The sequence below is a fragment of the Gavia stellata genome, chromosome 5 (genome assembly GCF_030936135.1).
Source record: "Gavia stellata isolate bGavSte3 chromosome 5, bGavSte3.hap2, whole genome shotgun sequence".
Classification (NCBI taxonomy): Eukaryota; Metazoa; Chordata; class Aves; order Gaviiformes; family Gaviidae; genus Gavia; species Gavia stellata.
Window position 1 is genome coordinate 20,064,398 of NC_082598.1, and position 144,179 is coordinate 20,208,576.

At 41.8% G+C, this 144,179-nt stretch overlaps 1 protein-coding gene across 1 annotated transcript; it reads right to left on the minus strand.

Annotated features, from left to right (window-relative positions):
• Window positions 1-14,000: 14,000 nt before the first annotated feature.
• PPARGC1A (PPARG coactivator 1 alpha) lies at window positions 14,001-82,760 on the minus strand. Its single transcript, XM_059817685.1, has 13 exons — window positions 82,609-82,760; window positions 77,395-77,574; window positions 47,571-47,765; window positions 46,487-46,609; window positions 45,360-45,564; window positions 41,249-41,294; window positions 41,067-41,140; window positions 32,294-33,206; window positions 31,626-31,730; window positions 31,370-31,490; window positions 21,203-21,324; window positions 20,697-20,848; window positions 14,001-17,771 (listed from the first exon to the last, which is right to left on the minus strand). Exons 1-13 carry the CDS (start codon window positions 82,654-82,656, stop codon window positions 17,668-17,670), a joined length of 2,388 nt encoding a protein of 795 aa, XP_059673668.1. The 5' UTR covers window positions 82,657-82,760; the 3' UTR covers window positions 14,001-17,667.
• Window positions 82,761-144,179: the final 61,419 nt, after the last annotated feature.

Genomic DNA, 144,179 nt, shown 5'->3' on the forward strand with positions numbered 1-144,179 from the left:
TTTCATTTTATCTGCATGCATGAAGTGATTTGGAATACAGAAACAATTTGGAATCATATTTGGTTTGTAACAGTTCAATTAACTTAAGTGCTGAAACATGCTTCTTTCTTAGTAACTAGTTTAATTGGTTACTATTGCAAGAACAGGTTTTGAAAGAATGCCTAAAAGGCCAGGGGCAAACTAAAGCCCACTCTAGAGAATCCATGCTCCTGCATAGGCATGTGTGAAAAAGAAATAGCAAACGGTCTTTGGGGTCACAGTGTAGTGTATGATTGCCAGCGGGAAAAGGACACGTAGCCCGAGCAAGAAATGGACTGCGCAGCAACTGCTTTTCTCTGATATAGTTACTCGTATAACCTCCAGTTCCCTTTGGCTAATTTTATTACTGTTCAATAAGCAAGAATGGTAGAGCACAACAAGCTTAGAAAATCTTAGTGCTTCATTATATAATATATATATTTAAACCTTGATCTGAGTGGTAAGTACAAAGATAAGGTAAAATAATATAGGAGTGTGATTTACAGGATGTTAACATGTGCCAATGTAGGAAGTGTTTGTCCAATTAATTTAAGGAAACATCTGCTTTTCTTTTGAAAGTCTGACTTTTATTTTGCTAGAGCCAGAAATCTATTTTTTAAAGGATTTGCACTTTGAAGCTTTTTGGCTTAGGTTTAAAAATAAAAAGGACATGTCTCTTCAGAGATAGTAAATCATCACATACATTAATTCTGTTCTGTCACAGATGAATAAGGAAAAAATTTGCATGGATATTTGCACCTCTATATGGCTGCAAAGGAGTGCCTGGGATTTGGCTGAGATTTTAAAATTTTATTTAGTTTCTCTCACAAACCTGCATCATAGCCTAATGCAATGAAAAAACTAAAGCTTATGCTGGATTCTAGGCTGAAGAGAGGACTTGGGACTGCATTTATGTATTTTGAACTCTTCCAGCCAGAAGATTTTTTGCTGCAGTAATCCAGCTGCAGTTTGCTCAGAGAACTGACTCTGTGCCTACATTGCTGGATGCTGAAGGTACAAGGAAGAAGCAATGTCATTCCTCTCTGAGATATTGGGAAGGAAATTTGAGGAGAAAGAGCAATGTCTTCACTGGGTCTCTGCTTATTGAAACTAAACTTCCTTTGCTTCTTTAAGACTGGGCAAGCTATTGAGTGCAATTTATTCAGCACATAGGTATGTTTATGAAATAAATGAGCATGTGTTCTTCACTTCAGGTAACGACAAACGCACCTACTGCTAGGGGCTGAGGTGTAGTACACCCCAAGAGCAGGTCTCATTACATCTGATCTCCACCATCCAAATTTTAGGTCTCTAAATCAGCCTCTGTGTTTCCTACATAGTTAACGAAGAGAAATCAGCACCTCAAGTGGCAACCATTCCCCCCTAACCACTGTACAAGCTGCATGGGCTACGAGGGTTGGGAAATGGCACAAGAAGTTCACTGACTGGGGGCAAGTCTAGGTACCCAACTAGACTAATTCTTGTACAGCTACAGCCAGGTGAAATACTGCCAGCATACAGGCTAAACACTCTGGTAGTGTATAGACATTCATTACTTCAAATGAGAAAGTGTATTCTGATAAAAAAAGGAACCAATGTTGTTACCATGATCAAAAGTTCTGTATACCCTAGGCTTTCAGATAGTATGTTAATAGATGACAATGATGTAATGTTGTAAAGGTGTAATATATAATAATAAATGATGCAGGGTAGATTCAGATTTCTAGAAAATAAGCTTGGAAAATGAGGATTATATTGTATATAACCTTAATTCACTGCCAAGACCAAGAAATTTGATATATGGGAATTACAGTTGCTTAATTCAATTTCTATACCTATTGAATACCTATTCATTGTGAATAGGTATTAGCTGTAGGTTGCATTTTGATGAACTTAACTGAAATAGCAATAACATAATTTTAAATATTGCTTTAAAGATTATTTCACTTTTCATTCATTAAAGAAAAATATTTCATTGAGATAATAGCTGATTTTCAATCTGCCTCCTCCAGATCTCCAGTTTTACCACACCAAGCACTCAAAAACAATGGAGGAAAAAAGCTGGTTTTTTTAAATGAAAGTTTCCTTTTTTTTTTGCTGGGAAGAGGCAAATTCAAGAAATCAGTTGATGGACTGCCTCTAGGCATCTGTTTTGACCATGAGACTGAGAGAAGCAGGGCTGTGGTAACTGGAGCTGCGGGGCTGGGGAGGGGCAGAGCCCTACAGGTCCATCAGCGATGGTGGGGGCTTCTCCTCGGGAGACCTTTTGCATAACTGTCAACACAGATATACCCAAATGCACAAGCTCACAGTGGAAGTTTTTATCCATCGGTGGTATCAGTTCACTTCCTGGCTTAAGGCGGAAAAATGGATCCAGGAGTCTGATCCAGGAGCAGTGACCTAAGTTGGACCAGATTGTGAAATCTGCCCACTCTTCAGGAGAAATAACCCCACCTGCTCCATCAGGGGCTGTGTTACAAGAAGGGTCAAAAGAGGAGCATTAGATGAGAGCAGCAAAGTGCCTGTAGGCAGATCTAGGCCAATACCAGGGTGAACAAGAAGCTCTTATGACCCCAGAGGTGGAGATGGTTCCCATATGGGAAACAGCAGAACCAAGGAAAAAGTGAGGGAGAAAGGAGCAGAGGGAGCACTGCAGGCTTTTTCAGCCTGTGGTCCAGGAACCCCTCAGGTTACTTTCAACAGGTCTGTAAGTATACCTGTACTGGGTTAAGTTTAATGGCAGAGGTGTCCACACCTCCACTGGAAAACGGTTAGGGACTGAAAGAGTTGACAAAGCTGAAAAAGCTGGTTTTAGTGAATTGTGTTTCCAGCAGCCTGTTTTCCCCCATAACTGAACCCAAGTTTCAATTGTGCTCCTTGGCCTAATATTTGGCCTTTGTTTGCTTATGTAAATCAGGATGTTTAGTGCAAATTAGCATTATTGAAGAACAATTGCCATCCAAATTAACATTCTGCCTTTCATTTTACACCAAACCTGCTGGGCTTTTTTAGATAAACCCTGAATCAACTTAGCTGTAGTGTTTATGACTAAATGGATTCATTTTTTGGCAAAGTAGCCCTGTTTCTCCAATAGCATAATGCCAGTAGCAATTCATATCTATCAGACCATCCTCAAGGGTCAGCTGAGGTTGTTCCTGTGAAAGATATTATGCAGCTCCTTCCAGAATTTGTTCTCCCTATTCAAGCTGGGAATGTTTTCAGTGTACAGATATATACACACATATGCACATACATGCATGTGTTTCTATATACATATATACACACCACTAGTGTATACCACTAGACACCAGTAGTTTTATTTTTAATTACTTTGTTAACTGCCTCCATTTGTATATCTGCATTTTATCTACATATTGTCAGAAGGGAGCACCGCATAATAAGGAGAAGTACAAAGAGAGGGCAAGTAAACCAGTGTACGATTGCAAACGGATGCCAAAAATTAATCCACAAGAAGTTCTTAATTTCAGATATCCAGCTGAATGGGCTGACTGGAGGCTCTGCTCTGCCCCATTACATGATTGCTACAAAGTGCAACGAGGAGGCAGGAAAAGCCCTTTGTTACATATGCCCTAGGAGAATAGGTAAAAAAAAAAATATAAATTATGTCTTTTCAAATTAATACGATGAAAATTATGATATTGTAACTCTGAAGACTTCTGATGAACATTTTATCCTCAAAGAGCACTTAATTCACAAAGGAACATCTCTCCAGCAAAGTAACCCAAAGCCTGGAGAAACAAGATGAGCATTTGCAAAGACTTTGTAGTATCACCAGAGAGGTCTAAATATGAAGACTGTAAAGCATGAACATCTTTGGAACAAACTTGTCTTTGGAATCTCAGATAAAGCACTTTCCCAGAGCCTGGTTTTCCAGTGATTTCATCAAGGAGGTGATTTCATCAAAAGCTAAAGGAAAGCTAGTACAATGCTGAAGTGATAAAAACACAAGGAAGAGATTGTAAAGCCATTGAAGGGTGCAGCAGGGGTATCTTCAAATCTTTAAATACTTCTTCCCTTAATAATAGACATCCAGTAGAACTGAGCAATTATTTCCCTTTACAGATCCAAATAGAAAGATTTCTTAAATGGGAGTAGATAGAACTTATTAAATAAATAGGATAGTGCCACATGTTGTAAATACAAAGTCAGATATAATCAAAAGGAATTACATTTGCTACTTACCCCTGAAGAGCATGGTAGTAACATTCAAAAAATGGAGTGGGATTTTTGAATGCTGAGCCTGTATGTGACGCAGTACAAAACTCAGACTTTAGAATAACTGTCAGTGGGGCTGTCCTGGGCACTCCTGCAGAAGTCAAGGAGCTCCCACCATTTTCTGCAAAGCTGCAGTGATTTGAGGTGATCTGGGAAGGCTGTGCTGAGAAGCCACCTGGTGTTGTTGCATCTGGCATTAAGTATTTCAGTTTAGAGATGCTGTTGAAAAGTACCAAAGTGTGCTGTGATAAATAAATAAGCAAATAACTGCATTCCTAAATACAGGAGCTGGAACAAATCCTTACAGCGTCATCACTGTGAACTGAATGTGTTGAAGGAGACTGTTTCCTGGTTTATGACCAGGGATTGGAAATGACATTTAAAATACTGCAGCCAGCTATGAATTTAGTCATAGAACAAACATATGGAAACAGGGGAAAAAAAATCAAACCACTGCTCAGTTGCCAAATATGGCCCTGTGTAAATGGAGGAAGGGGTTCATAGCAGTTTATTAGCTAAAAGTATCTATTATCAGTTCACATATCTTGGACTGGCTGATACACCATCCCAGATTTAAGGAAATTACAATTTCCTTCAAGTTGAAGTGGTCCCTGATTGTAGCTGCACAATGCCAAGCCTGGGACTCTTTGGATCACCAGGCCAGCTTCTGCTCCCGGGAAGGAGCCAAGGTGGTGTGGAAGCACTTTGGACCCTACAGTCCTGGGGATACAGGGTACCTGCAGAGCAATTTCAACAGGTGCTAGTTCAGTGTGAGCAAAAAACAGGTACTGCTCCTTTCCACCTTTTAACTCTTCATGGGCTTATTGGGTTAAACTCAGAGGGTCTGAGTCTGCCCATTACCAACAGCTTACAGAGCACACAAATCTGTTTCTAAATAACAGCTTAAGGAACAATTATTTCTTTTTTTAGGCAGTCCTGAATTCAGTTACTATGATTGCAAAAATATAGAAAACAGGTTTGCGACAAAAGACTAGAAATGCTCAAATTACCACAAGTTAAGCAGGTACTGCATATCTCCTGACCAGTTTACAAACAATCCCGTGAATGCCGGTGAGCTGTCATGACCACAGAGCAGAAGGCATTCCCTTTGTCTCCATTTGTGATGGTGACCCAGGCAGGAAGGCTCTTTGCAATGATGTCAGCCAGGGTGCAAGTGGAATCAAAGCTTTTTGCTGGCCTGCGGGAAGTAATTCTTCCACAACATAAGGATGTAGATGTAGCCTAGAGTCTTGTTTGGAGAGAAAACTATTATTGGAGTTTATGTTTTATTGTAACAGATGAGCTTCTCAGTAACAAGTCCAGATGAGGAGTCTACATGCACATACATATCTTATATATCAGGTCATTGATATGTATACACGCATATATATACACACATATAAACATGCTTATCAGGTATATATGCAGGTGTGTGCATATGTTGGCTGAAGAACAGGCATGCCAGCAAGTTATTGAAGATCAAACATACCTTAAAAGGTTAAATGTTAAAAAAGTCTTACAGCCCTGGTAAAGAAACCAAAGATCCTTATGACTTTCAGTTTGACCAAAGGAATAGTTTCCTTGGCATTACCTGAACCTGTGTGAGCAAAATGGAGCAATGAAAATATTGCGTAACGTTTCTCTCTGCACACAAGAAATAAATAGTTCCAAGGGCCAGATACTGCCCTTGGCAGTATAAAGTAATAAAGGCAGACATAACCAGAAGAAAGAGAAAACATTTCCTATTCATCCAAGAAGAGCCATTCTAACAGGACTTGACAATCCAGTTTCCCATCGTCAGAGGTACTTGAATTGACAATATGAGTTCTGTAGCAAAGGACATAAACTCTGGAGCTGCCCAGACCCCTGTTTACTATATTCTCATTATCATCAAAAGCTATGACTGATTCTTCTAGAGATTCACCACTAATCAGAGTAATACCAGACAGATTTCCATGCTCTCTATTACTCTGGATTTTGCACAGATCTTCAGATTATTGCCCTGTCCAGTTAAACCTATTTTCTTTTTCTCTAACTTTAGCATTCTGGAGCGCTGAACATCTTCATGTCATGTCTTGTAGAACTGTCCCATGCACATTGTGGCACAGAAAAAACCAAACACTGAATCTAAATAAGAATAACAATAACATTAACATTTCTATTAGAGAGTGCGAATAGCATCTGTGTGTTACACGCAATAAACACAAATAAGTCAGAATAATCTCCAGTCTCGTATTAAGATGCGAATCATCTATTTATTACTTTGAGTATAAATGTTCTGTTGCTATTTGCACAATGATTAAGAGTAGTTTTCAGAAAATAAATCTGTTTCTTAATAGTGCAAAGAATGAGAAGGATGGAGAATAAATGGGAGTTTAAGGGGATGCTAAAGTTCTCCCATGAGCTTGGATGAGATTTATGTGCAAAGTGAATAAAAAATGTATATGACAGCACAGGATTCACTTCGTTGTTGGTTCCTATTCCATTTGTCTAGCCTAACTGTATTCTTTGCCTCCCAGACATATAGTGAGTCTGGCATTGCTGAGCAACCGAGGGAATAAACTGCCAGTCAGCAGCTTAACCTCATCCGATCTCATCAGACCCAACATTGTAGAGCAAGACCAGTGCCATGAGAATTGGAGTAAAAGCGTAAATAGCTACCTGCAAAGCCGCTTCTGCTAGGAAGAGGCATCCTAGGAGGCTCACTACGGAGCAGTCTTATTATTGCTATGCCTTTTCCATTGTCAAATGAATACGTAGGTTCTTCAATTATATATCAGCTTTCATACAATGTCAACAGCTTAGTACCAGCACAAGCAAGAGCTGGTGGGATTGTGATGTATGTCTGATAAGCCTCTCCGTGCAGATTCAGAGCTATGCGGCTTCGTGCTTGATGCTTCATGTCCATTCCCTGTCGACTCTTATTAAGGTTTCCACAAAAATCTCACTAGAGTTGCCCAGCCGTAAATATGCAAAGGTCCAAATCTGAAACTACAGTCACCTTATTAGTCAGATGGACAATGTCAGGGTGGCTAGTAAATAATACCAATACTATTGAGACATCAAAGTGGAGGATTCCACGGGGGGGGGGGGGGGTGTTTCCCCTCATTTCCTGAGGGGATGAGACTCAGGCTCTTCTGCCTCCTGCCCTTGTTGTTTCCACCATGCTCCCATTGCCTGCATGCTCGTCCTGCATGCGTTGTTTCCTCCTGGCTCCAATTCCCCAGTAACTTCTGACCATGTTGGTCCCTTTCAGCAAAACTTGGTAGCAGGATAGAAGTCTTCAGCATACTGCGATCTAGCATACCACGTTTCATTTCATGAAACCAGGGCGAGAGGCGGAGGCAGAGACACTCTCCGTTATCGCCGCTGTGGGGGAAAAGGCTGCAGAGCTGCCTCGGTGAGATTATTACAAATCAGAGACTCTGCACAGGAGAGTGCTGCAGTAAATCAGCTCGCGCATGATCTACCGCTCAAGGAACTATTTGTGGAAGAAAAATTATATTTGTTAGCTGCAGAATTATGCCAGCTGTTAGCTCAGTGTACAACAGCCGTTTCATGAGCGGCATTCCCCCATGGTGCTATGGCTACCCTCCCGCCAGGCTGCCGGCGTGCTCCGCCAGGCCCCTGGCACCCCACGAAGTGTCTCATGGTTGCCTTGTGCTCACAGAAAGGGCGCATAGCACTCCATCGTAGTTTGCATAACTGTCATGTATTGGAGGGCAAAGCGGTGGCTGAGGCCATGACATTGCTAGCGGGCAAAGCTGAGGGCTGGGGGAAATGTCAGGAGAAGTATCTGCCACGTTGGTTGTAGCACGGTGCCTTTTGCTGGTCTTACCCCCAACAACCTTCTCTAGCTCCATGTCAGTACGTAATCGCATTAGAGACTGCTGATGATCTGGTCGTAGGAGGCAGATTATTCACTGCTGCGTATATGGAGTAGAAACTCGTACCACATAAGCAAAGTCCACTTCATTTATAAGAAAAAAAAGTTTTATAAAGTACCTACCAAATCTTCTACCACAGTCATGCTGATGTATAAACAATACCTTAACATTTTGTCCTTCTTGAGACAGCAATGGACAAAATGAGCAGTTTGACTAAAAGATGCCAAGGAGTTCCCGAACAGTGAGACACACAACGGTAGCATAGGAGTGTTCAAAGCGTGGTTCTGAAACCACACATGTCCTCCCCTGTTCAAATGCGGTTCCTGTGTCCAAACCATCCTACCTGACCAGATCAGGACAGTGCTTTTGTGGGGCTGCTGGGCAGTCCAGGTCAGTGCACAAGGACAGAAGATGGCATGGGCTGCTGCAGCCAGCTTTGCCCTGTTGTGGTGGGACAGAGGTGCACGTCCAGGCCTTCCCGTCCTCTCCAGAGCAAGAGAAGGCCTATTGCCTACCAAGGCCCATGACACATCTCTAGCAGCTCAAACTTCTGCAGCTTGGTTGCGAGCTTGACCAAGAGGGCCTTAGTGGCACACAAGCAACTTCAAAGTAGCACACAGATGCTGCCTGGACAGTCAAACGCTGAGACCAGGCAGGACTAAACGTCACTGCTCGGTCATCGGTGCTGCCAGCGGTGGTCCCAACAACCCTGGGACAGCTCTGGCCAAGTACTTCTTGTTTTCCAGAGCAGGAGCTGAGAACAACTAGATCTTTTTCCCCCTAGGGTTCAGAAAAGCTGTGGCTCTAGATTTTAGAATGGTATTTCTGAATGCCCTTCTTCCTTCGACCACACAACGAAGTACAATATATTGCAAAACTTGGATTCCCTGCTCACCCTTCCCAGGTCAGGCAGGTATGAGCACAAGCAGATATGCCCACCCCATACTGCAAGTGAACTCCTCACCTTGCAGCGAGGAACTGCACCCCAGCTTCCCACCAAGAGTTTGGACAGGCATCAGCAAAGCACCCCACTCACATAGCTGTCACGCGGTGGGAGCCGCGTCCCTCCCAGAGTTTGCCAGCAGGCTGTCATGGGGCAATTCTGCGAAGCCGAGGCTGGGGGTTCCTGAAGAAGCCGTCATACTGTTTTCACCCAAAATGTCAGCATTGCAGAAGGAGCAATGGCAGCACTGCAGCAATGCAGTGAAGTTTTGTACCCTCTGGCAAACAGGATACGTAAATAAATGGGTTTCTAGCTAAATTCCACTGTGTGCAGCTTTGTACCAAAGAATTGTTGTGATGTGCATCATTATGTCTCATTATGTGATTGCAAGTAACCTTTTGTGTAGCAGACACAATCCACGTAACATGCTGTGTGAACAGTTTACAAAACCAGGCTCCTTCAGAAGGGCGAGTAATTAATCATTATTCAGCAACAGCACTCACCACTCCACTACTTGCTGGCAGGAGGGTATAACTGAGGGCATGCCTAGCTACGACAATACATTATTCATGCAACAGAAAACTAGAGTTAGCTGTGGTATTGTTCCAATAAATGGTTAAAAAAAGAAAGCACTCCGTTAGTTTTCAACTGTGGGGCTGATTTTTTTTTGTTTTTTATAAATTTACTGCCAACACATTGCATGAATAAGCATAGGCCCAAGTTGCAAATGCAGTAGGAAAGAATTAGTATAAGGCACCAATGTGCGTTTTTCATAATGCCAAAGTCAGTAATCTGAGGACAAGAAGACCGCTCGACTTCCTTGCCTTGAAGGTATAGTGCAGTAACTTTATGGCTGGGGTTGTTTAGCCTGGAGAAGGGGAGGCTGAGGGGAGACCTTATCACTCTCTACAACTACCTGAAAGGGGGTTGCAGAGAGGTGGGTGTTGGTCTCTTCTCCCAAGTGACTAGTGACAGGACTAGAGGAAATGGCCTCAAGTTGCGCCAGGGGAGGTTCAGGCTAGACATTAGGAAAAAGTTCTTCACTGAGAGAGTGGTGAAACACTGGAATAGGCTGCCCAGGGAGGTGGTAGAGTCACCCTCCCTGGAGGTATTCAAGGAGCGTGTGGATGTGGCATTGTGGGATGTAGCTTGATGGGCATGGTGCTGTGTGGTGTTGGGTGGGTTGTGGCTTGTTATTGTTGTTGTGTGGCGTGGATTTTGTGGTTTTTTTTTTTTTTTTTTTTCTTTTCTTTTGTGGGTTTTTTGATGTTGTGTGGTTTTTTTCTTTTTTTTTTTTTTTTTTTTTTCCCCAGGTTGGACTCGATGATCTTACAGGTCTTTTCCAACCGTACTGATTCTGTGATTCTGTGATTCTGTGATTCTGTGATTTTATTACTTTATCAAGCACTAATTTAATAGAGAATGGAATGCACATTGTCAAAAATAGATTGTAGCAAGTATTTTATTCTATTAAGGGTCCTAATAGTAACTTACATATTGTGCTCTTTAGAACATGGTTTTCTTCATACTTAGCTTTGGCTTTCCTTTACACTACATCTGGCTGACAATCTACCATGACGCAAATGAGGCACATGAGATTATTTACATTTGATCACTGTCCACTGTTTACACAAGCTGCAGTTACTGCAAAAGGCTGATGAGGGTTGGAGTTTAGTCATTATTTTGGAGAGGCTGGAGTTGTACCTGTTTTCTGTTCAGCTGCCTTTGTCACAGAGCAGCTTGGTTCTTCTCTACTAGCTAATAACATAAAAAAATAGTCAGTATGCAAGCACAAACCCTTCTATTATCTTGTACTTCACCATGCATGCATTCCAAAAAGGTACGTTTCATCTTGGATCTCACCATTTACCACACCTGTGTGTGTAACTTTTCCAACTGAGGCCATTAGTGAATTTTACTTTTAATTGTTTTCCTTTATATAGGAATCTCTTTTTTTTCTCATTAATTCCATTTGAATTTGAAGGAGCTTAATTCATCAGGTCCAGTCACGTCCTTAAGGTTATAGATTTTCTTTTATGAAAGAGAATCAGAAATGCCTTTGTAAAACTATGATTTCAGAAGCACGTTGAAAGGATGCTGCAATAATTCAAAGGAACCTCAAAAGCTAAACATGTTTTGAGGAATCTGTTTCCAGCTGCGGAATAAATATTTGTAACTTCACCAAAATTTGTGACCAAAAAAGAGCAACCTTTCATTTTGCTTTGGGTTCATAGACTGCTACGATTTTGGGTTGAGGTTGTTTGACTAAAAAAGCATCAGTCGAGGAATGAACACCGATCACGTGCAACATTTACGATTTATATATGTATTCCATCCAGCTGCAGTTTCCGTAATTCCATTGCACAGACACCTGCCATTCAGCAGAGCACATCATGTAGCAAAAGATGAGCTGGCTGGCTCTTTTTTTCAGCAGAGCAGTGTAAGGAGAGCACAGCAACGGGAAGCACAGAGGATATATTCACTTCCTCTCGTGGAGAATTTCATTTTCTTCTTTGCTGAGAAGACTAGTTGCCTTTGTCCCGAAGTATTAACAAATATACCAGCTCCCAATGAAGACAGGCTGCCCTATGTCTATCAATAGAATCTATATAGAATCTTTTCCCTTAGGGATTAATTCAACTTTTGATTCAATCTTCCTGAGCTTTAAATTATGATGTTACAAACCTCCAAGGAACTACTGTACTATTTGTGACCTTCTTTATTACTTTCTGCTGTTTGATAAAGTAGAGAAAATTGATTTATAGTTTAGTTTGCTTGTGAACATGGAATATCAATGGTGAGAGTGCGATTCATGGAAAAGCAGGGGAAGTTGGAATTGGTTAAAGTTTAATATAGCAGTTTATTAATTAATGTTGAAGGACAATAGCATAACTGCACGTTAATCTTGAATGACATTCTGGAAGTGTAATGTACAATACCGATGAATCAAGGCATCTTGCAAGAGTTGGATTTAAAGTTTTCAGAACATTTTCCACAAGGAAGCATTTTGTCCATCGCATCCTCTTCTCTTCCCTAAACCTTCCCCCTTTCCCCTTATGACCTGATGGGTGTTTTTGTGTTTTCTGTAAGCATTAAAGGTTAAAGGTAGTAGGCAAGGCCGAAGTTTTCCAAATGGAGCCTAAAATTAGGCGTTGGTGTCTGTATTTGGATTCTTAGGCCCCAATCCAGGAGTCTATTTTTATTCAAAACAGCCGAGCACTTGACTTCAATGGATCTAAAAACGCTCATGCTTAAGTGCTTTGCTGAATCAGGATGGACTTAAGCACAAATGTAAATGCTGTGCTGAATTGGGGCTCTAAATATGTGGCTTGATTTTAAAAGTGCTGAGAGCCAGCAGGTCTAATTGAAGTCGATGGGAGCTGCGAGATGCTCAGCGTTTCTGAAAATCAGGCCACTCATTGAGGCGCCTGAATCTGATTTCAGGTGCTCAGCTTGCAGCATTCACCGTGGGAGAAAATGGTAACCCAGGATGGAAGGGATGATTTCTTAATAAATGAGATCCTGATTTTAGGCAATAAACCTTAATTAACATAAAATGAGGGGACGGGAGGCAAAAAGCAATACTTTTCTGGAAATCTAATAGAGTGCTTTTTTGCAAGCATCAAAGAAGTGCTATGCAAAAATATGAAATGAATAAACAAATCCAATTAAAAAGCCTAGTAACTGGAGAAATGTTGGGCTAAACTCATGCCTTGTGGAACAGCAGCAACACTGATGAAGTACATCAGGGACAGATTTGGCCCACTAAGTTTTGAGCATTAATTTGATCAGGAGCAGTCAGTCAACAACACAAATCCCATGCACAGAAGAACTTCGCTCTACCATGATTGCGAGCACCAAGCACAACAGTTTGGATTAGTAAATGGTAAAAATGCAAAAGCTAAACATTTTTGCAAGTAAAAAAAGTATCATTATAGAGTATAAAATAAACAGCAATGTTGGGAACAGTGATGAGTGGCTAGTCATCTCAAGAAAGGTAATTTTTTCAAGTGAATTTAGTAGTCCACTCTTACCTAAAGACCACAACCAAGCTGCCCTGCACTGCTCCTCGCATCATGCCTGGGGTACCTTCTGAGACACCAAGACAAGAAGACTCAGTCATAGTGTTGTGCTGATAACTCCCAGAGAAGGCTGTTGACGCAACAGGATAGGCCTAGAGAGGTACGTTGGCTGCCTGTGAACGAACCCTGGGCAAACCAAAGAAACGCAATTCCTTTCCCTTTTTATGTGCAGGTAAAGGAGAGGGCTGTGAATACCCTTTGCCAGCCCCTCACCTAGCTGTTGCCTGCCCAGTGATGATGCCAGTGTGGAAGCCCACCATGCTGCACCCTGTACTGTCCAGGAAGGATTCAGAAAACCCATGCTTGTCCAGTCAGCTACCCGTCTGATCCTCCTAGCCTGTCTGCTGAGACAGAGAGGCTGGTGAAGGACTCTCATGATGGTGCTTTTTCCTAGAATAGGTATTTATCATCTCAGGATGGAAGATACCAACCATTTCAGACTCGTCAGTCCCTACTACCTGCACGACTTGGATCCAAGCATGGCCACGTAGAAAAGCCCTTACATTCCCCACCTTCTCCTAACTTGAGCCACCAACTCTTGAAACTCCACTGACCATTTTTCAAAAGTTTTCCTACAAGGTTTATGTCAGCCCTTCAACAGCCTTGGGTACTCACGGCAGAAAGGCAGGTAGCACCTTTCTACCATTAAATATATTAAAACTAGTGGTTCTGTCCCCTGCCCAAAGTGCAGTAATGCAGGTGTGATCTGGACTACTATCTGAAATCAATTATTACCATTAGAAGGAGTAATAGAAAACCCAGTACACGACCAGTTGGGGCGGGGGGAAAACCTGTCACTTGTGATAAAAAAGAGAAACAGAAATGGATTTGAAACATTCGTTTCCCTTTATTTGCTCAGTGAGGCTGATGTGTACTGCACATTAAAAAAAAAAAAAATCACAGGAATTTTCATACAATGAATTAAACCACAAAAGTACATGTAGAATTGGCAGGTGGAAAATAGCCCAGCTTGGGCTTAACTAATATCTCGCTTTCCCTGTTCAGCATAGTCCAACCAATAGCTTTACATGTTTGCCTACTGTACAAATCTTACAGTAGCTCCATCAGGTCAGTGGTTCACATTATTGAAAATGTCTGTCACATAGGTACAAATTTAGAATCATCACATTATATTACATGGCTATTCTAGGTCATTTATAGATCAGATCTTATACTACAGTGATTGAAGTTCTCATTACAGCCATCAAAAAGGACACATAATCATTACCTACTGTAAGCTTACATCTAAAGGGATGAGAAGAAGGTGTGGTGGTTTTTTTTTTTCAACTGACCCAAGTATTATACCCCCAGAGGCACAAACTTTCCTCTCAGTGCTGCTCTTGGTGATGGCAGCCCAACTGCTTTTCAGAGTAGTTTAGCACAGGTATTTTTCTTCAATTTTAGGCTCCCTCTGTTTGGATCTGGATCATTTTACGTTCTGTAGGAATTACTTTGTTACAGCTCTAGGAAAGACCATAGCTTCTAAGTACCAGTTCTGTTACCTGTGTTGCGGACGTGGTACTTACCACAGCATGAAAGCAACAGTACAATCTTCATCTAAAAGACACACAGAGCTATGCTGCAATTTGCCTCTGGTGACAATGTGGTACATGTGCTAATTTGAAGTGTTCTTGGGGGAGAAAAAAAGAAAAGGAACACCGAGTTTATACTTTGATGGGTTACCTACTACGGTGTCTACAAAGGATACAAATAGCTTTATTCAGCAATCCTAGCTCTGTTAATTTCATATGTAATTTGTAAATCCACAGAGGAAAGCCTCCTTCAAGATGAGAATGTTTGCCAGGCCAGTGAAAAAAAAAATTGACTCATGTCATTATGCCTGCTTGGTGAAAAATAAATAATCCCCCTGCAAACCCCACACCAATTTATTCATGTCAGCAATCTAGGGCAAAAGAGAATGTATTTAAAATGTAATCACAGAAATTTAAAGGCAAAATAGGTAATGCATCTGGTCCTTGAACACATAATATGATATACTAAATATTGATTTCTTAAAAATAATTTATTGCTTTTAATTTTTTTCTTTACAACAGAAGATACTCAAAATCCAGAAAGGAAAATTGTAAACTTTTAGTTTGGCATTCACACAAAGTTAAAATACCTGCATTTTTAACCTACAGAGCAACAACAAGAATTATGCAGATTAAAGAATGTTACAGTTGTAACACAGAACCTCCGAAAAAGTTCTTTTCTTTTTTTTTATTGCTATCTATCTACTGAGAAATAAGAAGCCAAAAAATCAAGCAAGCATCCGACAGGACAGACAGTGGAATCTCTCAGAACACAATATGCTGGTGATAAAATGAATGCAGCCATCAAAATCAACTGCACTGGCATGGGGGTGGAATTGGTTTTCTAAGATTGGGAGTGGGAAAGGAGATTAAATAGTTAGGTGTGCCATACCTTTAAGAGGAGTCATGAATGCCAAAGAGTAATAGAATACCAAATCTATACATTCGCAAGCAAATTCCAAACTTTGCTGATTCAGTCTAGAGACTCAGAGTTCAGATGAAATTCTGATGCTCAGAATAGCAGTAGTTTACTCTTGTGGTTTTTTTCTTTCCTGAAGTTTCTATTTAATTTAGCAGAAGCAATGTCATCAGCAACAATGTCATGGGCACATCTGAGGCCATGCTAGTGCATAGTAAAAAAAGAAAAAAAACCAAACAACCCACTGCTTCTCCAAAAGCTGAATTTCCAAACAACGCACTTACTCCAAACTGACAACTGTCACGCATCCTAGGTATAAAATTTCCACTGGCCTTTTTACTATTTTAGTCATCTCATAATTTATAATAAATAGGATAATTGCAACTGATAAATATGTCTCTTTAGTAAACAAAGGAATGAAGGAACGGTATTTATACAGGATGCATAACTGTAAAAAATATAGATAAATACCATCATTAAACTCTGCCAATGAAAAGATTACTGGCTTCAAGAACAGTGTTTAGACATAGAATTACTGTAAAAATCATACTGTACTTAGTACCTCAGCATATTTTTATCAAATTAAAATCACAAAAATTAAAACAAAATAGCATTTTAAAAAGATTTTTGACCTCTAGTTCCAAAACTACTGTTGATACATAAAATAAAAACATTTCTTAATGATTACCCATTTGAGAGACTTTACATAAAATTATGATATCTCCTAGAAAAATTTAGATGAGAAAATTTCATTCCCCTAACAAATTCAGTGTATAAAACTGCAAAAGAAAATCAAGCAATGAGAAAAATGTGGAAAAATACTGCAGAAGTGGTTAATACCTTTTTGGGCTAGGATAATTCTTGACAAAATTCTTATATAAGCTCACCAAAGAAGGGATGACTGTGTGTGTAAAGCATTTTTGCACTCAGACACACACGCGCACACATATACACATGCACACCCTCACCCACACGCTTTTCTCTCTTTTTTTTACAATCAAATATATATTAGCGTAAGTTCAGCTTTCTACATATGTTAGTGTACAATAATTGTTTCACCTCATATAATTACATTTGAGTATTCTTGATTAAGAAAAATTCAGCAGTTTTTGAAAAGAAGGCTGCATTTACAGTGCATAGCTGTAACAAAAAAGAACATAGTCATACAGTATGTACATAAATAAAAATACTCCATTTAACATTTGTAAATACTCAACTACTTTAGAGAATGTAGCAAATAAACTATCTGTGCACACACCCAGATAGTTATATCCAACTCTTATTAATAATGTAACACCACGTCCGGTCATTAGAATAAATCGCTGAACAAGCTGCACATTTGACCATTAACAAGGCTTTGAAAATTTTGCTGTGGAAGATCAACGTTGTAGACATTTACATGGGTGTCAGAATTAAAAGATGAAACTTCAAAATGTTAGGGAAGCTTGAGCCTTTCATTTTCTCTTCTGCAAAGACTAAAAAAATACCCACCAAAAAAAACAACAAAAAAAGAAAAATCTTAAACCAAAGCTAAAACAGATTGTAGGCTTCTGGGACCTGTGGTTTCTTCTGGATTGTCATATTGTGTTGTGAGAAGAAGCTTCATTTAAAAAAAATAAATAATGCAGCGTCTGATTCCCAGACATCAGCAGCCATAGTTCTCAAATTAGGGTTTTTTTGTTTGTTTTTGTTCTTTTTTTGTTAAAATGCAGTATGTACAGATTTTGCAGTTCATCGTTGTACGCGTTATCTCTGTGGAACTGCTGCCATGTCTCGTGGTTTGCATCGAACTTGCAAGGAACGCCCAGCTCCCCCGCCACCGATCACCCGCAAAAGCAAAGCTGACACCCATGGACACGTGTGTGCTTACTGGACAGCCATCCTGCCTCTCCACTCATTGAGCAGCTGTGTTCATGTAAACCATGGTTTTGAACAGAGAGTGTAAAGTAGGAGAAATTCCTAAGTATGACTTTTTAATTGTCCGTTATTGAAGGACATGATGTCCGTGAGGTATTCGCCATCCCTCCGTTTTCCTCAGGTGTGACGCATGTTACCTACGCAGGCTCCGCTGTGCCTCTTTAAGTAAACTATCAAAATCCATGGAGTCATACTTGCTTTTAGTGGAAGCAGGATCAAAATCATCTGAGTTTGAATCTGAAACCCAAAGGATGCAAGTTTAGTTAAGAGTCAAGAACCACTAGCGAGTACTTACATTGTTTTCTCTGTACAACGGTACAAACAAGGCACTGCAGAAATAATTCACTTACAACCACAACTTTATGGGATGATAAAAGCCCAGAAACAGTCATCAGAGAAGTTTTAGGTATGGACAGAGCTTTCTGGCAAGAAGCAGGACTTAACAAAAGTGGTACATGTCATCAGCGTTGGGGAGAACCATAAAATGCATGTACATATAGAGCAGGTAAACTCAAAACAGTTTCTTCAAGGACTTGAGCACCGACACACTGCTATATACATAGCATAGGTCTCAAAGTAGTCCAGATAATCTTGACGGATGCTTTACCCAAAACTCCACCATCATTCCGCAACTGTTGTTTTGCAACATGCAGTGTCGAAGACTTACTTCTCCTGAGAAAGGTAACAGGGGGACGGTTCTGCAGAAAGCCAGGGCAGCCTGTGGACAGTGTGCAGGGGACACTGCTGCTTCTGCCTGCTCTGCCTCGAGGTCTTGCACAAGTCACTACCACTCCCTGAAGCTCTGTTTTTGCTTCCACTCTGATTTTTTTGGGGGTTTGCTTGTTTAGCGTGTGAGCAATTCGGGGCAATTGCCGTACAAGCAACCTCAGGCGAGATCCTCAGCTTTTTGCAGCATATGGGATAAGTCATAGCAGCAATAATGGTCCAGCTCCTGTGATCTGCAATACCTGCTCCAGCTTTGCTAGTTGTTCAGACACAGACGTCAGTCTGTTCCTAGTGCAGAGGAGGGATTGTATGTTTGTGGCCATACAGCTCCAGTACAACAATTATTGACGCGGCTGCAAGCACTGGATTTCCTTTTGGAGTCTTCCCTGATTAACACTGACTGTCCCCAGCTCCTGTGTCACAGCTCCTTTATGAGAGTGCCCTTTTCTTGCCATTTCTTGTGTTGAATTAATCAGAACTCCCCATCTACTGCTATAAGACACACTGTGCATTAAATGTTCATTACAAGTTCTGTTAAGACAATATCTTCTCACAGAGGAGAGGTGTTAAACTTCTGACTACTATTTTCAAGTGTTTTCTTTCTTCTGTACTCAACCCAAGGCTGATTAATTCTCTCTGTCCTTGTACTAGCTCATGAATTTTAAAGTTCATCCTGCCATTTCCTTACGTAGCTCTATCAGATATTCTGCAAAATACAGGGAATGCAGTCTGACGTACAGAAGCTCAAGCTGCCAGCAGGACAAAGTGAAAATACTCTGCTCACAGATACTCTGGGAATCCCAACTCAGGACGGAGAGACCTGCCAGGGAATACTCCCAGTGATGAATAATGTTCAAGAGGGTCCCCTTCAGAAAACTTATTTTACACCCCAGATTTTCTGAGATACAGAGATGACCCTGGCTTCCACTGCTGAAGATAAGTCAAGTCAAGACTTCAATCTGTTTTTACTGTTTTTATCAGCCTACATTTCGACAAATGCCTTGCTACCTTTTATATTTTCAACATCAACCCTATATCTCTTCAGCAGTCAATTGCCTTTTCTTAGCTTTACATTATCTGTTTAGCCACTGAAGTGAATTATAGCATATTCATTGTGAACAATGCGCATGATCTTTATCATTTATTCTGAAAACACACCAATTGGTTAGAAAAAATAGATCTGTATTCACTTCCTGCATTGTACAAAGCCACAGGCAGCACATACAAGATTTCATTAGCACTGTGTTACAGGGTTATAAGAGATTTTAATGACTGTGGTCATTTATTCATAAAAAACCAAAATATCTGGTTAATATAGAGTCAACGGCAAAATGTCCCTCGCTACACTATTTAGAAAAGAGTATCTCCCATACCTTTAGTCTATTTATACAGATATTAGGAAAGGTTTAACATTTAATGAAACCTTTACATTTTAAAAGGTAATTACATCAGAGGTGAGTTTATAATGTATCATAATATTACAGAGGATGTTTTGGTAGTCTGCATGGTGCCTTTGTGCATATACTTAAAATCAGTATTGCTGATGTAAGACTTTTAACATCTCCAAACATCCTTGCAAGGGGAAGCATCACACCCTGACCCAGAGCATAGGACAGAACTATACATTTTTGCCTAGACAGGACTAGGACAGACCCAGATGTGTTATTGCAGTCAGTATGCACGCTTGGGACTAGAGTTATCACAGCATACTGGGCTCTGGAGACTGGTATGCATACTGCCCTGCATGAGTGAGACAGCAACACCAAGAGATTTGCTAAGCTCTCTACAGGCTGGAGCATCTTACATCATGACTGGAAGTCCCTGCAAGGCGACACCTTCATACATAGATGCTTGTGCACGATTTGAGAACCACCAGTTGAGATCCGCGGCCTTTGCTATACTAAGGGTCAGATTTGGTCACAGGCCCTTCTAGCTTTCAAACCTGAGAAACAATGAATTGTGTTCAAGGAGTGTCTCTGGCAAGTTCTACACATCTACAGCACAACTCATGGCAAAGTAAGAATCATAATGAATTTTTTGGGGTGAGGCATCTACTTTGTTCTGTTTATCACTCATAGAAATAAACCAGGTATTAGAACCAAGCAGTCATAGCATAGCAATTAACAGTAAATCATGCAGGATGTTTCTGTGGTGCTGTCATTTCAATATGGAAATGCATTATTGAATATCGGGCACTTACTTTTGATAATGATGGAAATGAGCTTTAAAAGAATTTTCACAGTCTGAAATATCTGAAAGAAGCCAGCTCAGATTAGAGCTCTCATTAGTAGACTTTTAAACTTCTTGCAGCAAGTGAAAACCACTTCCTTTAACCCCCGCCAATCATTTAAATAATATAAGCAGCAAACAAAGAAGAAGCAAACCCTAAATTCTCCTGAGTTACGTACTTTAATTCACACAGAGCAAAATACCTACCTAGGTCTGCATAGTTAGACTTGCAAAATTGCTTGCGTCCACAGAAGTACAGCTCAAAGTCAGGTTCATTTGACCTGCGTAAAGTGTATCCATTTTCAAGAGCAGCAAAGGCGTCACAAGTATAGCGGTAGGTGATGAAACCATAGCTGTCTCTGCAATTTGAAAACACAGTTGTGAACAAAAGCTGAAAAGAGTTAACGCACATTAGTGTAACCCCTTCCTGAAAGCAAGAACTTGCAGGAGATCCAGCAGTGGAAATGCCAGAAGTACTGCCTCCATTTATCAGGATGATTGTCCTGTCACGCAGCTAAATACTTATTTCTGGGACAGGAAATCTCAACTAGCAAGATTAATAAATAAGGATGAAAGAAAATAAATAAGGTTTTGAACTCAGCATGTCATCTGTCACAGCACTTACATTGGTAACTCCCATACCAGTAATCTTACTGCCATAATTTTTTACATATGGCAGCTCCCAAACAAGAAGTAATCTCAAAAGTTCTTACCCATCATCCCGCAAATTTACTGTGCACTCCTCAATTTCACCAAAAACTTCAAACCGGTCCCTCAGTTCTGTTCGGGTTGTGTCAGGTCTGATTTTACCCAGATAAATCACACGACGTTCTTCCTGTTGAGAAACAGCAACCGGGAAGGCATATTTTTAACAAATGTGTAATAGAGATGAACCTATACATATATGCATGTGAATACACACACATGGATGTGCAGAGGATGCATAATTATAGTAATAGTCTCTTGTGGAAGACCTACTGCATCTTGCTAGTAAGTGAAATAATAGTTCTCTCCTGGAAAGCATCTAAGGTATTTAAATGACACTACATTTGTCAGGTGGTGTGCTCCTGGAAGGTTTCACTCCTTGCTGTCGCTGCTCTGCTATGCACTGACTGACAGCTCCCTTTGTACCCTGCTGCACCTTCTTCCCTTCTATCTTTTCTACCACTTCCCCTCCAAGACTGTAAACTCATCCAAACCAGAAGCTCCCTTTCTCTTGCCATCTATACAATAGTGGGCAAACCCCATCTTAGTTGTGGAGTGGTATAAAGTAAAACAATAATTGCATAAATGTACCATAGACATAATAAAATGTATTACAAACATAACATTATAAACTCAGATGACTCAATAGCTGATTCATCCTACAATCAGCTGTTCCACCATAATCCATACCTTAAAATAGAGGGAAAACTGTTAGGGGCCCAGAAGATGACTTTTATTAAAATAAGTATTTCTGAGGGGAAGGCGGGACAGTGAAATATATCCTGTGGTCACCGTTGACTTTTGGTTTCTTCGGAAAAAAAAGCTGACTGAAATCCCTGACTTTTACAGGCTAAGGTGTCATTTGCATGTTTCTTCGACACTTGGAGCAAAGCATCAAAGATACTTTTAAAACAATCGAGTCATGGTCATATCCTTCCCTTCTGAGTGGAAATGCTCAGCAGAATGACAGAAGGAGTAGGAAACCCTGTGAGAGTCACTTTATGAATTTTTGGATGAACAACTTACTGAGGGTAGAGCCATTTATTGAGCTGCAAGCAAAGCAAAAGGCAAGAAGAGATCTTCAAAACACTGACCTTAAGGTAACCAGGGCAAAGAAGTACTTGGGTGCTCAGCCTCCCTGTCTCAGATTGCCTCTGGCCTGAAGAACCCTGGCACTACTGGCTCTACTGTTCATCCCTTACACACCCGCACATTTGTCCCATAAATCGAACCACCACCACCACCACCACCACCACATTCTCAGCTGGCGTAAATCTGTCAGTCAGTGGAGCAATGTCAGTTTAAACCATCAGCTTTGGCACCTGAGACTTGCGCAGAATTTAGGTGCCAAATGCCAAAGGAGCTATACTGACTGCTGAGAATTCATGACTATCGTAACCGGGAGGTGCCTAAAGGCTCATGGCACCTCAACTGTGCGACGCAAAAGGCTCTAGAGACCTAAATATAGACTTGCATTCCTGCTCAGAAACATCCTAGCCTGAAGAGACAGGTAGCTTATAGTGTTACAATTCAGACATGGCACGAAATGTATCTTTTCCATGAGTCCCCGCAGAGGCATAAGGCACTAGTCACTCTTGGACCATGGACAACAGGACTGAGATCAGACCAAAACACATGTAGAAACAGAAATGATCCTGATGCCTCTTCTTTACTTGTCTGAGCACTCAGTTGAGATAAAGGGACCATCAGAACTCTTAGTTATAGGGGCCTAAAATCTTGGCTCCCTGTTCCCAGGAGAGCACTTTGCTCCCAGGAACTGTTTAATGCAAAATAAACAAACAATCCCTGCAGCAGGAAGCTGAAACTAATACATCTGCCTCCCCACAGAAACTCCTGCTCACTAGCACACTCAGTCAACTATTTTCGCTGACTCTTTTCCTGGCCTCTCAGATCTCAGGGGCTCAGATCCAGTTAATCTAAGCTCCTGAGAAATGAAAGTGAGTTTAAAGCTCCAGAAAACAGAGATCCAAGAATCAAACACTCCTACCCAAAAGCCCTACCCACTAAGGTATGGCACAAGAAGTGACCACTGGAACCACCTGGGTCCCTTATAGCTCCCTCGTCAGCCCAGCGGAGTCCCTGGTTGCTTTACCAAAGTATATATATGCTCTCCTTAATCAATGGGATCAGGTAAGTGTCTCATTTAGGTGCTTGAAACTACTGCCTCTTGTGATTATATAAGGAACCAAGGTGACTGCCTTGGTAGTCCTCTATAACCCTGCTGGGAGACACACTTTCATTTTTAGATGTTATGCCTTCCGAAGTGTGTAGTCCAAAAGCTGCCCTTGTTCTCTGCCATAGCAGTGCAGTTTGGAGAAGCTAGCATGGCTAAAAGAAGGCCAAGTGTGCTCATGGGTGGCCATAAATTTAGGGAAAAGGGGTACTTTACAGGCAGCTGCTGCTTTTTATCTCTGTCTCTACTGTGCCCCGGTCCAGAGCCCTGACCCTCCTGACAGAGGAGTTTGGGTAGGGCTTCTGCGAATGAATGACTGTAGAGTGCAAGCAACAGAAACCTCCATTTCTTCCATTTTCCCCTTTCTAATTCTGCTTACTTTCAGTATGGTTGGGTGCCATAAACCAGGAAAAACTGCATATGCACAGTAATTACTTTTTCAGACTGTTTTACCAAATCAAGGTTTTAACCGCACTGAAACACTTGATAAGAAACAATTCCATTGATACTTGCTATTGAACCTAAATGACTGACCAGATGGAGCAGAACATAACATAGCAGACTGTCTAATATACTTTAGCTGAGATAATACATCTCGACTGAAAAAAACATAATGTTTCACTCACTGACATGGAGATTGTTATATTACAGTGTGATGGAAATAACTATTGCACACTCTTCCATAAGCCTGTGTGCACGCCTGCGCAATTTTTCCTTCTTCTATCTCTCTAATAACCTTCATATCTCTAATATCCCTTTAAGACAACTGTAATAAAACAAAACTGAACAATTAAAAAAAGCCTGTTAAACTATCATTAAGGGAATAAGTTAAACCTGCAAAATTAAGGAAATTCAAATCTAAAGCTGAAATGCACCATATGTCCTCCAGTGTGCACACATGAGGAGATGTGTTCAAGTATTTTTTTAAGCAGAGTGCCACAATGGTATAAGATACTGGAGAACACAGGATTCATACAGCATTGTCTTTGTCTTCGTTAACTTTGGTTTATTTAAAGCAACTATGAAGAATGTATTTGTATCCACAGAGACACCTGCCTTTTATTGCCATTAATAATAGCAGCTATAGAAGCCTAACAAGATTACAACATACCTCTAAATGTTAAAGACCTTTATTTTATAATAAGTTACACGCATAAGCCCATACATGCATTTTAAGTATGCTTTTTACTGCACTCGTTAGAGGAGATGAGATATGACTTGAAAACCTAGAGAACGGCAGAGAAAAGCTTGTTTTCAATTTAATGTGGGCAGAGGGAACCTGCAGAAAACTCCAGAAGATACTGTTCATATTTCCCTCTCAATAGTGCAGATGTTTTATTTTGCATCATAAACTTCAAGTGTAGTTCATTGCTTTGCCAGGTAAAAAAAGGAAGAAAGAAGTGTCCAGCCAACTCCCTCAGGCCCAACATGTCTGTCTTCTTTCCATTTATCTATAGCTCCTTCTTCATAATCTTGCTCTTTCTTCCTTGCAGTAAAAACATTTGAATAGGCAGATTTGACAGAAAATCTCAGACTGAAAAGCAGTATTTCAAGTCTCAAATGACAATACTAAAGCATTAGAATGCCAAAACTTGAGAAAACAGAAGAAATCCAGGGGCATTTTAAAGCTGGGGTCTGCCATGGGCTTGTCAAAGGGTCTGCTGCTTCCTCCAGCACGGGCGGCTGGCTGGGTGCAAGCCCCATGCCTGTGTTGCCTTCCCTGCTACATGACTTCTCTCCTCTTCCAGTAGAAAGCCATGAAGAGTTTTATCCTTAGAGCTGGAGGCCAAATACCATTTTGAAAGTGCAATGGGAATGGTTGAATGGAGTTTAAAAAATAGACATGCTATGGCTGGAAAAAGCCATTAAAGCTTAAGATTCTGACGTAATAGAAAAATTTTCTTTAGATTCTGTATTAAGGAAGAGTAAGTATGACCTGTGGGCAAGCATGAATGGCAAAAGGAAGAATCACGAAAACTGGAAAAAAAAGAAAGAACATTGCACAAAATTGTCAAGTGCTGCTGTGTGGCTAACTGAGGGCTGAAACAGTTCAGCCACCCTCCATGGTGACTGCTAGAAAAATAATGATGGACCAGTAAACCTCAAGATTTAGGTAATCCGTTTGATACATTTTCAGAAACTCATACAGCAAAGTTAGAGTGCCTGGGATCAAGGCCAACAAGATGAGCAAAGACAAAAAAATCCAAACTAAATATACAACATACATTGGATCCTTCATTAGTGGAAATGCACTCCATTATAGGCTGACTCTGATTTTAGACTTTAGAGAAGCCAAGCACTCATTTATGAAACCACCTTTCTCCTGCCTTCCTGTTGTACAGCAATTTATTTTCTTTGAAACCATGTGTTTCTTTCCGCTGCAGTGGCCTCAGCGCATTTATCTTCTTACGTCTGTAAGCTCTCTGGGACAGGGTCTCTCGATACTTGTCTCATGGAGGCTGTCAGCACTTAGAAATGAAAAGTAGTAATGTTAATAGTAATTTTCTACTCAGGTATAAAAGCTGATTTTGTTGTATCTCCTGGCAGCAGCCAGCGCACACAGCAAACGAGCTGCAGAGAGGATGTGACCATAAGCCAGTATTGTGGCCAGAGCAGCAGAGTAGCAGAGATCCAGAACACCAGGCTGCTCATCAGACAGTTTAACCTGCCTGCCCTAGTGCACCACGTCAATAGGGAACCACGAACTGGTGACTCCAGAATCGATATGTGCTAACTGTATTTCTGACGCCATGCCTTGAAAAGTATTTGCCACAGGATCTAATGAGCTGCTGGAGTAAAAGCCCGCATAACTCAAAAATTTCCTGGGGTGTATCAGAAGAAAAAAAGAGGTCCTCGGCCTTCTTGGAAAACCACTGTGATCTGCCTTGGTTGGGTGTTGGATCCCAGTTTCTACCAAGCCCTAAGTAGACTGCCCTGTCCTGCAGTTGCTCCTCAAGTTTCATGATCAATGTGTCTCCACTATAATCTGGTTAGCATTATAAAGTTAAGTAAGTCTTGGTGGCAGACCATCCATGTGTTCAGTGAGGACCCATTCTAAAACAAAATGGAGACCCAGTGAAATAAATCAAGTCTATCCACAAAATAGGCACTGAGTCTCCAGTAACTGGAGAGGGGAAAAGAAGAAAACGAAGAGAAGAGTATCACAGTACCTTTTGAAGTCAAGCCACCTGTATATAGCTGTAAGTCTAGATAGGAATTCAGGAATCCATACAGGAAATGCTAGCTCAGGCTTCTTGCTGATCTGAAGCTACTGCAGCAAAGGTGTTGTGTGCAAGACTGAAGGGGCAGCCATTTAAACATGTTTCCGCCACACAGCATGAGCAGAGGCTTCTATAACAAGCCTGCTCAACATTCTGCCAATATGCCTTCACGTCTGCCAGAATACAAGCTGCCTGCACAATCAGAGGACATTGCTGCACATATGATCTTGACAGATTAAAATATGTGAAATTTTTTCTCACTTCTTTTTCCTAGTTTTCCCACTCTTCTTGTCACATGGAGACTAATTCTAGATATTGAACCAGTAATACCTGATGGCTTTTAGCTCAGTCATAACTTCTGTTCCCTTTCCACTGTGCGTCCTTTCTACAACTAACTCCTGAGATCATAGCACAGTGCTTCTCATGAAGGAAAGCCACCTGCCCTGTGTAACACCTGAGGCATTAGTACTGCCCAATCTTTGGGCCACTCTTTTAACAGTATCTGGAGGTATGTGGTCATGTTCTGGCAACACAAGGATGGGCGAGAAAGAAAATAAAAATTCCCCATTGCAGAGAGCAAAGAAATCTAAATTTATGGGAGTGTAGAAAGTCCAAGGAAAGAGAGGAGATTCTTGTGGCTGAACAATAAATGAGTTGAGTCTCTCAAGAAAGAAAAGAGTAACACAGAAGAGACCCATAAGCCAAAAGAAGTAAGAAAAGGAGCAGAGAATGCTAGAAATAATACAAATTTTATCACCGACTTCATGGGATCAGGGCTTCTCTTTCTCTGCTGTCCCCTGACCCCTACTTATTTGCACACGGAATAAACTGGCATGATTCAATGCAGATTTTTAAAGTAAAAGTGCTGATAGACCTTGGATAAAGGAGTTAATAGGATTTCATCTACATCTTCTGCAGCTCTTACACAGGTGACTGTATTTTAAGTTTTTGCCATATTCCGTTTATTGTTATTTATTTTTAGTTATGATTTATGGGCAAAAGCCCAGCTACAGCTCAATCTGGCCACGGTCATAAGGGATAACAAAAAATGCTTTTACAAATACATTAACAACAAACAGAGAGCAAAGGAGAATCTCCATCCTTTACTGGATGCAGGAGGGAAGTCACCAAGGATGAGGAGAAGGCTGAGGTACTTAATGCCTTCTTTGCCTCAGTCTTTAATAGCCAGACCAGGTATCCTCAGGGAATCCAGCTCCCTGAGATGGAAGACAAGGTTGGAGAGCAAAATAAACTCCCTATGATCCACAAGGAAGCAGTTAACGACCTGCTATGCCACCTGGACACTCACAAGTCTATGGGGCCTGATGGCATCCACCCAAGGGTGCTGAGGGAGCTGGCGGAGGAGCTTGTCAAGCCACTCTCCATCATTTATCAACAGTCCTGGTTAACAGGGGAGGTCCCAGATGATTGGAGGCTTGCCAACATGATGCCCATCTACAAGAAGGGTCGGAAGGAGGATCCGGGGAACTACAAGCCTGTCAGCCTGACCTCGGTGCCAGGGAAGATTATGAAGAGGTTCATCCTGAGGGCGCTCACAGAGCACGTGCAGGACAACCAAGGGATCAGGCCCAGCCAGCACGGGTTCATGAAAGGCAGGTCCTGCTTGACCAACCTGATCTCCTTCTATGACCAGGTGACCTGCCTGGTGGGTGAGGGGAAGGCTGTGGGTGTTGTCTACCTGGACTTTAGTAAAGCCTTCAACACTGTCCCCCACAGTATTCTCCTGGAGAAGATGGCAGCTCATGGCTCAGACAGGTGCACTCTTCGCTGGGTAAAAAACTGGCTGGATGGCCGAGCCCAGAGAGTTGTGGTGAATGGAGACAAATCCAGTTGGCGGCCGGTCACAAGCGGAGTCCCCCAGGGCTCAGTTTTGGGGCCGGTCTTGTTTAATATCTTTATCGATGATCTGGATGAGGGGATTGAGTGCACCCTCAGCAAGTTTGCAGACGACACCAAGTTGGGCAGGAGTGTTGATCTGCTCGAGGGTAGGAAGGCTCTGCAGAGGGATCTGGACAGGCTGGATCGATGGGCCCAGGCCAATTGTATGAGGTTCAACAAGGCCAAGTGCCGGGTCCTGCACTTGGGTCACAACAACCCCATGCAACGCTACAGGCTTGGGGATGAGTGGCTGGAAAGCTGCCCCGCAGAAAAGGACCTGGGGGTGCTGTTTGACAGCCGGCTGAATATGAGCCAGCAGTGTGCACAGGTGGCCAAGAAGGCCAACGGCATCCTGGCCTGTATCAGAAACAGTGTGGCCATCAGGAGCAGGGAGGTGATCATGCCCCTGTACTCGGCACTGGTGAGGCTGCACCTCGAATCCTGTGTTCAGTTTTGGGCCCCTCACTACAAGAAGAACATTGAGGTGCTGGAGCGTGTCCAGAGAAGGGCGACGAAGCTGGTGAGGGGTCTGGAGCACAAGTCTGATGAGGAGCGGCTGAGGGAACTGGGGTTGTTCAGTCTGGAGAAGAGGAGGCTGAGGGGAGACCTTATCGCTCTCTATAATTACCTGGAAGGGGGTTGCGGAGAGGTGGGTGTTGGTCTCTTCTCCCAAGTGACTAGTGATAGGACAAGAGGAAATGGCCTCAAGTTGCGCCAGGGGAGGTTTAGGCTGGATATTAGGAAAGATTTCTTTACTGAGACAGTGGTGAAGCATTGGAACAGGCTGCCCAGGGAAGTGGTAGAGTCACCCTCCCTGGAGGTATTCAAGGAATGTGTAGACATGTTTTAGTTTGCATGGTGGTGTTGGGTTGATGGTTGGACTTGATGATCTTACAGGTCTTTTCCAACCTTAATGATTGTGTGATTCTGTGATTTATGTTTATTAATAAATAATTTCATTAAGGAAGTTAATTATCATGACAATGCTCACTTTAGGAAGAAAATAAATTCAACTTTGGTTTTGAAACATCTAAAATTTTTAACATAGGAAGTTGCAATGCAGCCTATTTGGAGCTTTTTAAGTTTCTTTTCTTTCCTTTTTCCTTTTCTCTTGATTAGCTACTTGCCAAGTATTTGTTTGTTTTAAACTAAATAAAATTTTCTACCTCCTCAGCAGGATTCATGTTTATTTATACCGGTAAGGTACAGTAATTGAGAAGTAGCAAGATACAGCCATGACAGAGGTCTACTTGAATCTCTAATTTGTGTTACATCTAAGAGAGAACAGCCAGTGTAAGTTACAATTGCTGGAAGGTAGTGTTCATCTCTAAGCAGATGGAAGCCAGATAGTTTAAAACTAACTGCAACAATTGATTTAAATATAGCCCTGTCTGAAGCCAAGCAAAATCATTCCATTGCCTTCACTGAGTTTCAGATCAGCACCGCAGAGCATGTTATAGCTCTAAATCTCATGCTTTACAAAATACACCTATCACCTACACTTTGTAGATAGGGCACCTGAAGCAGAGAAAAGTGAAATGATTTGATGAAGCTCACGAAGAACAACAGTGCAGAGACAAAGACAGAAAATAAAGGTGTCTATTGCCTCCCAGAACTTCTTGTTGCTGTAGACTACACCAGTCTCTCTCAGTCTCTACAACTCCCAGTTCTGTAGGTGTAAGTATTAGGAGAAAAGCTGTCAAGTGTGTGACAAATCACCTTTTACTATAAAGTCCACTAAAGGCACTGGAAAAAAGACTTATTCATTTTGGTGAGCCGTGGACAGAGCACTAAGGGAAAATCTGGAAATGAAGTGTCCCAGTCTGCACCAGTTCATGCAAGAGCCAGAGCACAGCCAGAACAGCAGTGAAGGTACAACTGGACAAAAAAAAGCAGGACACAGAAAACCCAGCGGAAAATGTTAAGGTGAGCCACCAAATGGGCTTAGCAACTACAAGAGGAGTCCAGATTTACAGCAGCTCCCAATTTAATTCATCAAAACCATTACGCAGTTGCCAATGGGGAACTAAAAGGGAGCAAAAGCCACCTGTCAGTTTAATAGCCATTCTTCTGTCTTACTGCTACAACAGCCAAGAGAGTTGCTCATCCCCACATGGGTATTTCCTTCGCCTCAGGTATTTCAGTTGTTTAACACAGAACATTGATGAAGAAAATAATTAAATAATACATATTCATTATGAAAGGGCCAGTGTTAAGTGACATTTTTAAATTGCATCATGTCTTCAGACTATTTATTTTGCTAAAAATAACTTAAAAATTAACTGAGTCATAGACAGGAAAAAAAAAATTAAACTCATGCCTTTGGATCCCAGTTTTGAATTCTGTTATCTGCACCCTCTATATAGACAATTACAGCTACTATGGAAGTCCAGCGATTGGTATGTAAGCTGACTCCTTATATTGTTTATGTGAAAACCCAGAAATACAGAGAATAGACATTGATTACTGGCACTCTGGTAGGTGATATATAGCATAAAATGCAGGTTCACTGATAGATCTGTATAAGAAATAGACTGGTTCACTTTTAATTGTCTGTTGTCTAGGATGAAACCTTTTTCTAGTAAGCCCTTTGCATCTGTTGACTGTGAAAAACTTGGAGAGTTGCAATTTATGGAGCCTGAAAAAATTAGTATTGTAACATCAAAGCACAAATTATTATGAAAACACATATTTGCCTAAAATTCAAAATGCTAAGAAATACACATAAGCAGGCAGATCTTTGTATTTTGTTTTTTCTTTTATAAAAAAGAAAGAAAGTAAATTCTGAGTTCTAGCTTCAGAAACCTATGAAAAGAAACAGAAATCTATTTCAAAATGAAAGTTATCTTCACAGTGCTTACAATTGCTTTCTGCCTCTGTCTCTCCCTTTGTTTGGCCCTTTCAGATTCCCGTTTTTCATACTCTTTGCGGTATTCTTCCCTCTTCAGCCTTTCATGCTGATATTCCTCATAGCTGTCATATCTAGGAAACATAACTTAGTCATTAAATCAAGCACCTGCATTTTGAATGTAAAATTAGTAATACAATTTCTGGAATGCTTCATTATCTCTTGAGAACCAGCTGCAAAGCAAACCAAATGCAGTCAAAATGCACTACCTGGGTCTGCGACTGTACGGTGATCTGGATCGCGATCTTGCACGTAAGGGAGAATTTCTGTATGCTCGGTGTATACAGTGGCTGGACTCATAATAGCAACAAGATCTGCAGGAAGAAACACATTCACCTCTGTCATTCAGTTTGAATCTATTGACACCATTTTCTACCTCTTCCCCGAACTTACAATTTCTTCTAAGCTACCAGTGAGATTTTCCAGTGACAGTTTGTGATCTCCTAGTCAACTAAGGGGCCTCAAGTGATTTCCACCCCTGCCCTTCTGTAATGTTCCTTATTGAGGCTAACACAGAGCAGAGAGTCAGCCACTGTCAACTTCATCTGATAGGGACTGCAGCTAGATTGGCACCGGGCAGCTCGCAGATAATGGGAAAGGTTAGTTGTGTACATCTCTCACCAATTGCTCTGCCACTGACCTGACCGGCTCCACTCCGAAAGTGTAAACTTGGCAAATTTAAAGGATAATGGCAACAAGTGTTTCTGCAGCAACCCTGTAACCTTCAGAGTTAATCAGCTCAGGAGCAATAGAATGAGTTGCACTGGATTAAGTTATTTCTTGTTTTTTTTCCTTCTTTCCTTTAAGTTACATTATGTTTTTGCTGTTTTCCTTCTTATTAACTATGATGATGATACATGAATTTGCTGTACCGTACCTTGAAGAGGATCTACTACAGGGCGACCTTGATCTCGATCGGGAATATGGAGAACGGGAACAAGACCTGCGTTGAGGAAAGGACCTTGATCTAGAGCGTGTCCTTTGGGATCTTTGAGAAAATAAGGATTTGGGTGGAGACACTGAATCTCTGCATGGAGAGTTAAAAGAAGAGCAAGAAGGCGATACATCAAATAATGAATAGGCTTGTGTCCCATCCCAAGGGTAGCATAGTTTATCACTTTCATCTTCACTGTCATCAAAGAGACCATCCATTGCTAGTCCTGAATTTATAAACATAGGTAGTTTGGAGAATTGTTCATTACTGTAATCACTGTCCCTTAGTTCTCTGGACTTATCTGCTTCTTCATCAAAAACAGCTTGGCTGGGGTGACCAAAATGCTTATTCAGTTCAGCCCGAATTTCCTGGTCTTGGAGCTGTTTTCTGTTATTACCGTGGGATCCCTGCTTACTTGTCTGTAAAGTCTCTTTCTTGAAATACTGGTCTTGTTCTAAAGAAGAACAAATCTGACACTGCCACCCAGGTGAAGAATCCTTAAATTCTAGTTGTCTGGAGTCCTGAAGTTCCTGGGATATTTTAATGTGTATTTCCGATTTTGAATTCACAGATTGACAGTAGTCATGGTCACCAAACAGCCGCAAACTGGGCCGTTTTGTCTTTCTCTCCTCATGTCCACTGGACAGTACTGTAGTCTTGCTAAGCTGTGCGTACAGCTCAGACTGTTCTGGACCCTTCTTGATTGGGTTATTTCCTTGAGAACCGGAAGACTCACTATAGCGGGGCTTTTTTGAAGGTGGTGCAACAGTCTTGCATGATGACTTCGGCTTAGGTGAAGTCCTAAAAGGATTATCCTGGTTGGCTTTATGAGGAGGGGTTGTAGGTGGAGTTAGGCCTAAGGGGAAAAAAAGAATATTTTTAATCACACGTGCAACGTTTATAAAGGCGGCTCATGTGCTTCTTTAAAACAGATACAGAGCAAGACCCATTCTATGTCACTTTAATTTAACACCACTGATACTGGGAATAAAAGTATTTAGGGTGTGAGACACCAAGGGTCTGTAACAACAATAGCAGCAGCACTAATGCATTGACATTAATCTTCAGCATCATTTCTGCCCCGTCCCTTCCTCCACAACATTCGCCTCTGTCTCTGTAGATTTCGATAGAAAAGATCAAGAGATAAAAAACAAAAGACTTTTTTGTTAAGAATCAAAAAGATTTTGATACAAAAATCAAAAGTCAAAAGACCGGCACTGCCAAAAACCTACAGAAATTAGCAGACAAAAAACTGAATAGAAGCAAGCCTGAGAAAAATAAATGCATGCTACCAAAGCAACCTTGGTAGGACGCAGAACTTGAATGCAAGGAAGTACAGCAACTCTACAACACGACTGCAATGACTCTTTGTCTCCACAGTTCATTAATTTAGTAAACCATTGCTAATGTATGTATAATACATTCTTGTAAGCATAACTAATACATTTTGCCTGAAATGTGGTTCTGCAACTGAAACCCAAGTGAACAATAGGACAACTGCAACTGTAATGAACCATTGCATTTAGAACTAAGTGAGAGTCATGAAGTAGGGAGTCAAAATGAAACAGGTAAGTATTTAAAGACTAAATATACCACTAACTACCAGGATTGTTCACATAACGGTAATAGATTATATCACCACGGTGAGACAAAATTGCAGGAAGGACTACAGCCTGTTCCAGTAAAACCTGTTAACCGAAGAAACACCTTCCAATTATTTTTATAAGGGTAGAATATAACTCTCAATATTTTCTGTAGAAATCATAGAATTCCTTCAGACTCTACAAAAGGATAACCCAGGACACCAGGGCAGAGTAACAGCAAACTGCAGCCACTGTTCAGGAAACTATTACTCTTCAGGAAGGTACTTAGTATGTTATGTTTGAGAAATTTCCTTCCATCCAATTGTAATGTAATTGTAACGTAATATAACGTAACGTAATTTAGAAGTATATATGCTTAAAATTAAACAAATTAGACTGAGATTAAGGAGTTCTCCTAGATAATCCAGACCATCCTTAAGTGCTCCAGAGGCTGATGCTGCCCAAGATTCCTTCTTCTAGCCCAAGCAATGAGCTTTCTATTACTTCCCTAGCAAGAATGAAAACAGAGGGCAGACACACTTACAGGAAATATGTATTTCAAACATGGCTATATAGTTTTGTTTTGGATTTTTAACCATGCAACAGAGCTCAGCAGATCAATGCAAATGGAACATGATTTATAGTGTTTTGCTGTAGAGAAGGAAAAGCGTCCATCAATGCATAGTGCTCCCTATGGAGCATAAATGGAGACTGGGAGTCCCATTGCATTAGCTGCAATGAATTTGTTCCAGAAAAAAAGATAGGAGTACCAAGGCATGAATACTTGATGTGAGAGAGAAGCTTGATTTTTTCTGAACTTTTGGAAAAAATGGTTATGAGCTACCCATGGCTATGTGAAGACTTGGCCTAATGCCACAAAAGTCAGGGAAACTGAGGCAAAGATAATGACACCTAAAACTCTAGTTACCTCAAATTTGAATTTAATAGTGAAAATGTTTTGTGCAAAGCCATCACTGCTAAACTATTTCCTTTGAGTCCTCAATTTTTTCTTCCTTCCCAAAAATTCACTTGAGTCAGCAGTATGTACGTCACACCTTATCCACCTCCTCACTAACAAATCTTTTTGACTACCAAATGATTTTTTTGGAAAATGAAGAGAACAGTCCTCTTCAAAATTCTGCAGTAGTAATTTCCGGGTTAAAACTTCAGGCTCAGATTCAACAAAGATCTGAGTAAGCAAAGACTGTTTTCTAGATAAAAAATTTAAAACTGTCACTTTTAGTCATGAAATTATACAGCCCATGAGAAGCTCTGGGGTTAGTTACTGATTTTTTTGGACATAGTTTTAAAGAAAGAATGAAGCAGAAACACAACCACTCCACAATGAACATGCATATTTAAGAATTTCAGGCAAAGAAACCCCAGAGATAATGCAATATTCAAAATAAAATGTTGTTTCCATTTCCACTTCTTTAAAGCTAGCCCTGGCAGGAAGCAAGCTAAACACAGAGCCCAATGATTTCCAGAAGCCCGACAAGGAGTCCAACAGTCTTTAGAGGAGGGGAAAAAAAAACTCTACCAAAAAACCCTCACAAAAGTACAGACTGAGCTAAATTTACTGGCACTTCTCTTGCTGGCAGAACTGTGCTGGGGACAGCCTAAGAAAGGGCTTCCTCGTGGCATTTTGGCTTTTTTCCTGGTTTTCAGCAGAAGCAGGAAGTGCACAGGCAAGTAGAAACAGATAAAAGTTGGAAAATGTTCATTTAACTTTCGAACAAACCTCCATCGGGGGATGGAGGAGGGAGTGAAGTTTTGAATTTATGTCCCGGCTACGGAGTCCACCTTCAGCGTGTCCCACGACCACTCTCCAGACCATGAACTCTGAGAAAACCAGTTGGCTGCACACTTGCTCATCTTCACGCTAATCCCTGGTAATCTTCTCTGAGGGCCATGATCCCACATCAACGCTGTTACAATATTCTATAACTGTTGGATTATTTTGTACGCGCTGATTTCTCCACCAATGTGTACATTTTAGCATTGACAGTACAAGGTATATTCTGTGCTCTCTCTTGAACTTAGCAGGTTTTGACAGATTTATGGAAGGACAGATGGCCATTACAGGCTGAAGGCTGACAAGAGGCAGTTCAGAGCATTGTTAACACACTTGCACAAACTCTCAGCAGTGCAGCACTGTGCAGAATGTAATTCAGACTATAGCTTTTTTATTGCTGCCTATTTTCTTTTGTCAAAAGAGCCTGCTGTGCACAGCAACAAATGGCTGCCATTACCCAGAATGTAATGGGTGTCAGACAAATCACGTAACACAAACAATCAAGAGTATGTAGGTCATATTTCAACAGAGCACAACCTTAGCAATATTTATGATTACTGCATTGAAATGTGCTCTATAATAAACAAGTACCTCTACATCACTCACACTTATGTACTTCTGCACAGCAAATCTGTTAGAAGTGGTACATACTCTACAATCATCCCCCTTAAACAGTCTTTTTTCTTTTTAAAGTAAAAGGCAAGTATTTTTTCATGACATGCTATAACACCATTTTCTTTGTAGGGACTTTTCTTTAATTGAATGGCTTCGGTAAATGGTACGTTTGCACTTTCCCTTGCTCTGTCTATATACTACGAACTCACTCAGTGATCTTGTTCTTGAAAATAGTGTACATCAATTTGCCAGCACTGCTGCCGAAGCAGCACCATCCTCCCCGTGTCTGTGCAACAAAAGGTGTTTGCACGTGTGCCGACTCTGCTGCCTTGGCCAAGTGACTTCTTTCAAGAAAGTCTCTGGGAGAGTCGAACTACTTTTGATACATTCCAAAACTCCAATAAAAAAAGCCCCTTAGTAACTCATTTAGCTCAGCTAGGTTGATAAGCAGAAACTAGGGGAGTGCCTTTGCATAAAATGCGACATCGACTTTTCAGGACTGATTTGCAATGCTGTTTTACCTAGACACCGATCTTTCTAAAACTCTACTGTAACCGTTAGCGTTTAAATGTTTGATGACGTTTGTTGTGCTTTGAGGGGGCTGAGAATTAGTGTCTTTTGGGGAATGCAGACCTGAAACCTTTCTACATGTGCGCTGGGCTTCTGAGAGGCATTGAAAATGAATTCTTTTATACCTTTTAAATTTGAAAATGGATTGTCAAGGGAAACATTATTTAAGGCCACTTAAAACACTGAACGCAAGGTAACAGCTCAATTCAGTAAAAGAATCGGAAGAGCTTTTGTGTGGCACAAGATTGCAGAAGCCAGGAAAATATAATAAAATTAAATAGCCATCATATAATAAAAAACTACATGCTTGTTGAGTATTCGGTTTAATCCTGTTGTCAGTGCTGCAGAGAATAAACACAGACGCCTGAAAATATCAAATAATTTACTAGATTTTATTCCCTCTGGACAACTCTCTGCATCTCACATCTCATCAGAAATCATTCTGAGGTCAAACAAGTTCTTATATGATAGATTTTAAGTATTTGTTCTGACAACTAAGAGGTAACACAGATCTAGAGGTGGGCAAATAGCAGGGTATAAGTATCCTCAAGGAAGCTCACAAATTCCAAATCACTACTCAAGCTGATTGTGTTCACACAGCCTTTTCTGGCGTCTTTTTGGTGAAATCAAATTTTGCACCCAAGCAAGACCAGTGAGTTTTATGCTCAGGTAAAGTACAGGGATCTGTGTGCAAATGAGAGACTTGCACCTGTTGTAGATGAGAGGGTGGAAATAGCCTTCCAGTTACTGACTGAGCCTTAAGTGTGTAAACTCACTTCATGCACTTACATGATGGCTTTGAGTATTTAGGAGTGAAACTTTAGAAAGACACTGAGAGAACAGAGAGAGCTGAATTTCAAACATTATTTGGGAGCCACACCATCTAACTTCTGGCATTTAGAAGTTCAGCAGAAAGTCTAAAAGACGATCATTGAGGAGCCCTTGATCACCAAGAGAAAGACAGCCACCTCCAGAAGGTGAGTCATCCTCCTAGTCCCTGTGGCTGCAGGTGCACCCTCAACCTGACTGGTAACAAAGAGGAAAGAGGTCTTCCAGTGACATAGAACGTCGCATGTTCTTGGAAGCAATTATAGAGGTTCAAACCCACGGTCTCTTAGCAAGGCATTGGCAATGCAGCTAGCTGTGGAAGCAAAGGGAGAAGGACCTCTTGCAAGCCTCTTACTCAGAATGAGACTTGCCTTACACAGAAATTTCATCCACTACATCATTATCATCACCTAGGACTCCTGCCATATCATCATGTTCTTGTCCATTTTCCTTACAATAGCACTAGAAATGAGCTGCAGGAGTTGGGATTTTAGACAGCAATGGACTTATTGCTCTATCATAAGCCACTTATTTAAAGCGCATTCAAAGAATTCTTATATGTGGCTTGGAAACATTTTTAAAAAATAATTATTCCTTGTAATTTGACAAATCAATGTTTTGACAGTTTTAGGGAGGACAAAGTTACATTCACGACTACTAACAAATCTGCTGTAAAGCAAGATACAGCATTAGCAAGAGAACGGTTTCAGTTTGACTTTAGATACATGAATCCAAAATGTGCGTGTGATGAAGATTGATGGCTCATGAGGGAAATGCTTTTATTTATTTATTTTTTTTTACTCTATAGTTAATTCATCAGTGAGGGAACCAATGTTGTTTTCAGCAGAGAGATCAAGGGAGCTGCTATTTATATTAAAATACTTTGTGCTTCGATAGTGCGAGCAGCACTGCTAATGGTCTTTTCAATTCGGCAGTGAGATCAAGGCAACTCCTATTTAAATTATAATAAATAGTGCTTGTACAGTGCAAGCTGCCCTATATAAGGACAATGAGCAATGCGGTTATCTGGATATAATTTGGAGTTGCCAGGGTCTCACTAAAGAACTCCAAGGTATTATTAATCTCTACTGCCACTATTTTTTTCCTTTTTTTTCCGTTTTTTTTTTTTTTTACTGAAGTGGGTCCCAATTCTGCCATGATTTACTCACATACGCTGTAAGTTCTTCAGTACTCGAGGTTGTTTCTGTTATGTACTTGTCTGCTTCCAGCACAAGCAGACTCATGACACAAGACACTACTACAATACAAATGAGTTAAAAAGACATGCTCAACCACTCATCTTTTTATAGATTTATACATATATATGAATATAAAAATAAAATCTACGTGTATGTGGAGGCAGAGATTAATACAGCTACTAAGTGATGAAATACCGTCTCCTGAAACCTCCTCACCAGGCACTGTGAAGACCAGAGCAAGTGCAACAGGAAATCCGGGAGCCACCATCATGTATGCTGCTTAGTAACACTGCCCCAACTCCCTGACCACACATGCTCCACCAACTCTTATTCTTCCTAATTATCATCAGTTTATTTTCTAGCTAGACTCTGTTTACTTCCAGAGGGGAAAAAAATCATGTTTTCATAGTACAACGTTCCTGTTCACATATTCATCCAGTTGTGCTGTTTCACAGCTTCTGATGCATATTTTAATGCGCTAGTTCTCCTGGTTATATTGTCTGAGACAACTAAAGAGCTGTTTTGTTTCCTCCTCTGTGCACAGCTGATGGAGTGGAATGACTTTGGCAATACCAAGACCATTCCCGTTACCTTTATGGAGGCAATACTAGAGGACTACCCAGGGGTCAGACTGACTCCCAGTTTCTGTCTAGTCAGCTGATGGGAAGAGCAGGCTGCTGACTTTCCGGCTGGGAGAAAACACTGTTCCCTTCAGTGATTTCAACGGCTGCTTGTACCACTCTGCTGTAGTCACCTCATCTGCCCCTTTCAGTTGGCAGCACTAAGCACTGACTTACCAGGGTGCTTACAAATGGGCACCCTCGTGCAGATTTGCTCTCCAGTAATGATAGAAGAGGCTTCTCCATGCTTCAGGCCTATGGCACTGAACGGGATTATCCTGCTGCATACAGTGAATTTTGCTGTGTTTCTGTTGGTTTTGCAAAAGAAGTTGCATTAGAACGATGCTTCCTTTTGTCATGAGAGGGCAGGTTTCCAGGACATGGCAGAGGAAAGTGTGAATGTTTTAATGCTGAACTAATGAAGAAGTTTCCGAAAAAGTGAAATGATAGTTGTAGGGAGGTAAAAGCCCAAAGTACATACACAAACCTAGTGCTTGGGCCTGCTCTTGTGTAAAGCTGCCACTGAATTTAGGGGCACCAAGCGGCTTTACGGTATCTGAAGACATATTTTGTAATGCCTCCCAAAACGCTGGAGATCACATAATTTACAATCCACTGTTATCCTGAGAGAAACACATGCCAAGTACATCTCTTATTTTTCAATATTACACAACTGAGAAAGAAAAGTCTTGGCAATAGCTCAGGTGGAGCTCAAAGTGTACTCTTGTGCTTAGTTCTGGACACTTCAGGAGAACAGAGGCAAAACTGAGTTCAGAGGAAAGCAATAAAACAGATCTGAGTCTGAAGGAATTGACTTTAGCGGAAAGAAGAGCAGATGAATTAAATGAGCGCAATGGGTGATGCATGAACTAAACCAGCACATGATAAAAAATCTACAGATCTTCAAAAGGTATAAACACCAGGCATCTGAAAGGAGGAGGAGGATAAATGGAGGTTGTGTGAAGTGTGCTAACGGAAGAAATAAAGAGAAAGCAAGAATATAAAATGAATACCGTTTTAAAACATTACCTCTATGCTATGGAGTAGTTTTTCAGTGGTAGAGGAGAAAGCTGTTATTTGTGACATATTAATCTAGAATTGACAAAGCACTGAAACATTCAGTCACGTACAGCCCTAGACCGGCCTGGAGACAGACTGGATGACATAACTTTTCCATCTGTAACATCTATTACACTGTCCTGTGGGGTTTGTCTTTGAAAAATGGTGCTCAGTAGTACACAAATCTATGGGAAAATGGGGAATTATAACAGATAAATGGTTTCATTCATATTTTCTCAGAAATTATGCTCTCTTGTGTAGGTTTGGAGCCATATTTTCAAACACATTCCTTCTCAGGTAACTGGATAAAAAGTCAATGCTGAACTGCACTGAAGTTAATCTACTGGAGACCTCTGTGAGATCTCGGTGCACATGTGGTATATTAAAATGAACAAACACACACACGAGCCATGCTTAAAGGAAGAGCCAGCACTCCCCATTTCTCACCTGCAGTTCCAGAGAGTTCCACACTTAAGGTTTGTTCAATAGTCTTGTTCTCAAATGGGGAACCCTTGGGATCACTGGAAGACAGGGCACATTTATAAAAACAAGCTGAAATGGAGTTGCTGTAGCCAAAACCTATTGAACCCCCCTCCCTTTTATAAATGTTTGCACTTTTTAGTACTTACTTTGGTGACTCGGGTGTCAATGGAAGTGATAAACTTGTTGGTTTGGCTAAAGGGAAAAAGAAAACAATTATGGAATATTTAAACACTCCGTAACATAAACTAAAAAGATTTCTTTTTATTTTGGTGCTGGAATCCCATGTTAGTCAGTTAGGGCTTAGCTCTGGTAGTTCAACAGCCATTTCAGTGTATCTTAGATGACAGCTAAATAAGGAGACTCATCCTGATTCCATATTACTGGCACCTAAATTTCAACAATGATTTACATCAATTACTGTACCTCTGAAATAAGTACACAACCCAAATGCCAAGAACCTTTCAGAAGAAGAGTGGTACCTGTTAAAAATCCATGAAGAACTCTACAGGACACACTGTGAAAATGTTATTTCTCTTAGAGTTAATTTAGACTACAGTTCACGTTTTATTTGGAAACAGGAGCAGCAGAATAACTACGAAGTAACAGAACTTTATGAATATTCAGTTAATTTTACTTCTACAATATACAATTTTATATATAGCACTGAGAATAGGTCGTTTCTATGAGGCCAGAGTCCAACCAGTTACAGTCCAAATTTCTGCAAATTATCCTGCCAACTACGACAAGCCATGGACATAGTCACAGATGGTTAAAAACGGGGTTGAAGCTCTCAGCACTGCAATCCCAACATACGCAAAAACCAAAGCTCTGGCTATAAAAATACAAATATTTGTAGCTTTTATTAATGCAAACTTGTATTTTCCCAAAGTAAGCCAAGAACTAGGACACTGTAATACAACTATGATTCCTTTAATTGTCAGTAAAATGTTTAAAATTAAAATAATATTACTTGCAAATTTTACTTTTCAGAAGTTAGATTGATGTTTAAATGCAGAGAGCATTGTACCAAGAACAACAGCAGGGGATCTCTTCTGCAAATTAATTACTTAAGACAAAATGTTCCCCTTGAACACTCCTGCACTGCAGATCTTTTGTCCAGAGTGTCACTACTGCGTATTTCGTATTCATTCCAGGCTTGGAGCTCCCATCAACATTAAAGGATTTCATATGCAAATTGATTACTTTTATAAGCGCTAGAGCATTCCTGAAGTAGTAGTACGATTTTTAAAAAATTAACTCAATTCTCAAGAGCTGCATATTGTTTCTCCTCCTTCCCATATGAAAGATAGAAATGGAAGCTCAGGTGTTCACCTCAGGGTCACCTTCCTCAGAAGTCACCACCGGAGTGAGGAGATACACCTCAACAAGTTATTTGTCTGATCCAGCACTGTTGCTGATTTGTGCATAAAACCAGGTGCAGTAAGGCTGAATGTAACCTGACACATCTTTGCATGTATTTTATATACATTTAGGGATACTAATGTTTGCCAGTGGCTACCTAGAGGTAAAACTGGCTTAAAAAACTCAGACCTTACAGTAAGGCTCTGGCATGAAGTTTTATAGAAAGGCTTCCACTTTTTTTAGAGGATAAAATTCTACGTACTCTTACCCAATTCAGGCTTTCTAAGGAAGTCGAATGTGTAAGAGCGATTTAAGCCTCTAAAAAGTCTCATTCTAGCTCTCATTAGTCCCACAGAATAGTCCCACATCAGAATATATATATACAATTCTGAAGCACTGAGGCACATTGCAAATCTGCCAGAGATGGGCACAGAACCAAGCTGTTATCTCACACTCGTATGTATTCATTTTAGGCAGATATCATTGAGCTCTCCCACTGAGAAATTCGCATACCAAAACACCCATCGGTTTTCTTATTGCTAGGCAAGGGTTTGACCAAACAGTATTCCTGCAAAGGATTTGTCCTCACATACAGCTATTGATAGTGTAAATATTTAGCCAAGACACTATCATTTTCCATGGTGCCTGTTTATTAGAGTTTCAACGTCTACTGTGATGTGTTTTTGTCTTATTAAAAAGGGTTCACATGAAGTTGCTTGTCCCTGTAAATTGAAAACATTCAGGTTCAAAAGAACTAAGTTTCCTCATGGGCAAATTTCAATGCAAAACCACAGATGATCTTTGGCATGAATGGGTTTGTGGACATTCCCGTGGGTTTGCAATATGTTTGCAACAGTAACCCTAAAGGAAAATACTGTTTGACTTATCCTTTGTGAGCTTTCCCTAACTTTGAAAGAAAATATCAGACCCTGATTATTTTTTAAAACAGAAGGAGCCAATTTTTTTGTACTTTTGATTAAATGTATGAACAAATGACTGCAGGTCTGCAAATATCAGTTAAATTTGCAAGGTTGATTCTGCATGAATTGATGTCCAAGCTGAAAGCATTATATTCTTGTATTTGCATTATATGCAAATCCATTGATACTGAAGTCATATATTGGTGTATGAGGCAAATTTGATGAAAAAACATTTCAGAAGCCTGTAAATTAAACTGCAGGAATTAAAGAAGAGAGTAATTTCTCTCTGCCTGCTATTTCACCTGCAATACCACCAAACTCACAGTTAAACACTGGTAAGTTAGCTATATGTCCCTTTGGACTTCCCTAACCTCTCCTTCCGTGCTGTTTCCACAACCCAGTGTGCCCTGCTTCTTTGCACTGAATCTACACACCTGCCTCAGCTGGGGAAAAAATGCAGCTCTGATCTTAATAGGAAGATTTTGTAATCTGTATTTATACGTGTGTACGCATACATCTACGTATGTCCATACATGTGCATATAGCATGTTTTACATGGTATACCTTAGCACGTATCACCTTAACACCCAACAGTGTTAATAAAGCCCCCTGTAACTTCTGGTAGGTCTATGTTTCAGTACCATCACGGTAAGAGACCCGGGTTTTACATGTACAGTTCAGTCTGGATTTTGCTGTGAAGCAGACTGCTGAAGCCATCCAGAAGGAGTGGCAGTTGGCATCCAATAAGCTTTAGGGGCAGTTGGACTTCTTTCTAACAAGAAACATTGTTCAGAGAATTTGAGACCATAATGGGGAAAACTATACTTAGGCTGTCAGAATGTACAGCTGCGAGAAGGGTATTTAGTGGTGGGAAGGGAAGATTATTTTTATTAAGTTTGCTTATATTTCCTAGTGAAGAGTGAAAAATTAAATTTGATGGGGGATGAAAATGCAGGGAGAGGGGAGGGGAAAAGAAGAAAAAACATACACAGTTTACAATTGTTGCTTTAAAAATACCAGAACAACACATTTAAGGTCATATCCTGATCTCTGTTGCAGCCAGATAACTTCCATTGACTTTAGTGGAGTCATCCAGGATTTGCAGTGATGTGACTGAAATAGGCACCTGGCCTTCTAGATGCCAGGCCAATATATATACATAGATGTATTTTAAAGTAACAGTAACTTCTAAAAAAGCTCCCTTTGGGCTCGTAAGCTTTTACAGCTTTCTTTTATCTTGGGAAAAGAGGCAGGGGAGGAGGGGGAGAGAAAGCGAGAGAGGAGGCTTTAAGTTCTTGCATCTCTGTCATAGAAGCTACTTGTAATATAGACCAGTTCTTTATGCATCAGGGGATACTAAAAGTCAACACAAGTGTTTAGTTTTGGCCATAAAGAATCTAAAAAGAGAGAAAGATCAGGATGGCGGCTAAACTTTCAACTATTTACAAAATAAAATTACAAACCGGCATTCCAGCTTTAACAGGAATGACACATTTATTGCTTTCTCTGTAGCAGTGAGAGCACTATTTATTGTCTCTTAAGGACTATGTGGCAGGTTAACAATGCCTTCAGTTTTACGCTAGCAAAAAAGAAAGTAGCTCACTAATGAACTGGCCTGCCCAGCTTGTTTAGGGGTATGATGATGTCTTAGTGGTAGACTACTCTGTGAATAAGTACCTCCAGCTAGCTAGGTATACTAACATGCGGTATTTGTTAAACTTTTTTTCCCCTGAGATTCTTCTTCTGAGGCTGGGGGCAATAGAGACAGGATTAAAACTGTTTAAAAGCTAAATCTAGCTAACTAATTCTAACTTCATTATACTGCTTTAAAAATCTCCCTACACAGAAGAAATGCTGGATTTACAGTACTAATCCAAAGAACACAAGAGGTATCGAGAGTATTCACAACCACGGTATTTCAGCTTCCCTGCGTCACTGCTGGTACAAAAGCTGTGTTCTGCGGTCCCATACCTACCTTGCAGATGATTTGTCTGAGACTGGAGATGGGGCTTCCTTTTGGAGGTGCATTTCTCTTTGCTGCTGTTCCTGTTCTCTGCTGGTTTGGTCTGAGGAGGGTCATCATTCGTAGTCAGATATTTGAGAAGTTCAGAGCAGGGGCGTCTTTGAGGCTTTTGCTGTTGACAAATGCTCTTTGCTTTATTGCTCCATGAATTCTCAGTCTTAAAAACAGGGCATAATAAAATAAAATAAAATAAAATAAAATAAAATAAAATAAAGCTAAAATTAGTGAGCTGAACCTTATCAGAATGGATATAGGTTTTCTGAAGAGATGAGATTTTCAATGAAGTGTTCAGTCTAAGTGTACTAGATCTATGAGCTGTGAATAATTGTTTGCAGAACAAGGAAAGAAAATTACATTTAAAATTCCTAAATGACATTTATGCAGCTTTTTATTTCATTTCTCCTACATTTCAATGTTCCTACTCAGCAACATGTAACTAACAAGACCCTACAGCGCCTTTACTGTGAACAAAAAAATAAGCTGGTTTAAACCTTAATTTGCTGCTGATTGCTTGAGCCCAGTATTCACAACTCTCTTAAGTACCCCTAAATGCTCCGTTTTCAGTTACAGTGAACGGCAAGACAAACATTGTTTAATACTGCCTGCTAACAGAATTATGTCAGAGCCCCCATTCTATCCAATTAATGGCTGATATACATCTTTTGCCAAGAATCCAGTGTCATTTTTCTTAGCTCAGACAGCTGGTAAAATGGCACTCCCACATCCTGGAGTCACTCATGAACAACACCAGCCCATCAGCAAATTTTATCGTACCCCCTACTACTCTGTGTATCAATAAAGTAGGCAAGAGTAACAGACGGTGGGACTACAACTGAACTCTGCCAAGAGAAAAAGCATAAATGAAATATTCAGAGCATAAAGGAGCTCAGGCGGTTTTCTGGAACCCAGTCTATAATCTGTTCATATTCTTTTTTAATGCAGTTGCAAGATAGTAGGCAGATTAATACAATACATATAGATCTACTGCTTGCTTGGTCACTGAAAGCATAAAAGACCTCGTTACACTTTTTCTTTCTTTTTTGTTTCTTTTTTCCTTATTACAAAGATTAAGTTTGTACCTTAACAACCACAGGGCTTGTTCTGATCCTGTGATTAGTGTTTGCTTGGTTTTGTGTGCTGAGACCACTGCATTCATTGTAATTTAGCTGAGTGTTGGCTGGAGCCAGCAAGAGCTTCTTAAGCTACAAACACATCAGGGAAAGGGAGGTGGAAGGAAAAGAGTAAAGTTATGCATCTTTATGGATTAAAATGACTTATCTACATTTTTGCATAATTACTTAAAGTTAGCTATATCAATTTCAGCAAGCAAAGTACAATAAAATAGAAAGAAGGGTTCGGTATTCCCTAGAGCAAACAGACTTCATTTTCTTCTGGCTTGGCAGCATATTTCTGCTCCCCTTACTGCAGTATACTGAGGGGCAAGCAGAAAGGACGGGGGTCTTGGATTTCTGAATCCATGGCAAAATGAAATTCTTGGTGATCTCTTCGACAGAGGAGACCTCTGATCTAAACAGAGACGTTAACTTTAACAGACTAATGGATACAGCATCAAGATGCAGGTATCTGGCTCCGCTTCTGCAGGAGCCACCGATAAGACGCTTTCAGCAGAAACAGAATCACATCTCAAACTGGTTTTACTGAGCAAAATGCATATAAGGTTTCACCCACATCTTCACCCAAGGTTCGGTTTTCCCCTGATTAGCACTAAGCTGGTGCTTACCGGTCAAATCAATGTTAAAGGCACAAAATCAGCCCCACATCCCACCAGACTCAATGGGCCTTTCTTTACAGATCACCAAAAGTGACATCTAAACACACATAGAAAAAGACCCCCAAGAAATGAAATATGAATTAAAAATCATTACCCTGACTTATTTGAACAGAGTGATAAGCAAAAGTGTCAGCCATTAGCACAAGAATCTCAAAAACAATCTCTTCAACACACTTTTTAATAGATTGCCTTATCAGACATCCTATGGCTATTTGGTGGGGTTTTTTTCCCGCTTAATTTTCAGTTCTTTACTTGATTTTCCTTTCCAGTCTAAATGAAAAATCCAGACCTTACTGTGACTACATCATACCCATGCAGCGGGTAGCCAGAGGCACATCCAATTCCTGTTAAACAGTAGGAAGGGTTCTTACTAGAGACGGCTCTTCTGCCTCCTGAGTTGGAGGGGTGCCGTCGGGCATTGGGGAAGGGCTAGCGGCATTTTCATTGGTCACATCTCCATCTGTCAGTGCATCAAATGAAGGCAATCCATCCTCATCCACAGGGATGCTGTCCAGCGTTTCAGTGAGAACAGCTAGCAAGTTTGCCTCACTCTCTTCATCTATCTTCTGTGGGAGGGGACAAAACAAAAAGCAGAACTAGGTGAGAAGGGATGAGAACCAGGTGAGAAAACGATGCCTCTGTATGTGAAAAAGCAGTCAAAACACAGTTAAAGCCCTTGAAACAATAACCTGCAACAGCGTCTCGGAAGATGTAATTAAGCTCAATAAAATTATTCATCTCTGTGTTCAAGAGAAATCTCTTTGCACTCACACTGCATTGCTCTAGTTTACTTTTCTTCCACAATTCTTTTTTCTTATCCAGTGTTAACAACAAGAAGTAATCACCCAGGGATTGTATTACAGGATGTGCCTAAGCTGCTGACACCTAATGATGGTGTCAGCCCAGGCTGTCTCTTTCTTTCTCTTTTCAACGCTGAGCATCAGCTAATTGACCTGACAAAATTACAAGAATCAGAGAATAAGACAGCTAATCAGAAGACAAATGAATCACCAGTGAAATTTGGAAAACCTTGTTCACATACGTGGCCTGGTGTAAGAGAGAAAAGTTTTCCCTTCCGTACTTCTGGAAAACGTTGCTCCAAAACCAAGCAAAAACCTTCTCATTCCTAAGCATTTTGGCGTAAGATTGGCCATCGGGACTCATATTGTAGGTGGCAGGCTCTTTGGTTTTCTTTTAAAGGCAGGTTGCCTTTGAAGTTGTCCTTTCGAGTTATGTCGTTTGAGTGCTCAATGCCACTATTGTATGCGTTTATCTAATTCAGATTCCAATTAGAAAAAGTAGATTAATTCCTAATCAGATGTGGCTGTAATGTTAATTTATATTAAATACCTTATTTCAGCAACAAGAATTCTTTTTGTCAAATTGAGTAAATTTAAATGCCTTCCAATTTTTTTATGAAATATAGTCCCTACTGTATATTAAGGTACAGATTTTTGGAGTGCTGAGATTCTGAAGAATAGAATTGTGTAAAAATCATTATATTTATTTTTCAGAAAGACTGGAAATTGATCTTGACAGATCAATTATCTAGGATTCCTAGGCTGACCCTAGTGCTATTAAAATAAATTAAAAGCCTTTCACTGATTCCAGGGATATCAAATGGGGAGGTTTTTCACCAGCTTCAGAGTGGTTCATCACGCTCCAGGTTCACACTGTGAAGAGATTTCAGCTGAGTTCAAATCTCATGGTTTAAAAGTGAACTAGCAAGGAATACACCAGTAAGACAAACAAAAGCTCTCCCTTTGAAAAAAAAAAATAGTGTTAGAAGTTAACACAAAACATTGCCAGTAACACCTCAGAAAAGAAAAAAAAATCAAGATCAAATGAATCTGGGTATCCCCTGAGCATGACTTTTTTCAGTAATACTGTATCTACCAGACTCCAAACTGAGATGCTCGTAAACCACACAGCTAATTGCTCCTGCCAGGCTTCTCTGCCAAATCACACCTCACGGCTTCTTAGAGCAAAGCTCTGTCTTCGAGCTAGAAAGCTATAGCAGAACACAAACTGTTCTGGTGCTTACAGCATCATCCCCAAGAAACAAACACACACTCAGGCAAAGCTGATGCTAAGGAGAAGCATTTACTTAAAAGGCCAAAAGGGGCTTGGCCACTGAGAAAAAGAGTCTAAGTCCCAGTATCTGGTGATTTCCATCATACCAAGCAGACACATGCACAGTGCCGTGATAATTCAGTGTGCAGAGGATGGAAATACGCAGAGGGAAGACCCCTTGCGAATAAAACCGCACTCCAAAAGCAGCTTTTCACAGCCACTTTTTGAGAGGCAAAGAGGAAAATTACAGTGTCACTATGAAAAGGTGTTATCAGGTGAAAAAGCGCTAAAGCGCTTTGCAATTTAATGAAGCGCTAACTTTTTTTCCAACGGTGTTTCAAACCCCTTGCAAGTGGTGGGATGAATGGTGGTGAGAGCCAGCCCTCCGCCCCGAGGTGGCTGCGGAGGGGTCTGGCTGCCTGCCCCCAGCCCCACACCAGGAACTTCTCCAGCAAGTGTAGTTGGTGGGGCGCACCACTGCCCCCCTTACTGAGCCTTGCAGCTTATAAAACTGACAACAAAGCTAGAAGTGTTACTATTTCTAACAGGGAATGCCTTCTTTAATAATAGCATGCCAGAAGAAACCCTGATATTTGCTGTTAGCTGCTCAGCTCTCATGCTTTAAACAGACATTCAAGTGCACTGACATTCAAGAACAGAAAGTTGAGTGGACACTGGTCCTCATCACAGCAATTTCAATTAGTTTTGTACAAGTTTCAACATTCAAACACCCCAGAGAAAGCACAGGATGTGACAAAGAGGACTCTGTTAAACAATTAATGTCACTTTCCATTATTGCTTCAGTCCCAATTTACAGAGCAAATAAATCAAAGTCACCACAGATGAAGCACACTAGCTGGCTAACACATGTCTATTCACAAACGACATGGCAGCAGGAACACATTAGTCAAGAAAATGACATTGCGAGATAACCTTTTAGAGGTTTAACTATGCTATTGCTCCTAATTGGCCTAAATTACTGTTTATAAAGAAACACAATTATTAGATACAGCAGAAATGGTGCTGAGGGGAGATGCGGAGGGAGAGATGGTCGGGTACATCAATGTCTGAGCAATAATCACTGAAGCAGCAGCTTTCTGCTTTGCTATCGCAACCTGAGTCTTGGTGTTGACAGCACTGGGGAGAAGCAAAGCTATGGCGAAATGCAGGCTCTTTCACGGTTTCAGCACTGTCACCGGAGAAGTTCATGTTTCAGACTGGCATCCAACCTGTGCATCACACAGGCTCAGTGAATCAGGAGGAGATGAGCACCTTTGATCTCCGCTGAGGTCAGAAGAAGTGCTGTCTGCTCTCAGGAACTCGCTCCGCTATGTCCCTAACTTCCAAACAGGGTCACACTGAAAGGGTTTGCTTCTGTCTGAAAGAGGAGATCCTAAGTATTTAGACCACCTAAATGAACTACAGTGTGTAAGAAAAAGGGATGGTGGATATCTTGAACAGCAACAGTAAAGTTGCACAGCAGCAATTACTAAACACTTAGGAAAACAATTCATAATGACTGCGTCTTGCTAACTAATGGGTCTTTTTAATGCAGAAGTAGTTATGCATCACTTCCCAGCCACACCGCATGAACTTCTTAACATCCTTGGTTGTTAGTTTAACATAAAGACATCAGGGCCAGAGGCTTTTTTACCCCCATAAATTTTCACCCAGCTGAAGGAGGCAAGGAACCAGAGCATGCCACTGAATGCACGTGCTTCCACGTTTCTGACAGCAAAAGTTTCTACCATATCCAGAATGGCATTAACTCTGAAAAGAAGTAAGATTTGGCATGGGTGTCACTGTGCATGGGTGAATGCAATGGGGAAAGCCAGCTAGTGCTGTAAACTGCCAGAACACCAACCAATCCTCAAAAATGAGCGATCTAGGAGCCTAAAGACCATGAAAAGTTTCTAACTGTGCTCTTCTCTGCTTTTACATGTTTTGCTCTAATGCTTTAATATTTCTACAGCACTAAAAATAATTCTCTGTCTGAAAACACTTTATTAGTTGTATAACAATCTTATTCTAATTGGGTTTCTGCCTTCAGTAAAACGTCTCCAGAGATATTCTCTCTTTGGCCAGTGAAAAGCTACAAGAAATGAGTTGATAATTTACCCACACAAAGGTATTTAAATCCTCTACCCCTGATAATTCTTTCTCCTTTGCTTATTCTGCCTATTGATAGAGCCAGGTTCACCTCGTGGTTAGCCTTTTATGTCTATAATACATATTACTCGTCGGCAATCCTGTTGCAGATGCCTAAGACTGAGCTGTAAAGGAGACTCGAGGAGACTCGGCCACCTTCTCTTTCCCATGCACCAATCCCTTCTTGAAAACCTTGAAGCCAGTGTGCAGAGGTGTAGCTGTAGCTCTCTCGCAGTCAGCTTGGGTATGCTGATTCACGCCCAAAAAGGGACAAGCCCATCATTTAGAACATCTTTTCCAAACGTTAATAGTATCTTCCAACACTTTCCCTCTGGTTGATTCCCTCCGCCTTTCATCTGTGATTATTACATGCACAGCTTTTGCTTACTGTATCTCAAGAAGTGAAATCAGCTAATGAATGATGATGATGAGGCTCTGAAGTTTCTTTACTCGTAATGTGAACAGCACAGGGGCCCATCTTGATTCATACTGAAAGATCAGGGTCTAAACTGCAGTATTAATCCACAGCCCCGAGGAGCTGGGAGCAAAGGCAGCTTGCCACGTCTTCACAAAAAGCGCAGGAAACTTTGGGACAGATCCGCAGCTGGTAGAAGCTGTCACCGCTCCAGCAGCCCAGCTCAGTAAGCAATTCAGAGCAGCCAGGTGTACACCTGAACTCACGAGGGATCACCATTTCAACATATCAACTCATTTCTCCTCAGTAGCCTAAGATCTATTCATAGCACAATTTACAAAGAAAATAAAAGATCTTCCTCCAGCTGAAAATATCCGAGTGATCTAAAAATACTAATACATTATGGCACTACTTTCAAAAGCACAAAAATGACTTGTGAGCACATCTGGGACTTCCAACAGGATTTGATTCCTTAATGACACATTTTGGAATAAGAACGTCCTTAAGATTCACACCACTAGGAGAAATGAGGGGTACAGATTCGCCCCTTTTTGCACATAAGGATGCAGAGGCACCGAAAAGCTCACCAACCCCACCCCAGCCCTGAGCACCTCCTGTCAACAAATGTGCAGGAGTAGGGGCAGATGGTATCTCAGCCCTGGCCCCACAAACCGAGCTTCGCCACCCAAGGATAAGGAGCTGCAGGCTGGGAAGAAGCAGAGGGAAGGTAGGAGGAGGGAAGGGATTAGGATGCAGGCTGGTCTTCCTGCTCCTGCCAGCGAAAAATGAGAGCTGAGGTCAGGGACGGTGAAAGGGAAGAATTACAGACCATTTTCTCTCTTCTGAGGCAGAAGGAGCCAACCTGCCACGGCACCAGCACAGACAGTGCTGTCATTGTGATTTTGCTACCTTCTCAATGTGCTGTCCAAGGCAAATGCCTCCTTCTCCTCAACTTAGAGCTGGCCGTACCTGGCAGTATTTTCTCCCAGAGCCAAAGAGGAATCAGTGGTCCAAGTGGAGAACCACTTGTTCCACCCTACCTGCTCACAACCAGTCCCATGCCATTACATATTTTGAGAAGTATTTCAGCTTTTATTTTACTGCTCAACTACTTTGCAAATCCTTTAGGCATCCTGCGCTGTCTTACAGTAAAAATCCACATGATGCATTTGCATTAGAACGTTTTTCCAAGGTCTGTTAGTCTGGTCCCCAAGAGACATTCCCATAATTGAAATGCTTAAGTCCAGAGCTATCAATTATCTTTAAAAACAAAATGGAGTCCCACTAGGAGAAAATTACAGCCAGGTTTCTTTATATGTAGTAGAAATGTGGGGATTAATTATCACCACCCCTGTGCAAATGCCTTTAGGGTATGGGAAGGAAACAAGAGATCTTCTCTTCTTGAAGGAGACAGCTATACTCATACTCCTCACATGCACCTGTAGGCAAAGACCACCTGAATCCAGAACTTGCCTTCTGATTTTGGCAGTCCCATTGCCCAACATATAGACGGCGTCTGTATCTCATCTGTAGGACCGACCACATCTCCGTATTTATGTAAAAGCTTCACTCCAGCTGGATTTCTGGAGATACTGTACAGATCCGAAGCAATATGCTCCGCCATCCCACTGTCCCCCAAAACAATGTTAAATAAATAGTGTAATTATACACAATGCAGGTACTGCAATGCTTAACTTCCAGAGCTAGGTCCCTGGAGTGGAACGAACTCCCAGCATCGCTCCCAGGGACATTACGGCACCATAAGAAGGACCTGCGCAAGGTCCACAGGCTGAAGGAGATGGGAGCACCTGCAGCATCCATTTCCCCCCTCCCTTCTCCACGGTATAACAACATAAAAGTAACAACATTTATTATTATTCATATACTCAACATGGTGTACATTTCTAGTCTCAAAAAGTTCTCAGGTTTAATCTCTGTAACTGAACTCAGGTTACTTTCTCTCTGAAAGAGAGACACGCTCACCTGACACTGTAAAACTTCTGTCAAGTATCTGGGATTAAAGCATCACAATGCAAAACCATGGCACAGGCCACTGGCAAATAGGGTTTTCTTTAAGATCATATCCTTGATCACCCAAAGTAATGCTGCCATAGCTCCTGTGAGATGGACTATCTTTGCAGGTGAAAAATCTAACCTTTCTGCTCTAAGCTAAACATGTCAGTTTAAAAGAGCCTACTAAATATTCTTCTACCATAAAGTCACTTTTTTTATTGCTTCTAACGAGTTGTTGCAGTTCAGAAGTTTCCATTACAGCCTGGCAATTAAGTTTCTAATAAACTGAAGAGCTACTAATTGACTTATTAATCTCACAAACTGAGGATCCAGCTAGCAACCTGTAACCCGTTTTACATCTTCTGACCAAAATTCATTCATGTTTTGCAAACCATTCCAATTTCATTTGTGCAAACTGCATCCTTCCCCTCTATGATAGTAATCTTTGATTCTGGGGAAAAGACAAAACAAAAAAGCATCTGAGAGCAAGCTATCGGGCCGTTGACTGTGTTAAGGGGACCAATGATAAGATATTGCTGTGCTGGAATTGGTGCACCAGTGGTAGACCCAGTATCAAAAATTTATGGTAATTGAAACCACAGAATCTTTGGAAATGCAGTCAGTTTGACTCAGTATCAAAAGGTCACTCCATTCAATTTATACTTGATGCTGAGCACAATATTGAGAAAACACCTGAAAGCAAATCATCTTATCAGCACTTTGGGCCTCAACATTTACTGACTACATAGGCTAATTTACTGATTACTAAATAAATGCATTACCTATGTTTTGGACTGGATTAGCTCACCAGAGGGGCTTTTTAACTTGTACAGGACTTGACACTGTAAAAGCGTTACCAAACCTCTTACCAGGAACTGCATGTCCGTAATGCTGAGGCACGCTGTGGACATACCATCATGCTGTCTTGTCCAGTGCAGGTGGGGAACTGCAGCAGGAGAAGACCTGGCATGTCTTGTCCAGCCCGCAGTGGGCTAGGTTTGGGCAGAGCTCCACACGGAAGCACGTAACTCCTCCTACGTCTCCGGTGGGGAAAAACGAGAGCGGGAAAGGGCAGAGGTGCAAAGGGGAGGAAGAGCGTGATGAAGAGCCACAGAAAAAAGAAAGGCTGGGAGTTTCCCTTCACTGTGCAAGACAGCCAGAGAAGCAAAGCGGGAGGTGAAGTTTGCTTGCTGCCAGCACTGGTGGGGAAGCAGGGGTGAGCAGAGGAGCGGGTGAGCTGCCGCTGGGGAGGAGGGACGCAGGACGGGCAGCCCAACTCCCACAAGTAGCTCACTGCCCAGGGTCCAAGAAGGTATGTGGGCTGCCCTCCCAGCCCCACCCAGCACCTTCCCGCCTGGAGCAACACACGGCGCCTCTTGCCCATCCTCCCTTCCCCTTTTACAGGAAATCATTCATGCACGTGGTAAGGCCCTGAGCAACGTCCCAGACAGAGACTTTGAATTATTATTATGCACCTAAAATATACAGGAGGGTAGAGTCACAGTTCCTGACCAAGGGTCCCAGTCCAGACAAGCTCTAATGGGGAACGAGTACCACAAAAAGAGGGAGGTAGGGGGAGGAAGGCTACAGGCTACAGCATCAGGTAGGGAAGTTGTTTCGGACTCTCCCTGTTGCAGAGCTTTCAGTGACAGCGTCAGCAGTATTTCAGTCCAAATATTCAAACACTGCTTGCTCGGATTTATTTATTTACTTGATTTATGGTACATGCCCACACTAATCTCTCTATGCACCGACACAGAATTTTTCAACATTCATATACCTTTGATAGGCAGAACAGCATGTTCTGGGAAAAAAAGAGCTACATGTATTTTGCAGTGATTATTTCACACGTGTAACTGATGTAAGAACTTTTTCCTCTTGATAATGACAGACATCTCTAAAAAATGCACTTGAGTGGTAGTATAGATGCTTCCTTTGCAAACTATGAAGCATAATCTTGTCGCTTTTGTTCATTCTCTATTTCAGTGCTGCATTTGTTTTAGTTTTAATTATATTGGATGTGTCAAGATGTCTATCATAATCCCTACTTCTTTCTAGAGATTCATGACTCTATACAAATATAAATTTCAGGGTAAAATTTTATACAATATAGCAGAGAAGAGTTTACATATATTTTTAAATTTTGTTCAATTATGTGGAGACTTTTTTGTGCGAACAGAACACACACTCAAAAATTCCTTTTTAAGCAGCAAAATAAGACGTTTCTCTCTGGTGCTTTTACTGTTAGAAAATTGGAATTTAATTTGACCAGGAAATTAGCATTTGTAAAGTATCAACTTCATTAAATGCTTTTTATAATGTTTTAATTTTCAGCGTGTTCAGCTTCATCAAACCTACCACCATGCCTGTTGAACAGGTATGACAAACACAAGCCATGTCTCACAGGAAGAAAAACACCGTTTTTCCTTAGACCTGCGGCATGAATGGATCCGTACATCATTAATACATCTGGGCTTCTCATCAATTTTTATTGTGATCTAATTGGAAGGCTGCCATCTGGTCCGAGCTGGCTGAAAGAGTTTATTCAGACACAACACAAAAACTTGTTTACAAGGCTAAAGATGCATTTACTCTATATGTTTTACCTGTGTAAAACCTATGTTTTATCTATACTTCTGTCTTTAAGTGGCACAGCAATGGCTCCAACATCCTCCCGGTAATGTACCAGCAGACGTGTTGAGTGACACACGTACCATTTAGAGAGGAGGTTTAGCTAGACAAAATAAACAAAGATAGTAGACCGTAGTCCTAAAGAAACTGAGGAAATCACCACAAAGAGGAAAAAAATATATCTTTAGATATGTGCGCTCTACTCTTCTAAGGCTAAAAAATTTTGGAAAAAACTCAGTGGCATTCCCATATCTAAGGAGATGCTCAGCTGAGAGAACACCCCAGGTACCCATACGGTGAATGTCGTAGACTAAAAGCAATACAAGGCTCCTTTAAAAAGAAGCACCAAGTGAGAATGTGGAGATGCCACAGTAAGAAAGGGGCTAACAGGTATAGGGTTTAACACAGCACAGATCACAGGTGCATTTTGCCAGGCTTTTCAGTTCACTTTTACAGTCCCATAAAAACAACATGTAAGCTTGTCCCAGCAGGCAAATAAGCCGTCACCTCAAAAAGCAGTGACTGAACAATGCATCCTGGTAAACCCCTACAACCACTGAGGACACTCTTCAGGATGAGGAGATGTGTCTGAGTTTTCCACTGGTTAAGCATTTGGATTGGTTTAAATGTCTCATAATATCCTTAACTATCTATTTCCTTGATTTGTCACTAGGTGCTAAGACTTTAATGTTCTTTCAATGCAATTTTGTGTATGCGAATAGAATCATAAACTAGAGATGGTGATTTTAAAACAGAAAACATTAAAAAAATAAAGATCACAGAAGAGCTATCTGTTGCAAAGCCTCCTCTAGAGCACTTCCACTGTTGGCTTGTTTCTAAGTTTCCTGGAACTCACTAGTCTTCACAGATAATGTTGATAAAATGGGGTCGACACTAAAATGTAAAACTAAATTGCTAGTTTACACTAAGGCTACCTTGTTTATTTACCCTCACCCAGCCTAGCAGAGTTACGTGGCACATGCATACTGTGGTGCATGCTACAGTTCCCACTGCAGTTGCCTCTCTTCTATTTATTTTAGTCAAAACTGAATATATTGCTCATTCTCTGCTAGTCTTTTAAAAGTGCATGTTCCTGATCGCCAGCCCTCCATCTGTACGATGTAAAAGATTGTATTTTTGTCTGCAAGGCACTGATGTTAACCAGTTCCTTTTTCATCAGAAATGGTGAAAATCACCGTGGACATTTTTTGGCCCCCTTTAAAAATGACCCATAATAGGCAGTCAAGTCCAGCTGTACTTACCTATGCACTAAATATCATTATTAATTAGGCCATAAGTTCCTTTAGGCAGGGACTGTCTTTTTGTTATGTGTTCACACAACCCCTTTCACAACGGTGTCCTGATTTACAATTGGGCTTTGAGATGCCGCCACAGCACCTATAATAAATAATTTGGGGTACTTCTATTTCATCCTGCTAGCAACCAAAAGAAAAAGAACTTCAGCCCAGATGTTCAGCTGCTGTAAATTAGGGCCTCTCCACAGCTTTTACTGGAGCTGTGCTGGGGACCTGGTCCTCCGCTCTTCAGGTATGTTGACGCTGAAGCTGACAGCAGCGGCTCCTGCATACTGTATCTGTACCAACCTGTCCCGGGACTAATGGCGGTCCAGCCAGAGGCCAGTAAAGGCTAATTCTTCCTCCTTATCAACTGAGTGTTGCAGCTGAGCACTACATTGCTATGACTAAGAAGATGAGTTTAAAAGTGGCTTGAGTTCATCTTGCCTACAATGTGCTAGACACTATTCTCACAAACATCATTTCCTACTGGAAATGCACTGACGTATTTGTTTATGTCAAGTGCGTCTTCAATTAAAAAATGTAATCCCCACTGAAGTTAACACAAGTTACAATTTGAGCCTATGTAGCTGCTAGGTGCACAGTCAAAACCCCACGGGATGTGCCTAACCCCAGGAATAATAAGTAAATTGCAGCCATTTGAATACTAAACCAGAGGTGGGACCCTGCAGATCACCGGCTTCAACACAGCCTATGTTTTCCTGGCTTAGATGGCCTCCCTTTGTACTGAGATATTGTGCCCCGCTCTATCAGCACCCAAAATGAGGGGGAAGAAAGAGGGGAAGGGAGCTGTGGACTGGAAACAGCCCAAGACGCACTCCTGATCCGGTGTCCTGGGAAAGGAAATCCTGTTTAAGTGACACTTTTGGGGGCAGAAGGCTGGAGCTACTACCATTAACCCAGGCAGCACGACCTCTGTGTCTATGTATTTCAGAGAGGACAGGATACTGCGCCCGAATCTTGCTCAGCCGGCTGAGAGGAGTGGGTGGGACCACTCATGTTTAGGTAGCAATAAAATCCTGTTTTGTAAACGTACGTAAGGATTACACACACACCTCCAGAGAGAAAGTGGGGGAAAGAAAAGGAGAGAGGAAGGGGAAGGGGGAAGAGAGAAGAAAGTAAAGACGGTTGCACTTCATTCTGTACATTGCGGGGGGGGCGACCATATAGTATTTCCAGTAAAAAAGAGCCATCTGTAAGTGAATAATATTGCAAAGTTTTATCCACCTGAAGCACCAAACCACCAGCATGCAATGAGCACCACACTGTTTACAGCTGCATATGGCCTTGCCCCCTGTTTCGACAGCAAAGGGTGCCCCAAACCCCAGTGCCGACGGCACAGGGAGCGCAATGCCGACCCCAGCTTGACTTCCCTTGGATTAGAGCAGCGCAAACCAAGCATCACCCAGCGAAGTCAATGGAGTTAAACCAGGACAGATTAAGTGTAAGTGAGAAGCAAATCAGGCCCTTTATGTCTGCCTTTCCTTCTCTGAGAAAAACTAAATACATTCCTATTTCCTCAGACACATCGATAGCAATAGCCTAAACTGGGTCTCACTGGTGGCAATGCAGAAATGTTTATTTTCATTAGGCTGGGTCTACAAAATCCTCCTTTCATTCCTGCACTTCTACGATTTCCAAACAGCAAAGCCTGACATTTTGGTCTCTGACAAGAAATGCTTAATAGTGGGATGCTTGAAAAAAAATCTGTACGAAGAAAGCTCTTAAGAAAAGATAGGCTGAGCGTTTTCACCACAAATGGTTTGTTTTAGCTATCTCTCTGCCTCCTGTAAGACGGAAATCAGACAGCTTACTGGCTTAGCTTGTTAGGCCAGGTTAAAGGGATGCAACGCTGAAAGGCTCTTACAGAAGCTTACCCTTGGACTAAAAATAGCAGGCACTAGAGAATTATCTTAAATACTACCAAACTTGTTCTGCACTGTGAATGCAGATAACTGTAATATGTTTCCATTTTTGGTAGTTTTAGAGCTTTTTAAAGTTATGCTCGCTTTAGCTGACTATTTAATTAGTTTCTGATTCTATTTGCCACTTTTTCTCTCAGAGATATAGCCTGAGGGGTACTTTGCCTATGAATCCTTTGTATTTAGCAGCGTTGCTATTGTTAACATCTAATGAGCTGTTGGATTTGCCAAACACTCGGTATAGGTACAAACGCTTCTTTGAAATATAAATGTTTAACACATAGCAAATAGCAAATCAAAAGATACTCTAACACTGCGTCCTCACTCTCTCATTGCGTGTCTCATCAAAAGAGAGTAAAAATATCTGCTTTATTACATTGAATTCTGAATTCCAAACTGCATATCTGAGCAAGATATTTTAGCTCACTGCCCAGGACTTTAGAAGAAAACTAAATGAATTTTGGTACTGGAAGAGGACTCGCACATATGGGCAAGGCTCCACAGTCTGACATAGTTCCCTGCCAGTTGAACTGTGGAGCCATCAGTGTTTTCTTTGCAGTAAAACTGCAAGACCCTACAGTCTTTAATGAAGCCACCTCTTCTTTAAAACATCTAAAATGAGCTTTTGGGGTTTTTTTGTTAAGGCTACAAGCAGTTCTCTTTAAGCCGTCTTAACCAGGATACCTGTTCATCTGCTCCTCACTGAAAACCATGACAAGGTATCAAACCAGAGAAACTCCAAAGCAAATCACAAATGTTCTCAGTCCTTACGTACATTTCACTTGTGCTACAGCCAGTCTGAAAGACATCACCACAGAAATCAGTCATGCAGTGTAACATCCCTGCTGCTGTTGTTGCCTCAAGTCTCTGCACTTCTGCAGAAAACACTGTCGTGGCTACTCGCTATATGAGCACAGATCAGGAACTGTACTGGATTCAAGCAGCAAGTGCCTCTGTACACTGATTCCTACCCATTGCCTTCCACATGATGTCCCAGGTACTACACCAGTCTTGGCACCTGGATGATTGCCATAGCAAGAGTACCACATGGAAACTGATTCAGGCACATCTTTTAGCAGGTTTGCCAGTATTTTCTCCTTCCCTGGTTTTACTGCAACTTTTTAGTATGAGTCACTTTTAATATAACTTAACCCCACCCCCCCCACACCCCCCCCGCCCTTGTGTAAGGCCAACTTCTAGAGACAAATTCTGGGCAAGGTCAAGCTAAAACCCAACCATGCAGCTGAACAGAAGTTCCATCCCTTACTGGGAAGGCATTGCATCCGACTGCTGTGGAGATGGCAGAGCCTGTCCTCTCAGACTCAATTTTTCTTCGACTCTCTTTTCAAGGTGAGATATGTTTTCACTCTTAAATAGTGGTGGAATTCACAGATTCCCTCACCAGATATATACCCGGTACCTTTATAAGCTCACGCATAGTGGCATAACCTAGCAACATGTCTTGCGACTGCCATTAGAACCCTCCATATGTCTTCATTTGGGAAAGCAAGTTTTCTTTTTGAGTCAGGAGTTAAGTTCACAGCCTCTCTGTCAAATAAACAACATGTCTGTTGTCACCTGGCTGCTGAGCAAGACCTGTCTTTCAAAATACGCACTCAGTGATTTTAGCCATCTATTGCTCAGCCTTTCCTTCCCCAGTCACGCAGCAAAAATAATGCTCCATCTTGATTATGATGATTAGCATTACCATCCACCTCCTGCAATTTAAATTTCTTCTGGTTAAGTGTTACTCTAGCACTACGAAGACAACAGCCCTATCGCACTGAATGATCTCCAGTCACATCGTAAGGGAAAGTATCTGCAGAAAGTACTCAACAGTTCAAACAGACAAGACCAAGAAAGGAGGATTATAATCCTCGCTTTATAGCAGGGGATTTCATGCGCAGAGATTAATCAACTTCTCCAGGCCAGAGAGCGCCCATGGGCAAGGTGGAGGGCGGGGCTCCAACCAGCAACACCAGCCTCCCCTTACAAGCAGGGGACAACATTTCACCGACGCCAACAGTGCACACAGTCCCTGTCCCAAAGCACTTGCAGCCGAGCTTCCAGTTGACAGAAGAGGACTGAAAGTTTGTTGTCAAGAGCGTTGGGGTCACACCAACATAATTAAGGGGAGACTCATTTTGTGCATTCATGAAACTTGGTGATTTTGCCATTTTTTGTACAGAAAAAGTCCCCATCATACTTGCTCACTTATTACTAGTATTCCAGAATGGAGTTTTCCAGAGAAAGTTAACACAGAGACAGTAGTGAACGGCCACAACAGAACAAGGCTGGTGTGTCAGATGTACCTCCATACCAGAAAGCCACAGGATGCCTGTATGACACAGCGAATGTTAGGCAGAACATCAGCGCACTACAGCAAAAGAGACAAGTTTGGACCAGTGGGAAGGAACACGGTTATGACTGGGTTCAAAAGTGAGCATGGAGACCACCTAGCTTAACATGAAAAGCTGGGCCAACCCCCCAAAACACAGGAGGAAGAGGCTATAATATAACAGCAACTCAGCAAGTGTCTTGGAAAAATAAAGGGTCCACAAAACATATTGTTTGAGTGGGGCCCTCTCTTTGCGTAACTTACCTTGGGAAGATAAAAACCAGGAAACAACCAAAGCCGGTTGGGTAAGTCATTACCTGTACAGATAGTCACACAGACAGGTTTGCCCCAAGGAAAGATAAGCAGGAGAAAGTGAACTGAGGGCTCAGCAGAGTTTCATCTCAAAGATTCACAAATTACTATAAGCCAAGTAGGAAAATATGTTACTTTAGAATTGGGATGGTACTTAGAAACAAAAATAGTCACAAAAGCAACCCCTGTTCATCCCCATCAGGCTGCCGTGACAGCAGCTTTATTGCCCCCCAAGGAGCAGAGCCCATGGGAGGGCAGTGCGTGGGGTCTCTGCAATGTCTGACCACCTTCCAGAAAGAAGAAGAGAGAATAAAAGCTGTTGTGTTGCTGCCCCCCTTTTTACTGTATACTTTTTCTATTCTCTTCTTTGCTAGCGAAGGGAATACACTTTCTGGCTATAGCAATAGCTCAAGATCAGGGATCTGCTGTTAGGGACCTTCTGAGCTGAAGTGACAGCCTGAGATGTGGCACTCGTTTGTGGACTTTCGTATATAAGACTGTGTCATCCACCACAGCCTGCAAAGGTCGTTACAAAGTCCGTAGGAAGTCAGATAGGAGTGACGGAGGAAGAAAGTGTCTTTGGCACAGGATCAGGGATAAAATACTTTCTCAAAGGTGTTTGTGGGATATGAGGCAGAGTAAATTGGAATTAGGATGAGGAATCATGCCATTAACGCCAGCAACAGATTAAGCCCTGATGATTTTCCTTGTCTATAAGGTGGGAGAAGACAGTCTAGATATTGTGTGTTTATTGAAGCAAGAGGGTTAGAGGTAAGATACAATCTAACCAAATCATGGAATGCAATTTGGGAAGATACTCAAGAGTTACAGAGTCTGAATTAGCAGGTTTGTCTAATACCTACAGGTACAATTACACCCTGACACAAAACAATTATTGGATTCCAGAGAGGGAGAACGTCAGGTGAAGTGACCCTGATCCTTCATTAGTTGAGTAACATTCAGGACCAGAAAGGACACCTGCACACATCCAAAGGAACACGCATTCAAGAATTAGGAGGTAGGTATCTCCAGGAATTTTGGACTGTACAAATTTGGCACTGGGAGACGCACCTTCTTTGCACAGAAACAATTCAGATGGATTCAAACATTTAAATAGCAGTCAGCAATATTTTGGAGGTTTTCATTCCAAGTCCATGAGCATTTTGACTCCTTTGCTATTGAAAACAAGCATGTTATTATGCCACAGTATTGTCTTGCCATCCTCCTCACACACACAGTTATTTTCCTAAGGCCTCTCCCATGAGAAAGGGCTGGCTTACCAGTTAGCGCTTTCAAAGTTAAAAAAGGTATAATTTTAGAACTGAACCGAGCACTTGCAATGAAAACTGAAGCCCTGCAAAATTTGACCAGTTTCTCGTCTTAAAGTCTCTCAAGAGAACCTCGTCTAACTTGTGTATGGTTCCTGCATGAAATGCAGAAGTTTGCAGTGAAATCTGCTTTTCCTTTTCGAGGTCATCCACACTCAACTCTTAGATTTGACTTTCTACAGGTAACAGTGGTGAGGACTAATGTGGACTATCTCCAAATCCCAGCAACTTTGATTTTCACAAAGATTTGAATTCTTTTTTTTAATTGGAAATATACCAGTATGGTAAGGGAGGGATTCTAAAGAAGTAACAGCACATGATGAGTCTTGATCGGAAATGACTAGAGAATATAATGCAGTTCTGGACAATACATTTGAGGGATGTCTTTGTAAGAGCTCTTTTAAAGACTGATTTTGGGGAGGAATTGGGAAAACCTAGCCACTCTGCTAAAAGGGACAGAAGGGCACTGAGTTCTACTGTAGGATCTCTTCTTTTGCTGACTCAGTGAAGACACATTTGTCATTCAAAGACAAATTAGAAAAGGGCATGGATCGTGCTACATAGATGCTCAGTCTCAGTTATCAGCCAGGTACAGGCAGCTTCCAATGCATCTACCTCCAAGTGCATCTGAAAAAAAAAGCAATCTCTTTTGGTGGATGTGGACAGAACGTCTTTGTCAAAATTTCAGTTAGAGCAAATACTGCAAAGCGGTTTAGCGCAGGGAGGATTTGTCCCCGCAGAAATTGACACAAATTCCTTTAGGACAGGGGCAGCCACCCCAACCGCATAGCTGGGATTGCCAGCAGATAGCATTAGGAAAACTGGAAGATAACACTGTGGCCTAATGTAAACTTTTAAATCTGCTGTAAACAGAGCGGTAACATTGGCACACAATAAAACTGGTATCTGTCATTGCACTCCCAGAAGCAGGTGTAGGGAAGGACAAGACACATGAGTGGATTTTTGTTCATCCCTATGAATTCTGGTTGGGGAAAAAGGCAAGGTGACAGAAGCTGCGGCAAATAGCTAACGTTACAGTGATGGAGGGCAAGCTGGACTGATGGTGTAGGAGGGAATAATGGGAGATCAAGTGGAAGGGTACAGTTTGAGGTTTCTGCCTAACGTGTGGTGCAACTTGGCTGGAGAAGGCAGCATTCCTAGATGTTTCAAGCTGGACTGACAGAAAAGCCCAGTACACACAAAAGCCATTTTCTAAAAAGTTTCTGACATGCCTGCTGGGTCAAGGCACATCTTTAAGAACATACATACACCATTTCCAAAAATATGGTTTAGGAAATAGGAACTATTATAGGTTGAAGTTTAGTGGTAGGTCTTTTTCCTATCTTAGCATTGGGTCTAAAAATCGAAGTTTCACAAGTCTAATGTTGTGAGAGATTCAGAAAGAGAACGACCACCTACGTACAGCATGGGGCTGCCCCTAACAAGCCCTCTTGGATCCAGATGGGGTCCACAGAGAGACAGTTCAAGTGCATCTGGACTGTGTTCACAGAGCTGCAAGCACTGGGAGTGGGGTGTAAGGCAATGCTGATGGTCCAGCAGAGAATCAGCCCTCCACAGCCTATTAGCTTTGACCATACTGGACTTGAACTGACTCAGTGTGGAGACCCTGACATAATTCCTGCTCCCTGGCACTCTGGGGAAGCTCCCCGGGCAGTCGCAGCAGAGTGCAGCTTCTTGGACACCGTTTAGATCTGTACAGGACACAGCCAAATAACCCTTCCCAACCTAGATCTGAAAAAACAATACAGAGACTCCAACTAACTCTGCAAGAACCTGCAGGGTACATCATGGTCAACTCTAGTCAGAGCTCATAACCAGGTAGGATCCCAACTGACTCTTCCAGATTTATGCCAGTGTCCCTCCGTCATTTTCCCTGTGTTCCTGCAGGAGGGGTTTGCCCTCTCTCAGAACAGAGCCTAGGAGAAACATCAATATTGAGCGAAAGCTAATAAAACTACCCACAGCACCCATCAGCACTATGCAGAGACATATTTATGGCCTTGCAAGAGGTAGTCCGGATATGGCTGTAAGAGCACTGTATCAGAGCTAACAAGTCCTGTCTGACTAGTTAAAAAGGGAGCAGAGCACCTTCCAAATGACAGTATTTCTTAGCTTCCTAGTCTTCTGGGGGTTTTTGTTTGTTTGTTTTTTAATTCTTTTAAAATTAATTCTGCTTCTTCTTAGGTCTGGAGATAAACAAGTCTCCATATTGGGATGGACTACTTAAGGCAGCTTCTCTCCAGGTTTGGCAGTCCCAAATCATGTTGACACAACTGCAACTTCAAGCTACTATCGCCTAGCTGTGTTGTTGGTTAGAACTTTATTCCCTGGGTTGGGCAAGATCAGCAAGCTGTAACCACCTCCAGCTGGCTGGGAGGAAGAGGAGCCCGGTTAAACAGCAGTGCTCCCAGGCCTCTAAAGGAAGAATAACTTGAGTTTATCTTCACTCACAAGCCCCGAGGACCAGCTCTTCTTTCACTACCTTTGCTTCTTCCAAGGACTTCAAAGTGCACACCATAAAACAGGGATGGGCTGGTCACTAGTACATACAAAAAGACTATCCCCCTACTACAGGGTTTTTAGGCACTACCACAAGACAAGTAAATAAAGGCTGTGTTTAGTAACTGGGGAAAAAAAAAAGAAGAGTATGGCCTAGCATCACAGCCAAGGAACCTGGTATGCCAGCTACTAAAAGGCCACATGGAAGTACTACAATTAACCTTTATCCATGGGATGAGATATTCAGGCGGGTTAGGTATCCAGTGACAATGTTTAAAAAGTAAATGCACAAAGAAGTTATGTGCCGCCAGAACTGTAACAAAAAGATTGCATAGAAAGTTATGCCTTATGGATGATTTAGCAATATCATAGATAGCACAAGCTCCAGCAAAAAGAGTGAAATCATCCCTATCTTCCCGTTTGTCGGCAGAATTTTAACAAGGGGCTCCTGGGAGCTCTTGGGGGCTCCTCCATGGCTCAACCGACAAATTAACTCATCAAAAGGAAGGTAGGGATGATTAACTAACAAGAGCCCCCTCCAGCCTATCACTGGCACATGGTTATTTCACCCAGATGGTGCTCACCTACCTGAAACTGGTAATGACAGTCTCGGATCGGTTTTACAGAAAAACATAGATAATAAGGTGCTGCAAGAGTGACATGATAGGAGTTATTGGTCTGTGATGCTCCAGACTGTGCCAGAGGCAGCAGAGCTGTTTGGTAATGTTAGCCTCTGTTTTGTAATGTTATCCTCTCCGCCCGAGAGATTTCCTGCTGCAAATGGGAGACTTGGTCTCCAGAAAGGCATTTGACCTGACCCTTACTATATGAGAGTGGGATCAGCAGCAAAGAAAATGACAAGAGATGGCAACACTCCCATCGCATACAAGCAGAAGCAGTCTGACACCCTTTCACTGGAAATGGATGAATGTCTCTGTCGTGTAAAGGACCATGAGATGTTTTCTTATGCCTTAGAAAAAAAAGCCACAAGTTTTTCTGGCTTTTCTCCAGATGCAATTGAGGTGACAATTGGTAAAGTTTTGCCTGATATCTTCATACTAGTGTGACGAGTGCTTGTTGGGCTTTTAAGGACAATCAATACAGCCAAGAAAATCCGCACCAGTCCTGGTGGGGGGGAAAAAGCAAAGCAAACACAAAACCAGAAAAAGAATTTCAGAAATGCTTGTTTACCCCAGACAGGTAGAAATAAAAGCCTATTGCTCTTTTTGTGCATGCCTGGGGGGTCAAATGCCTTACAAGACACATCCAACCAGATGTCAGTAAGCATGCACTTAGGTTTTTGTTTATTAAAATAATATTAAAATAATCACATATGCATCCTTTTTTACCTGACAACTTTAAGATTTCACTACTCTGACAATAAGCCTGTGAAAATGGACAGGCTAAGGACCTGTGGAAGCTAAGACTAGCCCACAAGGTAGGTTTCCTTATAGGAAAATTTGACATGAAAACTGAGGCCAGACTGAGAACACTCTTGCCCGCCACCCATCTTCCTCTGAAAACTAGGATTTGGCCATGATGGGCTCCTTGCTAGATACAGACATGCCTGCTGGAGAACCCATAGTTGCTTAAGATTGTAGTGTAAGATTTTCCAAATGGGATCAGGAAGTCATTACCAGTCCTAATAAAGTGTCATTTTAAGGGGAGAGAAGGGGAGAGAAGCTGCAGCAGAGGAACACAGAAATAATTCCTCAACTTCCTGCTCTAGGTGACCCTGCCTGAGCAGGTGGGCTTGGATCAAATAACCTCCCGAGGTCCCTTCCCACTTCAACCATTCTGTGATTCTGCAAAGCCCTCCCCTGCTCCAAGTCCATTCTTCATCCTTTACCAGCCACACTGTCACCTGCACTACCCAGCTGCCCACAACTCACCAAGAAGCCCTCCTGAAGTAGAGACAATAGACCCAAGGTCCTCTTCACTCAGTCTCAACACACAGGGTCTGGCAGAGTGGAGCATATTATAGCTAGATGCAGCTAGTCAACTGATGCATATTTAAAAAAAATAAAAATCCTGAATACTAGAAGACTTTTAAAACTCTCATTGTACTTGTTTTTCACTTAGGATCACTGACTGCTCTGTGGAAACGTGCAAGTCCGCAGCGTTCTCACCAAAGTCAAAATCCCAGTGAGAAGTCTCACTTCCATAACGTTTATTACCTGTGCTCTCTGATGCAGTTCCTGAATCATTATGTCACCACTTAAACAGCAAGTTGGGAGAACAACAATTGGTTTTTTCACAAAGGTTTAAGAGTACCTTCAGAAACAATTTTGAGTTCCCTCCAGGAGAAACTACCATTCCAGGAGAAAACTCCCATTGTGTCTTCTAGCAGCTCACAGGGAAGCAGAACGTTCCTCTGACCAAACCAAGCCTCCAGATAACCGTTATCACCACCTCCTTGCAAGTAATCTCTTGGGTGAGAAACAAGTTTTTCACCCAATTTCTCTATTCTCAGGCAAGCATACCTCCTGTAGGAGGGATTTGCAGTCCATCAGACCACTTGATGGATGGCCCCTCCAAATCCCTATAAAGATTCAATATCGCTGAGCCCTGAAGGAGCAGATGTGGCAGCAGACAGAAGTGTAGAGGTGTAGGAAGTTCTCTCTGCCCCTTTGACACCTCTAACCCTGTAACGTGCTTGAAAGGGCTGATCCTCCTGAACTTCATGTGATGAGCTAGATGGCTGTGAGCAGTTCAGGCAACTCAAAGCTGTCATAAATAAACAAGTCAATAACACTTCGCCAAGGCTGCCACCATGGCTCCTCACAGAAAATACCCTGTTCTTCTGATTGTCATCTTAGTGATTAGAAGTACCCATTATGGACCAGCACCCCATTGTGTTACTCACAGTAAAACACAAAAGCACAGATGTGTGTGAGGAAATGGAAGTATTATTCCAGTGCATCACACAGCTCAGGCTTCATGACAACACCAAAATCTCAGTAGGTTTTGGTTTTGTGCTTTCATGAACAAAACCCAGTGATTACTGCATGTGGTAAAAAGCAAGCTCCAATCATGGCCCTTCAGACTCATCACCACCACAAAGTGCAATTAATTTCTCAATCATTACGAAGCAAGGCTGTTGCTCCATTGTGTCAGAACGGAAAACTCAGCCAAAGCCACCAACTACATGTTGCAAAGGGGCTGATTTCCACCGAGACCTGAAACCAGCCTCCGTGGCTGAGCGCGCATGAGCACACCATCAGATCCCTGTGCGTGCCAATGCTGCAGTCCATCACTTGCAAACACAGGATCCCATACGCACCTGCACAAAGCTACTGAAATAAAAACCAAACACTGCAGAAAAAAGGCCCAAAAAGCTGGCAGGGGACACTCCTCCAGAAAGGCTGAAAATTTCTGCTGCATCTGAGTATTAACCACTGTACTATAACAAAAGCTACAAGTAGGTAAGTTTTCACAGACACCTGTACACACACACACACACACACTCTCTCTCTCTCTCTCACTCTCTCTCTCTCTCTCTTCCTTGCATTTTTTCTGCTCATGGGGAAAAAAAGTTCAACATGATTCAATACCAAAAATTTCTCCCTGCAACAAATTTGCTCCACGCAGTTTCCTCCTCCTGACCTACACATGCACAATAGGTTAGCAGCGCTAAGAAAAAAAATTCCTAAATTAAGCCTCACTATGATTTTATCCTTCTGTAATGGCATGGGCCTGAGTTAATGTTAAGTGGGATGGGGCAGCAGGGAAAGAGCATGCCAGGGTTAAGATGGAGCATTTAGTAGCAATTAGCAATGATGCACAGTGCAAAAATAGCAACAATAAAAAAAAAGGAAAAGAGGTTACACTGGAAATAAAACCATTAAGGGAAATAAATTTAACAGTTTAGCCAATTAGCATCTGTCTAAGAAAGGCAAACTTTCTGTTGCTATTGTTAAGCAAACGGGGAAGAAAAAACCAGAAAAATCTTATCAGAAATATTTACTTCACACTAGCAACGTCTCCATGAGTGTTTTTCTAACAAAAGACAGAGCTAGTGTCCCACTTTTTTGCGACCCTCTCTGCAGTTCTAGGGAAAAAATATTTAGTTCAACATTATTGTAAGCTAGAATATGACTCTATTTATGTGACAAGTTGACAACATACAATTTCATGCTTGTTGAACTGATCTGTGTTATATATTCACTGCGAATATTATGAAGCCTCACCATTATAAATATGAAACAGTACACACTTATTCAGAATAATTCCAGCAATAGCAATTTATAGCTTGGTGGTTTGTGTGCTTATGAAGTCCAAATGCCACCTTAAGAAGCTGCATCTCACTAAAACAGATGTGGAGTGTGACTGTGACCAAAGTGGATTTAAGATGACCTCTGCGAAAGGAGGCTACTACATTTTTGTCTGTATGGCAGCTGACACCAGTTTGTATTTAGATACGTAGCCAGTGGGAACACAGTGTAACATGGTGTCCTCAAGGGCTGGTTTTAACATGGGCCAAGACATTTGTCTAATGACCTAATTAGCTTACTCCTCTTCTGGTGAGTGTTAGTCTTCGCTCTTGCAAAAAAGACAGCTGCTCAGCAGAGCAGAGACACGGTATCTCAAGCCACGGCTGCTCCAGGTGAAATATCTCCTTAATGGGACTGCAAAGGGGATCAGTTGCATTTTCTTGATTGTGCGCCTGGGGAATGGTCTTGGTGGCCTCATACATCAAACAATAAGCTCTCAAAGCGATTGGTTTTTGCTCATTTGGGACTTCTTTCCTGCCTGAAGGTTTCAACCAACATGCAAGGTTCTTGCATTAAAACAGAGACACGTTTAGACAGTTTGTAGTTTGTCCAAGCGGGAAAGAAAAGGGAGCAGCAGCACACCTTGCTAACACTAGATACGGAGCATTTGCATAAACTCTTCCCAATTACATAGCAGCTGGTTTGAGTAAAATAAATTCCACTTACTGCTTGAGCCTTTTTAAATGTCAGCATAGCTAGTCATAGATTATAGTTTACATACATCATCCCCATAGATGTAATGTTATTGTGCTGGTCTCCTATCTAGTAGATGCAGAAACCTGAGTCAGGCCAGAGACATTGGAAAAGGTAACACATTGGAACACACAAGAAACGTGACATTGCTCCATTATGAATACAAAAATTCTGGCACTTTCACCCAGCCTCTGCTATTTTCTTTCCCTGAAATTGAGGGTCTTTCTCCTAGTCTCACAAGCAGTTTTTATGACACATTGTTACCTTTTATTGTTCTTATAAAGTTTCCTATCCCAAATCTGCATCTTTTGCCTTTTATGTTTATTGTTGTATTAAACCTACAATGTTGTCTGTTTCCCTGCTAAATCTATCCTGTAACCACATACTGTACATTCATTTCTCTAGGACCTCAGTAGCTCTTATCTGTTTGCTTTTATGATCTCTTATGAACTGCTAGCAATAGCAATTTGCAGCGCTGTTTGTAAAGTCATCTCAGCCTGAACTCAGCCTTCCCCTTTTTTGTCACACAGTGATACTCTCTGCAGTGAAATCCCATTTGCCATAGAAGCATTTCATTACAGGATGCATTTTAGAGGGACACAAGTTCCCAAGTACCCTGCATGTGCCTATCATGTAAAACATTCCATGTGCATGAATCTGAATTTCAAAAAACCTACTTACTAGAGCAGGAAACTACATGTTGATATGAGAGGGTCCTGTGCTACCTTCAAGCTTCGATGATATGCTGCTCACTCTACGTTACTGCCCAGAGCTATTTAGTTTGTGCTCTCTGAGGCCTCAGACATGCTGCTATGCTGTTCACACAATCTCGGTTCTTTTAAGCACTTTGATAAGCTTTATTCTGCCATTATACCATCTAGAACATTAAACACAATGTTTAAGTTCTATGTTAAATCACAATCAGTTCCTATTAACTGTTCCAAGCTCCTCATTTTTATCAACAGTTACTTTATTAAATCCTTAATAATATAGATGGAATAGTTAGTTAATTTGTGTGTTGAGCCATGGATGTTAATTTGTAAACATAATAACATACTGCAATCATTTGCATAATAGCATTTTAATCTTTTTAGTAAAAGCTGTAATTCCCTACAAAGTACGCTGCAGTAGAAACTAAGTGACTATTGGTAATAATAAAAAAGGCCTTAAAATTCTGATCCTATTATAGTGTTGGAACATACCCAAACTGCTACCATAATCTCTGAAATGTTACTGTTCTCTGATTTAGGTGTCTGTGTCAAGAATAAAAATGAAGTATAACTGGTAGCAGTAGACTATTTCCTAAATGTAATTTAGTATTCACTAAGCACCAGCACTTTGCAAATAGCTCTGAGGCTTTCCTTCAAAGTTCAGAGCTCTAGTTATGCATATTGTGTGAGGTACACCATGCAGCTCACCTCCAGCCTCTGTTGTGCTGAATAGATGGCTATGATAAATCATGCTGATTTGGCACTGAAGGGCATCAGCCATCAAGGATTTGACTACTATGTCTTTTTTTCCCTGAGATTATATCTCCTTGAACTGCCTGCCCTGGGCTACTAGTTTTGGAGAAAATTAAAAAGTGGAAAAAATGCTAGGGGAGGCCAGTACAGAAAGTCTATATAGGCTCAGCTCTCTGGAAACCCATTAACACCAGTCACAAGACTGGCAAAGAAAACATTGGTGGTTGTTTAAAAGTCAGGCCAAGTCATTTTACGCAAGATCTGGTAATTCATTAATCAATCCGGCTGCAAACCTTGAATGAATAACCTGAAATAGTGAAAGAGACTAGCAGCACCGCAGAACATGAGAGAGTTTATAATCTGAACCAATGCAAATTACCCTGGTGATGTTTAAGGCTCCCCTGTACCCTCATCATCTTCCTGATGCAAACCCTTCCAAATAAATAAGAAATCATTTATCTCCATGAATTTCCCTGCTGCCAGGGGCAAGACAGTATGCATTTCATTGTACATCTCTTTCTCTCCCCACATTCTCATTGCTTGTAATACAGCATTTTTGGCAGCCTACAATAAAACACAGTAGCTTATTTAGGCTTTCCAAATAAATACACAGCACGTAGCATGGTCTTGAAAAGTAACCTGGGCTCCACCTATACAGAACAATTAAAAATGAAGTTATCAAATATGTTGAGCATCTCTCTGGAATACTGAATTATGTAAATAAATGAAATCAATGGAAGGGCAAGCAATGTGGGTTTTCTGAAGTCTTTTTAAAGGCTAAAAGAAGTGTTTTGCCAAGTATGACAATTCCACACTTACTTACTTACTTACAAATCTTTATGATTTTACACAAGTTCATTACACTTTAAGAGGTTATTGCCTACCTATGGGCTGCCTTTTCCCTTAACGTCAGTTGAGTTATTTGTAAGCAATGTCAGCAAAGAGATATAACCTCCATAGATATCTTCTCTCCCCATAATGCTAGGCATGGGTCATAAAAAATTTTAAATATGACTAATCTTACATGATAGGGTACGGTATACTTGAAGAAGCCTCAGGGGACAACAGTTTTTGCGAACAAAAAGCCTTCTCACTCGTGCCACATTAAGTTGTATGTTTGTTCACATTTTCACATAACATTGGCTTTGAGAACAAAAAACTAATCATTCTGATTTTCTAAAAGCAGCCATTTCAATTTTTACAAATACAAATTTTTAAAGTCTAGTTGTTCACAAAAGCAAATAATGAAAGTGAATGATGCAGTGAACCATCTAAATAACTGGTCTTGGGTGACTTGTTAACTATTTACTTGCATCAAATCGTGTCAACAGACAGTGCCCTGAGGGACAAGAACTCCTTCACTTTATCTTTCCAGTGGTCAGAACAACGGGCAAAGAAAACCAGGTGAAAGCCAGAAGTGATCAAGCTGTCAATAGAAGGAAATCAACTAATTAATCATACGCATATGTACACACATTGATAAGAAAAGCCTTCATGCTGGGGCAGACGGTACAGGCTTGATTTGGGACTAGTATCAGTTACACTGGCAGGCAAGTAGAATAACGCAGTGATGAATCAGGTGTGCCTACATGATACTGGTTGTGGTCTAATACTGGGGGGAAGGCCAGTATCTCATCCCACCTAAGTGGATGAGAGCAGGAATTTATACTCAACAGTTACATGCTATCTAGACTAATAGGACCTTTATCTCACTTGGCTCCTCGTTGCTACCATAACTATTAATAATTTCTAGTCCGTGAGACTCCCAGTGCCACCGCTTGTGGGTGCTCGGCTCAAGCGAGCTTCCAGGAACATGATTTGCAGAAAGCCATTGCAGAAATTCAATTTCTGAAATACAAGCCTTTCTCAAAAAAAAGTGCACCGGCTTGAGACATCCAGGAACTTTGTAAAGGGCTTTTAAACACCGGCCCTCACCTAGAAAATACCACATGTAATGCATTAATACCTCAAAGGAGAGTGTGCTTCATTCAAGGTTAGGTGTGGCAATTAACACTGTACAGCTTGTGCAATTAATGCTGCTCTTGTACTTCCCAGCGTTTGCTTGCCGTTCTGGTTCTTTCCCTTCCACCCCCAACAGACTGTATTTCTATTTTTGTATGACAAGGCCTCATCTGGAAGCTTAAGTTAGATAAAAACATACTACTCCCACGATGATATGAGAGAAAAAGAAAAAAAAAAGTAAAGAAAAAAGGTTATTTTCTTTAAAAAGAAAAGCCAGTGTAGATCAGTATGAAAAAATCTAGAGATTACCAAATGGGCAACTGCACAAAACTTCCATTCTCTCAGCTAAAACAAATAGTTCCTCGCAGAGTATGTGAGATAGTCTGTGGAGGAAGAAGACATCTTCTTCTGTTCTTGAGCACCCCCAGTCGTCACATTACAGAGCGGCATAGGCGAGAAATAGTGCAAGGTATCCAGCTGCACGATGGAGAATGGGAACAGGGTTAATGTATGGGAGGAGAAAATAACTGTTTCATTTCCATCTTCCTAGGCCAAGCAATCAAGAAATGTAAATGTAACACACTATGAAGCTGAAAATAGTCTAATTTTGCACTGTAGTATTGCAAAACACTATTAGAGCACAACTTGTCCCTACAGGTAAGTATGGGCCAAGCTGTGCTGTCAGAGACAGTGATGCAGCCTGCAAACAAAGCTGTAAGTGTGAGGAAATCCAGACGTTTGCAAAGAGGACAACAGAATTTTCCAATTAGGAAAGAAGCAGTGTATTTAATTTCCAAACTATTACTTATGACCTATTAGTTGCTGCCTAGATGCATTCCCCCAGCTGCATACCACCTATCTCTTCACACTGAGGCCGCTCATCCTCAGATGCACCCAAACGTGCCCATGAGAGGTTACATGTAACGACCAGTACCTCATGTCACCATCTCCCAATGAGGTTAAGTACAAGCCTATCTGTTTGTCTTGGTGTTTGCAACATGCTTTGATTTTCAGAATGGAAATTGTCTCATATAGGAAGTGACAATCCTATAAAAGGCGTGTAGGGGAAGCGTCACTACCTACCCGAGACAATTTTGTACTCGGCAGCTGCGGCCACCAGTGCAGCCATGCAGTTACACGCAGGGCAAGCAATGAGCCTGTGGTCAAGTTCCACTGGTTTTATTGGAACAATTTGTGTGCTTAGGGTTGGTAGATGCTTAATTGTATTACTTATCTGGAACTTACAGTTTGAAAGTCTGCATCTTCAACTGATTCTTCCGAAAGGAAAATGCCTCTGCATTTGCCTTTTCATGAGTAAGGAAAAATATGTCTCCTCAGTTATAAAAAAGGCAAAGCCACTCTCTACCACGCTAGCTGCAAATGCATCCCCTGCCTCCCTGCCTCCCTGCTACCGACCATCCAAACCTGCACACCAACACGCCGTACCCTGCCCGAGGCGGTACAACTGCAATTCAAGAACAAGACAGGGTTTGGAAACTTTGTAAAACAGGGCACGGAACATTATACAACTAATGAAAAAAGAGGGCCTAAGCACAGGGCTTTGCAGGGCTAATTTCATTTTGATTTGAATAAAATTAATTCCAAGTTATTTGGCTGTAAATGACAGAAATTGAATAGAGAGGACCGGTTTCTGCAATCAGTTACACTGGTATAAATCCAGAGTAACTTCATCTGCATCGGGGAGATCACCGTGGGTTTAGAGCTGTATACAAAAAAGAAGAATTTTATTCAGGACAACTTAGGTAAGCATTTTACTATACTGTTTCAGTTAATCTTTTCCAGCCTTTAAATGCCACCGTGATAATTCGGGGCTTCCCCAAGCCAGTGGGCCAGCCGTACTTCCTGGAGCTGCGGTACCTGCCATGTGACAGGCAGCACCCGTAGCTTGCTGTTGCACAAGGTCCTCCTGCCAGCTAATCAATTTATTGTCCCATTTCCCAGTCAGTGGACGATCTGTGGCATCTCCTATCATCAAGGAGGGAAGGAGGTTAGGGTTCAGGAGCGGCACGGCTGCCCCGTAACCACAGAGTGGAGAATTATGAAGGCTTTACACAACAAAAGAAAGAACACCAGACACAGAGATAAAGAGACCGTAACCCTCTGCTCGTACACCCTGATCCTCAAGGCAGTATTTTAAAGAAAACATTTAAATCTCTCCTACCACCCTTCAACTGCTCTCTGTCAAGAGATGTATGAAACATCCCAAACGATGTGCTGGCTCCTGAGCTACTGACAGTCCTTACTGCCTTCTCTGCTACATCCACCCTTTTCCTTCCCTATACATCAACTACGAGGACCTCTCAATTTGTGTGCAGAGTGCCTTGCACAGTAATGCTCTGAGTGGTAAAAACCTTTACTAGAAATGCTCCAGCTCCAGCTACCCATCAGCTAGCTGCTGTGCTGCACTCCGCTTCTTGCCGGGGAATGCAAGTGGAAGACAACAAACACGTTTTGAATTTTGTTTTTCTTTGTGCAACTCCTCGCCATGACACCACAGGGCAATGTGCTCTAGGCTCTCTTTCCTTTAAAAAAGCAAAAGTTCCATTTAATTTCTTTCAAGATTTTTTCCCCCCTTTCTCCAGACTGCAGGCCTGGTTTTGATCACGAGGATTAAAGGCGCCAGTCAGAACCTGTAACACACATCACCATTTTTGCTGTCTCTTAACGGGGGAAAAATAGTAAAACCGTTGTCCACCAGGCTAAATAAAAAAAAAGGAAAAAGCAAGCAAGGACTTTGCAATGTGCATTTGCATCACCTTGCCTTACCTCGAATATATTGGCGGGTTCATTGCTGTACTGATTGGAGATAATCTCTGACTGGTCGCTGTACCACTTGAGTCCCCCCAGAAAGCTGTCCGCGTCTAGGTCGTTCACATCTAGTTCAGAGAGGTCAAGTTCTGGGAGATCTGGGCAAAGAGGCTGGTCTTCACCAACCAGAGCAGCACACTGCAGGAAACAGCAACACAGAGTTTCATTAATTACCAGGATCTATTAACTTCAATATCATGTGATGAGAATTAAGCCTCGATTAAGCTATGGCATGGGGTCACCAGAATTGACTTTGTTTTCTGGAAAGAAACCCACTAAGCATTACATCATTGTTAGCTCTACACAGGTATGCAAAGGGGAGGGGAAACAGGAGGGTATAAGCTGCTTTCTCTGTCTCATCTCTGTCCAGGAGCAATGACTTTCCTTCTCCCTATACTCTTTGATAAGAATCGTGTTCAAAGCTTTATTAAATCCAACAGCAGAGGCCAAAGCATGGCCTTATTCTCCTGCTTCAGAGCGAACCAGTGCAGGTAGAAGTTACAGATGAATACCTCTGGGCAAGGTCTGTCACGCATTTCCTGATGCATTCAGGTTAAAGAGGCACAGCCTGTTACAGCCTTCAGCCCTGGAGGCTAGCTCAAGCTGGAGATATTCACACTTTCACTTCTACAGATCCTCACTGTAATCCAGGAGGTCAGTCATGATGGCGGCTACCATATGGGCATAAAAAAGTACGGTTCAGTGATGCTGCTGTGCTCTCACCCCAATGCACTCAATGATGCACAGACCACAGCCACCCAGTTACACATCAGGGTCCTGGCAACCAAAGCGCATTCTGAAATATCCCTATATTCACCTTTGGGTGACAGGCATAGTTAGTTCACGCAGCCTTTCACCTGCTTGGTGTGAACAGGTATATTGTCCCAGTCAGCTTCCTAAGTGTCCGCAGACAGCAGCTGCCATGAGGGAAACAAATGGGTTTTCCTCCTCTGGCAGCCTCTGATTCAGTAATCCTAATGCAGAGGGTCTGTGAAACATTTCGGTTGAGGCAGTAAACAAAGACTAGTCTGCATGGATCTTCTTCAGCAGTGCAAAATGTTTCTGTCTCCATGACTTACGAAGAGAGTAGTGATAATACAAATAAACCAGGAATAAGTGTCCTTTTATATGCTAGTATGAAGCTAGATAGGCTATTGACTGACCTACTAAGCAAGAAAAAATTACTAACACACATCCACTTTAGCATGGCAATTGAAATGTTAAGAGTATCCACCAAAACCATTTCCTAATTATGGAAAACACGTAGTAACAGCTTGGCAAATAGCGGAGTCCCATATGTCAATGCCGCTCGATGAAGCAATTCCTCCTGCATTGTACCACGTACCCTTGTAACGCGTCTCCCAACATCTACGATGATATGGGCATACTGCAAAACACACGTAAAGCTGCAAAGGCACCAGGCGCTGAATGGTTAAAAGCTATTTAAAGTCAACTGAGTCTAAGGGCTTCCACCCTGAGTATTTCTAGCGTTGTGTTATGGATGGCCAACAGCAGGTCCTCCTCGACTCCCGTCAGTTGACTGGGTGGTTTGAATGATTTCCCAACATCTATTTGGACTGAAGTCAACCCAGAAAGTGCCACTTTCTGAAGAGAGATGTCTGTAGGGCACTAACACAGTGTCCACAGATGTGAATTGCTCAATACTGGTTATGTCACTCTCGCAAGGACTGCCTTTTACAATAATGCAAGCGAGAGCTGCTGAAGGTGCATTTCATTGAGGTTTTTGTCCCTGGGAATCTCAGTGCGTCTGCAGTGCGCGGGCTGGATGCAGCAGCGCAGCCACGAGCGAAGATTTTGTCTGTTGGCACAAAGACTCAGTGCAGCTGGTGCGAGCTATAATTTACCAGACAACTTCTACGTCTACCAGGACACTACGAGATAATCACAGAATAGGCCAAGGGGCAAGGGAGCTGAGAGGCTGCAAAATGAGGCTCTGAAATAGCAGTTGCTGTCCTTCCTATTATTTAAGGGGCTGCAGAACTTTAAGAAGTCAAAACCTCACTTAAGCAATTTCCACTGCACACAACTTTTTATCATTATTTTGGTAATGGGGAAAAAAAAACCCAAAGAAAAAAATTAAAAAGTTCCCTCTTCTTTAGTGCGAGACACAACCTTCCGGCAGCAATCCTATAATGCAGAGATGACCTTTTTTAGTGCTTGGCCAAAATCTCTGATCTCATTAAAGTATAATCTAGTTTTTGACTGAAAACGTAGATTCTCAGCATCATTCTCAGGTTTGTGTTGTGGAGGTCAGTAGCTTATAACTGATGCCGTAGACTTCTAAAGTATCCTGCTGATCTGTTACTCCTTTAGTTTGTAAAAATAGCTTCAGTCTGTGAACCACCTACTTAAACATGTTTACTCTTGGTAATCTGCATTTTTAAGTTCCTACAGTGGGCTTCTGAAGCAACATAAACAATTGTATTAAAAAAAAAATCCTGCTCATTGCAGCTTTCATTTGCTTATAGTGACTGCAATGTCACCTAAAAAAATGTAATTGCTGAAATGAAGTATATATGCTCTTGCCAATGTTGACATGATAATAAAATCAGTGTTTCTGAATATGACATTATGCTTCTAATCTGAGACACATTAGTAGCAAGTGTTCCTGTTATTAATTTATATTTGGCCTTTGGATGATGCCAGATTTAACACTCCAAGTCCTAAAACTGTCCTCATCTGACACGCTGATATTTACTGTTTGCCTATACATCTCTAACAGGTGCAGCTGCATTGCTAGCATACATTTTACTGTCTTCCCACTGTTATTTGATATGATAGTTATTCCATAACTATAACCTTAATTTTATAGTAACATTTAGGAGGATAAAGCAGTCACTAAACACAAAAGGCTAATTACTGTGCGTTATTTCACTCCAACAGACTTTTTTCCTCTTAGTTCAGGCGCAAACAATAAATTAGCTTAACTGCACTGACGATAATGAATCATTATAATTAAGTATAATTCTCCATTAACCTTTTGCATGTTTTTGTGCCTTTGAAGGTAAATTAAAAAAAAAAAAAAAAAGACGACTGGACTTGTGCCATATTAATTATATTAATGAAAAAATAATCTGCGTTTTATTTTTAACAAGTTTTTCAAACAGCCAAGGGGATGAACTCAGGAAAGAAAAAGAGACTTGACAGAATGTGTGTCATGTGGATTCTCTCTATCAATCTTCGCAACCTTACTGTACATCACCTTCATTAAACTGTGAAGCACTGGGGACGCTGATCAGCTACAGTGATGCAGGCCTTTATTAAGCAACACGCTGTCCTGTCATTATGTGAGCGAGAATATAATACCTTTTATGTTGACAGCAAACATTAATGATTCAAAAAATGAAAGCCGCCTCCAGTACCTGCCGCCTGCGATATTTTAGATCAGCAAAGGTGATCCCCCGAGCCAAAGCAGCACGCAGATGCCTGTACTGCTACAGGAAGTGCAATGCAGGAGCACATTGGTAAAATCCTACCCACAGTTAATCCATCCACCACACAATTAATATTAAGATCAAACCCTTTTTTTTTCTTTTTTTTTTCTCTGCACTATAAAAAAGTCATTGACATAAATTATCTATTCTGTTACTAGCTTGAAATTACTGCAGGAACTCTAGTGATTAAAATAAATCTTCAGTATTTCCATGTAAGCTGGTTCCTCAATCAGCTCCTAGCAGCATCAGGAATAATACATGATGGAAAAATGAAGCTACGGCAGCTGAGACCCATGCTACAAGCCAGACAACAACCCACAGGATACTCCAGCTACTCAGAAACAATTAGGACTTTGGAGCCAGAAAGTCATCCACTTACAGCCTTGACTCATAATAGCTACAGGACATATGAATTATCCATATCTATTCCACTTTACCAAGAAATCAAAACAAGATAAGAGCAATTACAATATGCAAACAGAAATCAGCGGATACAATGGCAAGCTGCAAATATTTAAAACAGGACAAAAAGACTTGAGAATCCACACGCATGCTCCGCCAGATAGGAAAAATATACTGGTACATTTTTACTTCACATGGGTAGCTCTCTACGGCATGAACATCTTATTTAAAAAGCATTGCCTGTAACCTGTTTTTCCCTCCCCCGTTGCCCGAGGGGAGCATTTTAAGCACTTATTCCAAGCTCACAGCCAGAGGGTTAGTTCCTTTGAGCAGTTCTGTATTTGGGATTCCTCTCCATGGGGTCCAAAGAAAGTTTGCCTCGCTTCGCAAGTTGCCCGAACTTTCAGGTAATGCTCCATTTTGCCAGATGCAAACATGCAGAAATCCTCAAACCTCACTTTATACTCCAGAGATTACCAGGGAGCTGCTTGCTTTTTTTTTTTCCCCTTTATGAATTGTAGCCAGCAGAAGCTGTGGATTTGATGTATTGCCGTCTATTTTTACACAAGCAGCAGCGGCGGCGGCAGCAGCAGCAGCAGCAGCAGTTCACACAGTCCTGCATAAACTCTATTCTCATGGTTCATCCTGTTGTCTCTGCTGTACGGTGGGATTTAACCATTTGTTGGACTACTCGGATTGACTGAGAACCCTGCTCTACAGGACATTAGCTACAGCACCATTATTCCAACACAAGAAGCAGGGAAAGGTCTCCTTCCAGAAATCTCTTTTAAAAGCATCTAAAGCCAAACAACAGGGTATTCATTCTCGTGTGCGTGTTTGAATTCTGCAGCTGATAAACAAGGAAAAAACCTTTGACAGAGCAGAGTGAAACAAGCAATTAAAATACGAAGCCGATGGTTAATTTGAACTTTTCTTTTTTAAAGAAATGTTAATCTTATTCTAAATAAACATGGCATTTTTCCAACCAGGCCACTAAACGCCACTGGAAAGACTTCAGACACAGTTTCATATCAGTATCTTAGAGCATAAATATTGCATATGACGGGAAAGCGAGCCAGAGGCACATGAAAATAGTTTCCAACTGCAGGAGATACTGATGACAGGAGCTCAGCTTTGATTTGCTCAAGGCATCGCACAGTAACCTTAAAATAGCAAACTTACTGGAGTTAAGATAAGATCCGGGCTTGTTTGCAAAGTATGCCGCCTCGGCCGTCCTGCCGGTTCCCCGACAAGCCCCCGCCGTCCCCACCGAACGCCTGCACCCCGCGCGCCGCCCACGCCGCGCGCCCCTCACCTCGAGATCACTCCATACAGAGTCGTGGTTGCACATGTCCCACGCCATCCAGCTGCGGAGCGACGGCAGGAAAGCTGGCAAACTACGGTCCAGAGTCAGGCAGGCAGGCAGCAGACACTCATGCAGGCAACGAGACCCTCTCTGAGAGTGAACCGAAGGCACCTGTCTTACTACTGTTCCCCGTCACATGACAAAGCTATTAAAAAGTAGGCTGGGCTGTCACTCATCCAGCCTTCTGGTGCCGCGGCTCCAGCCCGTGACGTCACCAGGGGCAGACCCAGCCTGAAGTGAAGGAAATCTTTGCAAAACCCGCTCAGACCTCGGCGGCCGCGGCACCACGCTGTGATTCCAAGCACATTTCCACGCCACACCCCCAAAACTCTGCTCCCGCCGAAGAACAGCTCCCATCCCTCCCCATCTTTTCTCATTTCTTGGCTTGCTTCCCCCCCCCCCCCCCGCCCCCAAAGCAAACAACAGGCAGAGCTGTGCTTATTATGAAGAAAAAGTGAAGTAACTCCACGGCGAGCTACAGCCTGCGTGCTCTGAATAGCCCGAGCCTAACCTTTGCAGCGCCCGCACCGGCTCCCCGGCGCTGTTTCCTTGGGAGACGCTATGCCAGAGTTCAGCAAAAGTTACGCCACCTTCCAACATTTTTTTTCACGTGGGGATTTTGCACCTCGCCAAGTATTTTGGTTAGGTTAGCGGTTTCTCACCAGCAATTGCAACTCGGGTTAGTTTTTCCACACCAGCGACCCCCGCACCCCCTCCCAGCATTTCCCAGGAATGGAGTAAGCATCTATAAAAAACATTCACACAGTTATCTCACCTGCTACAAGGAGGGAGCCTGATCCTGTTCCCAGCTACGCTACAGTGCTTCTTAGCTGCTCTTTAATCATTTCTCTGTCCCAGTGTACTCACCCTAGAAACCAGGGCTGTTACCAGCAACTGTCAGGGTCCTGCCCCTAACTGCTCGGACCCCTGAACGCTTTTTCCTATCAGCACCGCTGCCTCAGGGCGCATTTCTGGATACACACCCTGCACCAACCCCTCTGACCTGGACCCAGCGTTTTCTCATTGAAAACAGCAAAAAAAAAAGCCCTTGTCGTGTGAAAACCCAGCCACGCTGTTAACAGAAGTGTCTCCTCGTGGAAGCCTTTCCCAGACAACAGGGGCTGCTTGCAGGGGCAACGGGTTTACGATGCCCTTCTGCACCGCATACACGACAAACTCCAGGTACCACACTGAACCGCAAAACATTGCCCACGACAGAGGAAAAAAAACCCAAATAAAGCTCTTGTTTAACTATCCCCACCTGCCTGCTTATTGTCTTAAGTTGCCTTTTTTTCTAATTAGCTAGGTGCAAAAAGTCTCGTGAAATGTAAGCGCTGGCTCCGTCGCGCTGGGCTACCAGTCAAAGTCACAAAACTATAATTGATCATCCTCCTTGTCATGAAATATTCATTTTCATTGTTATTTGCAAACTTGAGTATTCCAAAGGCTAAATTAATTCAATTATTATACAAGGCTATGGCAATTTTACTGAGAGAAAAAATAAATAAAAAGAAGTACAATTCTTGAAATAGCCTTTTTCCCGCAGACACTGGAAACTTCAGAAATGGTAGGAGGTCTCAGATATATTCTTAGCTTATTTGTGTTCCCTTGTAATTCATTATTGCCAGTCCTGATAAAACGTACAGTTTTCCCGGCTTGTGCTTAAGTTGCAAATCACATCACACTGTCATATTTTCACCAAGCACAGATGACAAAAATGGCATTGTTTTTACTTTACTTAATTAAAAAAAACCACAGCAAAATACCAAATGACTACAGAAAGCCTTTCCTACAAATGATTAAATTAACGGTATTGCTTTGCTCTCACGATGAAAAAAACCTCATTTCCTTCCCAATTATATGCTGATTTAATGATAAAACTGCAGTAAATTATTCAGATCTGGGGCAAAGGTGAGTACCTCTACCCCCCGAACAGTCAACTGTGAAATAATGCTGGGCACCTGCCTGCCTGGAGTAGAGTTGGTTCTTATTAATTATTATCTGTGGATCCATGGTTGGTGGAATATTCTCCTTCAAGACCTACTTATAATTGTGTTCATTGACTGTGCCGAATCCATCATCTGGTTTTTTTGAAGTTTCATTCACACCTTTTATAGAAATGTATTTACACTGGAACATTTCGTATTGCTGTTTTGGATATTTTGACCTGCTCATGTTGTTTCTATTTTCTACATTTCCACTTCACTGCTTTCCCTTCAAATTAGCAAGTTAACTGATAAATATAAACTGTGACCTTAGTGGTGCTCTAACCATACAAGCTTTAGAGACTGGAGAACTTTCTTAGTGCATTGTAGACAGTGCAAGCAATAGGTAATAATAACAGAGTCCCCCAGAGCTTTTCTATGGCCCTGTCCACATTATGGCTTGAACTTTGCTGGCACTTCCAGCGTTACCTGGAAGGGATGCCAAGCACGATTCCAACTACAAAAGACTGCGTGGTTTCAACAAGGATTCCCTATTGCTTAGGAAGAATATATATTTTTTAAATAGAAATGTCCAACCCAAGCCATAGTATAAATTTACCCACTAGGATCTTTTTTCCATGCTTTAATGCAGTTTTTTTTTTTGAGTGTAGTGCCTGTAAGAGGAGAAAAGCGAGGAAGGCAGTTGCAGTGGTGGTCTAGTTTGGAAATGGCACAGCCTCAGCATGTGTAAATGACGCCTGTGAAACCCAGCCAGCACCTAAGCTGCTCTCCTCAAAGGAAACCTTGTCTTCTGAACGTTCCCTGGTAGCTTTAGCAATGCTCTCCTCTTGTGTTTTGACAACACGAAAGAATTGCACAAACATCTTCCCTGGGGCAATATCTGAGCATGCACACATTATTTGGTTCCATAACAAACACAGAGAAAGAAAACCCTCTTTCAGCTGGTAAAGTCTGCTGGTTCATTTGACCCAATCTGCCCTGTTGAAATGTCCATCATCAGACCACCTCCTCGATCACTGCACTTACCCTGTTTTCAGGTTACTCTGTACCTAGTGTCAGCAATTCCCAAATTTTTCCTTTTCTTCTTCAAGGGCCATAATTCACGAAAGTTCTGGCAAGCCTTCCAAGAGCACCTGGGCACAAATTCCCAAATCCTGATACATTGTTTAACAGGACTGGAAGGTACGGCTGCCTGCAGCAACAGGGAACAGAATTCAAAGACCGAAGCCTTCAAGCCCTCTGTCCTTGACTGTTTCCTGGATTCAGTGTTCATTTTATCTCTTCCTCCTCTTCTTTCATCCACATTTTTAAACTATGTTTATGTTTTTATTCCCTGTAATTTAGATTTCTCAAATAAGCTACTGATTTTGGAGCCCCCGTGATTTTGAAATCTAAAACTTAGTCCCTTCATGTCACGGCACTGAGGAAGAAAATTTCTTTCCTTGCCCCCCAGTCTATTGTACTTGCTGATTTTCAGCAAAGTTTGCTACTTTTTCAGTGCAGTGAGAACAACCAAATTTGTATATAAAAATAGTGCTGGAGTTTCAAGCAAGCTGAGGTTTGCAAACCAGTCTCACACCAGTTCAACCCCTTCCGCTCGACCCTCCAAGAATGAATGGCCTTACAGCAGAAGATCAGCCAATGCTGTATATAAAAGAGCAAACTGCACTCCAAAGGTGTGTTGGCATGAATGGTGTTCTATATAAAGTATATGTTCCCTATTAATTTTTAATTAGAAATCTTCCTTCTGTGCATCTTTACTCTTATTTTTTGCACAGTCCTGTATTTGTTTTCCACTCTATCCTCTCTGTTCTACTTCTATCCTATTTGTTTGCTGATTTTTTTTCCTTCTCAGCTTCTTTTCCTTATTTATCCAGTTCATCCTACCCAGAATATACCCTCAATAGCATAAGCCAGTGAGTCAAACTCCTTGGACTTATGGGTTCATTGGTGCAGTAATTCTACAATGGAATAAAGCAGTGTGCCCTCTCCAATTTTGTTAGGGCAGTTATGAACTGAGATTTTTTTTTTTTTTTTTTTTTTTTTTACAGATGAACACCACAGTGGTGCCTCTGTACCATCTCTCTGAAAAACTCAAGAGATCTGGGCCAAATTAATTCCTGGCCCAGCTCTGGGCCACAGGCTGCTGTCTGAGGAGCTGTATATTAGAGAGTCCAAAATCACCTTCTCCAAACAGCGAACAGTGATGTGTTACTGACATTACTGACACCAGGCTGAATTTTGCCACATCTGCCTCCACAGACAGAGGGCTCAAATAAACAGCACTGAATGCCAGGGGAAATCACTTGCTTGTTCATGTGCAAGTGACCTGACTCAGAATATTCACTGTTAGTGCAGATTAGCTGATTATCAGTGCTAACTGGGCTTGCAGAGGTGCAACTCTTTTTAACTCGGTGCTTCTAGTAAAACGTGTCCAGAGTGCCTAAGTGAAGCAGGAGCACAGGTAGCCACCACAACAGATCTTCCTAAATTTTCTCATACCTCCCTGAACATCTCCCTCTTCACAAGCATATTTCACTTACTCATTATTAAAACAAAAAAAGCAAAATCACTCCAGCTGATTACATAAAAAATACATTTGTCACTTGTTTCCCCCAACATTTGGAGCATATGTTCTCCAGAACCCACATTTGCTATGATTTGCAGGAAAATCCAACTTGTCAGGCCTGCTAAAAGCAGCATGAACAATGTCTTTCACTTGGGTGTTACTGTTTCACAGAGAGACTAATCTGTAAAGGAGCATCTACATTTAAATTTATTGTCCCTATATGTTTGAGAAACGGAGCCATGCATCACTTTCCTGGGAAGGCTTTGGTGCTGTTTGAGCACAGACATCCAGGCAAGCCAAGGAGACAGATTCCTGTTTTGCAGCTTCTTGCACATTGGCAGAGCTGGCAGGACCACATCAAAACCACAGACCATTGCAGATCTTCATCATCTCTCCTTTACTCACCTCACTGCTGATTATTTCTTTGGAACAAAAGAAATCATAAAGTTCTTTTTTTCCCCTTTTCCTTTCACACTTTCAAGTCCCTGGGAAGAGACCAAAACCTGCTCACGTCTGATATTATCAGACCCAGGGAACTGGCTTCTGGCATTCCTGTTCAGAGGCTGGGGGCATCCCCCCCTGCACTCAGTAGCTGTGCCCTTCCTCTCCTCTTCCCACCCTCGCCGGGATGCTCACAGAGCCCTTCTGGGGATGGGCAACTGTCATCTCCAGTTCCAGCCATAAAGGGTAAAACGTGGGGAAGCTTCAGGGATACACCTTGTATTTGTAACTCTCTGCAGGCCCCTGGAAAACCCCACCTAGATCCTTCTCTTTACCCCTATTACCATCCACCTTGCACCATCTTCCCTGGGGCACCTAGAGCATCACCCTGGAGCTCTTGTTTCCTGACTCGTTCATCATTAATACCAATCCAGTTTTTAACGGCTTTTTCTGAGAGGGACCTGAAGAGGATGATCCCAGGAACAACCACTATGGATTTGATATCTTGGGGTACAGAAGAGATTCCCTGATGCAACCGTAAGGAATTTGGTGGGAGCCGAGGCTGTTCCAAAGCTACCATCCCTCGATGAGGCTGCCACCCACCCAGCTGTCATACTGTTTGGGGCTTGCTTTGCCACCTGGCCGTTTAGCCACAGAGCCGGGACCTCGCAGCTCGGAGGTAAGCTGTGGTGCCTGGGCTGCCACAGCAGCGCAGGAGAGCACACTCCCTGCCAGATCCATGCCAGGGCTTGTGGTAGCTAGTGGAAGAAAAAAAATCCCATATTTCCATAACATAGCCTATCTATTCTCTAAAATGGCTGGGAAGGCGATTGCAGTGGAGCACACATAAGTCTGCAGCGCAGCACTGGAGAGAACAGTAACCTTTAAATACTCTAAAATCAAATCTTGTTTTACACAAAACCGCTATGGTAAAGTCGATGTGAATGAAGCACCTTTGAGTGAAGGAACAGAGGGAAAGGCAGTGGACAGCTTTAGTGCCTCCTAGCAATTTTTTTTAATAAACTAGAAATGACAGACAGCCTTACCAACACATCTCTCATCTTCAAATAAGACTTTTCTTCAGACAGAGCTCAGTGGAACTGAGTCAGCCTTTTTTCTTGGGCCTAGCTCTTGGCGTTTTTCATATTAAAACAAAGTATAATGTGGAAATATTTCTGAACTGTAGTAATCTGATCAGATTTTAGTAACACAGGCCACAGATTTGCTCTGCTACAATTTTAGGCAAACAAAATAAAATGAAGATATCACACAAAAGAACTGGAGTTGTGTTTTTTTGTTTTTTTTTTTTTTTTAAATCTGCTTATGCACCAAGTTACCCTTTGTCGGGTTATGCCTGGCTGCAGAGGAGGGCAAGCTCCTGTGGAGACTGCTGTTGGTGGGCAGCAGAGCTTCACGCATGCAGCAGCCAGTGCTTACTGCTTGGCCTCTGATGGTCCCAGACCGCAGCAAATGTCCCCTTCCCCAGCTGCCCACAGGCCCTGCACCCCGTTTTCCCAAGTCAGCCAAGGACAGGCCAAGAGGAGACGGGGTCACCTCGCTGCAACAGCCAACGCAGTCTCACACAGACAAGGCTCCTGAAGGATCAGCTTCCCCTGACCTCTTAACTAGTAGTTCCTGCCCACCAAAATTGAGCCCTGAAGTTATTTTTAGCCAGAACCCTTCATGAATTGCAGTTAACTTGCAATATGCAAACTAGTGACTAGTGCTAGAGGAATCCCTATGGGTTTCGTGGTTCCACTCTCTGCTCAGAAGTCCAATTATTCATTTTTCTTGGAGCTGCAATATTAATCTAAAAAAGTTACACAAATGGCAAGAGATGTCATCCTCCCTCCATCCCCAATTCAGATAACTGAAATAAAGGAGGATAAGCATTTAGCCCAGGGGTTAGTAGCTGTACCAAGTGCAGCTGTAAACATGTGGAGGCTGACCCTCCTCCAGAGATGCTTTTGACAGAAATTTGTCAGTACTTCCACCTTTGACTCAGGGCCAGACAAACTAGTACTGAGATGGAATGGGAGAACTGCTAGCCAAAGAAAGGTTTGGGCTGAGTTAGTATTTTAATTTTATTTTATTTTATTCTATCCAAATAACTTGCCTGCATACATATACAAGAAGATGCCGTGAAATAAAAGAGGGGTTGGAAGGGGTGACTGCTCTAAAACCTCTGGAAGGGAATGGGAATTTTTAAATGGATTTAGGCAGGCTTTAAATCAGACCTTATCACAGAAGATGGGACCAAGACAGTTCAAAGCAGAAACTCCTCCACACACTTCCACCTTTTTTTAATTTTCATACTACCCAGGCTTCCCCAGCTTTCCCCTGTGAATGGAACAGGGATAAAGCGCTGAGACTGCATCAGCTATGACCGTTTTGGATATCTTTGTTCCCGAGAAATTCAGTATTTGCTGAACATCCTTTGCCCTGGGGCACTGGTTAGTCTCGTAATTATTTCGTAAGTGGGTACCAGCGAAGAGTCATACCTCCTCCCAAAAAGAGCTATGACTGAACTTTTATCGCTTCATGCCAATCAACAGATAAGACAAGTTTGCTACTTCCATGTTTGTCCCTAATGGATCTCTACCATCGTAAAATTCCCCGACAATCTGACACAATTAAATATTATTTGTTGTCTCTGCTCTGTTGAACTCTACATGCAGAACAGCAAGCCAGGGCAATGCATTTAACCAAAAACATTGAAAGGACCATGTAGGATTCGCACTGAAATAGAGACTTCACCGGAGTGCACCTTTCCCTTTTGCCCATTGCAGGCTCCCCCTTCCTCTCTGAGGAACAAAGAACCAACTAAAAATAGGAAACTGTCTGAACGGAAGATAATTTATGTTGCAAGTGGCTATGCAAAAAAACCCTCTGAAAAAAAAAAAGCAAACCAACACCAAAGAGCACTTCATCATAATATTATTACCGATTTATTAAACCAAGATTGCATAGACTGGAGAAATGAGTGTGACACATCCCCAGGGGTTTTCTGGAGGTAGACCTCCAGCTGTTTCATTCTCACATGCACTCCTGTTTACAAAGACACGGAAAAATGTTTGCGCTTCAGTTCAATGCAACACAATTTTACATTGTTTGCAGGTTTTCTTTAAGGCAGGATAGGAGCGTGCACAGCAAGCTGGAGACATACACTTTGGGGAGACAGGGCTACCATCTTCCTGGGAGAGTGGGGGAAAGACACGGTGCCTGTTAATTTGGATCCTGGACAATGCTATAAATCGAAGCATCGCTGACAATTCCTGCCCAGTAAACATGCTCAATTTCATCTTCCGTAAAAAGGCAAGCAGGCACTAAATAGCAACACATTTTGATTTTCATTTAGCCACTTTAATGATAGGTGATGTTAGCGGAAAAGATCATTTATCTTCAGATCTATTTTATATGAGATAAAAGGCCTTGCCAATTTTTAAAAATTCATTTACACAAGTGAATAAATCTTCCAAAACAATAAGTGGGAAAGTCATATTTCTTTAACTTTGCTAAAATCTGAAAATGCTGATCTTGGAGTGAAATAGATGGCACTGGCATTTTAATCAAGTATATAAAGACTCCTCTTCTAAATAAGAGGCACAGCTTTACTTCAGAAAAAAAAATCTCCGATTCAGAAAACAGCCCTTTTTATGCATTTTGTCAAAAATCTCTGACAAATCAGGAGAGACACGTGCAATTTTTATATCACCTTCATTTTTAGATCAGTCCCAATGTGAAGGCTACCTAAAAATAGACCGAACCTAACCTTTCGAATATCTATACTGCTGCATACCAGAAACGCAAGCTTCCAGTGCCTCTCATGGCTTTCAGAGCCTTGTGCTGTGCCTGTCTTCTCCTCTAGCACATTATTCCATGTTGCATATCGCGCCCAGGCACGAGACAAGCCACAAGTTGCAATGGGGAGCGCGTTGGAATATGTGATACGTGTTCATTCAGGTCATGCAGCAAGATCATCAAAACCAGCCTTCCCTTTTGGCCATTTGAGTTTGCCACAAAAGGGACACCGGCAACACTGAACCTAGTGAGTGAGGATGTGAAAATGAAGCTTTGGTGGCTGACCCATCAGGTCTGCTCAGAAAAAGCAAGCTGTCTGGTTTGCAACATACCACTCTTGAAAATATGGAGGGGAACAATAAGCTCTTTTGTTTTACTGTTTGCTACAGCGCTTGCAGACACACTTCTACCCATTTGAAGACAAGACTTTCCACAGTGCACTAGTGTAGAATTACAAGACAGCAGAATATGCAGTAACTATTTCTTTGCATTGCACTTTCTATATTGTGATTCTGCTTGGCTTTAGCAGTACAGGTCAAATTCATCCCAAGCACAATCCCAGCAACTTCAGGTCAGTGGTACCTGAAAAATCAATAGCATTTAAGTTGATGAAGTTATAACAATGGGGATTTTGGCCCAGGCTGTACAAACACTTTTATTGTATATATTCTTCACTGGGTATTATGCTTCAGTGAATGTATTTCCATGTTCTCTACTGCTAAACACTCTTGTTTATCAGGTCCTGAAGCCACACCAGGAGCTGGAACAGAAGATACCTGTACTAAACCAGGTTGTGGGGCTGCCCTGGAGGCTTTGAGTGACTGTGAGTTTTGCTTACATGAAATAGAAAATCACCCTTGTAGCAGTTGTTAGCCAGCTACTCCTAGCAGGAACGAACTGAAAAGGACTTGCTTTTCTTTGTTTACTGGCATGCTCTGTTCCAACAGAGTCAAAAGTTTATCAAGGCATTTTACTCTGTCAAAAAATGAACAAAATAACTTACTTACACTGATCAAACATTGAAACAAAGCAGCAAAAGCCTAAATGAGTTCTTTCAAAGAATTTTGGATGGAAAATGTCTTACCTGCTGACAGGGAGGCAAGAATAGCAAACAAAGGCATAGGAATAAAAACTATTCAATAAAATATCGATTTCATTATCACCACCTATTCAACTTAATTTTCTTGGCATCCATATCCCTAATGCAGGTTTGTGATAGATCGTACAATCACTTTTTAATTAAGCCCTACTGTGCTTTGTATTAAGAACAAGGCAGTAGACATTATGGCACAATATATCTACCAAAATATTTAATGCTTATCCTTTTCATTTTGGTATTTAAAAGTTGTTCTCTTAGGAGGTGGTATCAGTATTTAACAACATTCTTGACAGCAAGTATAAAAAACAAAAAGCTTCATACTTAATCTAACCATGTCAAAACTGAAACCCCTTAAAATAATTGCTTTCTGAATATATGGTATTTCCATTGCATTATTTTATTATTACCCAGCTTTCAACATCTTAAGATGCAAAACTTGCTTCCTCTCCTACACACTGATGAGATACGAAGTGGCACAGGGATAGAAAACTGACATTTGACCAATACAGTTGAATGGTACATGAAACAGATGTTATGGTGTTACAAGAGCTATTTAATGAGAAGCTGTAGAAGACTGGAAGCTTCCTGGGGTGGTAGTATTTTCTCTGTTTTTTAGGTCTCTTTTGGTATATCGCAGCTCTGCTGCTTGTGATGGGGAAGACCCTGTAAAAAAACAGCAGCTCCTCTTCCAGTCGAGTACTGGCACTTTTCAGAGGGCAACATTCAGTTTAATTACTAAAATGTACCCACCTTCTTCTTCCAAGGAAGAAAAGACTGTTGTTGCATATATAATGTGGTTTTAGTTTTTAATGCCAGAAATGAATCAGTAAACATAGTTACATTATGGTATACTATTTCTTATTCTGTACCCATAGTAACCAAATTAATCTCAAGGCGCTGCTGGCATTAATTCAATCTGAAGCTCATACTTTGGATTTCACATAGGTGCCTTCATCCTATTCTTCTTCTCAACTAATAAAATGTTAATATATAGCAATATATTTATTTCTGGTTCAGTTCAAGTTGAGGAGTGCAGTACTTTGCAGAAACCTAATTAATATCAATCATATATTACAACACTGTGTGGTTTACTATACAAAAAAAATGGATCTAGCACATGAGGATGAAACAGATGACCCAAGAATTCATTTCTAGCTGTAACTTCTCTGTCTCTAGGATAGGGATGGCCAGTTTTTCGTTACCCTTCCATCTCCATTTAAAAAAAATCTGTAACATATGGCCAAGAACTACACTGAATATATCACATACCATAAAAAAACGAGAGGAAGGAGATCTTGGAGCATGAGATACTGATAGCTTCCTCTGTACCACGGTGAGTTGGGTGCACAGTGGCAATAAGCTAGATCCCACGGTGACCCAGCAGTGCTGTCTTCAGCAACACCCTGTCATGCTTTAACCCTAGCCAGCAACTAAGCACCACACAGCTGCTCGCTCACTCCCTCCCAGTGGGATGGGGAAGAGAATTGGAAAAAAGGTAAAACTTGTGGGTTGAGGTAAAGATCATTTAATAGGACAGCAAAGGAAGAAAATAATAATAATAATGATAAAAGAATATACAAAACAAGTGATGCAGAATGCAATTGCTCACTACCTGCTGACTGATGCCCAGCCAGTTCCTGAGCAGTGGCTGCGCCCTCCCCCAGCCAACTCCTCCCAGGGTTTTTTTTGTTCAGCATGATGTCATATGGTATGGCATATCCCTTCGGACAGTTTGGGTCAGCTGCCCTGGCTGTGTCCCTTCCCAGCTTCTTGTGCTCCTCCTTGCTGGCAGGGCAGTATGAGAAGCTGAAAACCTCTTGACTTAGTGTAAGCACTGCTCAGCAACAACTAAAACATCAGTGTGTTATCAACATTAATCTCATCCTAAATCCAAAACACAGTACTATACCAGCTACTAGGAAGAAAATTAACTCTATCCCAGCCGAAACCAGGACACACACACGTGTATGGTTTTTCCACTGGGACCTACCAGCCCCCAGTCCAAAAAAATCCAGTTGTTAGTGAATATGCATCTCCACAGCTGCACTTGAAATGCTCAGGAGACATAAGCAGCTCAACAGCTGTGGTGTGGCCATCCTACTCTAGACCATGGCAAAAAGAAATGCAGTTCTTTTCTCAGGGCTTAATTTGGGCAACCTGAGACCCCAGGCACATGACTAACCCAAAGTCTCAAAATCTGCTCTACTCCCCATAGTTAGAGAGGTTTTGCAGCAAGGTTCAGGAGCAGTTTACACTTCTTGGAGCCTTTTGTTCCCAGCTGCTTGCAGTCCCATTGATTCCCAGGAGCACTAGAATCCCCAAGTATTTTGGTGCTGTCAAAATGCACACCTATGAGAAATTATTGCACTGAACCACGCCCAGCTTGATCCAACCACTACTAGAGCAACAGGGTCAGATTCTGTTATCCTTATTCACCATGTCCAACAAGCAGTCCCATCAAAAGGGTGAGCTGGCGTGCGGAGTTAAGGTGATACCTCTGGACAAGCAGAGGGAGTGTGGGTGAGCTGTGGCTCACTGGGTGAAGATCCCCACTCTGAAAAGAAGCACCGTTATGCCAGCGCTGCTCTGCATGGAAGCTCAGGCCTCAAGCCATACATGGGTCATACAGCTGTAGCACAGCTTGACGTTGACTTACAAAGATCCCATGTTCTGGCAAAAGTCACAGGGACATTTAACCAAACCCACAGCCTGGTTGCACTGGGAGCCCCATGCCCACCATTGCAGGGCACAGGAGACTCAGCGGGTCCCCCCACCAGGCACACGACTCAAGGCTGTATGAAGAGATGCACAAGCCCAGGACTTTACACCCTGACCCATTCAAACAAGCCTGCACACCCCAGGACCACATCGAACAGCTGGGGTTCACAAAGCCCTCATAATCATTTCAGGTTCTCCCTGGTATCAGAGCAGTAAAGCTCTCAGGGGCCCTAGTGTGGCCCTGGGCATTCACATAGGCTCCCACTGGCCTTGAGCACTGCCTGAATACTGCATCCAAGGGCACAATATAGTCCTTCACTTCTACCAACTGCTACAGAATAAGAATTCCTAGAATGGCTCAAACACATACCAGTTCAAATCTGGGTACTTTCAGCCTTCTTCTTTTCTATTCCAAATTATGTGGTTTGCCAGCTTCAAAAAAACAGATGGAAAATACGTCCCTAAATGTGCACCCTTGTGATCATTCCAAAAGGAAAGCAGCATCAAGTAGCTTAAAACGTTTGCTAGAAAAAGTCTTTTCCATATCATGCAAATAGCAGACAAAAATAACTGCTAGGCAGTTGATATACATACAAATATTGGTTATTTTAAACAGTAATTTGTTATTGAGGACATCTCACTGAAATATTATAATATTCAATTTCCTCTGCATTTGCATGGAAAAGGAGCTGGAGAGCGCATGATCATTCATTTAACTATTACATAAATACGTCTATCATAAGATCACACAGTTTTCAAGCCAGAGTTCAAACACATGTTTAATGCATGAGTGTATGATGAAGAAACTTGTGAACTCACGGGTCTCGTAGCTCAATCTCAATCAGATACAGGCTTGGTGTAAATATGTACAGTATCATGTGCTTTCGAATAGCACCGTGACTCGAGGGAGCAGTCTGACATCAGCAAAGGAGACAGGTGGTTCCCTTTCCAACCCAGGAGGGGAAAAAAAAGGAGTTAAGACACTGTGTAAATATAGCAATATTTTTTCCTCGGTGTTTTGCTACGGTTTTCATCCCCTAATGAAACTTCAGTGCATGAACAATTCTCATAACATCTTTGCTACAAATCAGTGAGTGGATGTCACGTCCTAAGATATTTATAACCCTAAAGGTAGTGGAAGTGATACTGTTTGGCAGCCTTGGTTTAGAAGTGCTGAAGATTTTTGCCTTTTGGTTTGCTAAGAAAGGAGTTCCAAAAAGCCACAAAACCAGTTTCCTTGCTCTAAATGTATCCCTTTCCTACAGCAGGTCACTGTTACTAATAATGCCCATAACAATGACAAACAACAGTCAATCACAGGCACAGAGCAGGTCACAACTGCTTTTAGCTAGCTCGACTTTGTAAACTCCAACAGCGTGAGATATGCTAAACCCTGCACAATCCACAGTCGCTTGATTTTGAATCTCACATTACAAGAATTCACACATACGCTAACCTGCGTATAGAATAACCCAATTTGGCCTTTCTTTCCTATCTGTACATGGATACTTTTTTAACACAGTGACAGCCGCTGCCTTTTAAACCATTTTCTTTTGTTGCATTTCCTTAGAAACACAAATCTTGTTCCTTGGCAGCAGTTGCTGTAAGTGCTGTACCACATGCCCAAACTAGTTCTCACTCACAGCTTTAATTCACAGTAAGTGGCACGAAAGGAGGTCAACACTTCTCAGAAACCACTTTCAGTTCTTTGCTGCTTCAGTATCTATTCTATAAAGCCATCCACCCTAACAGAAAGTTGTTTCTCATATTGTGCCCCTTTCTTTTTTATTATTGTCATCTTTATGGAATGGACTGCAGAATATACGACGGAATAAAAGAATATTATTCCAGGAATCACATTCCTGGTCTCCCTTTTGTAATATTCTAAAAATATAAGTAAAAAAAATTAAATTAATACTTTCTCCAACAAAAACAAAATGCCCCTTGAATGTTTTTTTTTCCCCATGCAAAAAGACTATATAAATGGCATCTTGCAACTCAGTGTCAACCACTATGTTTTACTTTCAGTTCAATTTGCTTGTTTACAGAAAGATTTTTTTTTTTACCAACCCGACCAACACATCATGGAGGTTGAAAATCAAAGAGCCTTCTTTTTGCTGTGATGCATCACTGGCAAGAGGAATGGCCTTGCTGACAATATTTTGCTGTCACATTTGCCTCTACAGCTGCACTGCCTTCTCTGTGATCAATGAAAACAGATTTTGACCTCATCTATTTCATTTCAAACCATATTCTGCCCTGAGACACACGAGTACAACCTATCATAGTTATAGCGGCAATTGGGGCAGAATTTGTTCCTTTCCTGACAATTCAATATGTGATTCATGAACCAGAATTGAATCCAGCTCTCCTTTCCTAGAGCTCCTCTGGTTCTTTGGCATTAGCATCGGTAAAAAAAGCAGCAAAGATGAATTTATGTTGTTCGTATCAGCAGGCCTGGCTGGGTAGTCAATAATCAGGCTGCTCAGCAAGATGCTACCAGACCAGAAGTTAGTTATTGTATTTTATTTACACAGCTCATTCTGTAGTCTGTTTTCTTTCTTCACTTACCGCTCCTAATGGGATCATAAGACCTGGAAGAACACCTCCTAGTCTTGAACATTTCTAATTGGCTTAATAAAGTAAACAGACAAAAAGATAATCCTCTCCACAACCATCACCTTAAAAAACACAAACCCATACCACTAGATGTGGAATACTTGGTGTATTCACAAGGTATGCAGTTGCAGGCAATAACTGGATGATCAAGTTCCCCATTAATCCCCAAGACAATGGACCACTTTTGAAAATCAGACACCATTTATATTCACACATCCCTCTGTGGGCCAACACCTGCATGCATTCTTTCATACAATTCACTGCACAGCAGAGGCGAGAACACTTCAGCATACATGGTACAAAAAGGACCCATACGAATGCCATCTGAGATGTGCAGTGATCTGCTGAACAACGTATGTTGTGGGGCACTCTCTGTGCACGACCTACAGAAGGAGGCAAGTCTGTTTGAGACCACCCAGGGAGCTTTGGCACTTCAGAGACAACACCAGAAGCTCATGTTTTGAACTCTGGAGGTCCACAGTGTCTCACTTGAGATGACAGGCATTGCATGCATATATTGTGTCATGATTTTCTGCAGAACTGAGTTCCCAAGTAGAGGCAAGGTTGACATCACTTTGAAAATCTCATCCAAGACCTCTAACGAACTGCATACAGGAGACTAATCTACAGTAGATTTGGCGTATGGTAAAAATAAACTCCTTAATATGACAAAAGCACTAATCAACATATTGCATATTAGGCCTGCAAAGCGCCAATTATCTGATGAAGAGGAGTAATACTAGACGGTTCCAGTTCCCTCAGTTATTTAACTATTTACATCAATGGAAGTTAAGGAAAACAATGCCTACAGAACCACACATGAAAACACACAGGAAGGATTTGAGCCAAGATTTTATTTCAGATTTGAAGGGAAGAGGAGGAAAAAACATTCAAAATAAAAGAATACAGCTTGGGACTTCTGAATCCTGCTGCATATTGCTACTGTACTGGTTATGAGAAAACTTTTTTTGGAAGCAAATTATTTTCATTTCCCTTACCATTTAAGAAAAATGCATTCAAAGTAAAACACAGAGCCTGATCCTGCCCTTCTGCAACACCATCAACAACAGCCTTGCCACAGATTCCAGCGAAGTAGGATTTACTCTTTCCTGCAGGCCGTGCTCTGAGTCTTTAATTCAGTAACACCTTATTCACCAACTAGCTCAGTGAGATAAGCTGTGGTTTCAAGTATTATTCATTCCAAGCAAAGAGTCTACAAACACCCTCTTGCTCTGTATTACCAGACCAAAGAAGATATGAATAATTTGGGGAACATTTCCAAAGGCCCAGAGAGAAACGGAGTATCTTCCGGGGGGGTTTTACCTGGAGTGAGAGACCTTCCCGGGTTTGAAAATCTTCCTTGTAATGAAATAAATACAAGAGCTCCCTTCTCTTCCTTTCTTTTGTAGGTAGCATGACCTAAAAAAAGATTTGCAAACAAGCTTGGAGAGGGGAGAAAGCTCATGTGTTTATTGGATTTTTCTTTATTTTCTGCAGCTATTTCAGAGAGCTTCTCAAAATTTTCAAAGACCTGTGACTCTTACAAGGTCCATCTTTTCAAGTGCAATGTGTATCGTTTCAATTCCTTTTATTTCTTAATATATTTATTACACTTGTTACAAACTATCTGAATGGCCACACAGTGCTTTAAACGAGACTGCAAATATCCCCTGGATGACCATCGGCAAAAGTCTTCACCTCCCAAAAGGAAGTAAAAGCCAGCGTGACTTTTTGATCTACTATCTGCTATTTTATAAAACTGCAAGAAAACTTCCGCCTTAAGGGCCAAGCCCTGCTCCTTCGGCAGCGAACGAGACCAAGAGGGTCTGTGCGCCGCACCGGCGTCGTGCTCGGAGGCAGCGCGCCGGAGGGACGAGCCTGCCAGAAGTGCTGATTCACTGCAGCGACCGAAGAGGTTGCTTAGTAGCTAAGCTGGGAGGGGAGAGAGACGGCACAGAGAAGGGGGCATCTGGATCAGTGCAAATAAATAAACAGGAGGGAATGCCAAAGTTGTTGCGGAGACTGGATCCCTGAGATCTCCGCCTAATACACGCGTGTAAGTTCGTTTATTAGAACAAAACCTGTTAATACAACTGTAGCCATAGGGCGAAAAAATAACTTGCAAATGCACAGAAGTCATGTAAATCAGAACTGCTGCTCTATTACACAAGAAATTTTCTCATTAATTAATTTCATGACTTAGAGCAAATGTGCATGGTTGGAAACAGGAGACCCTGCTGATACCAATCTCACGGCATAGGATACTTTCGTTTTTCTCTCTGAGATATATAGCAGATGTACTCCCTGGCTCAAATCCAGGTGCGGACTAGGTGCTTTTGTGGCTAAAGCACTGCCTTCTAACCTGGTTAAGTCTACTCATAACTTTTTCTGGTCTGGTGTTGCAACATATCAGATGAAAAAACCCAGGATTTTAAAAGCCAATTCTCAGAGCTGTCACATTTATAATTAGAACTATCTGATACAACTGGCATTAGTGTGAGGTAGGAACATATCACAGAGGGCCAAGCAGACAAACTAAACTATTTCTCACCCTTAAAAAGGGGATTCTTCCAAGTAGAAATGTCAGTAGAGTCACAAGGGCTCTGTGCAAAAGTAGCACCTCTTCATCCTCATACCTACTCTTAGAAAATCCCGCGCAGCTGCCTAACTTAGCCCAGTAGACCACACCAGCAACCAAAGCCCTGACAACAGCCCCAGCAACCCAAGCTCAACCCAGATCCTCCTCCAAGTAGAAAATTACTTTTCTGGAGGTGCAGGTTATTTTGGAGCTACCTGTAACACCCCAAAACTGTACATAAAGAGAGCATCTCTGTTGATACTACACATAAAAAGAGAGGCCCCCACACTGAAAAAAAAGGAGGTTGGGTAAAATAGCTTGTCACAGTCACTAGATGCAGAGCTGGTTGCAAATGTAACCTTTTTACATGCTGATGAAAGTATTTTTCAGATTGTCTGCCCCCATATTGGAGAAAGAGAAGACAGAAGGAGAGAAGGAAGGAAAAGAAGGAGGAAGGGAGGAAAAGAGGGAGGGAGGGTACACTATTGTTGCTACTGAATCAGCACACAAACCAGCAGCAGACAAAATGAGAATGGCTGTAAGGAACCTGGCAGCACCAGCATGTTCAGTGAAACAACAGAAAAGAGCCTGGAATACAAGAGAAACTCAGAATGCAGATATTAACTTTTTTTTTTCCTGGATGAAGATTTACGATGCCAGATTTTAGTTGTCTCTTAATACCCACACCTGGCTAAATACAAATGAAATTAATTTTACAGCTGCAATCTTTCCACATTTTGCACATGGTGATTTGCTGAAAGAAACCCTGTCACGAGGCGTCAAAAAGGAACATAAAACATAACATGCAGTATTTTTTGAGAGACATCAACCATAATTATATGAAACCTAACAAAGCTGCTCCAGGGAGTGGTGGATGGAGTTGCACAGCAGAGTGCCTGGCCCCCCGTGCAGAAGGCAAAGCTCGATCCAGGCGAGTACAGTGGGAAGGCCACAGGGGCTCACGCATATCAAATAATAATAGTAATATGTCTCTTCCTTCTGCCATCCGGTTACTGAAATCAGTGTGAAAGCCACACGGAGATAAAAATGCTATGGTCATGGATTAGGCTAGAGCTAGAGCTTCCTACATGACCTGAAATGACAGCCATCGTCCTTCATCCCTCTTACTTCCACACGACAACCCTCATCCCTCTTATGTCCTAAACTAAATCACTGGTCTTGATTTACTAGCATAGTATGGCCAGTCCTCATTCCAATGTATTTAGTTCTTCTTGAAAATCAGTAGAAACTGTGTCCATAACGTAGAGCTGGTATTAATGGACACCAGTGGCTAGCACTGTGTCAGTGCTGTGTGAAAAGAAGAGATGGTGATACTCCTCCAATAAAATAGGAAAATTTTAAGAAGACTACATCTGAGAAACAAGGTGTGATACTTATTTCAGAGCTAGGGTAGGAATAGTTTACCTGCTCACAGTCATTACCCTCCTTACCCCATGCCCAGACTCTGGCAAATTTTCCTGTTTTAGTGCTTAGGAGAATGAAAAATGGCACTGTCCTTTAGTCTCTGTACTACACCTATGAAAACACATCTCCAGGAAAGTAATATTTTACCCGTTGCTTTCTGCTGGTGAGGGTCATCCTATTAATGTATTTGGCTCACCCTCCTGGAGCCAGGCATGTCCACAACAGGAGGGGAGCCCTCCAAACTGGTCACAGTTGTGCATCAGGTCCTCTACAACACAAAATCCACAATTTCATAAAATAGGTCAGTGCTGAAGAAAAATCCGTTTTCTTAGTATTAAAAGGGCAATTTTCTTTCTGGTATTTTACCTGGCCCCATATTATCACAAGCATGATAAATTAATGGCTATGACTACGTTATAGCACCAAAAGGTCCCAATTTTTTAGATTTTGTCCTTCTTTGAAACTACTAGGCTTTACACTGGCATTAATACTTGGAAAGATACTTACCCTTTGAGAAAGCAAACTAGTATACCAGCTTTCCTGGGTAAACTAGGGGTAAACTATGAAATGTGAACAGATGTCTTTCAAAGTATGAAGAATGACAACCAATTTTTACAAATACGTTGAAGAAAACTCCTTGTAAGGTTTGGGTTTTTTTGCTTTGGTTTTCGGTATTAACGCTTGGGCTTCCACCTGATATTAATCCCTCCCATGTTTCTCAGCTCTTCCATAGAAGACACAGCACAGTCCTACAGCTGCAGCATTTTGAAGTCTGCACAACATGCTGTACATGCCATTGCTTGACATTTTATTGACAACAAAGGCCTGCAGCACAGCAGCATTTTTAGAGATGGGATTAACATAATGAACTCCATCTCCATGGGTTTTTCATGGCATTTCTTTCTTTATATATAAGAGCGAAAAAAGACGCAAACCAGAAACAAACATTTTTTCTACTCTTTTAGGACACAGTCCCCTCTGAAATAATGCTATTGTGCAGTCCCAAAGGAGAGAAAAGTCCTCTTTTGCAGTCAAGGACCACAAATGGTCCTTGTGCCTGGGCAGCACTCACAAACAGCCACTGAACTCAGCCTAGGTTTTCCCGATGCCCAGTCCATGTTTTCAGGATGGTCCTAAGCGCAGGGAAGAGAATAGTGCCCTGAGCAGGAATCAGCAATTTTGTCTGCAGTGCTCTGATCTTCCCCTCTTAAAGCTTCAGGAAAACTCTTCAATGAAAAAGGGCTTGGCAGAGTTTCCATCTGTTCTCGGCAGGACTCGTTAGCCAAGTCTGAAGCACACAGAGCTCTGCTTTATTTTTTTTCCTGATACATAAGTAAAACTCCACAATATTAATGGGTTTTACTCAATGAAATGGAGTAATCATACAGCCATCAGTCCAGTCTAAATGTAGCTGCTACAAAAGTTTAGACAATTAGGAATTACAGTTTCTGCTTTTTGTGAATTTTCTCTCTTTCCTTCTGGTCTGTCCCTTTCTGAAGTCCTGCATCCCAGTCTGCCTTTTTGTAGCCTTCTACAATCACTTAAAAAAACTACCTAGGTATCTACATCAGTAACTTATCCAGACTCTTCTGAGGATGACAATAGAAGAAGATGGCAATTTGGTATGACTACAAACAACAATTTAATGAAATTAATGTTGCAAAGGTGCTTTAGTAAGAGATCAAAGAAGACTCAAGCAGTAAAAAAATCACAATGGCCACCAATTGCAGCAGTAACCTGTCTGCAACTGAATTGTTGGCTTTAGGTTAACAATTAGAAACAATTAGAAATTAAGAAACTCAACATGCCAACTGCTTACAAAAATGGGGGAAATGTCCCTGGTCACTGTGCAAGTAGAGGGTATTCAGCACCTTTCCTAGAAGTCCTGGCAACTTATGAAATTGTAACTCAATTCCTCTGGGAAGCTCTGAGGTGCTTTCTGAAAACCAAACACATTTGTAGCCCATGTCCAATCCCTCCAGCCTGGTTCACAACCTTTGCTTAAGGAAGACAAGTAATCTACATTGCGGAAGGAGGCTGCACTCATTTTCCTGACATACTTCTCTGTGACCTGAACCCACAGTTACATAAGAGCGGGAAGCATGGACAATTCATTCTTAATGCTAGCTCAGTCCTGGCCTCTCCTGGGCACTGGCTGAAAATAATACTGAACCATGCTGAATCATTTACAGTAGCTTTATGATGTGGATTATCATTCAGAGAGGACTGACCTGACCCCATCACACTCCTTTCATGCAGCAACACAGACTGGACTCCCACCAGAGTCTAACGAACGCCACCCACATTGGCACCAACACAAATCATGCATTCATGTAGGAGGCTCACACGTAGAATAAAGTCGCTTTAAATTTATCCTGGTATTAAACCTTCAGTAATTGCCATGTCCTTGCCTCTCCTGTCAGCATAGGCAGTGCTTTAAAACTATAAGCTGTCCAGACATATATGCAGTTTTTTATTTCAAGCAGCTTCCCCACTCTTATTTTCAGAAGGATGCTAGCCATTATGAGAAAATATTTTGTTAATTAATGCTTCCAGCAGTTGCACAGATTTCTAATGTCTTTGCTAAAACAATGGTCCTTTATCCTGCTTCTTCCTCCAGACACAGTTTTTGGTCACAAGGCATGGTACAATTTACCTCCTCTTGGACACATGAGATGCTGTGCCACAGCACAATGCAAAAATGTGAGCTTCTCAGTCATGCAGGACCTGGTCATATGGCTGCCCACTGAATTCCTTCTCTTTCCACCATCATAAAAGGGAGTAAGAGATGCTGTTGCCATTTATATTCCACTGATTACACAAGCTATTTTCATGGCAGGACTCTGCTGCTGCATTCCATCTCACAGGCTGAACAGATTGAGCTTTTTTAGTGGATTCTGTTAAAATGGATGTTGTTTCCAGTAGGACAAATTCATCAGGTAGGGAGCTTTTACAATGAGTCATTTTAAGGTAATCTTTGTACACATCCTTTTCAAATAGCTTGAACTCTTTGAACGATAAAAGAGCGCAAAAACAATAGTGGCAGTGAGTGGAGAAGAAATGTTTAAAAAGCTGGTTTTGTTAAAAGTTAACCCAGAAAACTGAACTCTGTCTGGTTTTAGATTGGACTTTTCTACATGTATTCCCATCCTTACTGATTTCTTTCTACAGATGTGCTTTTAAACCAAGGGAAACTAAGGTTTTAATTGCAGGACACTTTCATTTTTACTCATGAACTGTCATTATCAATCATTTATGTTTTCTAGTGAACTTCTACACTAAATAAAAAGAGAATATAAGAATAAATCTTTTAAAAGGAATCAATTTGCTGCACATCAATCCCTGCAGGCCATGCGCTCATAAGTCAATAGTTTAAAATGAAAACATCTGATCAAGGTAATACACCTGTTAAAGGAGCATAAAATTCCAAACCCAATGGTAAAATATAAAGATTATGAAGCCTCTTAAAGGAGCCATCAAAGTAAACTATTACACAGATACATCTGCTTCACACCAGCACCCATTCCGTCAGTGCCACTCACGATAAATGAGCATTAGAACAAACATTTCATAGAGCCTCTGCAGAAAATAGGTTTTTATGAACACGAGTAATTCAGTTCAAGAAAAGAAGAAAGTAATGGTTTAGCCTTCCATGCACTTTCTAGTGAAGGATCCCCAAGCAATGCAACATATTAATGATCTGAGCTCATCACAAATCTGCGCGTTAGCAATTTATCAGTCATGTTTTACAGATGGAGCAACAATACACGCAGGCAGGGTGAACTGACCAGCATGCCTGAGTGAGTTGAGAGCTAGGCTCAGGTACCGACCAAAGCTCACAGGGAATTAGTACTATCGCTGTTACTACGACTATTTATTACTTTTACAAAGTTCAATCAGTTGTTCTCTTGTTTCCTACCCCAGTGGCTCTACCTTTCACAGTTTTGCTGGAGGAGGAAGCAAAGCCCCACACCAGCATGGACATCCTTGTGCTTTTGCAGTTTCCCCCCCTGAAGCAATACAAATCCCACATGGATGCTCTCTGCCAACATACTCACTTGTGCATGTGCTGTCGGTAGAACCAAGGTATTTTTTGTTTCTCCTTTGTTTACCTCTTTCTTTTTTATTTTTAATTTAAACAAAGAGTGCTCAGGGCCCCATCTGAGGGATTTTTGAGCCCCTTCCCAAAAGCTTCTGGGCCTTTTGAGTCTCACTTGTAATTAGTCTCAACCATGTTTTGTAGTCCTTAATCCTTGTGATCGCAGTTGGGTTTGGTCCGGAGTTTAAAATGAATAAATCTGTTAAAATGGATGTTGTTTCCAGTAGGACAAATTCATCAGGTAGGGAGCTTTTACAATGAGTCATTTTAAGGTAATCTTTGTATACATCCTTTTCAAATAGCTTGAACTCTTTGCACGATAAAAGAGCGCAAAAACAAAAGTGGCTGCGAGCGGAGAAGAAACGTTTAAAAATTTGGTACCATCTGCGTGTTCCTGCTCCAGACTTTCTCAACCTTTCTCCCTCATCTTTTTTCTTCCTGAGGCTTGAGGTTTTGCAGGCATGAAAGGAAGAGAAATACGGTCGTGCATATAGGGCCAGGGGAGGGGCATGATTTCTCCTTCACACAACACCTTTCTGTTGGTCTTCCTCACGGTTCCTGACCAAGCCGGCGGCCAAAACTCCTCTGGCTTCACAGCCCCAGAAAGGGCTTTCACACCCCCAATAATGCTGATTTCGCACTCCCGCATCTTCCCTTCGTGCAAAGGGAAGCTGATCCCAATGCCTAAACTTGCCGTCGCCCCGCTCCCTGCCCACGGACGCTGCCGGGGGGGCACAGGGTGGCCTGCAGGCAGCCCCCGAGGGGAGGCAGCGCGCGCCTCCCGCCCAGCCGGCGGACGGGCCCACCTGAGGGGACAAGCCAGGGCCCCCATCCCGCCCGCATTTCACTTGTCGCTCCAGAGGTCGCTGGTGTAACGTTACCCTCCGGGTTACCACACGAGTACCGCTACTCGTGAACAGAGTTTCCAGGCGTGGAACTGAAATTCTTCACACCTTTGATGTTACCTCATGAGGCAGAGACGCCATGGGCCCGGCGCCCTCAGCCTGCCCAAGGCCGCAGCCCCCGGGCTGGCGTACCGCCCTTCACCAGGAGCCCAGTCTTTTTCGCCTGGTCTCCTCACACACAGCATTTAACACATTTGTCAAAGTGGTTTAACAGTCAGGGCCGCTGCCACGCTTTATATAACGCTGCATTTTTGGCATTGTTTTCGAAATGCCCCACGCAGGTGTCAGCCTGTTTAAAGCGTACAATATGTGTGCTCGCCTCGCCTTCCCCGTCAGCACGCGAATCGTTACCTCTCGGAAAGTATCGCCTTGGCGCTGCTGACATTTATGTAGAACAGTGAGGTCTATTTTGCCAGCTATGACTTCAGCACCGTTCTCAATAACTTTAAAGATCAACCATAACAAAACAAAAAGGCTTCTGAATTTTATTGGCACGTGCTGCCACAAGAAATATGAAATACAGGCACCTGTCACAACTGATCCTTTTTTTTTTAAAAAAAAAAAAAAGGAGAAAAGACCAAACAAAATAAGAAAAGTAATCATAGCCTGCAGAACTGCTCCGAACTGTAATGCCACATTAAAACAGAGGAATGATTCAAAAACAGTCTTGTCTGAATATGGCACCCAAGGTAAGCTCAGTGACGGAGCGCTCCTGGGCAGGGTGCCTGCTGCGGGGGTCGCACACAGAGAGACAGAGCTGCCCTAGAAAGAATGAGTTAATATTAGCTGCGTGTTATACTCAGCAATGCCTTAAATAATCATCACATGGCTCCTGTAATCTGTTCCATGCTGTCAGCACCGGGTTAGTCATAATAATATCAGATAAGAGCTGTTCAAAGTGACATACTAACCAACATGAGAGCCACATGACTTTCTGGCTACATGGCTGCCCTTCACCTGAACTTTGGCTTAGATAGTTTTACACCAGCACAAGGTGCGCTGGCGTTACAGGCCGCTTCCCTGCACCTGCAGTGGAAAACCTCCTGCCTTGCCCAGCACCCTGCGGCCGTCCTCTGCAGAGGGGAGGTTCGGCTGCCAGCGGCACCCTCTGGACACCCCCCTCCATTTTTTATAAGCTGGCTCCAGGGTGAGGGACGCACTTCTGGCAGGGGGCACGCGGGGTGACTTTTCCTTTTTTGACCAGCGCTTCCTGCTCTCTCCTGCCTCTGGCGCTGCAGGGAAGCGTGAGCTACCCTGGGCCAAACGGAGGAGCAGAGAGGCAGGCGAGAGGCAGGGCAGGCAGAGGGACCCGAGCTGGGGAGCAGGAGTGGGGCAAGGGCAGGGCAGAGGTATGCAGAGGGGAGCAGATGCCACGAGGAAAGGCGGCAAGGCTGGGAGGATCTGCGGCAGGGAGGGCAAAAAGGGGCGAATTGTGGTGGTTAAAAGAAGGAAGGGAAGTATTAGAGACGGAGAAATTGGTGCAAGAAATCAAGCTCAAAAAAAAAAAAAAAGGGACAGAACTGGTTGTTGCAAGCCTTGAGAGATGCCAAAAACAATGAAAATGTAAGAAAAGTCAAGAGCTCCAGTTACAAATGCCTAGCCTATTCTGAACCCGCTCACAAGGTGCCCACGGCCAGCCCCAGAGACAGGGAACAACCTCCACTGTACTCTATGAACCACAACTCGTACCCACCACTTAGAGGCCAGGTCAGCTGAGGGGGAGTTAACGTGATCTCCCCATATAGCTGTCTGCTGTTTTATACTTCTATTTTTTTTAGGCGAGGGTGCTGCCTTTTTTGTTTGTGGGTGTAAAGTTCCCTGCACAATGGTGCCTTGATGTTCCAAGATGCTAAATAAATACAAATAATTAACAACACTAAGCCCAATCCATCAGCAGGCTATGAGCTGGTGCAGAGCAAACCAGGGAAATGGTACAAATACCCTGTTTAAACAAGAGGTGAGGGGAAATCTGTTGCAGAGCTACAAGAGATGTGAAGACATCCTTCTTGACAAGTATGTTATCCTGCCAGAGCTCCAGCGGTACAAGACTGCTCACGTCCTACGGCTCTGCTCCCGGGATCTACTAGGGTGCGCCTGAGCAACACGGCAAAGCTCTGGCAGCTGCCAGCCTGGCTGCACAGTGCAGAGCAGCGCTCTGGAGAAGGCAAGGGGGACCGCTGGACCACCAAGAAATGAGAAGAGCTGTGCAAGGCTAGTGCAGAGTATCAGCTTGGGGGGAGGGCAACGGGAGGAAAAGGAAATGTAGAAAGGGACTGCTGTGTGAAGGAAGGGAATTCAAGGGCAAAAAAGGGAAATGAGTGAAAAAAAGGCAAAAATATGAAAGGGAAACACAGCATTAGAGAGAAGTTAAAAGAAAGTGGAAAAACAGTGACAAAATTTATTTTCCTTTATTTTCCTGAATTGTCTCTGTCCTTATAAACTGCAGCACACTCCATCTGTACCTCCTAAAATGGAAAGGTTTGTCCCCTGAGGAGGAGATCTGGATTTTGAATCTTACTGCTAAGTGTCTGGCGAACGTTAATCTCTGTTACACTGAACTGCCACTGGGCACCTAACATATCCCCATATGAGCCCCACATTGAGCCGAAAAGGATGGTGTCAAACAAGCCTGGTGAAGCCAGGGCATTCAAAATGAAAGGGAGAAAAGGGCAAGAGTTTGGTACTCGTCTGCCAGCAGTCAGCTCAGGCGGGCTGCAGAGGCTGCTCACCCAGACCTTGTCCTGAACACAATGGAAAGGGATGGCTGGATCAGGCCCTGGCTTGCCAAGAATGATGATCTGTCTCTCACTCACTCAGCAGAACACCCTCACCAAAGAGAGAAAAACTGCATAACAGAAAGACACTCCTTCCCTGGCACTTGCAGGTCTCTTGGGTATTACGTTAATACCTGCTCTCTTGGGTAGTACGTTGAAGGAAGAGAGGAAAGGGGCGCTCACATTAAGACTTACATACAGAGGCTGGGTTGCCTACAGTCAGTGGACGTCAACAAGCACCTCCTGGCTCAGTTAAAACCTGAATTACTTTATGGACATATCTGCCTTGTTCTCTTCACTGCACAGGGAACCAAAACCAACCATGCTCTTAAGTCCTTAAATTAAGTGGGATGAATCTAGGATCATAAATTTGTTTCCTAAAATTAGGTGGCCCAGGTCCTACATACTTCTTGTGAAGAATCACCTCTAGGACATAGTCCAAACACTGTGGGGAGACTACCTAGTGTCATCGCAGGAGCCAGCACCCTTTTTTCCTATCTAACTGCAGCCTGAGCGTGTTTTCTCTTCTACTGACACACCAAAGTGGGTGTTATACAACAGTGAAATGGCTGGAAACGGCTCCTTGCTTTTTTAAGACCTCTAACCCTAGGCAGGGCTCTGGGATGCACTCACATCACCCTCCATGAGCAGCAGAAGGTATGTTAGCCCTCTTCTCTTACTGAGCTGTGCAGAATTTTGTTCCAAACTACGCCATTTATTATTCATTATTATTTAATGGGACCAAAGAATGCAATATGTGTAACCAAGAAATATGCCAAGTAATGTTCTTTTCTTTAATGGCTAGATCAAAGGGAAGTTTATGAGGCTGGTGCTGGCTCAATCAGTAGTGGCATTTGCCCCAGATCTTCTGCAGCACACCTTGCTCAAGCACGCTGTTTTAAAATCTTTAAAATCAGGGACCAAAAGGAGTGTTAGGCATCTTACGTCCACCTGCTTTCATGAGCTTTTTTCCCCTTTCCAGAGAAATGTTTTTGGAAGACATTTCTCTGAGCCAACTTGCAGTAAGTGCTTAACATAGCATCTCGGGTACTCAAAAAGCAAACAGTCCTTGGAGAACACTCTTCCTTCTCTCGCTGTAAATGCATGCAGTGGGTGATGGAAAGGCTCTTAGACCTGCCAGAAAAGGGACGATTTTCTGATTCTTCTCCTTCCTCCTTTAGTCACCAGCTGCTTTATCAACAACCAGATATCCCCCTGCTGCCCACCTCGCCCCCAGTAAGATTTGTAAATGTCTCTGGAAAAGTTGTAACACTAGTTCTAGCAGGATATGCATTCACACTAATGCTGAAGACTCTCAACTGTGATAATTTAGCAGATCATTAATCCCACTCTTTAAAGGAGGCTGTAAAGCAGAACTAAATATGCAAATCCTCTTGTGCTTTAAACTTGCATCTGTCTGTCCGTCCATCCAACTATCTATCTATTGTAGTGGAATTCTCCTAAGATTACGCTGTATTCTAATCCATTAATGTAGCTCAACTGGAGCATACAAGATTAAATAAAAAAAAAAAAGATGTAAAAGTAACGGGGATGCCTCAGTGCAGTGGGCAATCTTGCAGACTTTATGATCTCCACCACACGTGCAGAAAGGGGGTGCGCACAGCACTGGGGGTTAGTAAATTAGTCTTTTATCACCACCCACTGACATTCAAGCACCAATTACTGTAAGGCACAAGTGCAAATGAGGTGGGTGGCCTCTTTCTAGTCCACTTCACTGCGCTGCAATGCAATCTGGCATGACCTCCAATTCCTATTCAGGACAGCGAACGCTGTGGTATCAGGGGGTTTGGGTATTCTGGCATGGCTGCAGGTGGTATGCTTGCACAGTAACTACCCACACAGTGCCTGGGGCTAGACATTTTGCTCACATGAGCAATAAACTCTCTCAATCAAACGTAACTAAGTGTATGATTTACCATTTGCAGCTATTCTAGCATGGAACTATTCCTGCTTTAACTTAGATTCTTTTAGGTTTTTCTTCTGGCTTTAAATCAGAATCCTAAATGAACATTTAAAAATGTAATGATCTTTGCTCCTTAAAAATTGCAGTATCAACGTGTATGGGGCACCTTCACAATGAGCACTGCAGTGATTTTTAAGATGCAGCACAAATGATAGAGTGCTAAGAAATGCGAAGTAACATTGCGGGCGAAAACTCAACAAGCAGTCCTGGACCCTACCATACATATGCAAAGTCCAGGTGGAAGGAATGTCCCCCATCTCCTGAACAGTTCTGCAGAGCAAAGTACGGTAAAAAGAATACGCAAAGCTCACAGAACCTAACCCAGTGGAAAATACCAGTTCCTGCTAGAACCATAGGGGCTCTGGAAGGCAAGAGATGCCTTACTTCTGTTCAGGGGAAAAAGGGGCACTGTGCAGATGGGGAAGACCCAGCTTCAGCAGTTTGTGTCAGGGAATAACAGATTTATTCTTGGTTGGAAAGCCCTGTGGGGAGTTTCAGCAATCTTAAGGCTGGAACTAACTCTGTCTCTCCAGCAGCCACAGGACTCCACTCCTGTCTGGAAGTGCAGCTGATGCTCCCATATGGGATTTAGCTGCTGGCAGAGAAACTCTCTGATTTGCTACAGAAATCTCCACTCTCCTCCCTCAGTCACTTCAGTGTACTGCGAGGAGAGCTACTCATCTAGGGAGACCTAATGGGCTGTGTCTGCCTCTTACACCTTCAAAATCTTCCTATTCCCTCACTGAAAAGCTCATGCTCAGAATATTCCTCTGAGAGGCTTGTGGTCTAAAGGACTACTTGGGCTTACAGAAGGTTCCTTTCTAAGGACCACTTCTGGCTTCTCATTGTCCCAGTAGAAACTAGCACAGTCCTATATGGAGCTCGCCACTGGACTTTGCACATCAGAATCCAACAGGATCATGGCTGAGACCTGTGGATATACCCTGGTGTCTTGAACATAGCAGAAATTACCTACACTTGCCATGGGGCATTTGTGTGCACACGTAGGCACACGAGAACTTGTGTATTTTCTTGTACATACTCAGAAACCTGCAAGCACTCCAGAAACCAAGCAACGTCGTCTGAAATCTCATCTAGACTTTTTCCTTCTCTCCAGCCTGCTATAGGCAATTTCCTCTTCTCACTGTCCACGCTAAGATCCCCTGGGCCCAGCTCAGCTATGCGGGCTAGATCAGGAGCACAATTTGCTGTGCCCACTGGATGGTTCATTGACTACTGGGTGATGGGAGTAGAGCAATACTTGAATCATTGCATGTCAGACATACAAGACAACACAAGCAACTGCTTTACAGCAGCCTATAAAGGTACACAAACAAATGTGGATGGCTATTGTTTCTGGTACTGAAACCAGAGATGAAAGTAATACACAAGTATTGGCCTTTGGCATATTGACACTTCCATCTAGTGCAGGGGGACTTGGCTTTTGGTGGAAGTGTTTGATGGGACAGGAGAAGAAAAAATGCGTATATAAATTTGTATGTATCTATAAACACACACAAGAAATGCAGCTAGATTCATGAGTAAGAAAAGGAATAGTAGAAGCAAGCACTATAATTAGTTTTGAAATTAATTTCAAGATAGAGCATGACAATAATGCTAAACCAGCTCCTCAACCTCTGCTCCTAACAATGTGGCTATTCTCTTCTGGTAATCCTGTGTCTCACAGGTCAGGAAGCACTGGGTTTTGTCACTCAGCACTGATGTGTTAACTCACACGATGTTATATATCTTTACACCTTGTATCTACATATACACACAAAAAAAATAGTATTTGTTTACTAAATACTTTGTACCTCAAACACTTCAAACACAAGGAAGAGAGAGAGAGAGATATGGAGAGAAAGGGAAATGGAGAAACAAAGAGAAAAAGAGACAGGAAGGAAGGAAGAAAAGAAAGGAAGGAAGGAGTAAAGAAAGAAAAAGGAAGGAAGAGGAAGGAAGGTAGGAAGAAAGAAAGAAAAAAGGAGAGAGAGAAAGAAAAGGAGAGAGAGAAAGGAAAGGAAGGAAGGAAGGAAGGAAAGAAGGAAGGAAGGAAGGAAGGAAGGAAAAGACAAAGGAAAAGAAAACTAAAAAGAAAGAAAAAAGAAAAAGAAAAAAAAATCTGATACTTATGTACGCATCTCTTTTCTTCTGCCAACTGAAATGAACTGGCAATAGAAATTAAGCCAAAGTTGCAAATATTCAATGCCTAATTATTATTATAGTGTCCCATGTGCCTGAGTCTATTCCAATATGAAACAGCTCAGAAATTAAAAACAGGAACAATAGGGACTTTTAAAAATGAAATCCTCACTCACAATGCATACAGACACATTAAGGTATTTATTTTTATGATATGTGTCAGCTCTGCATGGAGAGACTTTCACAAATACTCTGAATGTGTCCCATGCTCTATTACATGCACTGGGTATTCAAAAGAACAAGAGTTTGCTAACCGGACACCATTATAACCACAAGAAATTATAGGGCTTTTTTTTTCCTGCAATAGTTTAACATGATTTTAATTATATATGAAGAAAAATTTGAATAATTAGCTTTATAAAAAACTGTGGTTTGCTTCAGTAAGTGTTTAGCTCTTTTCCTCAGTAAATGAAACATACCCATCCAAATGTTGCTCACAACAATGAGCTGTTCAAGAATACAATTCAACCTATTCTGAAAGCATCTTCTCATTGCTGAAGACAAGGAGTTTACAAAGGGGACGGCAGAAGTAGCCAAGCAGTCTTACTCTGTCTGCTGTTTACAGGATCATCCCCAAACTCAGCTTGTTGCCATTTGTGAGCCACAAGCATTTTTTTGAGGAGGCATTTTACAGACTACTACAACATACTGCAGAATGCTGCATGCAGTATGGCTGAAAGCAAAGTAGAAGAGCTAATAATTCTGCTCTTACAACACCAGCATAAAATGTACCCCTGCAAAGGGAAAGATTAGCATTAATTGCCTGTTGTCAAATTCATCATTTTCCCCAATTTATTAGAAGTTTTGTGCATTGCAGCACCACCAGAATAAGTTTGTGAGTACTGCAATACACCAATCTTTATTCTTCCTTTGGCAAATTAATGCAGATATTTTGCCTTATGATAATTCCTAATTAATAAGAGGTTTAGGAAAAAGTCCCACTCATTTGGAACTCCAGTGCTACTATTATTCATTTGAAATTCAACTCTTAAGTTTTTTTTTTTAAAAAAAGAAAAAAAAAGATATGCAGCTCTCTCTTTACCACATCCCATTTATTGCAAGAATACTTAATATTAGTAAATTGGTCCCTTTGGGAATCTAAATGTAGGCACATATAATAATACATGTTGAAAACCATAATTCTATCATAATCACTTCTCATTTTGGGTTAGTTGGTTTTAGGGGTTTTTTTTGGGGGGGGAGGATGTTAATTCAAAAAGGAGGCTTCCTCACTGAATTTATGTTTGGAGTGCAAGCTCATTCATGCACAAATAACCCTTTCATATATGAAATTCTTACGTGTAAAGCTAGAGAGTTAAACAAACTTCTGCACTACAGATTCACTTCAGGTAATCTGTACAATTTTCTGCATAAAAGACCAGCAGGTCAGCCTGAAAACCCACTTATGAATGATTTAAAATATAGGAAAAATAATACAAGCCTGTACATCAAAGCCCAGGGCTATATTTTCAAAGGGTACCTAGTGTAGGTGACTCGTGCACAGCGTGTTCTTATATCTTCCAGGTTTTTTGAACAGTGGTAGGGACAGTCAATTTTAACTCATTCTGAGTCTGTAACTTTAATAAGTGGAAAAAAATTACAAGGCGGACTCCACAGTCAGCAAAAGCTTCCCACATAGCGCACTCCAGTGAGCAGGAAAGAAGGGTATGCGCAGGGGAACGACAACCGAGAAGAGGCTTAACCTGATTTCCTAGTTTGTATTTCCAGCCCTGCTGACGCACGCCCAAGGAGGTCGCTCGCATGCGATCTGCTGAGGTGTCGCTGCAGGGACCTCGGCACCGGCAGTCCCTCGCCGCCCTGCTCCCGCACCCTTCCCAGCGGGAGGGAGCATCTCAGTCCCTTGGCCACCAACAGGGTCCAGCAAAGCACTACTGGAGCAAGAGTGGAGGAGCAGCATCTGGCCTTCACAAGCACTTTGCATTCACATTTTAAAATAGGCAGGTTTTCCACAAGAGAGAAGGAGGAGAGGGGAGAGTATTGTCTTTCTTTAAAAGGATAGTACATTAGTGACGATATTTTTTTGTTAAATCCCGGTTTGTCTAGTTGGGGAATTTATGGGCTTTTAAAAATAGATTTTGCCAAACAATTGTGTGGACAACTGCTGACTTGCAGTCTGCAAGATATCTTTCCGTCAGCCTTGGGAAGATTAAAGCAGGTTCTATTTTCATCACGAGGGAGCTAAGGATGTAGGCACAAAGGAGAAATTCACTTTTTGTCCACGTCAAGCTGAGTCTCTTGCCAGACGATGCAGCGTTCACTGCAACAATTGCCAACATAATGTGTTGCCTTCTATAGCCCCTTCAGGTTGAAGAATAGCCTTGCACTGCTACACGTAGGGAGCAGAAGTATTTCCCAGTCCCTGGGTCTCTAGTTTAATGCTAGGACAATTTCTTTCCTAATTTTGCATGCCAAAAAGCTGACGGAAAAATAACATTGGTCTACGAAGGAGCAAAATCTCCCTGCATTATACACATGTGAGGAAGCAAAGAGATGAAAATAAAACATCCTCTGAAAGATCACCTTGTTACTTATTCTTCTATCTTCTTTTAAGTCCTGATTCTAATCTTAGCAGCATGACGCTCAGAGAGAAAACCAAGTCACAGCCTGGTATCTACCCCTCTTAGATGGAAGAGGGGGAAAGGAGCCCTGCCATCATATCTGTACAAGACAAACCTTGCACTAAGTAGGGCTACAGGGACTCGGGAACGGAAATTATCTTCTCAGCCGTCAAATCCATGCCCCTGGTGTCACAGGCTACAATGTGGTGCAGTTCCTCTTGGAAAGCGATCACGAGCCCCCGTAAGGGATCTCCCCCGCTACCCTCAGCAGCAGGCTCTTCCAGAACCTTACCCTGTTCATGGTCTGAACTTCTTCCTCTAATTTTCAGCCTCCCTTTACTCATGGCTAGTTTATACCCATTTATTCTTGTGGCAACATTGTCTTGTAGCTTGAACAGGCCTTTCCCTCCCTGGTGTTTAATCCCTCTGAAGCATTTATGGCAAGCAATCAGATCTTCTCTCTGCCTTTGTTTTCCTAGGCTACCCAAGCCAAGCTCTTTAAGTCTCCTCTCACAGGACAGGCTCTCCATTCCTCTGATCTTCTTGGAACCCATTCTAAACTGAATTTATCATTCGTGCACACAGGCGACCTGAATTGTACATAGTATTTTTGATGGGGTCACATCACTAAATATGCTATGGAAATAGCATAAGCAGAAGAGATATGGGACATAATCTATAGGATGCTCCTGTTATTCTTGGATACATAGAATCATAAGTGTACTTGGCATTTACTGACTCAAAATAAAGACATACATAAATATATTAAAAATTAAGTATTTAGACAAAGACAGGAAGCTTTTCCTTCACTTAGCAAGGAAAAAAATAATTTTACCCTGAACCTAAATGTAACTTCAGAGGAAAAAGTTTACAATGCAACCTGCTGAACTTTTAAACCACAGCTGTGCTCCCATGAAACATCATCCTCCTGTTTGCAACAAAGGAAGGGCCCTGTGCCGTAGTTCCTCTTTCAAGCTATGATAAACACCTGCATGAAGTGCAAAATGTAAAGGCAAACTTGAGGAGAAGACCAGCATGTCCAAGTTAGCTGCTGTATCTTTTTCAGCTTGATCTGACCAGTTCTGCTGCTGCCGGAGAAGCAGACACCGAGACCAAAAGCAGAGCAGCTCACTAATTTTCTGGTGAGGCAACTGAACCTCCCCACTTGCAAGCAGACGCAGTGACCCATAGGAAATGGGTAAATATGGTCCATTGCTAAGGGCCCCCAGCACAGAACTCGACTAAACTAAATCAGGCAGTGCCATACAGGTAGTGATTGTATCGAGCTATGCCAACAGTCAGCAGGCTTTCAGCAACATCCCCCATAAGGCTGCAAACACTTGTGCCAGTTAATTAGCAGTGGCATTAAATAAGAAAAGGGACACTGACCAGGACACTGGGGTTAACCTTAGCCTATATGAGCTGTGCCATGTGATCTTTTATTCCATCTGTTATCAACATACTTCAAGAGATTAATCCAATACTCACTATTTTGAACGAGCAGATACCATTTTGTTACTCCGTATCACACTTCACAAGTCTCAAATGTTCAGTGTCTGATTGACAGCTTGAAGAGGTGCCACAAGGTTAAATGACAGCCTATCAATTTTTCAAGGGCAAGAAATCCTTTACGAGACATTCAGAGGTTTTTCCTTTTAGCATTTTTCCATTGTTTGCCTAACCTAAACCTCAAGCATACACCGGAGTTTAAGGACGTGCTGCTGTAATAGGAACCATCAGTCAGCAATGAAAAAAATCTCAGAGAGATGTACCATATGCCCATCCTGAAAACACATATAAATTACAGTACTCATACAAGATATCATTGCAGGATCTGTTTCTATGGCAGAGCCACTGCTGTTAGTCACACCACGCCCAGTGTTTGCACCCGCTCATGAACTCGAGCGATAGCCCTCCCATCACTACTAGCAGGGACTTACTTCCATGGCAGCCACCTGCCACAAAGGCACCCTGCTTTTCTAATGCTGATATAAAGCTTTACACCAGATCAAGGGCAGCACGAGAAAACTGATAGCTTTACTAGCCACAGCTATGCAAGGGGAAGATGAAGCTGTGAAAATCCCCATGCTTGAGGAGCCGCTTTACTGGACCATGAATGAGGGCAGCCAGACAGAAACATGCAGCCAGAATGCATGCAGCACTACTTTTTTCTTCATAGGAGGAGACAAGTGATTTCCTGGCATGTGTGCAAATGCCTGGGAAAATACCGGCAGGAACATATGAACATTGCCTGGTAGCTGGCAAAGCATGTGAGCATGGGACCCCGCTGGAAGGGAAGCTGGATGGTGCCCCTCATCCACCCAAGTGAGAGTCACTGCCGCCTGGCAGGCACGCTCAGCCCTGCTCCTTGCCTCGTCCTGCCCGGCACCCAGTTGCATTGGGTAGGAGCTGGACAAACATCAATAGCAGCTTTTTATCGGCCACTGGAAGTAGGGCCAGTTAGTATCAGCTAGTCATTAATCTGGTGTTATGCTGTAGGTCAAAATGTCCTTCTGCTTAGACCTTACTGTCAATGTCTTCTGCTTCCTCAGCATCATGATTTACTGTTTGGAGCAATGTAACTTCATGTCACTGTCACTTTCGCTGCATGTGTTCTGCTCTTTGCCTCTGAGACGTCTTGACACCTTGATATACAAACTAGAGACTCAGAGAGTTGTAAATACTGCACTAGGATCCATTCCTACGAAGTTGAAGAGAATCTAACACAACTAATTGCATACGTACAAGGAAGAGATTGACTTGAGAAATTCATAAAGAAAAAATATTGCATTAATAAATTAAGAGCTGCAACCTGTCTAAAGTTCAGCTGTATCGACTGCTAGAACATCTGAATGATTGCTATAATTACTGTGGATGCCCATGCTTGTATTGTCTTTCCCATCTTTGCAGCAGTATTATAGCTCCACGTGCAACTGTTGCTGAATTTAAGCCAGAGTGCCTGGAAGGCAAGCGCCTTATTTTATACCTCTATGCTTTTGGTGCTTAATTGGGTCCTAAACTAAATATGCTGAATATATACTTAATTAAATGTGCTAAAGAAATATTCTAGGTGCATTTAGAAAAGATTTGTTTGGTCCACTAAGATGTTTTGCAACTGTAATTGCATTATTGTTATTGGCATTTCTAAATCACTCTCTGCATTTCCTTTGGAATAAATGTCTCAGTAGCTCACCAGTATAATGTATTACTATGCTACAAAACTGGAGGAACACATTATATATTCATGTACACTTGGCTTTAACCACTTACAGTATAACAATGAAGTAAGGATTATTATGCAGTAAGTTTGCTGAATCATCATTCTTTTAAACCATAAATATACTCGGCACATACCACAACATCCACCCAGTAAGAAATTGGGTAAACAGAACTCATTTATATTTTGAAATTGAATGGACAGTTAAAACTGAATTAACCAGTCAAATAATAGCATTTCAAAAATATAAACTATAGTTCACAAACTGTGGTATAACACAGCCTGTTTCTCTTGCAGTACAGGGAAGGGAAAGAAGGAGTTAGTATCATGCGTGCTCCTAACACCTATACATTCATTCAAAACTAGGTTTTGATAGCGGTCTTAAATACCTAAAATTATAAAAAGATAGAAAATCCCTTTATATTACATTTTCTGAAGCATCATCAACACTGTAGCAGAGCAAGGGAGATCCGAATCCATTTTATCAGCTTCTAAATGGGACGTATATTATCTATGTGATAGTATCTTCCGTCAAACTGTATCCAGGACATGTACTTTCTCAAAAATCACAATCAAAAACAAAACCAAGGAACACAGGACACTAGAACAAAAAAAGGATGGTCTTTAGAACAAACTGACTGTACTGAATGTGGACAGAAAAAAAAAAAGCATGTTCAATTTTTCCACTTGAGCAGTTTAGTAATGTACAGGGATTTTCACTGTTTCTGTGTATTGCAGTTTTGTTAACAGACAAGTCCCAGGCATATGCTTGTATAACACAAAACATATTTGGTTTTAGCATTAATAATTTCTTTAATTACTTTTTTAGCAATTGTGTCATATTTGCAATTTTCACTTACTATGTCTTTGACATTTTATATTTTTTAACCTCTTGAGAACCTTCCCTTCAATATTTTGGGGTATTTCATGTAGCAGGAAATACCAGCAGCTACAGTATAAACAAGCAGATGAAATTCAAGTTCAGAAGACATGGGAGGCAATCCTGCTTGATGCAGTAGATCTCTTGGCCACAGATCTGATTTTGTGTGGTGTTTGGGGGAGGGGGGCAGGCCATGCCCCAGCCTAGCAAAGCTTTTAAGCACACACTTAACTTTAAGCATATGATTACTTTAAATTACTTCAATAGGATTATTCACACACTTGAATTAAATGCTTTTCTGGATTTGAGCCCTTGTGCACGGCACACAGTCTGTCTCTGCAGGGGCTCCCAAACTGCAGAGGGGATGTGGGAGAGGAGGGTGAGGCACCTGTAGGTGTTCCCAGGACCTCATACAGCACCCAGGTGAGAAAAGAAAAGATCTCTTTTAACATCAGTTGGAAACTGCAGCTGCTTTCCAATGCTGAGATGGGTGCCTCTTCGAGAACCAGGGTGTTTTTCTTTTAAAGCCTATTAAAAAATGTATTGATAGAAAGTAATCCTTTTTTAGAAATAGACTTATTGATCAGAAATCTCTCTTTTCAACTCACATTTTCTCCAGACAAAAAACAGTCTTCTCCAAAAGCTCCTCACTTCATTGTTTGGTACCTGATGCTTTTCAATAATTATGGGATGGGGAAGTGGTACTTTGCCATGGAAAGGCAAGAGGAAAACCTTGCCCACGCTGTGATTTTCAGGACTTGGGAGTATTAAAAAAAAAAAGAGCCTTTTTTTTCTTTCTTAAGACAGAATAACAACTCTAAACTATTTCCTGACCCGCTTTTGTTTCCTGATCCCACACAGCAGCTCCACTTGTGCAGACCTTGGCAGCCCAGGCAGGCTGGATGGAGCCAGGGAGAGGACCTGCCCTTTAAATAGACAGCACAGCTGCACGTAGGTTGTTTGGGGATTTAAGTGTCAACCCCTCTAACTATATTAATGGGAATTTAAGGTGTAAAGAAATACCACCGATACGGAGAAAAAAAACGTTTTTGATCTGACTTTTCTTAACCGTCAGAGCCAATGCAGAACAATAGCATGTACTTTGTACCTTTCACAGGTATAATTCAATGTAAAAACCCTTTATCTTAATAGACTTAATTTTTCATAATGAGAATTACCATGTTGAAAATGGTCCTGAAAAATGAAGAAAGACATGACACCAATGCTACTCAAGGTAGTTTAAAAGCAGGCCTTATTAGTCTGTGTCAACATTTTAAAGCAGAGGGTACAAAGGGTTTTATTATTTTTGTACTAACAAAGATCCCAGAAGCCTGCAAGGATCTGTACACTACTTCAATATTTAGGGAGTGTGCCAAAAGACCATGCGTTGTATTGCCAACAACGAGACGGGAGCATATAGTTTTGCTGCAGTCTTGGTACTTTCACTATGTGTCACTGTGCATCAGCGTTAGCTGAAGAACCGAGAGCATGGCTAACGAGAGAGAGAGAGAAAAGTAAAAAAGGTGACATATGATTTTTTCTGAAACATCACATCTCTCTTTTCCATATATTAGGAAAAGGTTATGCTCCTTTTGCTCGTAATTATAAAACAAGAATGTTAATGCCACAAAGGTTCAGCATAAATCAATTTCCAACTGCTAAATTTATTAAGGAGTGCTTGTAATATATTATCTGAGATGGGAAACAAATCCAAGGCTAGGATTTTTTGCTGGTATTTTCTAATTGTCTCAAAGATACTAGGTAACATTTATGTTTCTATTAAGACTTGCTAATTTTTTTACGCCTGAAAACCTTTGGAAATACTTTTTCTTATCTGCAATGAATACTAAACAAAACTGATTTATACAACTACAAATGTGTTCACAATCAATAAATTACTTATGATGGCATAAAAATATCAAACTAAATTATACTTAGCATTTTTTAATGTCCAGGGGAGCTATTTTAAAGCATATCCTAGATTAACAGTTATTATTACTACTGTTGTTATAATTATTGTTGTTGTTGTTGTTATTATTATTGTATAAAAAGTGGCGCAGAAAAAGCAGAAATCCTTGAAGTTGCCTCGTTTAGGGTCTGAACCAATGCCTACCCTTAAAGGGGTCTCAACAAATATTTCAGATACACTATTAAGAATGAACTAAAAGATCAAGGTGATTTAGTTTCAATTCTATAATGGTATTTTTAAGAGTACTGATATATTTCTATCATATGAAAATATATATGTATTTCTAGTTCATAGTTAAATCTTGAATGCATCAGTCTAAACATAATCCCTATAATTAATAGATAGTCCAGCATGCTGGCTAGGCTTTCCCCTGTGAAGCAGATAAAGTCATTTGTAAGTAAGACAGAAAGAGAAGGAGGGAGAAAATACATTTTTCTATCTGATGTAATGTTTCACTGCAACACTTTCATTCATACATGGATATTTAAAAATATGTTTTAAAAGATAGCTGATATTCCATTGAACTGCAAACCTAAAGGTACTTTCATCTCGATGCCCAGGGGTTGTGCAGAAATCTCAGGAGCTCTAATGAGAAGATACCTAACCAGTCTGTTGCAGGGATTTGTCCAAAACCCAAAACTGCTGTACCACATGGCCCAACACTGGCAGTATCTGTTGGGCAGAGAGACTGGAAGAAAAAGCCAGGATCCTTTGAAATACAAAGAAGTCTTCCTTCGCTGACTGATCAGAGAGGAAATGTAAATGCCATTGCATTCATTGAAGGGGAGGTATCACACACCATGCGGTCACTCAGGATGAACTCTGCAGCGAGTGCAGAGCTCCTTTTTTTGACAACAAACGAGGCAGGCAAGTGAGTGGACACCTGGTCATTTAAAATGCACCAGGATTTGAATGGTGGGCTTGTTCGCCAAATTGCTGCTGCTGCTCTGAGCCAGAAGAAGTAAAATGTGTTTCCCTTATACATTTCAGCTGTTGTGCTGTATCAGAAGGCACTCCGGGCTGGAACATGAAAACAAGCCCAAATCATCATCCTGGATTGTTTTCCCACAGTTCCTACCAGCTTTCACACTGCAAAAACCCATCTGACAAATACTGCCATTAGTGTATTACCTTCAAATTAGGACTAATAAAGTCCTGTCCCAGCCTGATATAAAATAACAATTTTTTTTTTAATTGCACGGTCAGTGCCACGGGCAGATGACAGACTTTGTGGGTATGGTAAGTACTTCCAACCTGTAACTAAAGCCCAGCATGTATCGATATTGGAGAAAAGCTTGGAGTTTTTCTTTGTCTGCCCCAACTCATATCAACAGTGTGCATCACCCATACAAGTAACTTCCTCCCTTTTTTTAGCAATTCTCTGGATTATTCCTAAAGCTGACTACAAGAGGAGTGCCTGACAGAGATCTCCCCATTGCCACTGCACATACAACCTTCTCATTACTTTCTCCTTATCCTCCCAATCAGAACCACAGTGCTTGATCTCGCTGGGCTGCTCCCATCTTCTGCAGGACCTCTCACCGGGCCCTACAGCCTCGCCTTGTGCGCTCCTGGTGGCCCACTCAACCTACCCTTGATGTGGCTCTGCGTCTGCTCACCAACAGCTGGTCTCAGGAAAGCTCAGAAAGTCCCAGATAAGCTTTTTTCCACTAACAGACACTGCTCACACACTCTGTGTGGAGAAAACCTCTTTATTATTCAGCTTCATGTCCTACAAGTGAATATCCAAATGCAGTGGCATTCATCAGAGGGAGTTACTGGAAACATTTACTCTAATTATGCTCCTGTCTAAATTGGTTACTAATCTTATATTACAGTTAAACTACCACAAGGATTTCTAAAACAATAGATTTTTTTGCTAGTTAGTGGTTTTTATCAGACAGATAATGGGAGAAAAGAAATAAATAAACTCAGGGAGGTACAATTACATCATCTTACTATTTCAGCATGATAAACAAAATGGTATTCACTTCCCTCCCCGGAGTGCTATAAGGCTTATTCCATTAAGGTTTGTCAAGTGCTTGGATGGAAGGCCCTGTAAGTGCATGGTGTTATTAGTAAATATTAAACAGAAAACTAGATTCTAATTATCAGGATAAACAGGATAAGTTCTGCTTGGCTAAATGCACTTGGGAGAGGAACCCAGGACCACCAGCATGCCGTAGCATTGCGCATCCTTATCAGATCCGACATCTCTTAGCCTCCAAAAGATCACGTTTGCTCAGGTTCAAACCTACCAGAGCTAAAATTCATCATCCCTATCCCTTCCCCAACCCTGAATAAAAATTTTACTCCCACTTTAGTGCATACTATGCATAGCAGACTGACACAGTTTATTTTCCAAGCATCCCCAAACCTGCTCATCACCCTATACAGCTGGGACAGAAACATAGCACGCAGGTACAGCACACAGAGCCTCTCCTCCCCTGCCTGGCGAGGGTCCCTGCCCCTCCAAGCACAGGGCGCACAGTCCCCTCTGTCACTGGCCTTGTGACTGCCTTGCCCCTACACCCCGGCACCAGAAGGAAATTCCTGTTTTGTGGTCCTTCTACCTTTCGCCACAATGGAGAGAGAAAAAAAAATCACCCTATAAATGTTTCACCAGAGATAAAAGAAAGAGATGTATAAAGCATTTGTGTAACACTGTGCTGATCAGTCAGAATTAGAGATAAAACTGCCCTTAATATCATGTGTGAGTAAAGGTCTAAAATATTTTTGCATTGATCATTCATGATCAAAACTAATGTCATCTGGTAGTTTTGGTGTTTTTTTTTTTACCTTTGCTGTCAAGTCAAGCCTGTGCTGGGCACAGCCATCTGGGGCTTTACATCTTCCCAAGCATGCTGTGCAGTCTGATGGCATCTCTTGCGTAAAAGGCCTAGACTGACAGGGATTCAAAGGAGACACAATTGCTGCAGTGAAGAAGCTCCTTTCACGTCAGGGAAAAAGGTGGGGATGGATAAAGCTGTGGAAAATAGCATTTCTGCTGGGTAGAACAGGAACCCTAGTAAAGACAGAAGGCCCTTCACAAACAGGGTCTTCTATTTTTGGGGAGCTATCATTTTGCCAGCTTTAAATGTCCTTCAAAAGGGGGCAAGCAACCCGTGCCTCCAGAACTGCTCCCAAAGACTGCGCACAACGTGGAGCCCCCAGAATGTAGCTAAGGCATATTAGCTAGTTCCTAGTCGTGTATTTTGTTTGAAAGGAAAACTACCTTCACCGCACTCAGCGTTAACAACCCGACCGCTGCAAAGGTAACAAGCTTTTCCCACCAGGGGTAAGCTCCGAGATGTATTGAACATGAAAATTTTGAATTACAGTGGCCTCTCGCTAGTGGGGACTGCTTACTGAAAAGCACCGTTTGCAAGACTGATGGTTTGGGCTTTCATACAGAAATCCCCCACTAGAAACCAGGTCTTGAAACACCAGCAAAACAACTGGAAGCAAGAAGATAAAGCATGATGGGTTGCAACCTTCCTACCTCTCTCCCCCCAGTCCATAACAACAGGCTGAATTAAAACAAACAAACAAACAAACAGAAGAGAGTCTATGGAGACTTAACATCAGTCTCCTTCAATAATCCCCACTGAGTGATTCTCAGAATGGATGGCTTTCAGCCACACCGCTTCCTGACCGAGATGGAGGGAGGCTGGCCTGGAACAGCCTTAGCAGGGAATCCTGCTTCAGGAACACCCAGGCTGGGCTGTTGATAACTCAGTAAGACATGCTCTTCCCCTTAGGTTTATGCATGGACTAGCACCAACCTTACCAGCATGCCAAGCTACTTGGATAGCTTGGTTTTAGGAAAGAAATCACCACATACACCCATTTATTATGTTCTCTATTCATATAATAGGTATAGATTCACTACAGCCTGCAAGCAAGCCCTTGGTGTGTAGCTACGACGTGGTTAGGCATGCGCTGAGGATGGGCTGAGGCATCCTGCAATGGTGGCACCATCTCCTGCTTCTCAGAAACCGCCTTCCAGCACTAAGCAACCTGAATCGGGAGTATGGACTGAATTGGAATCATGCAATTTTTAATGCGTCTACTTATTGAATTTTTAATTTGCAGATTATTGACTGTATGGACTGTAATGGCTTTGAACAACAGGGTGAGTGTGTATGCCAGACATCTGAAGTAATTCTATGTGAAAAGAGATGGCAAATTGCTGGAGCCTTTAATTACACTATTATTTAATAGTATTAAGGAAGGGCCTGAAAAAACAGAATACTCTCCCCCTACACATTTATCTACATCTCAATAAAATGAAATGCTATTTGTGTGAGGGGAAGGGAGGGGTGGCTCTGAATATATATACTTGTATATAACATCTCTGAATGGGGTTGGTATGAAAGGGCAGGCCATAAAGACGTGATGGTTTCAGTCCATGGGATTTTAACACTTTTTGCTTCTATGAGCTTATAAGCCCCCGACATCAAGAAGCCATTAAATGAAAAGTAATTAGTTCTCTGCCCTGCCTTGTTCTACGCATATGAAGATCGTAAAAAGAATGATGCGTCACAGATCCCCACATCTGTCTGCATATTGCAAGTTTTATAGACACAGGGCCTGCTGCCACAGAAATGGGGACTCCCAGGTTCTTTTTGGCAGACTCTTGACAGCATGTTCAGCACAAAAATCCATTCTCAGCAAAGAAGCAGCAGCCATGGGCTGGCCTCTTCGCAATAGCCAGCCTGGGTCATGCCAGGCTCTTCTTCCCTCTCTGGCAGCAGGGTACCGCTCTTCTTTTCTTTCCTCATGATTTTATTTGGAAACAAAAAGAAACAACATCCTGTCATCAAACATCAGTAAGGCGTAATTATCATAGCTATGTTTTACCTACCACGGTGAACGTTATTACTATGTGAAGATCACAAATATCAAGCCTCCAGGAATGTCACACGAGAATGTCATAACTAAGCCTACGTCTAAAATAAACGCTCGGGAAATCCCTTCCCAAAATCACTCTGTCTACCTACATGCAAATCCATGTTATTAAGGGCTGTTCTTTAAAAGATTTGAGAAATAACTTGTGCAAGAACAAGGCTGGATTGTTATTTATTTCAGGCAAAAAAACAGCAACTATGCAGAGAGCTAATATTTTGCCGTGACTTCTCTCAGACTGGTGCTGTTGGAAGGAGCCCTGAATAACGGCAGGCCACAGCTCGGCTGAAACACACTGCAGCTGCTCAGGACGTGCTGCCATCAGAAGCAAGTCTGAGGCCCGGCTCTTCTCTCTTTCATGCCACCGACTATGTGCCTGACTTTTATTTCTGCTGCCCCTCGCCAACAGCCGCATCTCAGGCAGGGAACTCAAAGCTCTGTGATAAAAAGCACCTTTGCTAAAATTGAAATACGCTGTATCCAATGAATGAATATTAGTAGGTGTCAATGGCTGCTTTAGATAGATATGTTTTTACTCACTGCTGACCAGCGCGTGCATTGAGGTCTAGCAGCACTGAAGAAGAAGAGACAGCAAATACACCGCACTGAAAACTGAAACGGCACGTGGCAGGACAGAGCTTGTCAGTGGAGAGATGAGCCAGGGAAGGGAATTATACAAATTCCTTTCAATGTCAGGTCCTTAACTTTGCCATGGCAGTTCTACACACCTTAGTTTTGTTTCACGCCCTAAATATATTCCCCTTTCATGGAGAGAAGGCTGGGGACTGTGCTTACTATATTTGGAGTGCTGTCGTGGATGGGTGGAATACTAAGAGAACCGCATCTGAAAATGTACACTCACAACGTCTTATCAGTATTGGACATACAGAATTTTTTCTTGCAAAGTTTTTGCTATGAAATTGGTTGTCACAGAAATTCGCGTGCTTCTCCTTGTTGTTTTTTTTTTTTTAAACCCGCTACATTACTATATTTTTTGATATCCATTTTAATGTTCCTTAAAGATAAAGCCAACAGTCTATACTAAAATTTCATGCACCCTTTTCTGTGGTTGAACAGAACTGCATTCTCACTACACAGTAAAATTCCACATACATTTTCATAACTCAGTAAACTCCACCCAGATGAAAATATCCACCTGTAAGCATGAAACATTTCTGCTTTAATTGAATGTAAATGCAACCTTCCCCAACATACATTCTCTCAGGCAAAAGGAAGTGCATGCTCCATCAATGTAAAGCACTGCTGCTTAATTTGCTACCGTGGGAAGCAAGGATGGTTCAGTTGAATAACTGAAACACCAGCCCTCACTTTGGTCTACCCTTGGAAAACTGAAATCTAAGGTTGAAGAAGGTTTCTCTCAGCCAAAGTTTTTGATAAATTATTATTTATCAAAATTATAAGACTGGCGCTTACCTACTTGATACAGAGACTTCAGGGAATGCTTTATGGGAACAGAATACATGGAATTTTGAAGTGTTCATGGCTAAACACAAACTGTTGACTAGCACTGGTAGGCCACCGAGCATACTCTTCTTTTAGTAATCTCTTGTTTTTCAGCTGAAGTGGAATTCACTACAAATTTTCCACAGCCCACTATAAATGAGACAATGGCAGCATTACTTTGCAGATTTGTTTGAAAACAGAGCTATTATTGATTGCATGTGAAAATGCTGAACAATGAACCAATAACTTCCATCGATAGCATTTTAATCTCTTGAGTAAGGTGCTCAACCAAGCCTTTACCTGCTCTTTGCAAGGCTTACATTGAAGTGACTGGGGCATGGTGCAGAGAACTGCAGTGGTCAGAGCAGAGATCTAGTGGAAGCGATGCAGAAGAAGCCACCAAAATTCCCTATTTAGAGTGCTGAGGGTCTGAAAATGAGGATTGTTTCAAACATTGTGCGTATGAAAGCTCTGTGTGGAGGCTGGCTGGGATTATGCCAGCTTTGATAAAGATGAAGCAGGGCTTAGAAAAGATGTACAGGCTTCAGCCACAGAAGAGTAAAACACACATGCCTTCAGAAAAAGTGCTAAGGTAGAGGGCTTGCCGTACAGCTGGCCACCACCAGGTCCTAGGATGCTGGTGATGGTCATGATGATGATGATGATAATAATAACACCACCACCACCACCGAATTAATACTTTAATATGGAATAGATACTAAAGTAACCAAAGACATCTAACATGTAAGTGGGAGAGTTGTTTTCTTTTTAAGTGAAGAAGGGGAGAGCTACTTCTGCATCAAAAGATAGCTACTCTGATTTCAGAAAATAGGTACATTGAGCACAGCAGTCGGCAAAGTAACCAAGAGAAACCAAAGAATTAAGACAGATGAAGCACAATGGAAAGACACAGTGCTCTATTAATAACGTTCACCTTTAAAGAAGCATGATAGGACCGTGGCATTTAATATTAGTGCTTATCAGAAGCATCTCAAGAGATTTCAGCTCTTTTAATGTATGTCTCACAAAAGAAACACCACTAAGGAGTGCTGACTTCAATGTTTTCCTACCACTAACAGCTGCCTTTCAGGGAAGATCCCGTGAAGCTTTCCTCTTCCACTTTAACTGACTGTGGATTTCCACGTTTAATTGAATGGGATTCAATAGCAGGAGCAGAGAGAGTTCAAATTGTCCCTTTGGGGATTCGCTCACCAGAAATTACTCATTCATGCCATGACATTTTGAGGGAATATCATAATGTCGTTTTGGACACAATGTCATAACTTAGAGGAACAGAAGAATAAGATGGAAACATCAATTACGATGAAAGAAAGTGTGTAAAAATCACAGCTTGCCCTGTGTCCTTCCTTTCACGGGGAAGTCCCAGCTCGGAAAAGGCTGCTCTGTATCTGCAGTTGCTAGGTATGTTCATGATCTCGTCAGCACTGTCACACGCGACAGGGTCACCTGTGGGCTCTATCCAGCTGACCTGCATTCATTCCAGCCAGCCCAAAATCCTCCATGGCAGGACAGAGGAGAGTAGTGGTGTGGAGAGCAATATAGTAGGAGAGTGGTATCAGCAGGATCTGGCCCTTTCTCACAGCACAACATGGTAAAAAAGGACTGACATGGGTGTGGTGGGTACACTTGTCTGATGGTACTACAGGGTGGGAGCAGAATGCAGAACCTTTACATACACGTGTATATATGCGAATATGTGTATGCATATACGTATATATATAAAGGGTCCAGACAGTTATTTTGGTCATTCTATGTCATGTGCTGACACTGAATTACATTAGCAATACCACTCTACAGCATAACGTTATTTTTTAAAAACATGAAAAATAAGTGTGAAAAATAAGGCAGATGCAGAACTATCGTGGGAAGGCTGGGTGTTAGAGGCATTTAATAGGGGGATACAGCGTCTCACCAACAACCCACCAGGTCATGTACAACCTATGTGAGAGCAATGGCTCAAAACCCCTTCCAAAAATACCCCTTGCATGGCTGATGAGACACGAGCTGGGAGGTAAAAGGGGGTGGGGGTGGGTGGGAAATGTCCTAGTGGGTTACGGCTTGAGGAGAAAGTTGACCTGACCCTAGCTTCCATGCATTAAAAGCCTATATCGTAATCTTTTCTCTCTGTCTTCAACCTACTATCTGACTTGTATTAATTAAATATAAATGCAGATAAGAATGAGTTATTTTTGTGATGATTAAATATGTTAAAATGAATCTATCTGTTTTTGTGGTAATCAAACTTCAAGGAACAAGACTCTAAGTTTGTAAAAATATAAACCAGTGCTAAATGACACCTTTATGTTCGATGCCTGGTTTTAAATTACTTATTACTCTTTATACATTATTTCACCTACCATGTAAATTTTCACTTTTCATGTATTACAGCTGCTATGCCAACATTAAAAAGGCACTAAACATTTTACAGCAGTACACTGAATGGCATCAGAGTTACCACATTTTCAGTAAATATTTGTAGAAAGGCTCTTTCCAGGTTGGATGGGCTGCCTGGACCCACTGCCACCCATCCTGCCTGCCCCTCCGACAAGCTGAGTGATAAGGACAGCCAGAGGACAATGTGCCCCCGACCTCCGTGAGCAGCTCTTTGCAAAGACTTAACTGGGAAAGTAAACTTCCACATTAGGGTTTCATCCCCATGGTATTATAATTATTCAGATTTTCAGTTACTGCTGCAACTTCAATTCATTTAGCAGTAGGCTTTTTAGATTACAGTCTATTTATTATCAACAATTTTTTTGCACAGAAGGTTATGACGGTTTATTAATCCATCAACAGACTCCCTAAAAATATGATCAATGACGCTGCATGAAATGTCATTCTTTATACACTTTAGGAGGTTTTGCAATTAGCACTTCAAAACATTCCGACTGTATTGAAGGTTTAAAAAATACTTGTAAAAAAATACAGAACCATATCCCTGAAGAGTTCTGTTGAATTAGAACAAAACACTGTAAATCTTACCACCTGACAAGACTTCTTTTAGGAAATTATTCAAAAAAGCATGTTATTTGCAAAAGTAAAAAAAAAAAAAATATTAGAGCCAGCATTTGATTAATGAGACCGTGTCTAGAGCAACTCCATACTGCTGTGGTTCCTCAGAGTCGTGTTTCAGATGTACCTTAAAGCCTGGGATGGACTGCTATTTTCCAAAGCATCTTATTAAAAGAAAACAATCTGACAGGGCTGCTTGCTCAATACAGTGTGGCTATGAACGAGGAGAAGCTATGAAACGCATTATAGTTCGCTTTTCTTGGATGAAGAGAGGCTCTTCAATTATAAAAGTGTAAACGGGTGAAGATTGGAACCCGGCGGTGAAAGTACCATAAATACACGTCTCACCACTCACCGCACGCAGTGTGCGGATACAGCAGCAAGCAGCTGAGAGAGAGTTAATGCTATGCACCCTCTTCCACTGCATTCAAGTTACATTCAAAGGACGGCACGCTTTTCTGAGCCTTGTTTTAAGAATACCGCTTACTGTAGCAGTGTGCCAAATATTTTGGTTGATATTTAAATAATTCATGAATGCTAAACTCATCTCTTTTTTTTAATAGAAGAATAAAACCGTCATATTCAGAAGCTGACCTTTTTACTCTGCTATATAAACCCATTAACAATACGGAAAAACATATCCCAAACATAAAAAGCTTTGAAATATCAATTTAAAGGCTACTTTCTGCTACATCCTTTATTGTAAATGTTACCAAGAAAAAGGCAGAAACCAAAAATCAATTTTTAATATATTTCTTCCTACCACAGGGCATCGGAAACATTAACGGTTTCTGCATCTACGTGGCTACTCTTACAAGCTTTGCTCTTTCCACATTCGCCTTTAAAACATGATTAATGTATGTTTGCATATACATTTAAAGTACTTCTGGATGTAAATTAATTAACAGTAATGCAGTACACACAAACAACTTTCCCATTGTTTGATTACCCAGAATAACAGTTTGATATTTACATAGCTGCTGCAACTTAGGCAAGAGAAAATGTTGCACATTTTTTATTGGCTAACTGGATTCCCAGCAAACCGGGAATCCAGGCAGGAGCCAAACTTCTGGAGTTAAGTTTTGAAGCCACTACTGTTCTGCAGAACTCAGTTAGCTCTAGTATAGAAATTTTTTGAGGAAGTTTTCCGCCTTTAAACTTTCAGTGGTCCAGGAACACTGATTAGGTCTTAAAAATTCCACTGAAAATAGGCATCACAATAAAATTATCAAGCAGTTGCTTCACTGAAGTGAGTGCCATATGAGTGATGGTTACTCATACCGTCTGAATGTGGAAATGCTCATTTTCTTTTTCTTCTTTCTGCTGCTTCCAAAAAGTCTCCCCTTCCCATCATAAATCCATACACAGCCCCTTCCGTATAATTTCCGTGCCCCATATTTTAAAACACATTTCATCCTATTGCTCCCAGTCCCTCCAGTTTCCAGGCCTTCCTCACCACTATTGCTCAACATACTCTGTCATGTTTGTGGAGATGAGGGTGGAAATTTCCTCTGTAATCAACAAAGAGAAGCAGGTGCCTTTGAAAGCCTGCAGAGAGGGAGATCTGGATTAGGAATCTAATTAATCAGGGATTAGGAACCTAAATTATGTGGACCTCTCTCTATTCACAGTGTAGGTATTTACTTCAGGATGACTGGTTCACTATGTGCCTAAAGCCAGGAGGGTGAGATAAAATCTAGGTATTTTCCTTAGGTTCACATAACATACCCTATCATAGGTTTCATGATGAATTTTTTTTCCTCTCTTTCCAGACATGGTCCTGCTCAGGAATATAATATATACGTGTATATTATTATTCTACTAATAAAATGATACCACATGCAAATCAGTAACATCTACTTCAGCCTAGAAGTAGCGGACTAGACTAGAAAGTAGAAAAAAGACAACTGGAGAACATCGAGAGACTGTGAAAGCATTGCAGAAAATCATTAAACTAGGTTTGCTTGGGCTTCATGTTTTTCTTGCACTCTTTTATCTACCACCAACCTTTTCAGATTGTCCCATGCTTAAAAGTGTTAGTCAATCTACTGGATTGCTTGTGGGGAAGACTGACCCTGGTATTATTGGAAGAATCTATGTGAAAATATCAGTATTTCAGAAATATACAGTAGTATTGTTGCAGTAATACTGCAATATTACAGAAATATTACATAAAATTCTCCCTCTGCCTGTAAACACATCATTTAAACTCCACAGTGCTGCACATCCAAAGCCTCTTCTCCAATCAACTAGAGCAGACTTGGCTCCACATATGCAAACTGGATAAATATTGCTCTTAAGATATTAAAAGGAATCAACGATAAAACTTTTCATATCACATGAAAGCCACCAATGCACGTCATGTCATTTTAAAGTGATCTTTTAAGTGTTAAAATAAACAGCAGAAACCTACGAGGCCATGAAAAGGTTTTTTGTTCCCTTTTAGAGAAGGAAGGGAGTAATCCAAGGGATTTATAATTACTTGTACAGTTTCAGCACTGAATAATTGCAGTAAGTAAAAGTCTATTTAAACTATCTTAACCTGGAGCTTTACGTCTCTCAGGCCAGTGCTGTCAGCTGCAAACTCCACTCACAGGGTATCACAGCCGCTTTCTAAATACCCCTGCATATCATAAATATTACTGCAACGCCTTGGTGCATCAGGGTGAGTTAAGAACAGTTTTGTCCCCAGTTTTAATGATAATCATCATGTTTTTAAAATGTAGATTTCATTTTGGGCATGACCACTGTCAAGCTACAGGCACGGTAATAATACTCCTGTGGGAAACCCTGTTGAGCCCCCGTAAGAGAGACCTATCTCTGCCAGTAAGGAGGGAGCACAGCCTTCCTAAAACAATGTGGAAAATGCAAGGTCTCTCAAGAGGAAAAGATTTAATTCACTTTTTCATGTTAGTCGTTGCTACCTATTGATGTCCTAAACCTGCTGCTGAATACCAGGGAATTCAGAGTAAACAACCATAAGGTAAAGCTTTTACCAGCATGTACCTGAGCATTAACTGAAATGCCTTAAGGCAGAGTAAAAATGCTTCTGAAACATTTACATGAGATGAACAGAGCTTGGCTAAGGAAAAAAAAGGGGTATTCACAGTAGTTTTCCTTATAGCTATCCACATCAATTAGTCTTTAAATACAATGACTTTTTGACTTAAGTTCTCAGAATTAAGGCCTGTTGCAAAGACCCCCAAGGTCTGAGAAAACACGGCTCGATGAAATACCCCAAACTATTTTTAACAAAATAGCACTTTTAGGATTGGTCTTTTAATGGCAGGTTTAGAATACACTGGCTTTGGGTTTTTTTTTCCTCTTGAAGGCTCTCACGGAGTATTTGTCAGGGAGACTTTGGGGATACATAATGTAGGTACATCATCCTTCTGTGCACCGCACACGCAACACCAAACACGTAATTATGACCAAATCTTAATCCTTCTTCCACTGCATCTTCCGAATAATAACCTGTGCCATTACAGAAAGCCATTTTTTACTTCAAATCAGGTCATATGCCCCGATAACTTCCCCTCATCCCATTCCCGCTGCAGTCCTGGTGAGCCACATCGAGTCCCAGGTAACGAGGGAGAAACAGCGTGGGGAGCCCGGCCCTCAGCTCCCCAGTGGGGCACGGGGCGGACAGCATCTTTCTCAGCAGGGAAGGATGGTGAGGGACTGGATGGAAAGCACTAACCCCCACACTGTCCAAGCAAGCTTTGGGGAGGAAATTCTGATTTTGGAGGAAATTATAATTTCTTTCTTGCAGAAGTGACGTGTCATTCAGTAAAGCGCGAGAGCTGCTGTCTGCTGGGCCCCGATAACTCTGCAACAGGCAGTTGTTGGGACCATCAAGCTCTTGGCAGCCTAGGACAGGTTGGTATCACCCACATGCTTTTTAAGTTTGATTTTCCAGCTACTCCCTGCCACTTCTCTTGTCACTAGCATGGGCGACATGTACCCACATGTCCATGGCGCAGCTGATGAGAACAGCTCTGCCCGGGTGAGGCTTGACAGGGCTGTAAGCTGCAAGGCCAAAACCGATAAAACTCTTTGGGAGCAAACTTCTGATTGCACTTAGTGAAGGGAGACTTTCCACGGGTCCTGGCACCAGGGGCCCCAGCAGGATCCTTCCCAGTCCCCCCTGCCAGGGGAAATGGGGCTCTGAAGCTGTGGTCTGGCTTAAAAGCTCCCAGCGGGGAATGCATCCCGCTCCCAAGCAACCCACCGCAGAAGCTAGTGATCCGGCTTCTGAGGAAGTGTGGCCAATTTCTCCTCTGAATTTGTTGGGATCATCTTTTAACCCTGGCATCTCAGCTTGCTTTTTTTGCCTAGATTAAGAAGCTATCTGCTATCGAAGGTATCATCTTCAGGTAATACCTTGTAGACCATCATCCCATCATCTCACATCCTCCTCTTGGACAAAATAAGTAGATTGAGCTTCCTAAGTCTGTAATTGTAGGGCCTATTTTCCAGAGATTGAGTGAATTTGCTACTGACTTAAATGCTGTCAGGATTTACTCTCAGAGCCTCAGCTGGGGCAACTTCTGTGCTCAGAGGTCAGAAGAAAATATAACTAAACCATCACTGAGATGTTCTGATTCCAGATATCTCCTGCAAATCTCTCACTGTACACTTCATATTTTGCAATCTGTTTTAATTAAGGCTTAGCAATTAGAAGAAAAAAAATCTTTGAAGTTTAACATTTCAATAGCGTGTGAAAATGTTAAATGATAAGTCCTTTTGTATAAGCCTTATTCTGTTCATTAACAAATTTCCAATATATGAAACAGCTTGTCTAAAGCAGATAAAGAAAAAAAGATTGGTATGGATAATACCTTGTGGCTAGCACACTCCTTAAATGCAGTTATTTACCAAATGTTATGCTGGTGACAGTGGAGTGCTTGGCAAAAGCCGGATAGTAAATCATATAAAACTATACTCCCATGCAACCTTAAATTTGGCATTTTAATTGTCTTTAAACAGATCCTGCCAGTGTTACAGCCTAAAATATGCAATATAGTTGTTCTAGATAACAGAAAAATAAACTGAGAGATCAGAAAATAGCAATAAGAATTATGGATAGATTTGTTTCCTCCCAGTGCAGTTCATTTTATGCCTCTGAAATTGCGAGTAAGCAAAATGGAGACCTCCCCGTATCGCTGGCGGGACCGCTACTTCAGTACCGCTCGTTATCTGGAGTGGCTGCTAGCGGGGAGGGACCCACAGGAGTCTGTGTAATGAGTATCTTCATGGCTGAAGAACTGGAAATCAAAGACTTACAGGCATGTGACAAATCAAGCCAAAGATCCTAATATTTGAGAGGCCTGGGACTGCTTTAATTCCCCGAGAGTTGGGCAGAGAGCTGTAACAACATACTCTACCTATAATAGATGGAAGTACAACGCGCTAACCATGGGTTGTATTTATAATGGTATTTTCAGACATAACTTAAAAGGGATATTTTCTTTCATGTTTTGGTCTATTTTTGTTGGCAACAAGGTACTTGTGCAATCCTGCCCAGGTCCTCGTGAAACATATGCTGCCCAGTCTAGCTTTCAGCATCTGAGCACTCTCACAACCAACTGAACTTGATACCTGTGAATAAGTACGGGGTCAGAAGCCTCTATACAAATGCTATGGTATGTATCCTAATAGCTTTACTGCTGAGAGACTGGTGTTTGTTTTTATTGTTCATAAAATTTGTATTGATAACTAGTTAAGCTATATAAATGATTCCTTCATACGACTTTCCTAATAATCTATAACAAGCCATGAAATCTACTATTTGTGGTAGGACCCACCCATGAGATCAGGCAACTTTGTCCATAATTTTGAAAGTAATACTACTGGAAATATTGCAGTAAAGTGTGCGATATAAATGCAAGTGTACCGTAATAGCCACGGCGTATGTATTAATGCAACCATTAAACAGAATACTACTGCCACAATATTAATATATTTTAGATTATAGTAAGCAGAACTAATACACATTAGGTTACATCATTTTCCTACAGTAATTACTGGAATACTACATTATCCATAAGAAACTGCCATCTGCCTTCAAGAACCCCATTTATCTGCCATTTCAGAGCAGCGGGAGCACAGCTGGCCTCACTGGAGACAGAGCTCCTCCTGAAGAGCAGCACTAGGAGGAACAGCAGAGCTTCTCGGGACAGTGCTTTGGTGATGCCGACTCCTCGGAGCTGTGTTGGTGCCACCGATGTGGGAAGCTCTTTGGGAAACGTTTGCTACAGGAGCAGTCTCACCTGGGAGCTGTGGCACTTCTGGGTCCTCTAACTTTTTTTCTCAGCCAAAAATGAAATCTAATAAAAATGCTACGGGACAGGACAGGAAGAGCTTTGCTTTGTGATGGTGAGAGGCAAAGGCTTTTTCTGATTAATTTATCTGATTAATGCTGATCCTGATCAATGAAGATGATGAAAGGCCATAAACTCCTCCTGAGATACCCAGGGCTTTTCAGCTTACAGAAAACAACCATAAATATTCATTTGGCTTAAAATGTAAACTGAAAACCCTCATTTCACCAGTTTTGAGGGCTGCCCTAACTACTGGCCAGAAGCAATCCTTATTCCCTCACAGTTCCTGCTCTCAGGAAAAATTCAATGGCAGACTGTTGTCTGACGGGTCAGCCCTTGTGGGACTGAATTCAGCGTCTTCAGCCACCAAATGGACAGTCTTCATTTCTCCCTGCATTAAATGGAGAATCTCGATCCCACAGGGAGCACATCCACAATGCTATCAGCCCACTAATTAAGTGCATTTCTGAAGATTCCCCGATTGGAAACGTAACAACTATTTTTCATTAAAATTTACAGGAAAAATATTCTGCTCAATACAAAAGATTTTCTCCTTGCAGAAAACGTGCAAAATGTGCAAGGACACTGGGATGAGCCACACAAAAATCTAGGAAGGTAATATTTAGGAAGGTAATATTGAACTCTTGATCTGGAGAGCTGGGTTCTCCATCCCAGCATCTCACATTCCCACATATGATTCCTGTTATTTTTATGTATGTCCCTCATTTGCAAGACGTCCAAATCAGTAGCGCAGGACTTTCCAGTGCATGCAAAACCTTGCGTGGTATTAAAACGCTAGACTTGTGCAAATACCATTAATTACTTGCTAAAGTAATTTTTCTTCTGGGTCTCTCAGAAAATCTTTCTACTTCCATTTTCTAGACGAGCGCTTCCTAAATGGGCACTGCATCCCCCCAGCAGGAACTTGCTAGGGCTGGGGCCAACTCAGGTACAGGCTGGGCTGAGGAGAAAGGCTTACGATGGAGGACAAAGCTTTGCTATACCCATGCTTTACTCCCTGCACTGACATGCCCTCTTCCACTTCCAGCAGGACCCTGAAACACATCTCGTTCCTTCTTCCTCCAAAGAGGCAGCTGGCAAAAGCAGCTGAGTTGAGGACAGGGCTGAGCATGTCGTGCAGCTAGTTTGCTCATTCATTCTCTTCTCAGTGCTCCCTGCTAACTACTATTCAGTACTTACTGCATCCCAGCCACATCCTAAGGATGCAACCTGGCAGGGAAACTGCTGTGAGAAAGTGTGAGGAGGCGACAGGGAAGAAGTGGCTGGGTTAGGAATGAAGCAGCGCAGGCAAGTAAGTCCCTCTGGACTCAGGCAGCACCTCTCTGCTCCATCCCTGCTCTATCTGCCACTGTAAAACTGGTTCTCAAAGCAAAGAGGACAGTAGCAGAGACAGTATGGCAGGAGAGAGAAAGATGGTCAAGTAAAGCAACTCTGAACAGTATCTACTCCAGGAGAGTTTTGCCCCTAAAGCATAGGTAAGTCCCAAAATGCAAATTGTGTCTTTTACACCAAGGAACAACTTACTGGCTGATTCTTCATTGATAGCAAGACATCCTGATATTCAGGGACAGCAATGTCCCCAAATAAAAGGTGTGCTTGAACTAGAGTAGCTCCCTACCAAGGCACAGGAAGGCTCAGGACGCTAAAAACCGTACATAACACATACTGCTCCCTGCTCCAGGTGGCCGATAGGGAAAGCCCGCATCCCTCACGCTGCAGGGTGCCGCAAGGATGCCCATGGGGACTGCCCGCATCCCTCACACTGCAGAGTGCTGCAAGGATGCTCATGGAGAGTGTCTGCATCCCTCACACTGCAGAGCACTGCAAGGATGCCCACAGGGAATGCCCCTGCGCTGACCAAGCCTGCACCTGCTGCCTCTGCCCTCAGGACATGGGGTAAGGCACACAGTCGTGCTCTGCTTAGCAGGCTCCGGCTCACCCTCTCTTCCCTCAACCACGTGTAAGTGCTCGTTTGAGGATGAGAAACCCCCAGGTGACCTATACCACACCACATCCACAGCATGCAAAGACCCCACTTCTCCAGGTCCCCCTGAAGACATTAAAAATCAGAGGAGAGAGAAGGTATGCCCCTTTAACAGAGAGATATAATTAACATTTGAACAATTTATGAAGGTTTCTCAGGCATTTCCAATCAGGGCAATTTTAAATCAAGGTTGGATGCTTTATTTCTGAAAGAAATGCTCTTCTTCAAACGAGAATTATTTCAGGGAAGTTTGATAGTACATGTTATAAGACGAGGTCAGACTAGATTATCACAGTATTCCCTTCTGGCATTATAATCTATGAATCTATAAAAGAGAAAGGATTTAATTGATGAAGTTTAGCCCCATTAGCCCCTCATTACCAGATGACATTGTCATCATTAATCTTTGACTCCGAATGACTATAGATCCAAATTCAACCTTTTCTCTCTAATTTTATATACATTTTATATCTATGATATACACACATGGTTTCAAGGGATTATAAACCCCACCCTTTACCTTCCCCCTGCATTAAGTACATGGAAAACATTACAGATTTCAGAATTACCCTATTTGCAGGGCACTGACACTTCTTTTTTCTCAAGAGGAGGTTTTTTCAGTAGATTTTCAAAGCGAAGGAAAGGAAAATTGATTCAGACTGGACAAAGATGTCCAGGGATTGCTATGATGAAGATTTGGGACTGTGTGGAAAAGGATGTGCAAAAGCCATACCCAGGTAGATGACATAAATGTACTTTCTTTTTATCTCAGTGACAACCTTAAACAGATGCCACCATCTGGATACCGAGATGATTGTAACACTGTTACCAGGCAATAATGATTTACGAAAAGTCTTGTTGAAGCCTGGTTTTGGTTATCAAGTAAATTCTGTGCAGTAATTTTCTTCTATGCATTTATAACCCCCCCACAAAAGTTTGCCAAAGAAAACAGGAATAATTGAAAGCCTTCAGACAGTCCATTAATTTTACACCCCCTTGTATTAAGTCATCCCAATTAATTTCTCAGGCATTCACTTCACTTTTCAACTATTTCTCCTTTCCAAATTTCATCTTCAGACAAGAAACAGCACTCAAGAAACTGGACTGCAGTGAAGCAGGTATTTCATCTAGCTTCATTACAGGCAACGAAGGAAAACAGTCTGTTGAGTTCACTTCTGTTTGGATTGGCCTGCCGCTGAAGAACAACTGTGATTTAAGGATATCTGAGACATGTGGAGTATATAAATAGAGAAAATGCAGATGAAATATTGAGTTGACAGAAGTCGATGGCAAAAATGTTAATTTTACTTCATTCCAAGCATATACTCTCTCCCCCATCTCATCTCTCCATTTCATAGTTCGACTTTTATTTTTAGCGTATAAGAATGAGTAAGTGTGAATGCGATGATACATTTTTAAAATGTTAAAACCAAAGTTTATGGAGACAATTCCTTCAGGTACAGATGGGCCTGTCTTCGACCCTTGAAAACATCAGTTGAACTTTCCTGATGCTCGACAGCACTCAGTGCTGGGCGCCCCATGCCCATGGCTGCCTGGGGGTTAATAAGGCAACAAGGCAGCTCTGTGACACGGTTTGCTCCCACGTGCATTCACCAAACGGAAGACACCCACCAAAAGCCTTGTTTCTATTTTTCTCTTTTCCAAATTAGAAACGGTCTTTCTCTCTTTCTCAAACAGGCAGCTGAAGAATGAATCCGTGCCCCATTTTCAACAGTTTGCTTCTCAGAAGAACAAAGTAAAGAAAGATATTTATAGCTCAAATCTAAAGTAAACCATACCTGAGAAGCCGGATTAGACAAAAGTCCTTTTTTATCTCAGGTTTTTGCTACAGATTAGGGAGGATTAAGAAAGCATCCTGCTCTCACTGTCGTGTGAAAGACTGCAGCAAAGTGGAAGTTTTAGCAGGCTCCCCATTAACATGAAAGGCCAGCAATGTTTAAGATAGGCACAAAAGAAGTTTTTCTAGCAGCCTGTGTCACTTCCCGAGAGCTGACAACAGAGAGAGTTCAAAACAAGTAGTTTGGGTTAATACTGTACTTGCATGTAAATACATAAAAGCTTCAGTGCCGTAAAGCTAATTTAAAAAAGGACATTTCTCTTTATAGTTCCCCTGAGTATAATAGAAGCTATGATATTCTTTCTACCATAATGTACGTTTCATTAAAGAGCTGGAGCTATAATTGTCTACATCAGTACGTAGCGGCAGACTGGATAAATTGTCCACATAAATTGCTTAATACAACTCCAAGCCCTGTTCCAGCGCACTGGTAACTCCTACAACTACATCAGTGAGTCCTACCTGAGGCTATGCCGCTATCTGCAGGACTTCAGATGGACCCAGAACGACCCCAAACCCCGTAAAACCACCTAGTGCTGAACTCCACAAACAACACCACATTAAACATTTAAACCCGTTCACTACATTCCATGGTGGACATGATTACGTGCCAGTAATATTGAAGATTTATGTGACAATTATGTATATGAAGCGATATCCAGGCTATTATCATTCTTAATAAATCAATAAACTCAACTGAAAAATTAAACTGAGCATGTATGGAACATTTGACAGCAAATATATTTTGGTCTCTTAAGCGCTGTCATTTTCATTGCAATTTACTGCCTACCCTACAAGAGGGTTAGATCAGAAAAGTGAATAAAGCAAGAGAAGAGGTCTCAGAAAAGGAACTACAGTGCATTGAATTGCAATTTACCAGTAAATCAGCAAGGCAGAAGGAAATTTTTGTCGTAACAGGGCTGTAACATTTTTTTTAAAGCCAGTTTTGTCTTGAACTTGAAGCTAACGTTCATTAATGGCAATTTTAGGACTGTACTAAAATATAAAATACACTACAAATGTAGAGATGTAATTTCATTGGTTTAAGGTTTCTGTGCATTATTCCTCATAAAATATGAATACTGTTATCGACTTAGTAGGTAGGATGCAAAGCATCTCCTTTTTAAAGCCGAAGAGGAAAGAGGGAAATCTCCGAGACAACAGCCATTTTCCAACCTAATGTGTAGACTCAGCACTCTCCCGACTGAGTTTTTTGATCTTGATCACATTTTGACTTTCTACAAGATATATTTGCATGAAGGATTTAAGTTTGCGCATTTTTCATCCTGCGGAAAAATACAGAGCAGTTTCATTTAGAATGTATGGTGTGCTCTGAAATCATACATGAATGCGGCAATATATGGTGCACACTCATACACGGTACTTACATAAACATATATATAGGAATATTATTTTAAAGAAATACCTCTAACAAACATGTGAAAGTTTGCAGTTGTTAGTCCACAGCATTCTAAGCCAGAGAGCAATAACAAAGTAAGCAGCATATGTAGCACGTCCATGTGTACCAGGATATTAAACGCGAGTGCCTTTACGAGCCTCCGTATTCCCTGCCCTCTTTTGTGGAAGTTATCGCTGTATTAGATGTTGTTGAACATATTTGATATGAAAGCATTGTCTGTTTGCTACCAGTATCTAACGAGTATCTCCCCTAGAGTTGCCAGCAAGGTGCTGATTAATTAACTGAAGTAGTGAAGCTGAAGCGTACAACAGCTGTTTAGAGAATTGTCATTAACTCCGTCTCTTTCCCCATCTATTCATTCCCTTGCAGTGCTACCACTAAATTGTAAATTTGGGAAACTTTCCATTGCTCCTACCTTCACTTGTCCATGCTCCATACCGAAGGAAGGGGTGGCTGGTCAAGGCTTATTTATAAAAAGAGAAGGGAAGCGTAGGAAGGAGGGAGAAGAAGAAAATAAACTTCCTGGAAGTCACAGCTCTGCTGTCACTTGTCAATGGCAGCTGACAATAGATGGTCCTCCAGGCAGAATGTCAAAACGGGAATCACATATCTCCTTGGATGATTGAGAAGTTCAGCGGTCTGACAGCCCTTCCCCGGGACCGCTCGGTGTCCCAGGGAGGCGACTCGGCTCTCCTGGCCGTCGG

Bases quoted from the DNA above. Each gene is read 5' to 3' on its own strand.
- PPARGC1A (XM_059817685.1), bottom strand. From the start codon at position 82,656: ATGGCGTGGGACATGTGCAACCACGACTCTGTATGGAGTGATCTCGAG. The intron at 41,295-45,359 runs GTAGGTATGGGA...TTTTCCCTTTAG, and splicing joins TCAGACAAATCATCTGCAAG to CCAAACCAACAAGTTTATCA. The intron at 31,731-32,293 runs GTACGGTACAGC...TTCTTCCTGCAG, and splicing joins TGTAGTAGATCCTCTTCAAG to ATCTTGTTGCTATTATGAGT.